Here is a 144,179-nt window from a genome sequence, read left to right as displayed (position 1 = left end):
TCGCGGACAGATGTAGAGATTACTGAGGTGTAGTCACGGGAACGTCTATAGCTTGCATGATTTTTGCAGCTCTTGGAGCCGCTGGAATGTTAAAACCAGACAGTAGCAGCTGCAGGGCGTCGGTTATTTGTCGCAGCATTAGATTGATGAGAGAGCCCGATGGTGATTTTTCGTTGCACTGCCGTTCCTGGCGCTCACAGTCCAAGCCCCTGTGCGCGGCTGCAGACGTGGCCATGCAATCGATTCCAAGCCTGTGCTGCTCGCTTGAAGCAATAACGCTTGGAGAGGCCCACCGATGACGATTCAAATACCTTCCATTGGAACTGCGGGATGAGAGCCAGGGAGACCTCGGTTGGACCAGCAGCTAGTTCATGTCGACGACGCGATAGTCTCCTCCGGTGCTCCGCTTACGCTGCCGCACCGTTGTGTGACATACTTCTCTTGCTCGTTTGGTTCAATATTATTATCTTCTTTTTCTGTTGGGGACAATCGCTGAAATTTACCTCGTGTGGTCCGCTGTAGGTCAAGCACTTCATTTTTTTTCCAACTGTGCATAAACACATGTCGTGGCTGCCTGCGAAACGAATGCATCTGGCATATGAACACAGCGCTGGCACGACCAAGCTTTCGGGACTTGCGACATCAAAGTGGTTATGGCACGTAAGGATGCACAGAGTGTCTCACATAGCCCACCTTGACGTGATCAGGTGTCGTGTGTCCCTCGAAAAAGAGCTTGAAGCTCGTCGATGACCTTCACTGTTGAAGACAGAAGCCCTAGGAATCCTTCATCGGTGATGACAAAGACGATATCGTAAATAACGCTTGCGTTTTTCTTAGCGTTGAAAGCTACCTCATTAATTCCTTTCAGAGCCACATTAACCAAGGTAGGTCTTCAGAATCTGTCAGGAGGCACAAACGCAAGATTGTAACTTGCGAGTAGGTGGTCCTTAGGGGCTATGCTCACTCACGTCCTTAGTTGTCTTGCGGCCTTTGCTCTTCAAGTAAATAAAAAACCGTAACATTGACTCAAGCCTCGCTATTAGTGTCTCCCTTACTCAACATGTGTGTTGTATAATATTTCCAATGTTGTTGCGAACGAGTCGAGTCGGTTTTGTATGGGAGACAATAGAAATCGACGTAATTTCAGGGCACATAATATACAGCTCTAAAAACTATCCTGTTGCAAGTATATTTATTACTGACGCAATTGACATAACGAAAATGTCAATTTGTCAGACCACAAATTGGCATAACAAAATGTCAATTTGTGGTCTTCGAGTGCTTCTGAACTGAATTTCGTTATTTTCATTTTTTTGGCAAGGGCACGTAGTTTTTGATAAGTTTGGGGCGGAAACAGTGACATAAGAAGGTTGAACTGTACTCAATAGACGCACAGAAAGGCACTGATGTATCTGATCTTCTTGATTAAATTTTCGCTGCTTTGTGGCTGTTTTGTGGTTTATTATTTATTTAGGTGAATGTAACAAAATGGGGAAATACGGTTCTTTATTGTAATTAATATTCGCAACGCATTGCGAGCCATAAACCCAGGGACCCGCCGCGATAGCGCAGTGGCTTTTGCTTTGCGCTGTTGAGTTCCAGGTGGTGGGTTCAGCTCTAGCCGCAGTGGCCGCATTTATACTATAACAAAACACGAATATGCTCGTGTACTTTGATTCAGGGGCCCGTTAGAGAACCCCTCGCGATGAGAAATTAATCCAGAATGCTCCATTACGGCGTGCCTCATAATAAGATCGTCGTTTTGCATTTAAACAACACCGAAGTTATAATTTTAACATTTCGGGGACAAGAGTCGCGCTTCACACGAGCACAATCTTTAGTACTTGTGTTGCGAAACCTTGCTGTACGACCTCCTCTGAGGTAGATAAAGCTTTCTTCTACTGGCTCGGTCCACTTTAATTGGAGGTAGTATTTGCGGTCCAATACAATGTGGGTTCCTTCATGAACACCTGCACGGACCTGTGATGAGTATTCGGGCGAGTACCTTCGTAACGTGGAACAAATGCGTTTTCTGTCCATTGTGCAGTTTCTCCATTTCCTTCTTGGCCAGCAACTCGACAAGTTTTCCACCGCCAGACTCGTATGCGCCTCTGTTACAGGTATGAACATCGTAGCAGTTCGTTAGAGTTTTCCTATCGATTCCCAGCAGCGCGCTTCATTGCCGAACAAAACCGTCAATATTACCATTGGCATCAAGGTTAACATCCTCGATGAAAGCATTCCACACGCAACGACATCGTCTTGCGACCTGATGCGGCGCAGGAAAGTGCGTCGCGCCTTACTTTCATCCGGGGTCCCCCACTTCGGTGTTCGTCACCATCATGTTGCATTTTTGGCCCTTAAAACCGGAATATTTAAGTGTCCGGCTCACTCAACTGTAACTCCAAAGCTGTATTGGGATGGGAGTTTCTTATATACTGAAAGAAATAAAGACCTTGCAAAGGGAACAGCAAGCCTTCGTAGGGACCATGGGTAAAAATTTTTTATTTATCTACAAGGAAATGGCTGCACTTAGCGATGCGCCTCTTAATGCGATATGAAGGAGCTCCATGCAAGTGTGAAATTTTTTCCCAATCGGGACCGCAAAAGACTCCTTTTTAAATCAGATTGACAATTTACCACATGTCTTATACATGCTGTGACAGCCTTTAATTTGGACGAAAGCTTCATGCCCATGACTGCGACGCGCAGTGGAGTCGCTCCAATAGTTCTCGCTTTTTTGTTTAGGGGCTCGTGATTCTTGGGGTAAGACAGCAGGCCATGCGGCTCAATTTCAAATGAGATCTCTTCGCACGATAGGATTACGACATACTCGAAGAATGCGATTGGACAATAAATAGCTCCTTTATTTTAATATTATACAATCACAATTTTCTTTGTGCAAGTGTATTTTAAAGAATCACACATTATTTAAAGAATCACAGAGAAGCATCCGCACTGGAGAGCGAAAGCATCGACAAAATAACAATGATGCCACCACAGCCATCTGGAGGAAGGCGGTGCAAAAGAAGGAGGAGGTGCCCAACGGCTGAGCCGGCGTCGCCCACGTAGGCCACGAGTATGTGGAGCAGGCTTCGGAGTGGGGAAGGCAGGCTTGGGTAGGAGCACCACTTCCGCCGTGTCTTCTTCCTGATAGCAGAACATGGTCAGGAGATGCCAATCCTTGCCACCGTCCTTGCTGCACGCAATACATCCCGTAAGGGCTTGGACCACGCCACTGCAGGCCGCCTCCGAATACTTATGGTTAAAAACTATATAGACAGATCAAGGTCATCACTCCCTGGACTGGAACGGCTTCTTTTGACCGGTCGCCATTCTTCCATGAGCAGCGCGCTTCACCGGAGTCAACTCTTTCACTACGTGAGGCGAAGCTGTCCCACGTAGATGAGAAGGATGAAGTCTGTGACAATGAAGCCGCTGCTCCATTGTTGGCCGACGCACATGACAAGAAAGAAGCCTGCACCACAGTTTAAGAAGGACGGTTACGAATGTGGAAGTGGACAGGCTGGTGGCATCCTAATAATTCCAAGATAGTTAATTGATCTTTTTTTTTCGCAGGCTATCCTTGTCTTCCTCTCGCGAACAACACAAGGCACGGGGATTGCGAACGGCAATTCGCCAACCCTTACTGCAAACTCCAGCTAGCTTTGCAGGACGAAGCGGAGAAGCTGGCAATATTTTCTTTCACGTTTTACCCCTGTTCCTAGCTAATTACTTGTCATGATACACTGCGGAAAACTGGCATTGTCAACGACGTTTGGATGTGGGCTTTCTACTAAGTGTGTACGGCCAAATACTTCCATGCTGAACGAGCAGACAACGGAAGGCCGCACTGCTGATCGACTGACGGGGTCTCTGAGGTTCAGTAAAACACATCCCGATTTTCGAGCTATATTGCTCTCTCTCTCTCTCTCTCTCTCTCTCTCTCTCTCTCTCTGTCTCACAGACACACTCATGCGCGCACACGGTAAGCAACCGTCTTCAACTAACTTGAACACAGTCTGCACACATGCATGAAATATGTGCATGACATTGCTACAAAACAGTGCGACCGAGAACATTTGGTGTTCGTTTCAAATCCTATTATCCAGCTCCATATACATAGTTTACTGCTGCTGTTGAAAGGCGATAAACCTGCAAAGGTAAAGTTTAGACACAGGGGGAGTGGAAGCTGCTCGTTATGTTAATCAACCCATGACGTTTGAAGAATCGCTTCAGTTGCGCACGCCATGAGTACTCTTTTGTGTTTGTGTGCGACATTGTTTTTTTAAGACTCATATCAGTTATGCGCTGACGTATTTCAAGTTACGCGCCGACTTCCAAGATAGTTTGATCATATTAAGATTGAGACTTATAAAAAACAACGCTATTCCCGGTACATCAAAGAATGAATTGTGAAGTAGCAATAATAGCCTAACGGATTGCGCGGAGAACGATCGCAATGTACATCCATGTGAATTTAAGGCTGTACAACTGTCCAGACAAAACCCTAGCAACGTGCTCGCAGCACTTCAGTAGTTATATATCACGCGGCGAAGAGAGGTGTGGACTCTAGTCTTTGGCTATTGGCTAAGTAGTGCCTGTCTAATTGCTTTAATGGTCTGAGGAGCACGTCATGATATAGGAAAGAAATTTCTACTTGTATATTATTTAGTCAGTTTGCGCAACCCCACAATGACACAGCCGTTTACATAAAATTATTTTGTCGTTCATTTTAACGATGCAGTTTAATACACAGTCATTCTCCTGGCGTTTTACGTGCCAGAACTAGGATCCTCTGATCATCCATTTACTACTCGAAGTTCCTTAAGAGGGTTCTTGCTTTCTTCCCCCAGCGGAATTTTACCCCTTGCGTCTGGGATCGAACACACAACCTGGACCTTTGGAGAGCGACAACATGGCCGCTGGGCTACCCTGACTGCTTATTACCTCGTCATCTATTAGTTGCTACTGTTATTCACTCATAGCGGTCACTGCATGGACAAAATATTTCTAATGAAGATGGATAGATGGGCTGCACACATAGGCACTTCTTTATTTATACGTTTCTTGTGGTTGAATCTCTGTAAAACTTGACAAATGACATGTTATAGAGACCGCCTGAAAATTACCTGCAAGAAGACACCAACTTTAGCATTGAAATGAACAAACAAACACATGAGAGCCCGTTCCATTTTTACTGATAAATACTGTGAAGAGGTTTTATATCCAAACAGTTAAAGGGCAGGAATTCAGCATGGCGTACCTTAGATTCAGCATAATGATATCCCGTGACGCACCATGTTATCTCTGCCAATCAACTCAACATGACGGAAGGGCAGCTACATACACCTATGGAGTACGAAGAAACGGAACAGGAGCGCAGCCTTTCGTACCGGAGCCAGAAGCACGGTAGGATGCTGGAGTTTCGAGGTAGTGCTGCTGATCCCAGATTGCAGCGTCACATGGCGTCACGGTGGTACTTGGGCTGGAAGACGTGGCGAGGAGACTTGCCGTAGTCCTTCTGGTACCCAGGCAGCCGGAGGGATAACTGGTTGGTCGAATCCCCCTGCGTAGCCCCGCTAGCAAGACGTCGGATGCCGAGTGAGATTGGACGGCGGACGTCATCAGTGCGCCTTTGGCGCCTTGTGTGAGGGTGCCTTCGCATCCAGGAACGTGTGAAGGACTCCAGAGCCACTGAAGGGGCCATCGTGTCCGAGATACTCGCTCGGTTGGCTGGTTGCTCTCGTGCAGCGTCGAACGCAAAGGGGCGGTTCGTCTGCTTCTTTTACTCCCACGTGATCCTCGCACACAGGCGACAGGCATCGCTTTTCATATTTTTATGAATTTGAGTATGGAATGTGTTTACTCCAGCTTAGATTGACATGGCTTACAGATTTTCCCAAATCATTCTGATTCGCGCCAGCTTCGGGTTTTACTTGCTGTTAGTATCCATCACTAATGCGAGCTCACAAAAGAAATGTATTCGGTGCTTTTCGAACGAGGTTCCTAATTCCTTCTTCCATTGTATGTGTCACCATTTTATGTCAGTGTCCTCATCGCTGTATTTTTTGCCTGTTGTCGGCAAACACTTCATTAATGCAGCCATCCTCCTTCTGCGTTCCCTCGAGAGTAACGGAGACAGAATAGGGGCAACGTTTTATGAAAGCTCTTTTACCACGGATCGGGACGTCACATTATATGTGCCAGTCTGTTCAGAAAAGGAAGTGATAGGGAGTGCTCAGAAACTAGATGCAATGTTGTATCAGAATTTGAAAGTTCCCTTAATGTTCCTGAAATCATACTTTCTTTCGAGCTGTATACAAATATTTGTGGATATCACGCTCACATGAAAGCTTGAAGGAAGGCAAAATGTTTATCGATAGTCTGTGTGTTTTTTTTTTCAAGTGAAAAGCGCAAAATAAGTAAATATCAGAATTTGAGCAAGAACGACCACGCGGTATGTAACGAGAACCAATTGTACTACGACTGATTTAGCGTATGAATGATCGTATGAGGGCGAAAAAGTTGGTAATATAAAAGAGAGACAGAGATGTAGGGTAAATGTCACATAAGTTTATTTGAACGCTGCTTCCCCGCTAAAGTAACAAAAAGACAAGAACGAAGGGAAATCGTGTGGTTTATTCACCCTAATATTAAGTGTGACACTTTAGTGGGCGGAGTCCGGAAGAAGTTTGACCGCCTGAGGTTCAAACAGCACCTACGAAAGACTGGGCGAGCGTTTTCGCACTAAGGCACTATCGAAATTCTGTGGCCGTGACCGGCAATTGCAGCTATCACCTCGCTATGTGCTCACAACGCCATGAACCATTCCGAAACACATTTGGGCAAGATCACGGAATTGGTTTGCCTTCTGTATTAGGACAGGGTTCGTGCACCTCTTACACTGTCACCCCGCTTGATGTCTCAGAGTATAGCGGTCCGCTTTTTAGCTCGAGTTCGAGGGTTGAATTCGCAGAAGTCGTGTCCGGATTCCATTGCGGTTGGAATGAATAACCCTTGTACACGTGCACGGGGTCGAAGTCCTGTTTTAAAACACGCGGCGGCAAAAATTATACCAGAGACATTGTCCCCATTGTCCGCTCACAGCCACTGTGCTTCTTCGTCAGACAAAATGGCGGAAGCAACCTTAATGAAATGTCGAATTGTGATGAACTGATTCTTCAATTTACTTTATTCGCTGTGATGTAGCCTCTCGACATGCTCCACTGACTGTGTGTGTGTGCCACTTCTTCGTCACTTCTGCTTAATTCTCCCATTGTGACACAAGAGGTACTGAATCCCGAAATGATCTGTAATACGTGTCGCACTTTTCTGTTCACGCACTTGTCATCCCCAGACTTCCCTCGACAAGAGTCATGCATAGCCTTTGTCCTCCTAGACATTTCTGCGCAGACGCCTTGCAGTGCGCATCCACCTCATTGAGACTGGGTTTCGATATTGCCGGTGAACGATGCAGTGCTTAAGCACAAAAAATGCATTACTATAGAGCTGTGAGCTTTGCGGTCCACATTCCACTAGATTACACGTTGCATAGGGTAAAAGCAAACACAATTGTACTCGTGGCCGATAAATGCAAAGCGTTTATTTAACCGCTTTACTAAAGCTTCGCTTCACATAGATGCATATGTGTGCGTTGGTTGTGCGTAATTTTTTTTTTCGTCGCAATTGGTTTCCCAACTTTTGGTCATGATTGCACACCGCGTGCATTAGGAAGACAATTACACGTGGAATATTTCAACAAATAATCCGTTCGCACTTCAAAGTGTTACGTAACCATAGCATGGCCCTTGAATTTAGCTCCCTGCAAAAGACATGTGGCGAGTCTGTAATGAAAAAAGAACGGGGAAAAGCTTGTACGTGCGAAATCTTGCGTCATCTTGTTGCCGTATTTGTCGTCGAGTTAGAGCATTGCAGCAGCTCCGAATTTTTTTTTACAAATTCTCGCTTTTACACCGTGCATATTGATTACTGATTCCAAATATAGACCAGCCACATAGCTGCGCACACAAGAAAAGTGGGACAATATAGATTAAGACTGGTGCCCGGCAAGTGGGCACCCCCTCTCCAAAGTTATTCGTTTCGTGGGTGTAAAATGTATAAAAAGTGGTAGATTGAGACTGTTAACGTCTAACGATTAATGAGAAAAATACCTCATGACGGGTGCGATTTTGCGCTAACGCTGTGTTGTTCAGCAATTCGAGATGTGATTTAAACGACTGAAGACTTTTACGCGGGTAAGTATTGCAGTGCCACAGTGCAGCGACAACCGTCAAGTGGGGACACATGTGGGCATGCGTGAAAGATAGCTGTTATGGCGCGACAGTTCCTCTTTATTTTCAACCTGTCCCTGATTGACGGTTGGAGCTGCATCTGAAGTTTGGCGGAGGGTGCTGCCATTGTTCAGTATGCGCCGATAAGTTTTGTGCGCACCTTCTTTTCCGCCACTCTGCGACTTTTCAGTTGACAGCCAGTGTTTCTGTTGTCCGTTTCGTTCTGTTCATGTCTGCGTCCGTATGCCTACGTTTTTTTCTAACACGAAACGCTATCATTGGCGCATGGAGTGCGGGTAGGGAAGCAGAAACTTTTCCACGGAAGATTTCCCGTAATGTGGTTCTCTTTATTTTTTTTTTTACGAATTTGGACAAAACGATACTCTCCGTTAAAAACAGCGATTTTTTTTCAGCTAGCGAGAAGCAAGGCTGCAGGTACTGAAGTCCCCGATCCCTAGACGCTTTGGTAGAAAGGCATGTGGGCGTGTCCTGCTTGGAAGCATATGTGCGCATGTTTCGAGGGAGTTCACTGACTTGCTGTGTTGCCGGCGTGGGTGCCGCAACCTGGGAAGTAAATAAAGCAGGGAGAAAAACAACATGATCGGTCAGGCTACGGTGTCTCCTATGGCACTTCAGCATTTTTAGCGGCTCCTTAGGTTCCTTTTTATGATAAAATTTCATCGATAAAATACGAGAACTTCTATATAATCACTTCTAAAGGAGCTGTGATTATCAACCGAGCCGAAATGAAAATGGGTTGACATGAACGACCAGCCGCGGAAATTTCCCCCAAAAATGAACCTATTGCTCCATGTCGCCTGGGCAACCTGTAGTTCAGTTATAGGTCTCGTTGACTCATCTTTTTTCCAAATTTTTGTTTTCAAGATTGTTACGGCGGCTGTGCGTAATAGTTGACTGGCATCTTAATTGTTGACCTAGAGCACCCAATGTTTTACGAGGCCGAGGAAGCACGCGCACCGGCCGTGGTTGCTCAAAAGCTGCTGAGCACGACGTCGCGGGATCGAACCCTGGCCACGGCGGCCGCATTTCTATCGGGGCGACGTGCGAAAACACCCGTGTACTTAGATTTAGGTGCACGTTAAAGAACACCAGGTGGTCGCAATTTCCGGAGTCCTCCACTGCGCCGCGCCTCATAATCAGAAAGTGGTTTTCGCACGTAAAACACCATAATTTAATTTTAATTTTTTAAGCTCGTGCGTACAAGCAGCGTCGCCCGTTTCGTGCCGCCTTGCCCTTGTTCTTGCTTGCGCAGGTCCTTGACTCAAGTTGAGTTGAGTTGAGTTGTTGTAGGCTACTGCTGGGATTACCCTAGCAGTTGCTGCCGGCAATTGCTGCACCGTGGCGACACTTAAAATAAATAAATCACATAATCAGACACAGACCTCCCAATTACAAATGGTCACTCCTGACTTCACCATGTCGAAGCCAAATCCGTGTCCTGTAGGTAATTTAACAGAAGGCGAGAGACCCCCTTCCTACACAACCGGTTCCCGCGCGGGAGAACAATGTCCTGAAGAGAACTGTGAGGAAGTCCTGTGTTCTTGAGGGACCCGAATAACACCCTCCTTTCCGCGTTATACACAGCACAGCACATTAGGTAATGTTCTATGTCACCGCACACACGACACGTTGAACATAATGGTGATAACGCCAGGCCAGTCTTATACATCCACGCAGGGGTACGAGCAGAGCCCGTGCGATTGCGAAGCAGTAAGGTGGCTTGGTTTCTTTTCAGACCCTTGATCACACATGGCTTGTGAGGTGAGCTCCACAAAGAACTGAAGTGGCACGACACCGCTTCTTTGAAGAGTCTCTTGTCTTCTTGAGGCACTTTTCTCAAAGGATTCCCAGACAGCGCTCTATGGGCGAGGCTGTCCGCCATCTCGTTGCCTATGATACCTATGTGTGATGGCACCCATTGGAATCGTATGGAGAAGCCTTTGACACGGAGATTTTGCACCGAACGTAGGGAGCTTAGAGATAAGGCATCAGTAGGGAAACCGTGCTCTAACAATTGAAGGGCGGATTTCGAATCTGTAAGAATGACAACAGGTTGAGGCGTACAAAACCGTAGCTTTTTGAGAGCTGCCTCAATGGCAACGCTTTCCGCCTTTGTGGAGACACGACCGCAGTGAAGCGAACGGACCAATCATACTTCAAAGCGGGAATGTGAAAAGCAGCTGCACTAGATCCTCTGACCTTGTCCACAGAGCCATCAGTAAAAATTGGAAGATGACGGCATATTCAGTTTAAAGATGTTCACGTATGAGCGAACGCGTTGCCGCCAAATGAGAACTCCGCTTAGCACGAACGTGAGGAATTGCGAACGACGAATCGAGGCTCGCGAAAGACCAAGGTGGTTTCAACCTCTTAGTTCGACCTCTAGCGTCAAGACCCAGGTAACTAAGAGTATTAAGGGCCAAGTACGCTCGGAACTCGGATCTCTTTTGAAGGCGCTGTAGAAGGGCTCGGCCGGCTTCCGTCTGCTTGAGGCGGCCAATTTGCATCAGTAACCTTTGTGAAGCGATTAGGCTAAGAGGTATCGATAGAGATTCATAAAGTACTGCATTGTTAGGAGCAGTCTGCGGAACGCCAAGAGCCCTTCTTAGGCCCTCTCTGTGCAGAACCTCAAGTCGTTCCAGGTGTGATATCGATGGGGAAATTAAAGGGAGCTGATACATTATTCGACTCGTCACTAGTGCATCGTGCAACGTGATCATTGAAGAAGGGTGATTTACCCGTTGCTCCCTTGCAACTCTACGGATCACATTGAGACGCGAAGATATCGATGTCACAACCGAGTCCACAGCTCGTCGCCACTGTAGGCGGTAGTCAATAATGACGCCCACAAAGCGCTTGTGTTTCAGTTGTCGAAGACAAGATTGATTAAGGTCTATCTTCAGCCGTGCATGCCTTCTTCCTCTACCTGGAAACATGATGAAGCCAGATTTTTTCACCGAGAGAGTCAACCCAACACCTTGAAGGTAATTTTGAACTGCAAGTAATGCCTGTCAAGCTATCAGAGCTAAACGCTTGTGTTGATATCCGGTAAACCAAAGACAAATGTCGTCCGCGTATGTCGACATATGGACATGCGTGCAATGTTTTTGCACTTAAGCGGGAAGACCAGCCATTGCAATGCTAAAGAGCGTTGGTGAAGGAACACTTCCCTGAGGTACACCTCGCGATACCGCCCTTTCGGTGCTTGTGGTACTTCCTAACCGCACTTGAATTTTCCGATCGCTGATAAAAGAGTGAATGAATCGCAGAAGATAGCCCTGTACGCCCATGGCCTGCAAACTATTTAGTATTGAGCTCTGAAGAACGCTATCATAAGCCTTTGATACGTCTAGGAAAATGACTAGTGTTGAAAGGCCGAAAGCTCTATGATGTTCAATATGGCTTATCAAGTCCAAGACGCTAACTTGCGCGCTTAAACCTGTTCGGAATCCAGTCATGCATGTTGGCAGAGCCCTTCTATCTTCGAGCCACCAAGATAAGCGCTTACTTGCCAGCTTCTCCATGAGCTTAGCCACGCACGACGTCAGCGATACAGGATGATACGAGGCCAAGTCTGTCATTTCTTTGCCGGGCTTCAGCACTGGGACAACACAAGCCACCTTCCAAGAAGGAGGAACGTCGCCAGTCTCCCACACTCGATTGAGATAGCTTAGGAGCATCTTCCGGTGTTCCAGAGGTAGGTTCTGCATCATCTGGTTGGTGTTGCCTTCAGGACCTGGTGCACATCGACGCCGCAGGCTGCTGAGTGCTGTCTGTAGCTTTCGAAGTGTAAACGGGGCGTCCATCACAGACGTAAATGTTGCAGGCAGAGCGCAGGGATGAATTCCTGAACTTACACTTACAAATGCATCTGCAAATTCCTCTGCCAAGCACACGAGAGGTTTCTGTTTGCGCCGTGCAAGCGCTTCGAAAGGTTTACTAGGACGAAAATCTCCAGCAAGACTGCCAATGACTCGCCAAATTCTTGTCATAGTTGAGAAAACCGTCAAGCTAGCGCAGAAGGACGCCCACTGCGACCTACAGAGCTTGTTCGTATGGCGTCGTATGGCAGAGTTAAGCCTATTGAAGGTCGTCTTGAAGGATCTGTCGTCCTTCTTCCGCATCAGTTGTCGCTCCGCCCTTCTGCGCGCTGCGCAACGGTTCCTGAGTTTAAATCCGGAGTCCGAAAATGATTAGGCAACTTGACCGCTGTGGTAGCAGCCATCTTACCAGAAATCATTTTGTCTATGACATCACCAGAAACAAATGCAAGTTGCTCCCTGTATTTGTCCCAATTAACACCATGGCTAATCTTAGAGCGCGCATATGAAAGTCGGCAGTAAACACTATAATTGGATAGTGATCACTTTCCATGCGGTCAGGTGCAGTCGACCACTTTATGCGGACGTCAGATGAATGCAAGGTTAGGTCTATACTTCCGTCATTAGCCACGCACAGGTCCAAACTGTCGATAACTTCTACAAGTTTGCATCCGCGGGAATCTGTGTTCCTGTCACCCCAGACAGAGTGATGGCCGTTGAAGTCCCCGCAGATAATTCGGGGCGCTGGGCAACGGTCACAAAGCTGCTGGAGAAAAAAGTCCATTGCTACCTTCTTCCGCGGAGACACGTATGCGAATGCAACAGAAAGAGTTCGGAAGCCAAGCCGTATCCTCACAGCCGCTACCTCAATACTATCGGTGCAAAGATCGGTGACGTTCAAAGCCAAATGAGGAATCTCTCTTGGTATGTAAAGGGCGGCACTTCCCGCGGGAAATGACTTTATGCTGCAATTCTTATGGGCGACATATTCAGTCAAAGATCTCCCGCTTGGTAGGCCAGCCTCCGAGAGGGCTAATACTGGAACGCACGTATCTTTCAGAAATAATTTAAGTTCTGCTAATCGACTTATCATCCCAGCGCAGCACAACTGCGCAACTCAACTCAACACAGCGGCATGTATTCACGTGTCACTTCTGTGCGTGACATGTGTTGTGGTCTCGCTAACGAATTACTTGCATATTCTTTCATTCATCTTGCTGCAGCCTACCGGAGGATAAAATTAGGACCGAGGGTTCTTCATCTACTGCCACGAGCTGGGCCGAACTCTGTCATTTCCTAAAAAAAAAAACTCTATGCCCAGACTGCATGCGCGGACACGTTTCTTCTGAAAACCGCGGGAGACTTCATAGGCCCGTCTTCTGCTCCAGGTTTTCAGCATAAAACTTCGTTTTTACGTCTCTATCACTGTTATGGTCGCGTTAGTATTTCGCTAGAATAGCAGCTTGGGCTTGTTGGTTTTCCACCCTGGTGTTAACAGCGCAAAACGTAGACGGGACACGAGACGAGGAGACGACTCCACAAGCGTTGACTTTCAACAACGTTTATTTGAAAGAAACACGGCGTCTTATACCATTGCCCACACGTGTCGAAGTCTCGTGATTGCACATCATGGGAAACACGCTTCCTTTTTTTTTTGCGCTCAAGATAGTGGTTATACGCGCAAAAGGGGAAGTTCTTTTTTTTCTTATGAACAAGGACGGCGTACTAACGCATTGGTCACGACGTCTGGCAATCTCGGTTGCCCCCGTTATCTCCCGGACCAGCCGAAAAAAAAAGCAAAGCACGATGACCAGCTGCTTCGGGACATAAACTCAAAAAAGCACAGCAGTTCCCTTCGCAGTTCAATACCCGTAATAAAACACGCCAGTTTCGTACCTTGATGGCACTGGCTACCGTTCTACCATAAGAATCAATCGTTCTACTCTCCTTTAAAAAAATTGGTCGCGCAAGCTGGCAGTTTGAGGACTATGATCTAACCTAGCTGACTTTGACATCAGAAGCGATAAACCCAAACGCGATAATACTGCTAAAGCTTCTTGCTCCATTGCATGAATATATTCCCGAAAAACTGACATTTTCTGTTTTATTCTTGTAGGATGCAATCACTTTAGCATTCTACGACGACAAAGAAAGCGCGGAGTGGAGTGCTTATACTCGAGTTAGGTGAGTACCGCTGCTTATTACGGCTACTCGTGTTTTATTCGCCACATTTTCTCATTTGGGAACAAACTATATCTAGTTGAACGTACTCACGCGTGGTGAGTAAGAACACGTGGCAAGAAAATGTAAGGTGTCTTAAGGTGATCACTATGGCTGTGACCGCGACCACATTTATTTATGAGATCGTACCAATAGAAGTATTGGTGATATAGTAGCGACACGAATCGTCCTTGACATAAGATGCTTCTCTAAGTGGGGTGCTAAAGTGGGCCTTATTTTATTTGTGTGAACAGGGTCGGTATATTGTAAAGATTGCATTCGAACGGTATTCCTTTTCACTCATTGTCCGTGGTCCAAGCTGCACTCCGTCGTTTGTGAAGGGTGAATAATTAAAAAATTATGCGTGGCTCTGCTATTACAAACACCAGACACCAGTGGAGCTAGGGGAAGGGCAGTAATATAGTGCAAAACCGCACACAAGACACATTAGCGCGACAACGCATCTCTACGGCGCATCTCCACGCCGCATCTCTACGGATATGGCCAACGCCGTAGAAGACACCGCGGTTGTCTCCACTCTGTACAGTGCGGCGGGCGATGAGGACCTCGGGCTGTCAGGATTGGGGGCTCAATCCCATCGCTCGTGATCCGTTGTCAAGATTGGAGTCGGGCATGAATTAGAAGGTAGCTGGCCCATGCCGTCGTCCAACTTATGCAAGCTGAGGACGTTGATGGAGGTAAGGACTGCTTCTCATCGAGAACGAGGAATAACGGTTTATTTGCAGTATTTACATGCAATTCATCAGTCTAGCATGACTGCGAGAGAAAGTACGTCAGTCTAACACGACTGCTTGAGAGAGTGTCTCAGTCTAACATGACTGCTTAAGAAAGTGTCTCAGACTAACATGACTGCTTAAGAAAGGGTCGAGCATCTGCACAAAAGCGGCTTATAAGCACTTGGTCCCGCCTTGATTCCGAGGGGACGGAAACGTTCGTCCAGTCAATTTTAACACGCCGCCTCTCCACGGGGAGGCTTACACACACGCACGCACGCACACACAGGTTCTCGGTCCGAAACCGACATCACACGAATTTCGTAGAACTTGGAGCCGGCCCGAGTAGCGCACCCGGGTAGCCATAGTCTTGCGTCTTGGTCGGCGCGTGGGAAGGGGCGTTCGTCTACGTTCCTGCGGCAACTTCCCCACTCTTAGCAGAACAGGGCGGCGTTGTCGTGTTGCGCCCAAAGCCAGTTTCGTCGAACTCATTAAGTCACAACGGCGACGACGCTAGAGCGTAACGGTGGCGGTTTCAGCACAAAGCCTGCTTCGTCAACTGCTTCTTAGCTGAAGCGACGGAGAGTGGAGGACGAGCGTAGTGTTCCCTACACAAAGTTGACTTAGTCATGCCGTGGCTAGAGGTTAGCGGAGGCGTTCCAAGATGAGGTTGCCACCGCTGGCGTAAATGGCTGGCAAACTTGCACTGCAGCTGGCCGTTCTTAACAGGGCACCCTAGCTGCAGCCGGCGCTTTTAAGACGATGAACTGCGGCATTTGGCCTTCAGCTACTGCGTCTGCGCTGTAGTGCTTCATGTGTTTGTCTCTCCAGGGCCTGCTGCGTGTTGCGTCACCCGCTCCGTTGGCCACCGACATTCCAATTCTGTTGCTGCCCAGCTGCATATCACGAAAGAAATTTTATGACATTCTCAGGAAACGAAGTGGTCGCTACGGTGCGTGTTTGATGCATGCATTGGTTTAGCAGCATTGACCTGAAATCCTTTCTGGAACGTCTGATGGAAGGCTGGACAAAATTATTTGGCAAAACAAAGTTACGTAGTGTTGTGCTGCTATGCTGATCTTCGAAAGATTAATTAATTTAAACTTAGTTATTTCCGTGCTGACACAGCTCAACCCTGGAAGTTAATCGGCTCAGCGTAACCCATTCATCTTTTCTTTCTACCGGGGGTAGTGAGGACATTTTCCGGGCGACGTTCGTCTAGAGATAAAAATTAGCGCTTTAAAAACAGGTTACATTACCCTTGCCTAGATACGAGTTTTCAATATACCTCGTTCTGCACGCGCGCCATACGTATTGAAAACAAGAAAACTGACAAGTTGAGGCTGGCTGGTATCTGACCGATTAATTACATAGCTGGAGCACTAAACACGGAAGGAAAAAATAAAGGCGGAGGAAGAGTAATGGTACAAAGGCGTAAATAAATGTTAATTTAGACAAAAATATTTCTTTTGCCATAGAAATTGGAAAGGAGATTCCCCTGCAGGAAAATAATGTAAAGCAGTCTTTACGTTTGGGGAAAATAATATAGCAGGGTGGAACTAATGTTTGAGATAAACCGCTTATCACTGAAAATGTTTAAAGATTTTTCTTGTCAGTAAGAGCTTTATATATATGCAACACGAAGTGCCTGGGAGTGTGAGCGACATTTTGCGAATGAGTCCTGCGATCGTGCTTCATCTCAAAAACTGCGTAAACTCTCGTTTACGTTAGTATAGCATGGATAGAATTGAACATGCTCTCAGGTACAGAGGAAGCCTAAAAGCAGTGAAGAAACTAGGAATGGACAAGAATTAGATGTATGCGTTAAGAGACAAAGCCGGCAATATCATTACTAATATGGATGCAGTAGTTCAAGTGGCTGAGGGGGTCTATAGAAAGTTATAAAGTACCAGTTGCACCCACGACGATAATGTGAGAGAGGATAGTCTAGAAGAATTTGAAATCCCACAAGTAGCGCCGGAAGAAGTAAAGAAAACCTTGGGAGCTATGCAAAGGGAGAAGGCAGCTGGGGAGGACTAGGTAACAGCAGATTTGTTGAAGAATGATGCGCAGATTGTTCTAGAAAAAATGGCAACCCTGCATACGCAATGCCTCATGACTTCAAGCGTACCGGAATCTTGGAAGAACGCTAACATAATCCTAATCCGTAAGAAATGGAACGCCAAAGACTTGAAAAATTTTAGACCAATCAGATTACCGTCCGTTGCCTAGAATGTATTTACTCAGGTAATCACAAATACAATGAGGAACGCCTTAGATTTCTGTCAACCAAAGGACCAGGCAGGATTTCGTAAAGGCTACTGAAAAATCGACCATATTTACACTATTAATCAGGTCATAGAGAAATGTGCGGAATACAACGAACCCTTATATATAGCTTTCATTGATTACGCGAAAGCGTTTGATTCAGTCGAAACCTCAGCAGTCATGGAGGCATTACGGAATCAGGGTGTAGATGAGCCATATGTAAAGATACTGGAAGATATCTATAGCGGCTCCACAGCCACCGTAGTCCTCCACAAAGAAAGCAACAAAATCCCTATAAAGAAGAAAGGCGTCAGACAGGGAGATACGATCTCTCCAATTCAATTCACAGCGTGTTTACAGCAGGTATTCAGAGACCTGGATTGGGAAAAACTGGGGATAAAAATTGATGGAAAATACCTTAGTAACTTGCGATTCGCTGATTATAATGGGTTGCTTAGTAACTCAGGGGACCATTTGCAATCCATGCTCACTGAGCTGGAGAGGCAAAGCAGAAGGTTGGGTTCTAAAATTAATCTGCAGAAAACTAACGTTTAACAGTCTCGGAAGAAAACAGCAGTTTAGGATAGGTAGCGAGGCACTGGAAGTGTTGAGGGAATACATCTACTAAGGAGAGGTAGTGACCGCGGATCCGGATCAAGAGACTGAAATAATCAGAAGAATGGGCTGGGTTCCGTTTCGCAGGCGTTCTCAGATGATGAACAGCAGGTTGACATTATTTTTTAAGAGGAAAGTATATAATAGATTTGTCTTACCAGTACTCACGTACGGGGCAGAAACGTGGCGGCTTACGAAAAGGGTTCTACTTAAGTTGAGGACGACGCAACGAGCTGTGAAAAGAAGAATGATGGGTGTAATGTTAAGGGATAAGAAAAGAGCAGATTAGGTGAGGGAACAAATGCGAGTTAATGACATCTTAGTTGAAATCAAGAAAAAGAAACGGGCGTGGGCAGGACATGTAATGAGGAGGGAAGATAACCGATGGTCATAAAGGATTACGGACTTGACTCCAAGGGAAGGGAAGCGCAGCAGGGGGCGGTAGAAAGTTAGGGTGGCGGATGAGATTAAAATGTTTGCAGGGGCAACATGGCTACAAATAGTACATAATCGGGGTAGTTGGAGAAGTATGGGAGAGGCCTTTGCCCTGCAGCGGGCGTAACCAGGCTGATGATGATGATGATGATTATTATTATTATTATTATTATTATTATTATTATTATTATTATTATTATTATTATTATTATTATTATTATTATTATTATTATTATTATTATTATTATTATTATTATTATTATTATTATTATTATGGTGGTGGTGGTGGTGGTGGTGGTGGTGGTGGTGGTGGTGGTGGTGGACGGTAATGCCCCCGATGTGGGGAGACAAAGCAGGATGAACATGACATATATAAGGGAAAGGGGGACGAAGCCGACCTTGACAACTACCGTCCCATAACATTCATCATCATCATCAGCCTGGTTATGGCCACTGCAGGGCAAAGGCCTCTCCCATACTTCTCCAACTACCCCGGTCATGCACTAATTGTGGCCATGTTGTCCCTGCAAACTTCTTGATCTCATCCGCCCACCTAACTTTCTGCCGCCCTCTGCTACGCTTCCCTTCCCTTGGAATCCATTCCGTAACTCTTAATGACCATCGGTTATCTTCCCTCCTCATTACGTCTCCGGCCCACGCCCATTTCCTTTTCTTGACTTCAACACAGATGTCGTTAACCTGCGTTTGTTCCCTCACCCAATCTGCACTTTTCTTATCCCTTAACGTAACACCCATGATTCTTCTTTAAATAGCTCGTTGCGTCGTCCTCAATTTAAGCAGAACCCTTTTCGTAATCCTCCAGGTTTCTGCCCCGTACGTGAGTACATGTAAGACACAGCTATTATAAACTTTTCTCTCGAGGGGATAATGGCAACCTGCTGTTCATGATCTGAGAATGCCTGCCAAACGCACCGCAGCCCATTCTTATTCTTCTGATTGTTTCCGTCTCATGATCCGGATACGCACTCACTACCTGTCCTAAGTAGATGTACTCCCTTACCACTTTCAGTGCCTCACTACCCATCGTAAACTGCTGTTCTCTTCTCAGACTGTTAAACATCAATTTAGTTTTCTGCAGATTAATTTTTAGACCCACCCTTCTGCGCTGCCTCTCCAGGTCAGTGATAACATTGATGTCAGTGATTTACAGGGTGGTGATGTAGATTGTAAAGAACAGACTGCATTTATGGGTGGAGAGCGAGTAGGTTCTGGGGGAACTACAAAACTGGGTCCAAAAGCAGAGGAGGTTAGACGACAATCTGTGCTCATTGACGCAATGTATCAAAATAGCAGAAAATGAACACAAGCTCCTATGACTAGCATTTCTTGATATCAAAGGCGCCTACGACAGTGCAACCTAAGATCATATGTGGGACAAACTGGGCAGACTAGTTGTGGAAGACAGAGAAAATAATCTTTTAAAAGATATCAATAAAAGTAACAAAGCGTTTGTAAAACGGGAAAAAAAAATACCTGAGCCTAGAGAGATACAGCGCCGGCTGAGGCATGTGTGCCCCCTGTCATGTTCGTTGTTCATGTTGTATATACAAGGATTGGAGACCAAAGTAGAGAAGAGTAGACTTGCCTTCAACCTTTCTTTTTTCAGGCAAGGAGAATGAATTGAACAGTAAATACCAGGACTCATGTAAGCGGACGGCATTGCACTTAGGGCAGACAACATGGAAGATTTGCACAGGTTATAGACACTTGCAGTAAAGAGGGACATAAGTTAGGTTTAAAGTATAGAAAAGAAAAATCGGCAATCATGATTTATAATGATAATCAGGACAGCCAGCATAGGATACAGGAAGTTACACTCGAGGTAGTGGCTAAGTACAATTATCTTAGCGTTTTGATTAGCAACGGGGCGGAGTACCTATTGGAGCACGGATAATATGCAACAATAAAAGTTAGCTGGAATGCAGCTGCAATGAAGAATAGCGCACTGTGGAACTACAATAGGTGCGAAGTGGTTAGAGGGATCTGCAAAGGGGCGATGGTGCCTAGTGTGACTTCCGGCTTTGCGGTCTTGTGCATGAGATTAGAGGTTCGAGCAAAGTTGGAAATTAAGCAACAAGGGTGAGGTAGCCATTACTTGAGAGCACACGGAAATACACATAATCAACGGGTGCAGGGTGACATGGGATGGACATCATTCGAGAGCAAGGAAGATAGCAGCAAGATTGGATTGGAGAAGCGATTGGGAGAAATGGCAGGAAAGCCATGGGCAAGGAAAGTTTTCAGTTATTTGTGCATGATAAAAGTTGACATAAAATGGAGTAAGCGAACCAGAAAATTGTCACGCAAATATTTGGATAACCACAGGGAATCACGGCAAGAAACATCGGTTAAGAAAAAGGTTAAAGGTACAAAGAGGGTTTTCTCCCTCGCCGCCGCTCCACGGAGGGGTAGCAAGGGAGAAAACACCCCTTGCTGACGGCGTCGAGGCCGTAGATTTGCCTGGAGAGATGTGCTTTTGACTTCGCGGAGGTGGCGTAGATGAGACGATCGTTGTCACAGAAGTGTATTACCAGCTAGAGGAAGCTGCACGAGATGCAAGGTAAGTGGTTATATATTTTTATGTCGGCTTTACACACCGGGCGTTTCTCTGTAGCATAATACGATCGAGATGCAGCTAAGGCAGATGCAGGCTGTTTACGTGACTTTGTGTGGCGCATTGCTAATGCCTTGAGATATGGTATTCGGTCGGGTGAGTGGATGCAGCGCCTAAGCGCTTTCCCTTACTAAGCTTCTCTTTTTTTTGCGCTCGCTTTTCATTACAGAAGAAACGCATTTCATCTTCGTCGTCACTGCATGGCTACGTTCTCTGGCCGAGCGCTAAATTCACAGAAGTCTTCATGTACAGACATCACCGTCGTAATAACTATATTGGAGTGAATTTTCTCCAGCCTGATGCGCCACCTAAATAAATTTATTTGCGGCGCTCGCACGCATGTCAGTTATACATTGTGAAATTCCCTCTGCATCAGTGGTTCTGAAGCGACTTTTTTTATGCCTCGTACTACTCAGTCTGTCCCTTGGAAGTGTTGCTGCTGAAGGCCCTCTGCGACTAGCATGTATGTTGACTTGCGGTAAGTGATTCGTTTTTATAACCTGTCCTGAGTTTCCGCGTGTGATTTACCATATTTTTCAATAGTACGCCATACTGCTGCGTGGTGTGCCCTAAATCGAGCACCAAGAAAAAGGTTGGTCTAAACTTTCGCTAGTTTCCAGCGGATGAAACTCGCCGATGAAGATGGCTCAAAGCCATATGCAGGGCAAATATTTATTTCCCGACGAGGGGTCCGCCAGTAGCGTCGTCTCCTCAGTACCCTCTCCTTGAGCGCTGACTGCAGGTCCGAGTCCGGAAATTAGAACCGGCGCCTGAATGTCCCTATAGTTTTTCCTAGCTACCAGTGCTATACGCAGTCCCAGATACCAAAAACTCATACACAAATGTTTGTGGGCAGAAGATCCTAAAAACAAGAAATGTGAGTTTTTTGTTTTGAATGCCCCGTGACTCATCAGTCACGGGGCATTCCTTCTAGCAGATAGAGCTCGAATCCCTTTAGTAACTTGTATGCTTTCCATCGGCATGCTGAGCTTGAGGCGCGCGGAAGTATAATCTTCCCGCGAACTTTGGCTCACGAGTGTACTCTGTGTGGGCATCATCGTCCCGACAGGGATTGGGCCTATGCCCTGCTTATCTCCCCGCTCACTGACCGAATCTTGGCCGTGAAGCGTCATCTAGGCAAGGCCTGGACGTACCGACGTGGGAGACCGGGGCCATGGTCAGCAATCTGCAGGGCACTCAATACAAGTTTTGCCAACCAACCTACAGGGGATATGCATCCCCGCTTTTGGGTCGCTTTTTGCTCGGGACAACTTTTCCCGGTTTGTTATGAAGCGATAGTTTAAAGGTGGCGCGAATCGTCTCCCGCGCAGCCATTGCAAGGTAGTCGAGGGGTCGGAGGTGCGCATTCAGCGTGTGTTCTTCCTACAGCTATCGTATACCTCTTTTGGCGCTCTCGTAACCGTGAATGACGCTGAGCTTTGCACATCGACATCTCTGCATTCTTTCTTAACCGTCGTCGTTGTCTTCAGTACAGGCACGCGATAACCGCGACATTTACGTAACACTCACCCATACACACGGAAAGGAACAGCAATATTGAAGAAAATAATTGTAGTAGAACCTATCAACTGAGCTATTAAGCTCCCTTACGGCAAAGTGTTGCCGAAGAACAAAATTGCTAACGTTTTGCGGACATAACATGATCCCGCATAACAAAGTTTCCTGTTCAACGGGGTATTAGTTATTGATGCGAAATAACATTATCTTGAACTCTGCGAGGCGTTTGGGAATTTCATGCACTTTGCGCGCATGCCCATCTTTATGTGTTTGTGTGTGTGCCTGTGTGTTACCCGTGCAACCACAGAATTCTTTTTCGATCTAAAAGTAGTGACGTTGAAATGATGAAGCTTAATCGTTTTCGATAGGAGGGGTCATATTGTTTATTGAACCAGATTTCTTTTATATTGGAAGCAGCACCAGGCAATGAATAGATCATTTTTATTTAATGCAGAAATATAATATTGTTCGTTGTAAATGATAATTGCAACACCTGCTTCTCCACATGGCCAACGGTGTTTTGCTAGCAATCACCTTGCGTAAACTGGCCACTCTTTAGCTGTTATTATTGATTGGCCAAAACCGACTGTTTAAATAAAAAAATACTTGTCTATTTGCGTAAGCTTCAGTGTCAAATTCCTTCCTATGTGGCCCGTTTAAGAGAATCAATCGCGGCGGGCAAACGGTCGGGCCACGGGCTTTTTTTTTTCATTTTTTGTGGTCTTCCTTTTCGATGCAGAAGGATGTTACATAACAAACGGTAAGTTAGTAACTGCAGAATTAGATGTTTATGAGAATGCTGTACCTCTCATTGGAAGTTTTGGTTGAAGTTGGTGCTTGCGATACTAACTTGTCTTGGATAATCATGCAATTAAGTAGAACACAATACTTGTGACTTGTTCGACACAACAGCGGACAACAAGCATTTCTAGCGTCCTCCTACAGAGCTTCTGCGTTTTGTTTTAAACCTTGACCAAAGTTAGCAAGTACATCCCCTGTATATCTCAGCGCCGAACGCGCAAACACAATGCAAAAGCCAATACGTGACAGGCATATTATCGTTCCTACATGCTTGCCAAGAAGAGCAGCGCTTAATTGTCCGGCTCTGTAGCGTGCGAACCAAACCGCCTAACGAATATTTTTTGTGTACTCTTAGATTGCGCTAAGAATAAAGACCAACGGCGAAGAATTCGGTTTTCCTAAAGAAGGAGGGAACGATGTCTTGACTACACGCGAAGATAGAAATGTGGTCAAATGCGGCTCTTTGCGTGACTTCGGATACCAGGCGAGGTAAGTAAAAGATGTACCTAATTTCCACTTGGAGTGCGATGAAAACTAGCGTCAGTCCGTGCCAAGCAGTGGGCCGTCGAGCTGCGTACATGTGGCCGCGAGACAATGCACTCAGTGCAGTGTCCTAATCAATTTTGCGAGAATGCTTGTTATTCACTTAAACTCAGTTCATTTTTATTTTTTCCCCAAGGAGGGGGCAGCCGCATGAATTCTACCGAGCAAGCGGCCGCCCCCTTCTTTGGCAGCAATGAACAGCTTGACGTGGAAACAGATGCTTAGGACAAGCATCTAATAACCAATAATGTACGCCTGTACGAGGGCATAAAATCATATACGGACAAATTACGTTAGAGAATTATGAGATATTATAGCTTACTGACACTGCACGTATAATAACAAAATCGTATACACATTATCTATACTTTGAGAACGTGCAACCTGTTTAATATTAAGCCAGAGGAACGCAAAAAGAAGGAAGCAGGATGCGAACGAACAAATGCGAAGTTGGGCGATATACTTGTATACACATACTAGCAATGTACCAGAAAGACACATTCGGATAAAGCAATGCAAGGACAAGCAGCAAAATTTGAGCAGGGGGCGAAACTTTCAATCATAACAATACAGGGTGCAAGTATTTCAAAGAAGTGGCAGCAATATACATGTCATGGCTACGCAAGAAATAACTTAGCAGTGCGCAAATCCCGTACCGAAGCGTCTGTTTACGACAGTTTGTGCGGCAGCAGCGTATATTCCTGGATTCAGGATTGCGAGTGTTGTAAGCATTCGTAATACAGAGTTTAGGATAGCGTTTACGGTCCGCTCCGCTCAGACCGGCGTCTCACACCAATTTGCACGCGGCTGCTCAGCAGAACGCTACCGGGAACACTGATGCGCGTGGCTACAGCGCACATAGCGGCAGCGTAACGTAGAGCGCTGCCCGCGTTCCGCTACGAACCCGATTTAGCGGAGCGTCAGTGTGCGTCTGGTTGCGTTCGTGATCGTTTTACAGCCAAGCTGAGAGCACGTCATGGCGCCTCTGGGAGACGCGCTTGTTGGACAAGCGAAATCAATGCACTCTAAGCAGTTTACTGGTGCGCGTGAAATTTGTGTGCAGCGGAACGTAAGGAACGATCTGCTAAAACTGTCTAAAAACTTCAACAGTTGCCAAGTGAACAATTAAGGTTACCGTTCTTTACTGTCCCTAACCTATAAAGGTGGCCGAGATAGGATCAAAGGCGCTTAGAAACAGCTTAGAACCAGCTCATGTCGCTCAACTAGAGCAGCCAGGCGTAGACGCAACCACCACAGACAATGAAATCCTTATTTAATTAAAAACGTAATGCAAATAGTTAAGAAATTGCTTAAACTTGAGCTGCCAGAAGTGACGGCGCAGAAAAGCGACATCAGCGAGACAAACAAGCGCGGCCGTGCCATGATAACGCGTTCTCCTCGTGTGGCTGTACATTGTGCTCGGCCGCGTCGTCGAGACTCGGCCGCTGCAGTTCCCCGACGAAGCACGCGGTGCGCGTGGCCGCGTGGCTGCGTGCGGTCCTCCAGCATCGAGCAGGGAAGTGGCGCTGCAGAATAGGGACACTGTGACAGAGAAGGCCGCCATCACCGCGCCGCTTGCACTTAATAGAAAAACAACACACAAAAGAAACTACGCGCACGATGAGAACTCCGCGTGAAGACGGCTGCGAGTCTCAAAGTGCACAGTATGATGGCAACCGACGAATTCCGAGGGAACAGTAAAAAGACAAACGACAGAGAAGAAGAAAAAGAAGAATTTGAGCACGCGCGGATGGCATGCCAATATCTCGAACGCGCACAAAAGTCACTGGCCTATAACATGGCGGACTGCAAGCCACCTAAAATCGTTGCCCTCTCATCATCAATAGTGTCAGCAGCCGCATATTTTTATGTCGACTACCAGGACGGAGGCCTCTCCCCGCAATCTTCTGACCCGCTCTTGCGCCTGCAAATTTCCTGATTTGATCTCACCAACTACTTTCCAGCTGTCCTTGACTGCGCTCCCCTTCAGCATGCCCATTCTGTAACTCTAATGGTCCACGGGTTATCTACCCTACGCATTACATGGGCTGCCCAGCTCCATTTCTTTCTCTTGATGTCATCTGGAATGTTGGCTATCCCCGCTTGCTCTCTGATCCACACCGCTTTCTTTCTGTTTCTTAACGTTACGCCTAACAGTTTTCCTTCCATGGCTATCTCGGCGCAGTCCTTAACTTGGTCTCGAGCTTCTATGTTAAACTCGCAAGTTTCTGCCCCACGTGTTAGCACCGTTAGAAAACAATGATTACGCAGTTTCCTTCTCAACGACCTCCCCCCCCCCCCCCACAGGTAAGCTGTGCCCTTCCATAAGAAGCTGCTAATGTTGCCTTGTGGGGGCTGTAAACGAGGTAAGGGGAGAGAGTGTCCGCTGCGTAAAATGTAGTCGCTATCTCGCAGTATTGATTTACGTACGACATATCATTTGGATATATCAAGGCTAGCACTCACCTTTACGAACATTCTTGTGGTATTTTAACGCTTCTTGGACGCCACTCTGCGAAATCTGGTGTATTTCCAAAGTCTTGTACGGGGCCTGATTATGGACCCATTAAAGAGCGATGCGTTGCGATTTGTGAACAAAGTCTTCGGCCACGGAGTTTAACAGCTTTTGATGGTTACATGAGACCATATGCACCATCATCTGTGTTAGACAATTTATCCACCCTATGATGTTACTCGCCAACTTATACATTCATTGCAAAAGGCGCTTCTCGATTGATAATACTACTGATTATTCTTATTTGCATCCCCGTTTAAACAGCGAGTTAACGAATGGTGACATAGCCTGCGTAAGCTAATCGTAATAAAGCATTGTTTTATCTAGCACAGCCTGATATTTCGCCGAGCTATGTCAGATGTTGAAGGGTTATACCTGTGCGTGTAACAACACCGCCACGTGTCCTCGCTTTTTTTCAGTACGAATACTCACAACGTGTCTTCCTTATTTCGACCGCTGCACAGACCCTACGCTTTTTCAATGTCAACATTCCCTACGGCGGTGGCTAGTAGGTCATTCCATCATGGCATTGTCATATTAAAGTGTGCTTAGACGTTTCTTCCAACAGACACATGTCACATCCTATTGACAATATTTGCCCCTTTGTGCATTTATGTTCAGGCAGCCTACCAGGGTGTCAAGTAGCCAGACATTGTTCTTTGTCTGATTGTATAAATTTTATCGCATTTCTCGCTTGCTGTCGTTATAAGTATCACCAACATTTTCAAACAAAAAGCGTTATTGGCTCTTTAGCCCGAGGTCGGTGGTCGGACTTTCTCAAGGGCTGTGCTTTCGCACGATCAAGTAGCAGGGCGAGTTCAACGCCGCACGGCTTTGCGATGCACAGGCTGGGGCGCATGAGGCGTCGCTTAGGCACAAAGGTACAGTTTTGAGAACTGCACGGGCCTGGGCCGACCCGAAAGCCCGCGCCAGGCCTGGTTAATACATTTTTGGGTGGGCCCGTAGCAGGCTCGGGCTAGAAGCCGCGGAGCAGGGTCGGGACCATTCGCCTATGAGCCTAGGTTGGGTTTCGGAGCTCACGCGGACGTTCTGTGTAGATGCAAGGACGGGGGGTGCCTTGACAGACAAATTGCAAAAACTGTCTCCTAATTACCTCACTCAACAAAATAAAGAACGGCACTTGCCATTCGAAATAAAGTTCCATCGCCACTCTTGCCCCCAGAAATGATAATAAAAGATGGTGTTGATAGGATTTTTTTTTTGCAAGTGTGGTATTCGACTTGTTGCGATTCGCCCGCGACACGTGGTTTTGCCGGCGCGACTGCGGCGGGGCGGCAGACATTTTGGCCCGATCGTCGTCGCCGCAACACTCATCGCCAGGTGTTTCCAGGCGCGACTGCGGCGATGCGACCGCCTAGGGATCATCCTCGCATTCCAGTCATTGTGCCCGAAACAGGCGATGCCAAAGCAGGGATCATCCTCGCATTCCAGTCATTGTGCCCGAAACAGGCGATGCCAAAGCAGGGACCATCCTCTCATTACAGTCATTGTGTCCGACCGGCAGCGCCACGACAGGGTGCTACGAGATCGTGCTCGACATGGTGCTACGGCATCGCTACGACAGTGTGCGTCACCATTAGCCCATTGTACATTCACGTGCTCGTCTTTTGAGGGGTTCCTTCTTGCCCTCAACTGCGAGAGTATAAAAACAGCTGCCCCCGGACGCCAGAAGGAGGGCTCCGATTTCTTCTGTTGAGTAAAGTGCTCTCCCGTCTCTCTACTTCGGTCAAACTGACCGCCAACTCTTTGCGATGTTAAAATAAACAAGTTGTTTTGTTGTTACCAGTCGACTCATGCTTTGCTGGGACCTTCGGATGCTTCCTGTTGTACCCCAGGCCGCCAGGCCAACGCTACCCTTGGGGCTTGCGACCCAGGTACAACCACGGGCGTCAGCGCCGAGTTCCCAACAACAGGTCGTATCATCGGTGCGGATCCCAAACATCTGGTGGCAGCGGTGGGATCGCCTACGACTTCAAACATCTGGTTGCCAGCGGTGAGATCGCCTCCGACTTCAAACAACTGTCTGCCAGCGGCGAGATCGCGACAACGGAGGCCAGCAGCAAAGAGATGCAGTTGACAGTATGCTGAGCAGCTCAACGACGATCCGGGAGCAGTGCAACGAGCCCTGTGTGACGACTGGTTGCCTGCAGCGGAACGACTGCGCTGAATTCCTGCCTGCGAGGTTTGGTGAGTGCGGGACTTTCTTCTTCTGAGCTTTGCCAGGCTTTTGTTAGTGTCAGAAACAGAGCTGGTAATTGTGGTTGTCGTTGCTGCCGGGTTAGGTTGCGGCAAGACAATAGTAAGCAGTAGAGAAAGCAGCATTCAGAGCAGCCATGGATTTGAAGTCGTTGCGCAAACCGAAATTGTTGGAGCTTGCAAGAGAGTTGGGTCTGGATGTCTCAGACAAACTAAGAAAACCTGAACTGCTAAAGGCTATTCTTGAGTTAGAGGCGGAGGATGACGAGCTGTCGGAATGCCTTGAGACTATTGAGGAGAGGTCAAAAAGACAGGAGCACGAACTTAAAGAGCAAAAAGAGAAACATGAGCGCGAACTTAAAGAGCAAAAAGAGAAAAAGGAGCGCGAACTTAAAGAACAGAAAGAAAAAGAAGAGCGTCAACACGCTTTGGAAATCAAGCGTCTCGAGGTAGAGATGGAACGCGCTCGTAATGGAAGTCAGGCACACGGTGCAGGAGAACGAGTATTGTTCAAAATGACTGACCTGATGCGGCCGTTTAAGCTTGGAGAGGACATTGGTTTGTTCCTGGTTAACTTTGAGCGAACGTGCGAGAAGCAGGGGTTCTCTCGGGAAACGTGGCCACAGCGCTTGCTCACTTTGTTACCCGGCGAGGCGGCCGACGTAGTCGCTCGCTTGGATAGAGAGGAGGCAGAGGATTTCGACAAAGTAAAATCGAGTCTGCTAAAAAAGTACCGGCTGTCTGCGGAGGCGTTCCGTCGGAAGTTTCGGGAAAATGAGAAAGGCAGAAGTGAGTCATATACAGAGTTTGCGTATAGGCTTATGTCAAACATGCAGGAGTGGCTCAAAGAAGAGAAAGCGTTTGGTGACCACGATAAAGTTCTGCAGTGCTTCGGGCTAGAACAGTTTTATAGTCGGTTACCGGAGAACGTGCGATACTGGGTCTTGGATAGGCCAGACGTTTGTACGGTGGCTAAAGCCGCTGAGCTAGCCGAGGAGTTTGTGACGCGTCGGGCTCGCGGAGCTAAGGACGGTCAAAAGGGTGAATTTGGCTCGAAGTTTGAGAGGCCGAAATTCACGCCCATGAGATTAAAGGGGGACACGCGTAGTGCGGATGCGAGCGAAAGCAGTCCGACCAAACGTAAAGAGACGGCGGCAGCCAAACGCAGAAAGCGGTTCGAGATGAGGCGAGCGCGCTTGTGTTATACGTGCCAGAAGCCGGGTCACTTTTCGGCGCAGTGTCCGGAAACAACACCAAAAGTTGTGTTTTTTTCAATAGGCAGCACTGACGAGAACATGAAGCTTCTCGAGCCTTACATGCGAGACCTCCTCGTGAACGGGAAAGAGTGCCGAGTGCTTCGCGATTCCGCAGCTACGATGGATGTAGTTCACCCGTCTTACGTAGAACCCCATATGTTCACGGGCGAGTGCGCATGGATCAAGCAAGCCGTGGAAGCTCATAGCGTGTGTCTGCCGGTAGCAAAAGTGCTTATTGAAGGACCTTTCGGAGCGCTTGAGACGGAGGCGGCAGTGTCATCTATGCAGCCACCCCAGTACCCGTACCTATTTTCAAACAGGTCCGATCACCTCCTGCGCGAGAAGGGGCTTTTGTTTGGTGAAGCTAGTGTTCAGGCCTTAACCAGATCGAAGGTTCGGGAGCTCGCTGCAAAGGCGGTAGTTGCGGGGCCGACGTTATCAAACAACGAAAAAGGGTCAGAGGCGCAGCAAGCTGATATTCCGAGCACGCCCGAACTGAATAAACTTGAGTCTGTAACGTTAAAGGCGCCAGATACTGGAGAGGAAACGCCCGACGCGGGAAAGTTAGAAGAGCTATCTACTGATTTGTTCATCGCGCCTACGTCAGACGGACTTGATAGGTTGCTAAAAGTCAGCCGGTCGGCTTTGATAGCCGAGCAAAAGAAGGATGGTAGCCTAGAAAACATACGCTGCAATGTCAAAGAAGGTATAGCCAGGAAAAATGCGCGTTTTGTGGAAAGAGGTGGAGTCCTGTACCGGAAGTATCTAGACCGCAGAGGAGTGGAGTTCGATCAGCTGGTCGTGCCTCAATGCTATCGTCAGGATCTGTTGCGCTTGTCACACGGGGGTTCGTGGTCCGGACACCTAGGAGTTAAGAAAACTAAGGACCGTCTCTTGCAAGAGTACTATTGGCCAGGGTGTTTTCGGGACGCAGACCATTTCGTGAGGACATGTGACACTTGTCAGCGGGTGGGCAAACCAGGGGACAAATCGAGGGCGCCGTTGAAATTGGTACCTATCATTACGGAGCCTTTTAGACGGCTCGTTATTGATACTGTGGGACCTCTGCCGGTAACAGCCACGGGGTACAGACACATTTTGACTGTGATCTGCCCAGCGACAAAGTTCCCTGAAGCAGTGCCGCTTAAAGAACTCAGCTCAGTTGAGATAGTTAATGCACTACTGTCCATATTTGCGCGAGTTGGTTTCCCTGCGGAAATCCAATCAGATCAGGGCACAGTGTTTACTAGCGCTTTGACGACAACTTTTCTCGAAAGGTGTGGGGTAAAGCTGCTACACAGCTCAGTGTACCACCCACAGTCGAATTCCGTTGAGAAGCTCCACTCCGTCATGAAGCGCGTGTTGAGAGCCTTGTGTTTGGAACATCAAACTGACTGGGAGCTGTGTCTGCCTGGGGTGATGTTTGCTTTAAGGACCGCGCCGCATGCAGCTACGGGGTTTTCGCCAGCTGAACTGGTGTACGGTCGCTCGCTTCGGTCTCCGCTTCGCATGCTTCGAGAATCATGGGAAGGCAGGGGCGACGACCCAGTCGTGGTGGAGTACGTGCTTAAGCTCCTCGAACGCTTAAGAAGGGCACAGGAGTTGTCAGGTGAAGCAATGACAAAGGCCCAGCAGAGGGCCAAGGTTTATTATGATCGGACAGCCAGGGCCCGTCGTTTTGAGGTTGGCGATGAGGTCATGATATTACGCACATCGCTAAACAACAAACTAGACGTGCAGTGGGAGGGCCCAGCGCGAATTGTTCAGAAACTGTCGGACGTTAACTACGTGGTAAGTCTGCCAGGAAAGCGGAAAGCACAGCAAGTTTACCACTGTAATCTGCTCAAACCTTATAGACAAAGGGAAGCAGTGGTGTGCATGATGGTAAACGTTCCTGAAGAGCTTCCAGTCGAGCTTCCGGGACTAGGCTCAGTGACGAACAGGGAAGACAACGGTCAAGTCATTAGTGACCTTATCAGTAAAGCACCGCTGTCGCCTGAGCAGAAAACCGAACTACCCCAGCTATTACAAGAGTTTCAAGGTCTGTTCTCTGAGAGGCCTGGTAGGACTTCGGTACTTACTCATGATATAGAACTTACCTCCCCAGAGCCAGTACGATCCAAGGCGTATCGGGTGTCACCCCGCCAGAGCGATATTATGGAGGCTGAGGTAAAGAAAATGCTACAGCTCGGTGTTATTGAGGCAGGTGAGAGTGATTATACCTCCCCTTTGATTTTAGTTGAGGTACCGGGCAAGGAACCTCGTCCTTGCGTCGACTACCGCAGGCTTAATTCCATCACTAAGGATCAAATTTATCCGATCCCTAACATCGAGGAGCGCCTTGAGAAAGTTAGTAGCGCTCAGTTTATTTCCACCCTAGATCTTGTCAGGGGTTATTGGCAGGTTCCACTTACAGAAGAGGCTAGTAGGTATGCGGCGTTCATTTCACCAATGGGAACATTCCGTCCTAAAGTGTTGAGTTTTGGTTTGAAGAACGCGCCATACTGTTTTTCAAGTCTCATGGATAAAGTGTTGCGGGGACAGCAAGAATTCGCTTTACCGTATCTAGACGACGTAGCGATATTCTCCGCATCCTGGTCTGAGCATATGACACACTTGCGGGCAGTGCTAACCCGCCTGCGCGAAGCGGGCTTGACAGTCAAGGCTCCTAAGTGCCAGTTAGCACAGGCCGAGGTTGTCTACCTCGGTCACGTGATTGGTCAGGGTCGTCGCCGCCCCTCTGAAATAAAAGTGGCCGCTGTGCGGGACTTTCCGCAACCGCGCACCAAGACCGATATTCGGTCGTTCTTGGGTGTCGCCGGCTACTATCAGAGGTACATCCCTAGGTACTCTGATATCGCGGCTCCCCTGACGGATGCTCTAAGAAAGACAGAGCCTCAAACAGTCGTCTGGGACGAGACAAAGGAAAGAGCTTTTAGCGCCCTAAAGAGTGCCCTAACAAGCCAGCCTGTGCTACGATCGCCAGACTATACAAGAGGGTTCATTGTTCAGTGCGATGCTAGTGAGCGAGGCATGGGCGTTGTACTGTGCCAACGGGAAAATGGAGAAGTAGAACACCCCGTCCTGTATGCTAGTCGTAAGCTGACCAGTCGTGAGCAAGCGTATAGCGCCACCGAGAAAGAGTGTGCGTGTCTCGTGTGGGCCGTTCAGAAATTGTCATGCTATCTAGCCGGCTCGAGGTTTATCATTGAGACGGATCACTGCCCTCTCCAATGGCTGCAGACCATCTCTCCCAAAAATGGCCGCCTCCTGCGCTGGAGCCTCGCTTTACAACAATATTCCTTTGAGGTGCGTTACAAAAAGGGGAGTCTCAACGGTAACGCCGATGGCTTAAGTCGAAGCCCCTAACGTAGGAATCAGCCTCAAAATTGTTTGTTACTGATGTTTTTCTTCCTGAGGCAGGATTTTATTTAACATATTGCTTTTGTTTAGTGTTTCAAAGTGATGATATGCTTTCTAGTGCAATTTTTCAATTTGTGGACGCGTTCTGAGTGATGCTAGACTACTGTAAGGAACTAGGCAGTGGTATAAAAAGGGGAAAGAGCCTGGCAGGGCTTAGTGAGGGTTGTGCCGTGCTTGCTGACTGAGCGGTTGAGTTTCAGCGTAGTTCTAACGCTTGCCGGGAACGAGAACAAAAATGTGAACTCTCCCGAAGTCACTTTGCAGTGTCCCGTGCGAACCTGAACGAGAGAACGAGGCCTTCTCTGTGCGCTGCGCTCAAGAAACGTCGAGGGACGCCCGACTTCGGTTATGAGCATCATCGAGCGACATCCCTCCGGACAGCGGATGCAGTCCCCTGTCCATCGGGATCTCCTTCCCCCGGCGGGGCGGTCTGTTGCGATTCGCCCGCGACACGTGGTTTTGCCGGCGCGACTGCGGCGGGGCGGCAGACATTTTGGCCCGATCGTCGTTGCCGCAACACTCATCGCCAGGTGTTTCCAGGCGCGACTGCGGCGATGCGACCGCCTAGGGATCATCCTCGCATTCCAGTCATTGTGCCCGAAACAGGCGATGCCAAAGCAGGGATCATCCTCGCATTCCAGTCATTGTGCCCGAAACAGGCGATGCCAAAGCAGGGACCATCCTCTCATTACAGTCATTGTGTCCGACCGGCAGCGCCACGACAGGGTGCTACGAGATCGTGCTCGACATGGTGCTACGGCATCGCTACGACAGTGTGCGTCACCATTAGCCCATTGTACATTCACGTGCTCGTCTTTTGAGGGGTTCCTTCTTGCCCTCAACTGCGAGAGTATAAAAACAGCTGCCCCCGGACGCCAGAAGGAGGGCTCCGATTTCTTCTGTTGAGTAAAGTGCTCTCCCGTCTCTCTACTTCGGTCAAACTGACCGCCAACTCTTTGCGATGTTAAAATAAACAAGTTGTTTTGTTGTTACCAGTCGACTCATGCTTTGCCGGGACCTTCGGATGCTTCCTGTTGTACCCCAGGCCGCCAGGCCAACGCTACCCTTGGGGCTTGCGACCCAGGTACAACCACGGGCGTCAGCGCCGAGTTCCCAACAACCGATCGTACCAGCAGTCCGATCCAAACAGACTGCATTTCATATATAGAAATCACTGACTACTTAATGGTCACTGGAGTACAATTGCGATGTTCTTTGTAAGCCTTAAAGCGAAGCCTCGTCCTGAGTTCGGCAAGGTCAGTGTGGTAGGTCAAAGCTGTCAGGCTCTGTGGCTCTCTGGTCAAAATGTAGCTATGAATTTCAACCTAAGCCGAAACTCATGATATGCCATGCGATATTCCAATGTCATCTCAATTACTATACCTTGTTTTTCTATCCTTTTTTTTCGTAAATGCTCACCTAGTGGCCATGTCCATTTTGTCTGCTGCTGAAGTTCTGATAGAATTGGGCTGGGGAGACAGAAGGAGACAGGTGCCCCAACTCAATCGCCACTTCAACAACAGACGAAATGGGCATATGCACAATAAGTGGACCCTTACAGAATACCCCCTTTGTATGCGCAACCACATCTAAAACCAACATTAATGTGCTTTTAGATCTGCAAAAGGTAAAAATAAGACTTATAGCTGGTGACAGTTACAGAACTCGTACATATAACCCTTTCATTCAGTACAATGCTCTGCGAGTGGACATTCTTTTTCAATACACAGTATTACAATCGCTCACATTTTCCCTGCCAAGTGTGTCTGAGCATATAAAGCTCTCTCTAAAGTGACGTATGTATCAACGCATTCGTACGATACAAACAACTAAACGGTTATGTCCACGTGTAAGACTAAACTACGGTGAACAGAGCCCAGAATACGTATTGCCTACAACGTTACTTAAATATTCCGCCTTCTATTATGTTTAAGCTGATGTTCATACGTTCGCTTCGTTTAAACTACATTTTTGTAAAATGATCAAATAATTTTGTTTCCTAATACGTGATTTGCTCGCATTATTCCTGCAATCAGTTTTGTTGATGTTTTATTCTCCATCTCTCACAATACATCTAGCGTCATCTAGCACAAAGTGGAACAATGTGTTTCGGTAAAGCGAGTAGTTGTGAGGATGACGCCAGCGTCTGTGTGACACAGCAGCAATACGACGAGGATGACAGTGACGGCGATCCAATGACGGTGACGGCACAATTTATACTGTGGCCTCTCCACGTGAGTTTACGACACGCGTGTTCCTGGGATCTGCATAGGTACTGGAAGGGCGTAATCAAAAAGACGAGTGCTATGCCATGAGCAGAGACTAAGTGTTGCGCAGTCGTACGTGCCTATACATGACTATGTTATCTGGTTTATGTTAAAACGAATGAAACAGTTTGTACTCAGGCAAAGAAACTTTAAAACCTGTTCAACCTGCATCCATTCCAAAGGCAGCACAATGTCGCCCAGCTTCCACGTATAGTGTTATCTGCTACGCGCACATAGCTGGGGATATTGGGCAGATCCCAAAACCGGCATAGTCTTGCACAACATCTCAAAGTGCTGGCTTCTACGAGGCAAGAACGCGGGAAACCGACGGAAGTGCCAGACGGCTCAAATAGGGAGTTGGGAAGTTCGCTTTCGCAAAGGGTGAATGGAAAATGTGAATGCAATGAATGCCCTACACAACAAAAGCAGACATATAAAGCAAAGGCGGTACACAAAGTGAGAATAATGAAGTTGTAGCCTTTTTTACATTGCAAATGCGGCATCGAAATGCAGTACAATACCAATAAGATAAATAAATGTAGTCTCGGCTGACTTCTGACGGTCCACGTGTCTGCTGCTGATTCAAAGGGTTTCATTTTGCATTCAATAAATCACTGCGCTTCTCTACTCTTGCCTTCATTTAAGTCGCAGTTCCGATTCTCTCATTAAGTATAAGAAACGTAAATACAGGCAAAGGACATTCCGGCGGGAAATTACCTTATCAGAACACCTTTTGCCTTGGAGACATTCAAAGTGTCGTGAGATAACGCTGACGGAAAAAATATAAAAACACCCAGGCGAATTTCCTTCGCACCAGTACGCGTTATCCATCGTCATCTTTGTTTTTTATCAGTTACTTGCTTCGCACCGACCACGTGAGTGAGTGAGTGAGTGAGAGAGTGAGTGAGTGAGGAAAGGTTATTGCAGGTCCGGCGAGGACGCGAACTCGTCGCGCACCCGGCTATAGTCCCACGTCGGGACCGGTAGGTCTAGCTCACTAGCCCGGTCGCGGGCACGCCGGACAGCCAGGATTTGCTTTTCTAGAGCGGAGCTACGGAGAAGCGAGTCCGACTCCTTCTTGGTGAAATTGGTGTATGTCGACCCGCACTCCCAGAGCATCTGCGCTAGAGTGGAGGTCTACCCGCAGGACGGGCAGGCGTCGTCGCTATACACGTCGGGTTAAGCCTCGTGGAGAACGGACCGACACGGATATGTGCTGGTCTGTAGAAGTCTAAGCGAAACGGCTTGCGCCCTATTCATCTTGTGGTGAGGTGGGGGAAAGACCCTTCTAGGCATGTAGAAGAATTTAATAACCTCGTTGTGAGTAGCGGGAGCGTCTCTGTGGCCGTAGGGAGGAGGGGAGTCGGCGCTCTTTACACAGGAAGCGCGGTCGGTGAGGTCACGCGCAGCCTCGTAAGCAGACTCATTGAGGTTCGGGGGAGCACCCTCGACTGACCCTACGTGAGCGGGAAACCAGTGGATTGAATGATGCGTGACAGCATAGGGACTTGAGCTGCTAAGAAGACGAGCAGATTGCTTGGTGGCACAACCCTTCAAAAAGCCCTAACTGCCGTTTTTGAATCGCTATAGGTGTCGGACCCACGACCGTCTAGCAGGGCGAGGGTGATCGTGGCTTGCTCGGCGACTCAGGGGTTTGAAGTGTGAATGGAGGCGCTAGTGGAAATCTTGCCGCTGGGGCCGCCACAACGACGGCAAAGGTCTTCCCATCGCTGTACTCTGCGGCGTCGACGAAGCTTGCTCTAATGTCACGTTGCTTGATCTGTTTCAGGATCGCTGCAGCTCTGGCCTTGCGTCTGCCCTCGTTGAGGACGGGATGGACGTTTCGGGGCAGAGGGGCCACTTCGAACTTGTCTGGAATGCACCTAGGGATCGGGGTACTGATCATAGGGAATCCCGCAGGGTGGTAAACCAGCTCTTCGAGGATGCGTTTTCCTGCCTCTGTGGTGCTGAGGCGAGTGAGTTGCGCGCGTTCTCGGGCTTCGGCAACCTCCTCGGCGGTGTTATGCACCCCCAGCTTGAGGAGATCCTCGGTATGGGTCCTGATGGGTAGCCCGAGAGCCCTCTTGACTACTTTGCGGATGAGAGCGTTGAGCTTGTCTCGCTCCGCTCTGAGCCAGTTGTGCACAGTATTCGCGTATGTGAAGTGGCATAGTACGAACGCATTGATCAGCCTGAGGAGATTGTTTTCCTTCATGCCTCGGTGTCTGTTTGCAATTCTGCGAACGAGGCGGAAACCGTTGTCCGTCTTTGCGATGATCTTGCGGAGAGCCGTTCCGTTCCCGCCGTTGAATTCAACAAACATGCCCAGGACCCGAATAACGTGGACTCTGGGTATCACCTCCCCCCCGCCCCTCACAATTTCGAAGACTGACGCTACTTTCGTATACTGGCTTCCAATCTTTTGGTCTGCCTCCCTTCTCTTTTCTGTAAAGCAGAAGCTCCGACCTGGCGGGGGAGCATCGAAGTCCGGTGGGGCGGAGATACTCCTCGATCGCGTCGATCGCCTCCTGCATGGCTTCTTCGACTCTGCCCTCGCAGCCGCCGGAGCACCATAAAGTGATGCCGTCGGCGTAGATGGTGTGTTTGAAGTCCTCGACGCCTGCCAACCTCTCGGAAAGACCAGCCATACAGATGTTAAGCAGTGTGGGGGATATGACGTGATCACGTGATACGCGTTGGCGGAAACCGCTAGTTGCGCTGTGCTTTCGCGATTTTCGAGCCGTGAAAATACTCGTCCGCGTTGTATCCAGATCGAAGGGTGTACATCATCTTCGAAACAAAGCATGTGTGGCTGACCTTCGTCGTCAAGTTTGTGGAGTCTTCGGGTCTCACAGCAGTACCGACCACCATGTGTTCGAGCTTAGCGATCCACAGGGCCGCGTCAGCCGTCAGCCTCTAGCGCCGCTGCGCGCGACCTCAGGCCACAAGGGGCTACCGAGCGACGCACGCAAGAACACAGTATTGCCCTAAGTTGACGGAAACCGTTCATTGTATCCGACGGCACCCGACACTGCACAAACGCCCGGTCCCGGGGCGGCGGGGAACCAGAGGGGTCCCGCACCAAGGGCGAAAATACAGTTAGGGGCGCCCGTAGCACGTCGCTGCGAGAGCACAGGCTCAAGCTGAGACGCACCGCAAGGAAAAGTCCCGGCGGCTATGTTACTTGCTCTCGCGATAACCGATGGGCCAACTCGCGAGAGCTCAGGCAATCTCCTTCGGCTTGGGCCTCCGATGAGTGCGGTTCGGCGTGGTACGACCTCGCGCAAGCACTAGGCACCCGTTCTTCGGCTTAGCGTCGGGATAGGATCAACACGAGGTACGCGCTCCCCGGACGGGCCAAGGCACCGTGCGCGAGCTCGGTCCTAGTCCCAAAGGTGTCGGCGGACGATAGGAAGCATGTACGTACCGGCCGCCGTCCCAAGGAGCAAGAGAGCCGCTATCGTCACGGCAGTAGCCACCAGGGGCCACTTCGTGACGTCACTAGCTCCGCCCTCACCGCGAACCATCGCGAGTGGGGCGACACCACTGACAACTGGCTCGGAACGAGGCCGGCGTGGCTTAAGGATTGCAGAACATGGGTGAAATACGCCCGCGCAATGGCGCGTCGAATTCTCCAAATCACCACAAGTTTAGGCCTACAGTCCAGCGTGCACAGAAACTAATGTCTGCCACGACGCGGTGCTGCTCGAATGTCGTCACCACGTGCACGCCACAAAATTGTTTTGTGGTGTTTCGGCTGATTCTGCGAAACAATTACGTGATGTCAGCTCGTACAAGGTGTAGTTGGGCAAGCACTGCGTAGCCTTTGGGTGCAGCAACAACTACAGAAAGTCTTGGAAGCGCAAGCGTTCGACGTGCATACACCAACCGTGGCGTGTGAATTTTTGTAAACCATTTCGACTACGTCGGTTCCCACTAAAAGCAGAGCAGCGGCGTCTGCGGATTGCTAGCGTGAATTGCCATATCTTCTGGTTATCTGATCGGGAACTGAAACATAACCGAGAGGAAACTCCGAAACATCCAAGCACCAATCGACAGAATATTAGCGTTGGTCACTGGTATCGTTCTCACGCATTTTAAGTCTTGCTTTGCTACATCTGCGTTGGGCCTCCTGAATGAGGCCGATGACCTGGCTTAACACCGACGTCACAGTAGTTAGTAAACCAACATCATGCATATTAGCATGGCGCTTCAGCCCCTTCTATGCCCTGTAAAGCAGTAATACCCTGCAGGAAGCGCATAACAAAAAATAGAAGGCGGTGGCTTTTTCTGAGGGTAGAATTTCCGCAAAACGGGTGAACGTTTGATAGAGGACGGGCCAAACAAGACCGCAAAAGACAAAACAAAGAACTATATTATCGCTCTGCGGCTTCTACAGTAGGCATTTACTACTAACAGAATTTTAATCGTGAGCAAGAACCACGCCTAACTAGCGATCTAATCCGCAGCGATATAAAAATAACTTTGAACGTTCTTCGAAGTAGACAGCAAAATGTTAATCCGTAGCAGAACGGCTGCAACGCGCTCGTATACTATAGTTACGTATCTCATATACATATTTATTTATTTACTTGTTTATTTATTTATTTATTTATTTATTTATTTATTTATTTATTACAATACCCTGAGGGCTAAGAGCGGTGTTTTAGGCGGGGGGGGGGGGGGGGGGGTGGGGGTGGAAAAACAAAATAAAGAAAAGTACACCAAAAAGCAAAAATCACAATGCAGCTGCTTGTTCAATGACATGCTTGGTAATGGCAGTCTCGAAGGATTGCGTGTCTTCAAGCAATGAGAGGCGGAAGGCGGTTCCACTCTGCACTAGTCTTAGGTAAGAAAGAATTGAAAAGCACATTTCTTTTCCGGCTAGGGATGGCAACATTATGCGGTTGATTAACACGTGATGATATATATGATGAGATTCAAGAAAAAAATTCCTGTTTTAGTGTATGGCTATGAAAGAAAGAGGAGAGGAAAAGACTAAGGCGTGCAATTTTTTTACGAACTGCAAGATTAGTTAGACAAAGTTTTGATTTCATTAAAGAAACGCTAGCTGTGCGAGAATAATTCGAAAGGATGAAGTGAGCTGAGCGATTTTGAACAGATTCGGTAGCGTCGATTGAAGTAAGTTGCACGGGGTCCCATATGGTTGACGCATATTCCAGTTGAGGCCACATTGGTGTTTGATACAAAAGTAACTTCAAATGGGATGGAGCCCGAGAGAAGATTCTGAGCATGTAGCCAAGGGCGCGGTTCGCATTGTTAGTGACATATTCGATGTGCGTGCGCCAGGTTAGGTTGTTGTTAACGTGAACACCAAGATATTTATAAGATAGGACACTCTGTAGTGAAACTCCATTAATCTTGTAATAGAACATTTCGGACGGATTAGATTGGCGCGAAATGGACATAACTTTACACTTAGACGGGTTAAGAACACTACACCATAGCTCACACCAATTAAATACGTTGTCAAGATCACACTGAAGGGCTCAACTATCGTTAGCGTCAAGTATTGCACGAAAAAGAACACAGCCATCAGCAAAAAGCTTTAGGGAAGAGTTCATTCTAATCGGAAGATCTATAATATAATTTAAGAAGAGTAAAGGACCCAAACCGGACCTTTGGGAACACCAGATGTTACGGCACACGGTGATGATAGCGAGTCGTTATCTGACACAAATTGAGGGTGGTTAGTCAAGGAACATTGAATCCGTTTGAAAAGATTAGGGTCAGAATTCACGGAACTAATTGTAAAAAGGAGTAATTGATGTGACACCTTATCGAAAGCCTTAGCATAGTTAAGAAATATACAGTCGGTTAGCAGACCACTATCTAAAGACGATGCTAAGATATTAGTGAAAGACAAGAGTTGAATCGCGCAAGAAATATTATTTCGGAAACTGGTGCTGAGAAGAACTGAAAAACGATTTGCTTTCAAGAAAAGAAACGAGATTATATAATGTGTTCTAGAAGTTTACAGGGAATGCTTGTTAATGAAATAGGCCTGTAGTTAAGAGGAGAATTCGAATTACGTTGTTTGAAGAGTGGAACCACCCTCGCTACTTTCCAATCAGCCGGCATTGTGGAGTGTTCGACAGACTGGGTGAAAAGGTGCGCTAAGTCTACGCTGGAATAAACAGCAGTGTTTTTCAAAAACTTTCCACTGGTGTTGTCAACACCGAAACTAGACGATACCTTCTAGCCCTGTGTTAGCTTCACAATACCTGTGAAATCGATGACAATGGGGCCCATGGAGAAAAAGCCACGCTTAAGCACTTCGGGGGCCACATCAAAAGAACAATCAGAAAGCGATTTCGCAAAGGCGACATTTAAGGCAGTACAGCATTCATAACTTGTCATAGTATTCCCAGCGTTACGAGAAAGCTGAATGACATTTCGTTCTTTGGCTTTGATAATGCTCCAAAATTTCGATGGATTTGTGGAAAGAAGTGAAGGAAGGGTGTTATTTAGAAAGACATGCTTGGCGTCTTTGATAGATAATTGATAAGTTCGGAGAACATCGCTGTATGCGCACCAACGTTCCGAAGTGTTAACACGTTTTGCAAGGCGAAAGAAGCGTTTCTTCATTTTCAAAAGTCGTTTCAGGGTGACAGTGAACTACGGTGATCAGGAGTTTTTTGTAATTAGGCGTAATGGACCATACTTATCAACCATACTTATTCTTAAATTAAGCCTATTTTTGACCAACTGTTCTCTCAAAGAAAGTAGGCATGATGTTTTCAATGAAGAGCTCAAATTCGGTGTTAATTGATGCGGGGTCACCTCTCGAATAGTGTCTAATTGTCTTGAAGTTTCTAACTTTTCTTGCAGCATGCGCAGTTATTTCGAAGTGGAGAAGGCAATGCTGGCTCAAACTATATATATATATACATAAATGATGAACTACAGACGAACTACAGCGCGAATGTTGCAATGAAGGCACATCCATGCCGCGCATGTACGGTAGTTCCTAAAAAAATTATATTTTGCACTTCGGGTCCTTCGGGGTACACTGCTCAGAGAGTTAGCCCGGTGTTAAACCAAAGCGCTGGCTTCGGGCAACAGCCTCTTGAACGATCACTGTCGTGTTGTGTTATTCGCACCTCATAACCTAAGCCAATCGTGCACACCTCTTTCCTATTTCAAGAACGTGACCCTAGGCAACCGTATACATTAACCAGCGGGTCATAATACTTGCCCGCTGGTGAGAAAACTTTTCACCATTACTGGAAAGTTTAGGCGATAGAAAAGCTCGGCATATTTCTGCAGGTTTAATATATTGCAAGTGACCAAACAAGAAGAAGTAAAAAAATGAAGCATGCATATCCACTCTGAAATGTAGGCACCGGTAATCAATCCGCCAAGGTGGCTTAGCGGTTATGGCGAATCGCTCCTAAGCACGAGGTCGCGGGGTCGAATGCCGGTCATGGCTTCCGCATTCCGATGGGGGCGAAATGCAAGTATGCCCATGTGCCATGCACTGGGTGCACGTTAAACATCCCCAGGCGGTCAAAATTTCGGTAGCGCTACGGCATGCCTCAAAATATTTGACTGCTTTTGGCACGCTAAACCCCGAAATTGAATTTAATCAACGGTGAACACCATCAAATGAGGAACGTGAAAAGGTGAGCCCTATGAACCAATAATAAAAATGTTACACATCTCATTTCGTTTCGCTGCAGCAGTTCATTCTTTCTATGGCATTATCGAGAGATAACGCTGCATCTAACAGATCAGAAACGCAAGCGATCGAATTAATATAGGAGACTGCAATGTGATATCTTTTTCTTCACTACACTGTATATAAATATACACCGGCATTCGTGGCGTTGTGTATATGAATGCACAACGCAAGTATAGTAGGTTGATTGTAGGCGCGCGCACATGCATCGTGATGTATGCTCCGTCCACCTCTTCAGCGGCAGCAAATCTGGCCGTGTCCGGTCAGATGATTTAGGAACTCTCACAAAATCGTTTCCAACGTAGAAGACGCCATGTAATGCTAAGTAGACCACGGCAGACCCAAAACAACCACCAGCGACTACCGTATACCGTATAACTACGTATACCTCGCATACAACAAAGCGCACTTCTCCCAAGCCAGCATGGCGGTGAAATAAGACTGCTTATTGATGGCGCCACTGCCTGCTCAATATGGCGGCGCCCATGAAAAAAAAAGGTCTAAAGGTGGTGGGCGCGACTGGCGCCGCAGCGCCCACTCACCATGATGCGGCTGTCTATACTATCCTAGTGCGAAAGCGATCTTCCCCGCTAGCTATGTTAGTCGTCTGGCCCTTGTGTCACGTGCCACTTTCTCGCATTGTTCCCTCGCAGTAGATAACATTTTAGATGTTCTACAAGACTGTGCCCCTTTTGGGATCGGTCCGCAATCCCGAATTATTTCTACGTAGCAGCTAACACTGCCTAGGAGGTGGGCGACATTCGATACACCGCCTTCATATTGAATGCTCGTCGAACAGGCTTTAACATTTCTTTGCCGGAGTACAAATTGTTTAATCTTTTTAACATAAACTGCATAACATTGTCATATATAGGTACGCGCGATTCCATACCAGTTGGTAGCAGATAACCACATAATCCCAGTTTCTTTCGATTCCTTCGCCATGTAGAGCCTAGAAAAAGGCATGTCGTAAAGTCACGTCGAAAGGCCGTAGCATAAATAATGCCGTCACCGTTATGCGATCGTCGTCACTGTGATTGTTGCCATAATGTGGCCATGGTCACACACTCTCGCGTCATCGACACAAATGCTTGCATTACGGAAACACGTTGTTCCACCTGGCAATGCTTTGCGGTACACCAAACGATGCTGGATAGGCATCAAGTTGCATAATGCATCGCATATGGAGTTTCTTTACGACAGTGTGTTGTATCTGCATATTTTGAAAAATACATTTGTTATCACTGGTCGCACTCTTCATTTTTAGAACTATTCTTTTCATTGGGCATGTTCCTTTCTGCAGTATTTCGTCGATGCAGTTGCGCGGATTCTTGCACTGCTGTCACGATGTTCTTGGTTGTTGCCAAGTTGGGATCGGAGGTGACACTCCGCGGAGTTTCGCAATGAGCAGCCTTCCGAGTGGCTTGCGGCTGAATTGCCCAAATTTAAACGTGATTGTGCACCGATTGACGCACTTGGATTGGCTATTCAACGCATGCCGCCTCGTCGCATGCAAAGGTTGCAGATATAAATTGAGGATTTCCTGCAAGTGCGCATCCCCTAATCGATGGGCAACTCCGATGCCCCGTCCTCATACATTCCACGTCCCGCCATTTTTCTGACGCGAGCACGACAGCCCTCAAACCCCCGGACTCGTCGTCGCTCAGAAGTGGGTTCTCCGTACACCCTCACTAAAGTTGATGAGGCCAACGGGCCAGTCGTCAAGTGCGAAACTTGACCACATAACTTAATCCCGCCCGATTCCTCAAGCGCAGCGAATATTGTGGTTCGCGTCAGCAATCCTTGAGCGACAAGCGGCTCTTTACGACGAACAAAGAAAGGCTCTCTCTTTGTCCGCCGCATAGGGCAAGCTATACGCTCTTGGCAAAACAGCCCGTTTTCAATCCTGATTGGCGGTTCTCGCTTTATTGCACGAAGCTGGCGAGACGGCAGCTATAGCGAATGTATGGTGTGGATTCACAGCTTGTTTATTATTTATACTATCAGAAATCGACGCGTTAACATAATCCATACACGTAAGTTTGAGATTCTAGGTTCGCTAGCGTATCATGCTAATGTGATGCGTCTCAATTTACATATATTACACAATTTCGCGCGACGTTAACGTTGAGTGGACCAAAGAAGAGAGCGACGGTTCAAGATGAAAAAAGCGTACTCGCTGACTCTCCGAATTTTCCCCTTTGCCCTTTGATGCGATCGAGATGGTGTTTGTGTATTAAACACAGCAAGAATTGGATAGTGCAACTTCGGGCTTCGCACTGTTTCTGTTTGTACGTAGTCGTTAGAGTTAACTTGCAACTTTCAATGTCCCCATAATGCAGTATTACCCCTTACGTATACTTCGAGCGCGACTTTTCATTTATTTTAGAGCCGCGTTTGCATTCATGTATACATGGATACTTATAACGGCAGGATATCTTGTTTTAATTCCTCGTGCAAGGAATATGCGACTCGCTGAGTAATCCAGCTCAGTGATTAGAATTATGTTATCTGCAGCAGGCTATGTTTAAAACTTCCACAAAACTTAAAAGTGATCACAATGTGCCGCGGTTTTGGCATGTAAAACAGCTCAAGCTCCTTTTCTTGTTTTCTGTTTTCTTTTTGATGCGAGATGATTACGTGGCTCATTCTGCAACCCCGCCGTCATCAGAAAGCCTTGGCAGAATAACGGCAAAGGAATTACGTCATCATTAAATTTATAAAGGTAAGGGGAAGAAAGATACATTTACCTCATATAGACCGTGGACAATTACATTGGTAATATACAGGTTAGCAACGCAGGCTATTAAATTAAAGCTGCAAGCATGGGCAGAGAATAACGGCATTTTAGAACTTCAGAATGGCTTCACAACAGGTGGGCGTCTGGTTGATAATAGGTTTGTATTTCCTTGGTCTACTGTAATATCCAGATTAGAAATGAGAGCGTTATATGTGGCCTTCTTAGACTTCATATGAACCTATGAAAAGATAGACGAAAAATTTTGTGGGATATTCTGGAAGGGGAAGGCTTGGGCGAAAATTGTATACAGGTTTAAGATAGGTTTACGTAAAAAATAATGATTGCGTTGAATGGGAAGGGATAAGGAGCGAAGACAAAGTTGATATACAAGGGACTGAGGCAGGGGTGCCTTTTATCCCCACTCCTGTTTATGATGTACATGGTGAGGATGGAAAGGGTGCTAGAGAGAACTGATATCGGGTTTAATCTCTCATACAAACAGGCGGGTACAGTGGTAGAGTAGCAGCTTCCAGACTTGTTTTATGCGGATGATAATGTGTTGCTAGCTAACAATCAAAGTGATATGAAAAGTCTGGTTTATATCTGTGGACATGGAAGCGAGAATTTAGGTCTGAAATTTAGCGTTGAAAAACAGGCGTTACCGTATTCAATGAAAACTGTGAACAGGCAGTGTCGATTCAAGTCCACGAAATACCTCGGGTAAAAGAATGTAAATACCTTGGTATATGGATAAACGATATACCATATAGTATATATAACCATTTCCAGTTAGATATGTGGAAACACAGGAAAAAATAACACCAAAGGGGAATAGAAATACGGCCGTAATGAAACACAGAGTGCTATGGGGATACAAAAGCCACAAGGTGCTCCGGAGTATTCGAAAAGGTTTGGTGGTTCCAGAACTTACATTTGGAAATGCAGTGGTTTGCTTGAAATCAGAGATACAATAGCGACTCGATGGCAACCAAAACTCACTGGGACGCCTCGCATTGGACGCTCACGGGAAGACTACGAATGAAGCTGTGCAGGGTGATACGCGCTAGGCAAGCTTTGAAATGAGAGAATTTCATCGCAAAATTGAATATGAAGAACTACTGAGTAATATGGAAGAAAGTTCAATGGGCTTGGAGAGTGTCCAGGTATTCGTAGAGGAAAAACATTGAATCACAGTGGAAGAAAAGAACTAGGGAGGGTGGGCAACACCGCAACAAAGAACGTCAAGCGGAAAGTCAGAGAGGCTGAAATAATCTCATCTGTCGCTGCAATGGAAAAAAAAACCTGCCGTGAGTAACAGCTTAAGAGGAAAATAGGAAATCGCGAAAGAAACAATTTATGATAACTCAAGGGGAAGCTCATTACTTATCGAAGCGAGAGCGGGATGCTTTATAACACGCCTTATAAAGCGAGATATAAGAAGCAAGAAGAAGCCTGTGCTTTCTGCTGTAAAGATAGGGAAATGATGGAGCATGTTTTATTAGAACGTGAAGGTATCCGCCCAATGGTCGATTTAGGCATCTCCAGCCTCCTTGAAGAACATGGTTTCAGCGAGAGCAGGGGGAACATAAATATGTCTGCCGTAGACATTATGAAGCGGCGATTGGAAGATTGGTGGAAGAAATGTAGTGAAACGACAAACAACGGATGCGTTAAAAAACAAAGTTCACAATAGGGGTTCACAAACTGTGGTTATGGTAATTCAACGTGGGGTTTCCTTTCTCCTTTATTTTTTTTTGTTCTTTAACAAAGGTAGGACATTAGGCGATGTAATAAGAAGAGCTCGGTGGCGCAACCCACCACCCCGTTCCAAAGGGGACGCTCACGGCGTCCATCCATCCATCCGCACATGAACCGCCATGTTTTTGAACGCATGGGCTCCTATGGAAGCTTCGCTACCAGGTGTATTTACCTTGGAGCAACTGCGGAGCGAACACGGCGAGCTGCCGCGACTCACTCTATCGTTGGCGTTGTCGGGGTCCCGCTGACATGGTCGACGATTAAGATGCGACGCGCTTCAGTTAGCCCGTCGGATGACGACGACGGCATCCCCCCGGAGTATGACGTGGAGTTCGCCTACGATCCCGACGAAGAAATATAGTGTCAACACCATGGTGCCGGATCGGAAAAAAATACTGGCATCGCTCGGCTAAGTGGAGTCATCGAGAATTAGCACTCAATGCAAGTGAAACATTATACTTTAAGTAGAACTCAGCTCAAAAGATCGAACTACGGCCTGTTTGTAGTCTTGCGTTGTTGCCACCTCTTAGGCAGCAACATTACCCACGGCAACATAACGCAGCAGCACTAAACACGCCAACATTTAGCCGCAACATTAAACTCTGTGACATGCCTCAGCAAAACGTTATGCTCTCGCATTCAAACGTAATAATTGCTTAGGTGCCGCCATAGATTTTTTTTCATGACACCGTACGGCTCTCTGGTGCCCGTGTAATATGTATGGTGCTGAGATAGGGCATGTATTGCTGGAATCATTGCTGCATTCTGCCGGCCTTCACGGTGCACAAGTTCCCGAACATTTCGGAAAGCAATTTTTGTCTTGTTTTTTGCTGCTCTTGCTAATATAGTGAAGCAGCCGGCCTGCTGCTTCCAGGGAGCTTTGCTCAGCTGTTCTTCGCGAACCAATCTAAGCAGCACGTATACAGCTTGCTGTCCCAACTATCATGCACCAATGTTTAAACATAAGCGAATGCCACGTAGCTGAACTGAACCAAAGTAATGTTGTTCGCCGTCGCTTGGAGGTAATAAGATTATTCTTTGTATTCCGCCTAATCACATAATTAGTCTTAATTACTTGATAAGCTTCTCAAGCATTATAATTAGATGAAAAGTGTCATTAAGAAACATGTGGAGCGGCAAGAAAAACTTTCGATACAGCTTTCCGTTGCTCAATACTGTAACACGAGCCTGAAAGAAGCGCGCGAATACAAAGCAAAGTGCCTCGAGCGGCCAGTCACGCGGCCATATTGCGTGCATTCGTGGGTAATCTCGCTGATTTCGAGCGTGTGAATAGAAGGGCCGAATGGTATCTCAGGCAGCACCCCCGTGCGTTGTTGGCTAATCTGAGGTCTGTACGAGAACACCGTGATGTTTGATAACTGCACAGGCTGCCATTCAGCGCTGTTTCTGCTGTTGCTGTGGCCAAGAGAAAAAATGGGAACATATGGGAACACACACACACACACACACGCACACGCACACGCACACACAAACACACACACACACACGCACACACACACACACGCACGCACGCACGCACGCACACACACACACACACACACACACACACACACACAGTATGACGGTATAAAGGAAGCAGACAACGAAGCCGACGAAAGCAACGGGGAAATTTGCTTTGGCTGGAATTAGGCCCGCATTTTAGTCCTCTATTTGTAATTGTACGATACCGTTACAGTTAAAGTGAACTTCAGATATATGTTCCAGAATTAATTCCGTGTAATGCAGTATTTAGCCATTGTAGGGGTGTCTAAACACAGACTGAAAATAACGAATAACACAGCATGCCTTCTTTACTGTATGTAGTACTATCTGACTGCAACCTCGGAATGGATTCCTGCTCCCGGCCACTATTCTTAAACAATTTTCACCGCTCTTTCGTCTTGTCTGAAGTATTAAGCCAAGTGAATCGTAAAAGCTTTTTTGCTTTAAGTAACCTTAACTTTGCATTAATCTCCCCATTAAGTGTCCTCATAATTTCATGCACCCGTGGCTTTTAACATCTCCTAGCTGTTGGAAACACGATGGCAGTGTAGTTTTTCATTAGCTTTCTAGCATCGTTATTCATCCTAGGCTTGTCTTGACGCCTATTTCGTGTTATGACTTTTGAAAGGACAAAAGCGTTTTTGAACGAAATGAATTTAGTTGTCAAAGCAGTCACATGCTATCGCGATCTATGGAATACTCTGTATTCAAGAACTTAGGCAAATGCAATGTAAGTTCGCATGTTAATGGTGCATTGTCTTCATTATCATGAAGATAAACCTTCCTGGGCCCTCTATATATGGTGCTCTGGCGGCGAAATGTGTACTCACTAGTTAGTGAGTACAAATTTTTCCCCTATGCTTTCCTTGGTGTAACTGTTTCTTGGCTTCTCATGCTCTGATTACCCATATGTAGCTTATCATAGTGAAGCTGAAATGACGCCCCCCCCCCCCCTCCTCGTTCCTCCAGTGCTGCAGCAGTTTTGATTGTGCATGCCGAACACAAGGGGTGAAATCTTCGCGTATCACTTATTTCGACGCTTTCAACTTCCGCCTTCAGACACAACAAGCATTGCTAATCTTTGTAACGATTATTGCCATAATAACTCGTCCATTGTTATTTCCGCCGAACTTTCGCCCTCTGCTCACGCCCAATTCTGCCTTGAGGAAGATATTCACCAAATTCGTTCTGGGAGAAGGTCAGGTCTTTATTTCCAGAGATAGTCCAACTTTCGGCAGCGCTTCTGGGTAGGCCGAAAATTATAAGACTTTTCCGTAACCTATTGCTATCATCAAGCGACGCTTTCACTTCGCTTCAGTTACGAGCGAGTGATTTGTTTTTCGCACTTTTAGCGGCACCCTGTTTAACTACGAGTAAATCCCCTTGGAGAACGATTACTCTGCGCAACACATTTTGCGTTTACGATTGTTTACCAACGTTCCCGTATGCAGCTTGCTGTCATGGTAGCCGATGGCAGTGACTTTACCTTCGCTTGACCGCGTAACAGGGCATCGCTTTCCGCTCAGATGATGCTTCCCACAGATGTCAGCGCTTCCTCTCATTCATATAACACGCGACGTACCCCTCAATGGGCTTGCTTTTATTGTACATTCAAGCTGACGCATAATATAGCATTCACACATTGGCATGTAGGGAACGCAGAAACGCAAATGAAAAGCATGCCTCGTGATAGGCGAGTCTATTATCTGTACGCATTTCAAAAGGGCGGAACCTTAATGGACTCACTTAGAAACTGCTGCGGTTTGAGCGGGTTATTGCAGGTTCATGTTTTAGACTATATGGTACTTTTTTAAAGGTTGCCTGCGGCATTTTAACGCAATTCCAATTCTTCTACTGGAAGAATGGAAGAGGCTGATATCTGCGCGAGAAATCAAATTCCGTAGCTGTCTCATTACCAAATAAATCCATAACGAAGTTTTTAACGGACTGCTTTAAGCGGCACATATTTAGTTTAAGAATGGTTGCTGGAGCATTTGCCGGACAGATTCATTTTGATGGAATCCTAAGGGTGGCACCGTTTTCCAAATATCCCCCACGAAAGTTGCGCTATGACTGCTGTGTCGCTCTTGCTCTTACTTCAACACCGTTTTATGCATTTAAGCACAAGACTACCAGAAGATCGCGGTACACGTACACCACCGCGAAGCACACTGTAATAATTTGAGTAGCTCACTCACTTTTCGCGAGTGTTGATAGTAAGGGAATAGGACAGGAGATACTTCGGCACAGCTTGAAATTGTCTCTTCTCGGATAACGACAGCGTTTTAGCATAGACGTCACGCGAGTAGACAATCAAAACCATATTTATTGATGTAATAAAGAACTTCAAGAACTAAAACTGACGAATCACGAAAGGAAGAGAGTTAGCATAGACGTGGCGGCCATGCACGCGGACTCTTTCTAGGGAAAGGGTAGCCCACGTGACCTCTTTCGGCAACAATCGTTCGTTGGAAGCGCAGCAGCTGCAGCATGCGATGCACGTGGCGAAGTGAGCGGTGCTCTTGGCGGTGCCGCTGCGTGCGATTCTCCGGCATCGAGCAGCCACCGCAGCGTCGCCGAAGGGCAGCACGCCGGCAGGTCGGGGCACTGCGAGGGTAAAATGTAAACCAACCACCCCGGTGGGTATTCACTAAAGAAATATAAAAACTACTGTTCGTTGGATTACAATCTCGCTCGAGGATGGTGACGAGGGCCGAAGTGCGCAGGCCAATTGCAACGAAATTGGGCCGAGCAAATTCACCGATTTTTCCGCATGCAGGTAACCGCGAATGTCCGCATGGTCGTTAACGAGCAACTTGTCGTTCTAGCAGTTGATGACGATTCTCCCTCACCCGTCGTTGTTACTTAGTGTCTACGGTATTGGGCTGCTAAGCACGAGGTCGCGGGACCGAATCCAGGCTAGGGCGGCCGCGCATTACGATGGGGACGAAATACAAAAACAAATGTGTACTTAGATTTGGGTGCACGTTAAAGAACCCCAGGTGGTCACAATTTCATAATCATAATTATAATCATAATCATTGGTCATAATCAGGAAGTGGTTTTGGCACGTAAAACCCCATAATTTAACTATTCTCCCTCTGTCTTGCCACCCTTGTTACTTCACGTCTTCCTGTACTGTAGAATCTGTGGCTCGGAAGCAGTCGTTTCAAAACCCTGACCGCGACCTATGCCGATGGGAACGCTTCCAAATAGAATTGGACAAACGTGCAACATTTCCCATCTTGTTTCGCAAAGGTTCATCGTAAAATGTCTTTAAATTCTGCTGAAAGACTCACGCGCCAAATAATGGATAAGTGAGAAGTTCTAACGTTCGATTCGCAGTAGAATGTTGCCAATGGCCGATGTGCAAATACCATACATTACCTCCTCAATGACGCCAGTTGTGCTGCTGCGTGCGATTCTCAGGCGTCGAGCAGTTGCTGCAGCTTCGCCAAAGCACAGCGTGGCCACAGCTCCTGGAACCGTGACAGCACAAAACAAGCCCTTTCTAATCCTTTCGTGGCACTTGTATTGTGTGACAAATCCACTAACATTGCCCACGCTCACTCGAAGCGCAGTGCAGAGGCGGGTATGAAATTATAAGTTCCGGGGCAGTCGGGCGACGGCAAGAAACTAGTTCCTAGCGAAATAATCCAATTTGAACAAGAACACGTGCACCATGAACACGACAACTCCTCCTTTATTCCAGTTGCGTCCAGCGTTCCTCAAGGGAGTGTGCTTTGTGCTTTGCTTCTTATAGTCTATATTATTGATTTGCCTTTCTGCATGTCGTCCCGAATAAGACGGTTCGCCGATGATTCAGCCATTTTCCGTAAAATTTCTACTGACTCTAATCGTGAAGCCTTCCAGCCACACGTAAACGCATTGAGTACGTGGTGTTCAGACTGGTAAATGACCTTAAATTATGCTAAAGCTAAGTGAATGTCATTTTCACGCTCTACGTCTCCTATTGCAACGTCATACTCTCTTGATAATAAGATTGTTGAGGACTCAATTTGCAATGGGATTCAATATGTTCGTCATCACATCAACGTTACACTTGCATCTGTTACCCGCAAATTTGAAATAATAAAACAATCTAAAGCCAGCGTGTTTCCTCAAAGTGGAATATGCATGCGCCACCAGGGATCCGAACCAGGACTCCATCGTGCGTAACCTTGAATCCTTGTAAGCCGTGCTGCTTGCTTTATCTTTACAGATTATCCCTCCCACTCACGTGTTGCATGTTTAAAGAATCGTGCCGAATTGCATCCGCTATCACTACGCCGCAAACACGCGCGCCCTTCGCTCTTTCATAAACTTCACCACCACGAGCGTTTGCATTGATGGCTTCTTTCACTCACGGTCTGTCATTTGAGGTGAGTTATATTCTATGTTGTGTTCCTCCGGTACCTTTGCCATCCGGTAAATTTTGTTTTCGAATTATCCTCTTTGAGTGCCTTTTATGTATTATGAATTCTAGGTTTTTCAATTTTCAAATTTCTGCTAATATACTGTTAATTTGGTTTAATCCAAACTGTGATTTTACTACACATAGTCGTGTCTGCGTATTTAGACGCGTATTTAGGCGCGTTTGTTGTATTATTTAGAAATTGTTATGACAGTATGTTCGTATGCCCCCCTCCCCCAATTCTAATACCCTCTTCCACTGGGCATTCCATTGATGTTATTAAATAAATAAATAAATAAATAAATACAGGTCATTGACAGTGTTTTTCTCTTCGTACTTCTACGTACAAATTGCTTAGGAACTCTACGTCACTGTTACTCTGTTTCTCTGAAACCGCGCAGCCTTCATCAGCTGCTATTCGAAATTCTATTGTTCGTGGGCAAAGTTGTGATTACGCTTCGACACACTATTTTAATTGACGCCACAAAAACCTGAAAACTGCCTCAACTGGTTTTTTTTTTTTTCGTAGCTAACATGTGAAAAATGGTTCCGGTGATTTCACATATGATCGGTCAGACACAATAGCACGACCGAAGAAGCGCATGCAGTTCAATGAGCGGCCATAGCTGAATTCAATGAGGTGGCGCCACTAGCAATTTCCCCGACGTTGTAGAGTTTCCGCTATACGGAAAATATTGACTTGGGCACACATTTGCTGTTCTCGTACAACGTCCTGTATTTTAAGCTGTGCTATACTCTAGGCCAAGGGATGGGGAAATAATTTACGTTTAAAAATTGAAAAGACCACACTGTGGAACGGTGCCCTGTGGTATACCCATTTTTTTGTATTTAGTGCTGGGGACGTGAAGTCTTTCATTGTGACTGATTACCGTCTGTTTGGAAGGCAAAGCGTAAAGATATCGATATATTACTAAAAAACCTACACATTGGATGATTCCCTGTAAGAATGTCATAACAAGCCTTTCACTTGATTTATATCGATAAATATTACGACTGCGATTCGACTGTAGTGGAGTTCTTGGTTCTCTGGGAGAGAACAAGGTCAGCTTTAGCAGTTTGCCTGCTGGTGGGCGGTGCTGATGTTATGCCTAATTGCAAAGGGTTTTATAAATTTATGGAATACTTCCTCGAAAATTTGTTTGAATTTATCACCTTTGATGGAAGCCAGCGGGGCGATGGCTTAGAGAGCAGAGGAACAATGGGCGCGGTCGTCAGCGCCATCTCGGAGGATCGCGTGACACCAGCAGGACGCGTCCGACAGCACAGCCGCCGTCCCCACCGTCGACCACGCATAGGCGGAGCGGGCTGCAAATTTAGGAAGGGACGCTTGGATCGGAACACCACTTGCGCCGTGCTTTCCTCTCGATAGCAAAACATGTTCAAGGCGTTCCTATCTTGGTCACCATCCTTATCTTGCTGCCCTCAGAACATCATGTAAGGGCTTGAACCATGCCATTGCAGGCCACCTCTGAATCCTTGTGGTAGAAAACCAGACGGCAGCGCAAGGCCACCGCTCTCTGGGCTGGAATGGCTTCTTTTGACTAGTGGCCATTCTTAATCATTACCACGCTCCATCGGAGTAAACTTTTTCACTGCTTCGCAGCTGCCCAATGCTAATAACAAGGGTGAAGAATGCGGCAGCGGTTACGAAGGACGGTTACCGATGATTCAGTACACAGGTTGATGGTAGCCCACAATAAGTAAAAGTTGATTGATAATTGTTTCGCTGGTAAACCAGACGCTCATGCTTTTCATTAACTAGCAATGTCCCGTGTTACTACAGTTCGCAACAATTTTCAAGCGACTTGTCTTTCTCTCGCGAGGAACGCAAGGCGCGGGTCTCGCTAGCGGCAGATGGGCAGCACGTGGCCTCAGAGATCGAACCCTTTTGCTCCGTTACGATCTGCGAGAGTGCGGACAACCCTGACCGTGTGTTGCAGGTGCCAAGCCTTGCACTATGCAGCGGATCAGCTCGCAACATTTTCCTTCGTGTTTTGCGCGACTTACTTGCTTAGAGTCTTCCAATACAGCTGAAATACTCTCCCATATTAAACCATGGTTTATTGCGTTCGCCTTCCATTTAGTGCAGGAAAATTAAGCATGTGAGAAAGACTTCTGTTGAAAACGACAAGAAAGCTGAAGGCAGCACTGGCGATCGATCGAAGAGACCAGTGAGCTTCAATGGCACACATCCTCTGTTTTCTCTTTTTTTTTGGGGGGGCGCTGCGTTTCCGCTTCCAGGCACACACTCAAGCTGGATTCACGTGACGGACCAAATTGTGCTGACGAGCATTAGGTGACTAAGTGTTGCCCAATCACTGCGCACACAAGTACGAAGCAGATAAGCTGCTGGCGGAGCAGTTCATTGTGGCTCAGTCATGTGATGTTCGCCCGAGGAATTTGCTCCGCTGTGTGAACCCAGCTTGACTCGCTGGCGAAGAGAGGCAGCCTATTAAATATACATGTCACCGTGTCGGTGGTCGCGGACAGATTCATTTTATGGCCTCTACGTGCACCAGTGATGAAAACCGGCAGTGTAGCTACCCTGGCGGACAAGCTGGATAGCTTGAACATGGTTGTTTGCCGAGTCTGTTGACAGTGCGACATACTATGGCAGACAGTGCGAAAACATGACTGAATTAAGCAGGACAGATGACACGGGCCATGGAGAGTTGATTTCCGTGTATTGTGGCCAAATCCTTCAGCGTGCATGATTCCGAGAACCGGAAATGGAAACAAGTATCGGTCCCTTTTGTTCAAAGCACGTTATAATCCGAGGCACAAAAAGCATTACTTTTCCTTCCGATAATCCGTATAGGATGTGGAGGCTGATGATGTCTATAGGATGGGACAAAGTGTTAGGAAGTGGGTGTTAGGCGATAAAGTCGGAGTGGTAGGCAGCCCTACAGGAAGGCTACAGGAAGGCGCGACTCGACGGAAAAGTGCGACCGAAAGGGAGGGGCATCACCGCCTATCACGTGTTGTGGTCGGACTGCTGGCGCGAGTTGTTGGGAACTCGGCGCTGACGCCCGTTGTTGCACCTGGGTCGCAAGCCCCAAGGGTAGCGTTGGCCTGGCGGCCTGGGGTACAACTGGAAGCATCCGAAGGTCCCGGCAAAGCATGAGTCGACTGGTAACAACAAAACAACTTGTTTATTCTAACATCGCAAAGAGTTGGCGGTCAGGACGACCGAAGTAGAGAGACGGGAGTGCACTTTACTCATCAGAAGAAATCGGAGCCCTCTCTTTGGCGTCCGGGGGCAGCTGTTTTTATACTCTCGCAGTTGAGGGCAAGAAGGAACCCCTCTATAGACGAGCACGTGACTGTACAATGGGATAAGGTGACTCATACTGTCGTGTCGCCGCCGGTCGGGCACAATGGGGAGGAGCAGGTGGCTCACACTGTCGTGTCGCCTCCGGTCGGGCACAATGGGGAGGAGCAGGTGGCTCACACTGTCGTGTCGCCGCCGGTCGGGCACAATGGGGAGGAGAAGGTGACCCCTACTGTCGTATCGCCGCCGGTCGGCCACCATATGCACATACACTCACACACGCACATGAAGACACGTGGCATCGGAACATGCCTGGACGCGCTTGGCGGGGAGGCGTAGCGGCGACGCCGAACGGGCCAAAATGTCTGCCGCTTTGTTGCAGTCGCGCCGGCTAAACCGCGCGTCGTAGGCGAAACGTAACAGACCGCCCCGCCGGGGGAAGGAGATCCCGATGGACAGGGGACTGCATCCGCTGTCCGGAGGGATGTCGCTCGATGATGCTCATAACCGAAGTCGGGCGTCCCTCGACGTTTCTTGAGCGCAGCGCACAGAGAAGGCCTCGTTCTCTCGTTCAGGTTCGCACGGGACACTGCAAAGTGACTTCGGGAGAGTTCACATTTTTGTTCTCGTTCCCGACAAGCGTTAGAACTACGCTGAAACTCAACCGCTCAGTCAGCAAGCACGGCACAACCCTCACTAAGCCCTGCCAGGCTCTTTCCCCTTTTATACCACTGCCTAGTTCCTTACAGTAGTCTAGCATCACTCAGAACGCGTCCACAAATTGGAAAATTGCACTAGAAAGCATATCATCACTTTGAAACACTAAACAAAAGCAATATGTTAAAAAATCCTGCCTCAGGAAGAAAAACATCAGTAACAAACAATTTTGAGGCTGATTCCTACGTTAGGGGCTTCGACTTAAGCCATCGGCGTTACCGTTGAGACTCCCCTTTTTGTAACGCACCTCAAAGGAATATTGTTGCAAAGCGAGGCTCCAGCGCAGGAGGCGGCCATTTTTGGGAGAGATGGTCTGCAGCCATTGGAGAGGGCAGTGATCCGTCTCAATGATAAACCTCGAGCCGGCTAGATAGCATGACAATTTCTGAACGGCCCACACGAGACATGCACACTCTTTCTCGGTGGCGCTATACGCCTGCTCACGACTGGTTAGCTTACGACTAGCATACAGGACGGGGTGTTCTACTTCTCCATTTTCCCGTTGGCACAGTACAACGCCCATGCCTCGCTCACTAGCATCGCACTGAACAACGAACCCTTTTGTATAGTCTGGCGATCGTAGCACAGGCTGGCTTGTTAGGGCACTCTTTAGGGCGCTAAAAGCTCTTTCCTTTGTCTCGTCCCAGACGACTGTTTGGGGCTCTGTTTTTCTTAGAGCATCCGTCAGGGGAGCCGCGATATCAGAGTACCTGGGGATGTACCTCTGATAGTAGCCGGCGACACCTAAGAACGACCGAATATCGGTCTTCGTGCGCGGTTGCGGGAAGTCTCGCACAGCGGCCACCTTTATTTCAGAGGGGCGGCGACGACCCTGACCAATCACGTGACCGAGGTAGACAACCTCGGCCTGTGCTAACTGGCACTTAGGAGCCTTGACTGTCAAGCCCGCTTCGCGCAGGCGGGTTAGCACTGCCCGCAAGTGTGCCATATGCTCAGACCAGGATGCGGAGAATATCGCTACGTCGTCTAGATACGGTAAAGCGAATTCTTGCTGTCCCCGCAACACTTTATCCATGAGGCTTGAAAAACAGTATGGCGCGTTCTTCAAACCAAAACTCAACACTTTAGGACGGAATGTTCCCATTGGTGAAATGAACGCCGCATACCTACTAGCCTCTTCTGTAAGTGGAACCTGCCAATAACCCCTGACAAGATCTAGGGTGGAAATAAACTGAGCGCTACTAACTTTCTCGAGGCGCTCCTCGATGTTAGGGATCGGATAAATTTGATCCTTAGTGATGGAATTAAGCCTGCGGTAGTCGACGCAAGGACGAGGTTCCTTGCCCGGTACCTCAACTAAAATCAAAGGGGAGGTATAATCACTCTCACCTGCCTCAATAACACCGAGCTGTAGCATTTTCTTTACCTCAGCCTCCATAATATCGTTCTGGCGGGGTGACACCCGGTACGCCTTGGATCGTACTGGCTCTGGGGAGGTAAGTTCTATGTCATGAGTAAGGACAGAAGTCCTACCAGGCCTCTCAGAGAACAGACCTTGAAACTCTTGTAAGAGCTGGTGTAGTTCGGTTTTCTGCTCACGCGACAGCGATGCTCCACTGACTAAATCACTAATGACTTGACCGGTGTCTTCCCTGTTCGTCACTGAGCCTAGTCCCGGAAGCTCGACCGGAAGCTCTTCAGGAACGTTTACCATCATGCACACCACTGCTTCCCGTTGTTTATAGGGTTTGAGCAGATTACAGTGGTAAACCTGCTGTGCTTTCCGCTTTCCTGGCAGACTCACCACGTAGTTAACGTCCGACAGTTTCTGAACAATTCGTGCTGGGCCCTCCCACTGCACGTCTAGTTTGTTGTTTAGCGATGTGCGCAATATCATGACCTCATCGCCCACCTCAAAACGACGGGCCCTGGCGGTCCGATCATAATAAACCTTGGCCCTATGCTGGGCCTTTGCCATTGCTTCACCTGACAACTCCTGTGCCCTTCTTAAGCGTTCGAGGAGCTTAAGCACGTACTCCACCACGACTGGGTCGTCGCCCCTGCCTTCCCACGATTCTCGAAGCATGCGAAGCGGAGACCGAAGCGAGCGACCGTACACCAGCTCAGCTGGCGAAAAGCCCGTAGCTGCATGCGGCGCGGTCCTTAATGCAAACATCACCCCAGGCAGACACAGCTCCCAGTCAGTTCGATGTTCAAAACACAATGCTCTCAACACGCGCTTCATGACGGAGTGGAGCTTCTCAACGGAATTCGACTGTGGGTGGTACACTGAGCTGTGTAGCAGCTTTACCCCACAACTTTCGAGAAAAGTTGTCGTCAAAGCGCTAGTAAACACTGTGCCCTGATCTGATTGGATTTCCGCAGGAAAACCAACTCGCGCAAATATGGACAGTAGTGCATTGACTATCTCAACTGAGCTGAGTTCTTTAAGCGGCACTGCTTCAGGGAACTTTGTCGCTGGGCAGATCACAGTCAAAATGTGTCTGTACCCCGTGGCTGTTACCGGCAGAGGTCCCACTGTATCAATAACGAGCCGTCTAAAAGGCTCCGTAATGATAGGTACCAACTTCAACGGCGCCCTCGATTTGTCCCCTGGTTTGCCCACCCGCTGACAGGTGTCACATGTCCTCACGAAATGGTCTGCGTCCCGAAAACACCCTGGCCAATAGTACTCTTGCAAGAGACGGTCCTTAGTTTTCTTAACTCCTAGGTGTCCGGACCACGAACCCCCGTGCGTCAAGCGCAACAGATCCTGACGATAGCATTGAGGAACGATCAGCTGATCGAACTCCACTCCTCTGCGGTCTAGATACTTCCGGTACAGGACTCCACCTCTTTCCACAAAACGCGCATTTTTCCTGGCGATACCTTCCTTGACAATGCAGCGTATGTTTTCTAGGCTGCCATCCTTCTTTTGCTCGGCTATCAAAGCCGACCGGCTGACTTTAAGCTACCTATTAAGTCCATCTGACGTAGGCGCGATGAGCAAATCTGCAGATAGCTCTTCTAACTTTCCCGCATCGGGATTTTCCTCTCCGGTATCTGGTGCCTTTAACGTTACAGACTCAATTTTATTCAGTTCAGGCGTGCTCTGAATATCGGCTTGCTGCGCCTCTGACCCTTTTTCATTGTTTGATAACGTCGCCACCGCAACTACCGCCTTTGCAGCGAGCTCCCGAACCTTCGATCTGGTTAATGCCTGAACGCTAGCCTCACCAAACAAAAGCCCCTTCTCGCGCAGGAGGTGATCGGACCTGTTCGAAAATAGGTACGGGTACTGTGGGGGCAGCATAGATGACACTGCCGCCTCCGTCTCAAGCGCTCCGAAAGGTCCTTCAATAAGCACTTTTGCTACCGGCAGACACACGCTATGAGCTTCCACGGCTTGCTTGATCCATGCGCACTCGCCCGTGAACATATCGGGTTCTACGTAGGAGGAGTGAACTACATCCATCGTAGCTGCGGAATCGCGAAGCACTCGGCACTCTTTCCCGTTCACGAGGAGGTCTCGCATGTACGGCTCGAGAAGCTTCATGTTCTCGTCAGTGCTGCATATTGACAAAAACACGACTTTTGGTTTTGTTTCCGGACACTGCGCCGAAAAGTGACCCGGCTTCTGGCACGTATAACACAAGCGCGCTTGCCTCATCTCGAACCGTTTTCTGCGTTCGGCTTCGGCTGCCGCCGTCTCTTTACGTTTGGTCGGACTGCTTTCACTCGCATCCTCACTACGCGTGTCCCCCTTTAATCTCATGGGCGTGAACCTCGGCCTCTCAAACTTGGAGCCAAATTCACCCTTTTGACCGTCCTTAGCTCCGCGAGCCCGACGCGTCACAAACTCCTCGGCTAGCTCAGCGGCTCTAGCCACCGTACTAACGTCTGGCCTATCCAAGACCCAGTACCGCACGTTCTCAGGTAACCGACTATAAAACTGTTCTAGCCCAAAACACTGCAGAACTTTATCGTGGTCACCGAACGCTTTCTCTTCTTTGAGCCACTCCTGCATGTTTGACATAAGCATGTACGCAAACTCTGTGTATGACTCACTTTTGCCTTTCTCATTTTCCCGAAACTTCCGACGGAACGCCTCCGCTGACAGCCTGTATTTTTTTAGCAGACTCGATTTCACTTTGTCGAAATCCTCTGCCTCCTCTCTATCCAAGCGAGCGACTACGTCGGCCGCCTCGCCGGGTAACAAAGTGAGCAAGCGCTGTGGCCACGTTTCCCGAGAGAACCCCTGCTTCTCGCACGTTCGCTCGAAGTTAACCAGGAACAAACCAATGTCCTCTCCAAGCTTAAACGGCCGCATCAGGTCAGTCATTTTGAACAATACTCGTTCTCCTGCACCGTGTGCCTGACTTCCATTACGAGCGCGTTCCATCTCAATCTCGAGACGCTTCATTTCCAACGCGTGTTGACGGTCGCGCTCTTCTTTTTTCTCTTGTTGCTCTCGCTCTTTTTGTTCTTTAAGTTCGCTCTCCTGTCTTTTTGCAGTCTCCCTCTCCTCAATGGTCTCAAGGCATTCCGACAGCTCGTCATCCTCAGCTTCTAACTCAAGAATAGCCTTTAGCAGTTCTGGTTTTCTGAGTTTGTCTGAGACATCCAGACCCAACTCTCTTGCAAGCTCCAGCAATTTCGGTTTGCGCAACGACTTCAAATCCATGGCTGCTCTGAATGCTGCTTTCTCTACTGCCACTATTGTCTTGCCGCAAACTAACCCGGCAGCAACGATAACCACAATTACCAGCTCTGTTTCTAACACAAACAAAAGCCTGGCAAAGCTCAGAAGAAGAAAGTCCCGCACTCACCAAACCTCGCAGCCAAGAGTTCAGCGCAGTCGTTCCGCTGCAGGCAACCAGTCATCACACAGGGCTCGTTGCACTGCTCCCGGATCGTCGTTGAGCTGCTCAGCATACAGTCAACTGCATCTCTTCGCTGCTGGCCTCCGTTGTCGCGATCTCACCGCTGGCAGACAGTTGTTGGAACCTCGGCGCTGACGCCCGTTGTTGCACCTGGGTCGCAAGCCCCAAGGGTAGCGTTGGCCTGGCGGCCTGGGGCACAACTGGAAGCATCCGAAGGTCCCGGCAAAGCATGAGTCGACTGGTAACAGAACAACTTGTTTATTCTAACATCGCATAAGAGTGGGCGGTCAGGTCGACCGAAGTAGAGAGACGGGAGAGCACGTAACTCAACAGAAGAAATCGGAGCCTCCCTTGGCGTCCAGGGGCAGCTGCTTTTATACTCTCGCAGTTGAGGGCAAGACGGAACGCCTCTATAGACGCGCACGTGACTGTGCCGCTCGGGCACGTTGGGATGAGTAGGTGGCGCATCCGCCGGGCCGGCGCCGCTCGGCCACGTTGGGATGAGTAGGTGGCGCATCCGCCGGGCCGGCGCCGCTCGGGAACGTTGGGAAGAATAGGTGACGCATCCGCCGGGCCGGTGCCGCTCGGACCTCCTCGCTTCACAGTTGGGGAAGCTGTTAAGTGCTCCTTCCCCCAGGGTCGTGTCTGTGTGCTCACGCAAAACTATCATCATCCGGATTGGCTCCAGCGCCATCGTCTTCTTCCACAGCTGGCTCGTTGGCGTCCGTGGGCGCTATCGCGCGAACGACCTCGTGCCACTGCTCCTGCATTCGGCGTCGTCATTAATTATTTAAAAATAAGAAGACGTAACCAATTTTACAGCGAATTACACCGAAGCTGTTTAAGGCTAGTTCCCCCAGAATTGCGTCCATGTGTAGACAAAAAACTCCCCATACGTGGACCGATCCCGAAGATGGTGCAATGCCGGGCCGCCCCGTGGCGAATGTTGACCTTCGGCGCCATTAAAAGGAAGCTTTAGCTTGGCTGCTGCTGTCCAAAATGCATGTAAAAGGAGAATTAGTTTTTCTCGGTAACCACGGCACCAAACTTGACGACGTTTGTTAGTTTTAAAAGAAAACCTAAAAATCTAGTTATTTATTTAGGTCGTCAATCTTTTATTAAATATTGACAATAATCGCAAATATTCAATAAACGAAAGTGTCAAGTTTATGAGTCCGTAACTAAGCAATAAAAGTGATATCAGAACTCTGTGAATCGCATCTGATAGTACATCCAAAGCCGACAAAATTGATATGTTACACATGAATCTCAAGAACCTTAGTAAAGTGTAAATACAGCCTTTGCACAACCCATGTAAACAACGCAACAAATTCCCGTAATATAGAAAGTGACATACCGAGTTTGTCCGATTTAGGTTATCTAATGAATTCCATTTACAGAACCGCGATATCTGTTCTTGAAGGAGCGCTATTTGTAAACTTCATGCTTCTATATTTTTTTCGTACTTTCGAATGTTTGAAAATTTTTTCAATAAAATGCAGCGCCTGAATCGAAATTCCGCTTACAATAGTCACAATAACTGAACTTTCTCTCTGAAATGAAGCAAATTTCATTAAAATGGACCCAGGGGTTATCTCAGAAAAGCGCGTTTGCGTTTTACATGTATTTGAATAGGCCGCGTCGGAATTGGCAACGAGTTAATGCGTCCCCTTAATTAAGGGGTGACGTACACAGCCTCGCTGGTAATCCTTCTTCACAGGGTGGATGGATGCTCAGCCTTTTTTTCTTGTTGTTGTTCAAGCTTTCAACACAAACGGAGTCGAAGCTGTTCCTAATACTCATCGACCATTGAGGTATGACGACTGTTGAGAATAGCGCACTTTAATTATACCTGCTTTAGAAGGGCATGGCATATGATAGAACATATTATTTAGTGGTATATTTATTTATTTATTTATTCTTATACAGGGAGGGTCCCGTTCTGCTTCACTAAACGTAGTTCTAATACATCTTGATCATCTTGAAATTCCGAGTTTTCTAGGAAGTTGCTAATAAAAGCGAAGTTATTGCTTATAAAGGATTGCGTGCAGAATACCCACAGTGTACATTTGCCGGTAATTAACGCTTACAAAACCGTCGGAGCAAAACTCCCGCAACATATTGACGCCAGAGATGACAATGCTTAGCGATGCGTGCACGCCATCATTTTAGTCTTGGCTGTTTTACTGCATGCTTAAATGATTTGAGTGCCCCGACGAGCACGTCATAAAATGAGAAGCAAAAGCTTTGCTCTACAACCACAGCAGGGGCGCTATAATGTAAAACTATTCCAAACTTTTCTATTCCACATCTGCAATCAGCCCTTCGCGAGTGGTCAAAAACTTTTTTGGACCACCACCATTTCACATATCTTTCACGCGACATCACGAAAATCGCGATAGCTCCTTATCTGGTATAACATGTGCACACGGATTATGCATAATTTGACCGAACGAAAGAAAAATAGTTATTTCTGATTCGACGCCTCTTCGCCCTTAGCCCTCGGCTATTGGTCAAAAATTTTCGGACTGCGCCCACTTCACCTGCCTCTCACACGACGTCACGAAACCGCAACAACTCACTGCGTCAAAGTGACGTGTACGCGATAAAGATTCATTAATATGCCGAACAAAACTGAATTTCCTTCTGAATAGCCGCAGGCTGCCCCGTTCCGAAAGGAATAAAAGATGGCTGCCGCCTATGGCTCAGTCACTGGCTACTCGCATCTGTCTCAGAGCATGGGTTTATTTGCGTGTAATAAAGCTTTTGCATGGCCGTATAACGTTTTCGAGCACTTTCGGCCCGTTAAATACCTTGGTCTGCCAATTCTTCATTGCTGAGGATCCTTTTCAGCGTCATTCTTAAGCTTCCGTTGCATGCCGCCGCGATTGTCAACGAGCCACCGCAAGCTAAGTAAGGAAAAACGGACCAATCGCAGACGCCGGTACCACCCTCTTCATCAGGTTATCGATTTTCAGTGCAGTGTCTCGGCCCCATCGAATCCCTCTCCACTTGAGCGTGCTCCTCGCCTCTTGTGAGCCAATTAGATAACACAAGCTGCTCAGTGTAGCCAATGTTATTCGTTTTTCAAGCAAGCAAAAGTGACCTCCTATGAACGAGGATAGCGTTAGATTGGTCTGTTCAGGCAACCCTGCGGGTGACCGCCCCATGCTTGCGTCGGCGGTTACGCAAATTTGACGTCAGGACATTGGAATAAAAACGTATTGGAATAGTTTTACGTTATAGGGCCCCAGAGTACATCCGTTTTCAGAGAATTCCTCTGGTATTCGACTAAATTATGTTGGTGTCCGTCACGGAGTATTTTCTTTAGTTCAATTCGGCCATTTTACCAGCCAAATCTACGATATTATTATGAGTCGCGCCGTAGCGAGCGTCCTTCGGAGTATATTACAACGCGGTGGGGTTCTTCATCGCGCACCCAAGTGACGGCATGCGTGGCCGTTCTTGCATTCCGCCCTACTTCGGAAATCGTCCGCCTCAGTGAGGATCGAACCGGCGACCTCAAACTCAGCAGTGCCACCCCTTAGCCACTGGACAACCACTGCGGGTAATTATTCTTTTTTATTTCATACATAGTGCAAGCCTCCATACGCAGGTGGTTACAGGACATGGGGCAATACATTGCATGGAAATATGAAGGACAAGCTTATACACTTGTTAATATTATAGGCGTAGTTGAACAGTACACTAAGAGGTAGTGACCTTCCTGGGCCAGCACTTAAAATGAGCAACAATAAAGGAGCAGGAAATGAACGACAAAAGGTACATCGAAACCAATTCACAGTCAATACTCGCTGACAACTCTTCTGTGGCACAGGCTTCGGCTTTGATATTTTCCGACGTTGCATGACTCCTTTATTTCAGTGCTGGCAGATACTATTATCTCAGCGTAAATTTCCGAATGTAATCGATATTTATACAGTCGATTTCTATCGACATTTGAACAGGAAGCAACGCAGTCGGTACCTAAGCCCCGAAGTGGTCGTATGATGTCGAACGCGCAACCGATGCCGGCGTCGACGGTTGTTGTTTGCAGACAGATTAACCTGGTTTCCGCGTGGATGGTGTAAAAACTTGTTTTGTTCGCCTTAACAGTATTTTATTTTTCATGTTGGTCATATCAGTATCTTCCCGTGAGATCAGAGGGCGGAATGAATGAATTCTGGAAGATTTACATGGAAAAACCTCGATTTGATTATGAGGCACGCCGTAGTGGAAGACGCTCCACATTAATTTGGACCACCTGGGAATCAATTAACAGGCGGGACAGAAGCGATGAACACACGCCGGAAGACGACGCCGCCATTGTGCGTTTGCCATTTTTACTTTGACCGACGCCCAAATGGGCTCTTTTCTCGAGTATGTGAGAACTCAACTGGGCAAACTAATTAATACAGTAAAGTATCAGTCGCTTACTGATGACTTTTGCGCATTGTTCCAATTGATGTGCTTTGAAAAAACAAGACTGTGTTTTTTGAACATATGAAAACGTCAACAGAACTGCAGCACTTCTCCCTGCAGCTGTGCACAAGTCGCGATTTGGTTCCGTAGCCTTTGCTTTCGCGCCAAAAATAGTTGTCCAGGAAGATAAAGCTACCAGTATTATTCATTTTTTTTTCTTATCGTGCAGAGCAGCGTTCACTCAATGGAAGAAGCATATGTAAAGAAGGCGCATAATATTGACTGGACGAACAGGAACTTGTTCCATTTAAGGTTTTTTTGTCGAACAGTGAGAATGACTTATACAGACTCGCTCTAACCCGCCGTGGTTGCTTAGTGGCTATGGTGTTGCGCTGCAAAGCACGAGGTCGTGGAAGCGAATCCCGGCCACGGCAGGCGCATTTCGATAGGGGCGAATTGCGAAAGCACCCGTGCAGTTAGGTTTAGGTGCACGTTAAAAGACCACCAGGAGGTCAAAAATATTCCGGAGTCCCCAACCACGGCGTGCTTCATAATGAGATCGTGATTACGCCACGTAAAATTCCATAATTGAAAAAGAAACATGCTGATAGTTTCTACGCAAAGGTACCAAATTCTAGAAATAAAAAAATCAACGCTTAAAATGCCATTCGGTTTTTCCTGATGAGTAGAGGCCTTTTAATCCTAATGCTTTAAATGGGTCAACACGGTGCCTCTTATGGTACACTCGACTGGGTCCTACGGCGCCCCAAGCCGGTTTACAGCGATGCAGAGCCCTCTCGGGATTGGAACCGTAGAAATACTGCCCCAGCCAAACGTGCCAGCTGCTGCCAGAGCCATCAGAGTGGACATGGGACCGAGCTTCCCTAGGATCTCGGTCGCGAAGTCAGGTTGCAGGCATACAGGAGCGCCTCCTCACGCTCTCAGTTGGAGCGCGGCGCTCTGAATAAACCACACGAATGTGTTCAGAGCTCCTGGTTGCGACCAGCCGGATGCAAACTGCATCCCGAGAGCGCCACAAAGAGACCACTCCCCTGTAAATTCAACCTAGATACATCACGTGACGCACTGTACTATCGCGCCTAGCAAATAATCTTGACGACAGGACAGCTATTACCACTGACAGCGAATGAAGAAACGGAACTTGCCATCACTCGGCAGCGGCGGAGACTTTCGTGCCGGAGCCGGAAGCACGGTAGGATGTTGCAGTTGCCAGGTGCTCCTGCTGCGGGTCCCAGAGTGCAGCCCGACACGGCGTCATGGTGGCACTTGCGCTGGAAGACGTGGCCAGGGGACCTGCTGCAGTCCTTGTGGCGCCCAGGCAGCCGCAGGGATAAGTGGTCGGTCGAAGCCCGCTGCGTAGCCCCGTCTGCGCGACGTCGGATGAAGAGTGAAACCGGACGGCGTACCCGGTCAATGCGCCGTTGACGTCTTGCGTGAGGGTGCCTTCGCATCCGGGAACGCGTGAAGGACCTCAGAGCGGCTGAAGGGGCCATCGTCTCCAAGTTGCTCGCTCGGTTGGCTGGTTGCTCTCGTGTAGCGTCTCGTGCAGCATCGAACGCACAAGGGCGCTTCGTCTTTTACTCGCACGTGATCCTTGCATGCATGCGACGGGCATCGCTCTGGATATTTTTATGAAATCGAGTATGGAATGCGTTTATTGCCACGAACAACCTCGCCAAGGTGCGACAGTTGTACAGACACTTAACTTGTGGAAACGTGGCACTTTCGCGGACTCAATTGATATATGGCGGCCGGGTTTTCGGAACGATGTTCATATTTTTACGTTTGCGCGCCGCAGCAGAAGGAACTGTATTTTACAAATGCGGTCCTTCCATCCACGATCATTGTGGCGTTTTTTTGTCATTGAATTGAGAAGCTTTTCTGCTTAGGTTTCATTCGTGAGGAAGCAAAAAGGAAGCTATACAAGAAAGCTAATCGAGAAGAAAGCCAGAAATTAAAAAAAAACCAGATACAGGGAACGTAATACGTGGCAGAACTCAATCATTGTCTCCGCCTCTGATGCCGATGTAATACAGCCGTGCGCAAGAGGCCTCGGTAATCAGACAATGATGTCGCTGCCAATGCAGAAAGGCAATGCAACTTACAGTGTATATTGACATCATTTTAATATATGTACTAGTGCATCTCAAGTGCACCTGTTTTCATGCTTCACTTGCTTCGAATTATAATGAACATGTGAGGCAGAAAAACAAACAACGAAAAAATACGGCAGAACCCATTTATTTATTTATTTATTTATTTATTTATTTATTTATTTATTTTTTTATTTTGATATTACGCGTTTTAGGCTAGAGACTACGGCAGAGCGGGCCAAGCGCGAGCACCAGCAACAGCAATCGTCTTCTTCCTCTTCGTCTTCTGCTGGCGCCCGTATTTCTCACTACAATCACTCCCCGCCGAAGAAGGAGCCGTCCTGGCGACCTAGGGAACAGGCAGCACTGGTGGCTCGTACTGCGCCTTCAGTCGGTCGACCTGAACAGCTTCGCGTCCGCGAAGCCATTGGTCCGCAGATGGCTAAATATGCTCATTGACGTAGTTGACCGGGGACGTCTGTTGTGGAAACCGATAAGGACCGTCATACTTTGAGCTGAACTGTGCAGAAAGGCCAGGAGTAGAGGAAGGAACGAGGAGCCATACCAGCGTTCCAGGTGAATACGAAGGCAAAGTCAAGCTTGTGTCGCGGCCATGTTTCTAGCTGGCCCGATTTTGCGCGGTAAGTAGGCGAGCGATCTGACGACATTCTTCGGCATAAGTGGCGGCTTCAGTTAGAGTCGTAGATTCGGAAGCGTCGGGGCGCATTAGATTCGTCGGACGATCTCGCCGCTGCCACCTTTTGAAGGAGTTGAAGGTCGTAGAGAGGAACTCGGGGAACAGGATTTATTTACATTATTTACATCTTAGACAAGACATATATCGACAGTCTAGCGTGACTCCCATATGGAGTCCACAAGACTAACATACAGCAAACAGCTTACGAGCACACAGCTCACTAGTACATCTCGAGCACGACACCGAGCACACAACGAGTACACGACTAGCAGCCGGCAAACGCTGCTTATAAGCACTTGGTCCCCCCTTGATTCCAAGCGGACGGAAACGTTCGTCCAGTCATCGTTCGACGTCACTGTTCGACGTCACCGTAGACCAGCCCTTTTGGAGGATGAGGGCTGTCATACACGTGCCGCACACATACACACACAGGTGTAAAGGTCCGGAGCCGACGTCAGAGGGGCTTCGTAGAACTCCGTTCCGTCCCGGGTGGCGCGGCCGGGTACCACATTGGCTGGTCTGACCCCTCGCCACGTGGCTGCCGGTTTATTCGCAGTTCCCTGAAGTGCGCCCCGTCCGGTTGGATAGGAACACGTGCAGCGGGCTGAAATAGCTGGCACGTTGTCACCCCGTACGGCCATTCCTAACAGGTGATACAAAATAATTGTATCCATAAACGAGAACCGTCTTGTCTTGTCCTGCATCCTAAACAGTGTGGCATACCCCCCATGGGGGGTTGACCAAGAACGAAGCGGTTTTCCGCATGCTTAGAAGTAAAGCAAAAATAGATTTGTATAGTATAGCGTGTGGCTATAGCACTGTAATTTCGAAGTGTAATGAAAGTATTGTTAAGAATTTTGATAAAATAAGTTAACCTAAAGAAATTAAATATAGCCATAAACAACAACCACCCTCTTCCTTCTTCGTCTTCTGCTGGCGCCCATATTTCTTACTACAATTTATTTATTTATTTATTTATTTATTTATTTATTTATTTATTTATTTATTTATTTGGTATACCACGAAGGTACTTAAAAGGTCATTACATGAGGGGTGGGCACATATTGAAAAACGATAAATATGTACGTTAATGTGATTAGCATTAAAACTATCGCATTATCCTAGTAAACTATTAGCATTGAGCACCGGAGCGACATTCAATGGCGCCTTTCATGCTGGAATGTTGGCGTCAGACTTTCGTGATAATTGTTGAGGTGACAAATAGAGAAGCAAGAAACGGTTGAATACGTTTACTTCACAATAAATAATATATACATGTGTGGTTGAACGTCCCGATGCTATACATTTGACTAGAGAGATAGAAAGGGGCAATTTTCATTTGCAGAGAGATGGAAAGGTAGGCGTGAATGACGTGCCTCTACCCTGATATTCCACGCTGGTGAAGGGATTTGTCGGAATGACGGAGGTAGAATGTGAAGTGGAAGGAAACTGGTTGTGGTGCTGAAGATGATGATGATGAGATGCACAGCATGCTCTTCCTGCACAGCCCAGACACCTTCGTGGACAGAGGCAGAGGTTACTGTAGTGTACTTACGAGAATGTCTATAGCTTGCATAATTTATACAGCTCTTGGAGCCGGTGGCATGTTAAAACAAGACAGTACGTAGCAGCTACAGGGTGTTGATAATTTGTCGCAGCATGATACTGATAAGAGAGCCCGATGGTGATTATTCGTTGCACTGCCGTTCCTGGCGCTCACAGTCCAAGGCCCCTGTGCGTGGCGGCAGGCGTGGCCACACGTTCGATTCGAGGCCTGTGCTGCTCGCTTGAAGCAATGTGGCTCGGAGAGGCCCACCGATGCGGAATTCAAATACCTTCCGCTTGAACTGCGGGATGGGAGCCAGGGAGATCTCGGTTGGACCGACAGCTTGTTCATGTCGACGACGCGATAGTCTCATCCGGTGCTGCACTGACACTGCCGCCCCTTTTTGTGAAATACTTCTTTTGCTCGTTTGGTTCAATATTTTGATATTCAACCAATATTTTGTATTTATATAATATAAACAATATTTTTCAATAATTATTTAAAGCGAAACTTTCTTTGACTCTTCCTCCGACTTTCCCACTGCTGCTGCGGTGGGCTGCTGTGGCTGCTGCTGTCGCGCACACCGCGTCGGGAGGTGGTTCACAGTGTGTATGTAGATGACAGGTGCTAGTAAGAGAAAAAAGGCGACGGGACAAACTCGTTTTCACCAAACCGCGTCGGATGGGCACAATACCCTCTGGAGCTAAAGTATAGAGGGTTGGGCGAGTTGGTACGGTAACATCATCTTGGATTGTAGCGCGAAGTGGACACGGACAAAGACTAGAAGCGGACAGTGCGAGCTCAGACTCTCAACTACATTTTTATTGAAACTACCAACATATATATAGGTGATTGCAAATACCGCAGCATATGAACATGGCAAGGTCTAAAGGCATAAGTTATACATATCAAGAGGTAAGGAAGCAACAAAGCAAACAACAAAAAGACACGGCTTCAGAATAACACACGGGCTCTGAAGATACTGAAATTCCCATTCTAACAGAGACAATGATGCGTGGCTACCGCAAGTCTCTCCTAATCTTTGACCACAATTTGACGTAAATGTGACGTCAATACTCTGTTCTCGGCCTCCCGCAAATCGTCTATCACGTGCCCTATGATAAATACGGAAAACACGGGAAAAGCGGGAGATGGAAATTCGAGACGATGAGCAAAACGAAAACAAGGTGAAAGCAAGATCAAACGTTTCGACAAGTGGACTTGTCTTCTTCAAGGCGACATATGCTTTCGTCGCCACAGTATATAGAGGTGGGGTTCTTCTAAAGGGGAGAGGGTGTAAGGCGGGTGGGTGCGGCAACGAGCGAAGGTGTGTTAGCGTGTCGAACTCAGAATAAAGACGCGCTATGCACAAGGCCAGTGTCAGTGGCCTTGTGCACAGCGCTCCTTTCTTCTCAATTCGACACAAGGTCAGTGTCACTGGCCTTGTGCACAGCGCTCCTTTATGCTCAATTCGACACGCTGACACATCTTCACTCGTTGCCGCACCCACCCGCCTTACATCCTCTCCCCTTTAGAAGAACCTCACCTATATATTCTGTGGCGAGGAAAGCATATGTCGCCTTCAAGAAGACAAGTCCACTTGTCGAAATGTTGGCACCTGCTTTCACCTTGTTCTCGTTTTGCTCGTCGTCTATAATAAATAGGAAACTTAAACAAAGTAGCAAAAAAAGAAAAAAAATGATTGCGGAGTTAGACATATGACCCCTTTTGTGCCTTGTAGCACTGCTATAGTTTATCAGATTCCACTTATTGTGCGGGAAAACTTGCATTGGACAGAGCGGCAGGTGTGTTAATATAAGACTGAAAGAACACAATCACTTAGAATGCGAATTTCAGTATCGTCGCAGCACGTGTGTTTATCTCAACATAGCGTATTTCTTGTTGTTTGCTTTTTTGCTTCCCTACCTCTTGATATGTTTAACTGATGTCTTTAGACCTTGTCATGTTCATATGCTGCGACATTTGCAATCCCCTATCGTATATATCTTCTTAGTTTCAATAAAAAATTCAGTTGAGAGTTAGTGCTCGTCCTGTCTGCTTCTAGTCTCTGTCCGTGTCACTTCGCGCTAGAATCCATGATCATGTTACCCTCTGGAGCTCCCTAGCTGTCGCCACTATAGCCGCTAGGCAGCTGTAATTATCCGTGACTCCCCTCAGATCCGTTGCAGACACTGCAGTGCTTTTTTAGGCGTGTGCCGGAGCTCAGAACGAGCAAAAGGCAAGGTGGAAAGGGTTACCCCTTCCACCTTCCCTTTTGCTCGTTCTGAGCTGCGCTACAAGCATAAAAAAGTCATCACATACCAACTCGCCCATACTCTCACGCTTTTGACTTCAGTGCTTCTCTTCCTACTAACGTGCGAGGCCAGAGGGGACGCAGATAGAACTGAAGAGAGGAGAAGAAGGAGAAGGAGGAGAAGAGGCAGTTTTCATGCAAGAGAGGGGGGAGGTGACGTGAGAAGGCAGGGAAACCCCACTACTATACGACAGCTGCTGCCGGGACACAGGATAAGCTTAAGTTCAAGCTACGGCACAGTACGTTGCTGCTATTTCTGAAAAATAAACTCCGTGCAAATATGTCAAGTGGACAACTTACGCAGAGCGTGCAGAAGCAGAGCCGCATTACTTAAAGCGCACCGCAGGGTCCAGGAGACACTACGGAAGCGGTAGAACGTCAAATTAACACTTCTGTGCCCGCCACGTTAGCTTTGCGGCTATGGCATTGCTAGAGGTCGTGGATTTGATCCCAGTCGCGCCAGCCGCATTTCAACGGAGGCGAAATAGAAAACGCACGTGCATTTAGATTTTGGGACACGTTAAAGAACATCTCGCAGTCGAAATTAATCCGGAGGCCGCCAGTACGGCTTGCCTCATAATCCGAGTGTGGTTCTGGCATGTACAGCCCTATAATCCAATTCAAGTTTAATACTTCTGCCGCAATGCGATGTGCCACTTGAGAAAATGACAACGTTCAACCCTCTCAGAGGTTATAAAACATGGTGCACCACAACGCCTCAAGCAAACACCTCTTCTGTGTGTTCCGTGTACTACGCAGAAAAACAGCAGTGGTGCACGCAAGGTAACATTTAACATCAACTCACCACTCTCGTGTTAGCCTTAACGTTGAAGGAATTAAGCTTTAGCCGTCAAAATCACCGCTAAATATCGTCGATCAAAGCATCTACCACAGAAAGCTTCGCTTACATGGATTGCCACAGTGCGTGGGATCTGCATAATTTTTATCTTGTTTTTCCATTGACGACAATCCTCGAAATTAGCCTCGTGTGGTCAGTTGTAGTTCAAGCAGTTCAGTTTTTACCGTGCATAAACACATGTCGTGGCTGCCTGCATAGCGAAGTCATGTCGTCTGGCCTGTGCAGAGAAGCGCTGGCAGAATCTAGCTTTTGGGACTTGCGACATCGCAGTGGTTGGCGTGAGTAAGGACCCACCGACTGTCTCACGTAGCCTATCATGACGTCATCTGGTATCGTGTTTCCCTTGAAAAGAAGCTTGAAGCTCGTCGATGACCTTCACTGTTGAAGACAGAAGCCCTTGAAATTCTTCTTCGGTGATGTCAATCACGAGATCGTAAATAACGCTTGCGTTATTCTTACCGTTGCAGCGCACCTCATTAATTCCTTTCAGAGCCACATTAACCAAGGTAGGTCTCGAGAATGTACGGAATTCTGCGAGGCGTCGAGAGGCACAAACGCAAGATTGTAACTTGCGAGTAGGCGGTCCTTTGGGGCCATGCTCACTCACGTCCTTAGTTGTCCTGCGGCACTTCCTCTTCAATCGCTTGACCTCCACGACGATGTAGTTGTTGTCGGAGTGCAAGGGTTCGCTGTTGGAGACCCAGGAACCGGACATCTCCACGTCGACGTGGGGAGCCTTTCACAAATATCACTGTTTGCCAAAGTGCGAAGAGGCGTGCCCGGCAAAAGTGATGGCGAGCCGTCTCTCATGGCCTCGGACGATTTTTCGTTCAAGAAGCACAATTAAGCCTCAACTGCAACAAAGGTATCGCAGCAAACTTAAGAAGCTACGCTAGCTCAGCTCCTACAGTTAACTATGCCTACCCGTGACAGCGCAGAAAACGGGCTCCAGATTATACCTTTGAACATCTGGCATTCCTTCACATACCTGAAGAAAGATGCATGATAAACGTGAATGCACGGACCTTATATAGGTATGTGTCCGCTGCAGAACGGCTAAGCCTGAAAAGGCCAGATCCATTGAGCAGCGTGGACAGGTTATCCGAACCAACATTTCCGCAAAATTACGGAGATAATTTGCATTCGATAGAATGACAGAGTTTGAACAGTTGTTCGACATTCCCGTACACCCAACTTGATGTCTCCGTGCGAGGTTCCTAGCTCGAGAACGCGTGTTAGATTTCCTTTCGCTGGGGCGGAATCCCAATGAGGATTAAATGAATAATTTAATACACCAGCCTTTGTAAAGCGTCATTGGCGTGTTGGAAAAAAAACTAATTGTTGAAATTACTGAGGAACCGTTCCTCTTGTCACCTCTCGTGCCACCTTTGTTTCTTCGACAGGTGAAACCGGCAGGTTGAACGAAAGCGTGCACAGGTGCTTGCTTGCACCGTTTCTGCCTCTGATCTCTTCGTAACGCTTCCCGTTCCCAGTAACCCCATTTTAATTACTTTCATCAAAACACTTACGCTCAAAAAACTTTCGAGGGATCTCTGCAGAATCTACAATTGCGGATACATAAGACCGCGAAGTCGTTTTGATACTCTCAACGATGTGCTGGCGACACTAAAAAAAAAAAATGTTCATGGTATGTTTCTAATAAATTATGCGGGCATATGGAGTAAGCGGTCGTCCTGTGTTGTAGAGCCGGTCTGGTACCTTTTGTTGCTCCGATAGCCATAATCAAAGTAGACCTTGCCCACCAGCGCTTCCGTGCATTGGTAATGATGATGACGTTCTTCCACAATCAACACTGGCGCGTGGTAACAGTGAAGCTTAGGTAACAGTCGGTCATGTACCAATTGGAGAATGAACAAAGAAGTAAATGAAAAAAAATGTAGCAATAACTCGAGTCTCGCTGTTAGTGTGTCCCTTAGTCAACATGTATGGTGTACGGTATATCTAATATTGTTGCGAACGTGTCGAGCCTGTGTTATAGGGGAAAAAAGAGAAATAGCTGTATTTTGAGGGCATATATTATTCAGCTTTAAAAGGTCTCCTGCTCTACGTGTATTTATTATTGACGCGATATCTCTAACTAGAATGTCAAGTTGGGGTCTTCGAGTTTGTCTGAACTGCATTTCACTATTTTTATTATTTCTTCAAGGGCACGTACTTTTGATAAGTATAGGGCAGGGATAGTAACATAACAAGCTTGAACTGTACTCGATAGACGGACGGAGATACACTGATGGAACTGGTGTTTTTTCTTTAATTTTCAATGCTTTGTGATAGCTTTGTAGATTATTTTTTATTTTTTGTTTAGGTTATATGTAAAAAAAAAATGGGGAGAAAAGGTTGTTTCTTGTAATTCATATTCGCAACGCGTTTCGAGCCAGAAGCCCAAGGACCCGCCGCGATAGCGCAGTGGCTGTGACGCTGCGCAGCTGAGTTCGAGCTGGTGGGTTCAGCTCCAGCCGCAGTGGCCGTATTTCTACTGTAACAAAACTCGAATATGCTCGTGTACTTTGATTTAGGGGCCCATTAGAGAACCCAACGCGACGAGAAATGAATCCAGAATGCTCCATTACCGCGTGCCTCACAATAAGATAGTCATTTTGCATTTAAACACCAGCGAAGTTATAATTTAACGTTTCGGGGACAAGAGTCGCGCTTCACACAAGCATAAACTTTAGTACTTGCGTTGCGAAACCTTCCTCTACGACCTACTCCGAGGTAGATAAAGCTTTCCTGTACGGGCTCAGTCCACCAGTACTTGGAGGTAGTACTTGGGGCCCAATACACCGCGGGTTCCTTCATGAACACCTGCACGGGCCTGTGATGAGTATTCGCGCGAGTACCTTCATAATGTGGAACAAATGCGTTTTCTGTCCATTGTGCAGTCTCTCCGTTTCCTTCTTGGCACCAACTCGGTAAACTTTCCACTGCCAGACTCGCATGCACTTCTGCTGCCGGCATGAACATCGTTCTTTGTTCTTTGCTGCCGATTCCAAGCCCGGCGAGTTCTTTCCGAACAAAAGCATCAAAATTACCTTTGGCATCGAGGTTAACATCCTTGACGAAAGCCTTCCAGACGCAACTACATCCTCTTGCGACCTGACGCGGCGTATACCAAAGTGCATCGAAGCTTATCTTCCACTAGGTGTCCCCTTCCACCCCTCCCCCCCCCCGTTATTGTGTCAATGATATTGCATTTTTCTCACGTAAAACGCCTACATTTAAGTGTCCGTCTCACTCAATTGTAAGTCAAAACTGTATTAGAACAGGAGACGTGTATATAATATAAATGAATAGGCATTGCATAGGATGCAGCACGCCTTCTGAGGGACCGCAATTTCATTATTTTCACAATTCACAATTTTTATTCAAGTTCAAGGAAATGAATCCACCTAGATATGCGCCTTTTAATGTGAGTTAAACGAGCTCGGCGCAAGTAAGAAATTTTTTTCCCAGTCATGACTGCAGAAGACTCCCTTTTGAGATTGACAATCCACTGTGTGTTATGAATGCTGTGACAGCCTTAAGGAGGAAAGGTTCTGCACATGACCGAGGTGCCCAGTGGAGTCGCTTCAGTAGTTCTTGTTTTTTGAGGGGCTCGTGGTTCTGGGGGCAAGACAGCAGGTCATTATTACATCTCTTCACACAACGAGAAAATTAGGTCAAATGACATTACACAATAAATAGCTCCTTTATTAACAAATATATCAAAAGGACAATTTTATTCGCACAAGAATATTTTAAAGAATAATTTATGCGCCACTCTCAAAATATATCCGCCCAGGAGAGCGAAAGCATCGACAAAATAACAATGATGCCACCACAGCCATCTGGAGGAATGCGGGGCGGAAGAAGGAGGAGGTGTCCAACGGCTCAGCCGACGTCGCCCACGTAGGCCACGAGTATGTGGAGCAGGCTGCGGAGTGGGGAAGGCAGGCTTGGGTAGGAGCACCACTTCCGCCGTGTCTTCCTCCTGATAGCAGAACGTGCTCAGGAGACGCCAACCCTTGCCACCGTCCTCATCTTGCTGCTCGCAATACATACCGTGAGTGCTTGTACCACGCCACTGCAGGCCGCCTCCGAATACTTCTGGATGAAAACTATATAGACGGCGCAAGGCTATAACTCTCTGGACTGGAACGGCTTCTTTTAACCGTTGGTCATTCTTCCATCAGTAATGCGTTTCAGCGGAGTCAACTATTTCACTGCTCCGAAGCTGTCCCACGTAGATGACAAGGGTGAAGTCTGTGACAACCAAGGCGTTGCTGCATTGTTGGCCGACGCACATGACAAGGAAGAAGCCTGCACCAAAGTTTACGAAAGACGATTACGAATGTGGAAATACACAGGCTGGTGGCATTCTAATAATCCCAAGCTAATTAATATATCTTTATATTTCTTTCGCATGAAAGAGCGATGAAACGAAGAATGCTAGGCATAACTTTAAGAGACAGAAAGAGAGCGGTTTGGATCAGAGAGCACACGGGTATAGACGACATTCTAATTGACATGAAAAGAAAAAAATGGCGCTGGGTAGGTCATGTAATGCGTACATAACCGTTGGACCATTAGGGTGAAAGAATGGGTACCAAGAGAAGGGAAGCGCAGTAGAGGACGGCAGAAGACTAGGTGAAATTAGGAAATTTGCGGATGCTAGTTGGAATCGGCTGGCGCAGGACAGGGGTAACTGGAGGTCGCGGGAAGAGGCCTTCGTCTTGCAGTGGACATAAAATCGGCTGATGATGATGATATTTTTTTCGCAAGCAAACTTTGTCTTCCTCTCGCGAGCAACCTAAGGCACGGGGGTCGCCAACAGCAGTTCGGCAACCCTTACTCCAAGCTCCAGCTAGCCTCGCATTGTGAAGTGGAGCAACTGGCAACATTGTATGTCACGTTGTACTCCGGTTCCTTGCTAATTGTCACGATTCAGTGCTAAAAAAACTGACATTGTCAAAGACGGTTGGCTGTGGGCTTTCTGCTCAATGTGTAGGGGCTAAATATTCGCATGCTGAACGACCAGATAGCGGAAGGCCGCACTGGTGATCGACTGAAGGGGTCACTGAGCATCAGAAACAGACATCCCGATTTTTGAGGAATATTGCGCTCTCTCTCTCTCTCTCTCTCTCTCTCTCGCACAGACGCACACGCGCTCACCGCAAGCAGCCGTCTTAAACTAATCTGAACACAATTTGCATACATGCGTGGAAGATTTATAACATCACTGTGCTAGAGAAAAGCGCGACCACGCAAATTTTGTGCTCATTTCAGGCTCTATTATCTATCGCAATATCAAAGTTTTATAGTTTACTGCTGCTGCTGAAAGGTGAAAACCTGACATCATGTTTACAGGTCGAACACAACTGGAGTGGAAGTGGCTCGTAATGCTCATCGATCCATGAGGTGAGCTCTCTTTTCTGCTTGTGTGTGGCCTTGTTTCTTTACGTTTCCTCAAACTCATAGGCTGAGTTATCTCAAATTACACGCACAGTTAAAATATATTTCGATCATACGGAAATTGCGACTTCTAAATAAACAATGCTATTCCCGGTACTTCGCAGAATGACTTGTGAATGTGCTATCATTAACGGATTGTGTGGAAAATTCTCGCAGCGCACATCTATGTGAGTTTAAGAGCATAGAACCGTCGAGAAAAAACTACAGCAACAAGCTCGCCGCACTTTGTAATTTACAGATCACATGGCGTAGAGATGTGTGCGCGCTAGTCTTTGGCAATTGGCCAATCACTGCCTGTCTAATTGCGTTTAGTGGCCTGAGGAGCACGTGATAGAATAGGAAAGCAAATTCAGCTTGCATATTATCTAGGCAGATTGCGCAACCACACATCGGCAGTTTGAGTTGGGCATCCGCAACAGCTCTGCGTACGCAGGGAACCAGTGGAGGCGACAATGCGCATGCGCAATATGCAGGCGCACGCACGGTCCCTTGCGTGCGCCCGCAGTTTATTTTTCTTTTTTTAAGCTGGGCGTAACGCCCGCTGCGGGCTCTGCGGCCTTTGCGGGACGTTCTCGCGTGTTCTCGCGTGTCCACGAGAGCGCACTTTTGGATATTGTTCTGGCCGAAGGCCTGACTCCGGCTTGTGGTTTGACTTCGTGGCGGCTGATATTGGTTACGCAGTTTCAGAAGCTGGCATATAGCGGCGCTGAGTAGCTCACTACCAGCTCCTGCGCGTGCAAGTGAGTAATCTCCTTCTCAACTTTTGCGTCCGGCCAACTATTGCCGCTTCATGCGCGAGTGCTTCGCTGCGTACGCGCGACCTCGCGAGCTACATACGTGGGTGGTTGCGGACGCCCGCATAAAATGCCTAATGAAAAAGCCGTTTGCATAAAATTTTGTCGTTCATCTATATGATCCAGTTTAATGCACAAACATTTTTGCGTTGTTTTACGTGCCAGAACTACGACCCAGTGATGAGTCACACCACTCCGGCATTTATTTTAGCACTCGCGATTCATTGCGCTGCACCGAATGTATCTTGCACGAGCGTTTTTGTATTCCACCCTATCGGAATTTGCCTCCCCCCTGTCTAAGACCGATCCCTGGACCTCGACCTCTGAAGAGCACCGCATAGCCACTTGGCTACCCTGACTGCTTATTAGCTCGCCATCTCTTAGTTGCTACTGTTATTCAGTTTTTCTTCAAAATGTTGAACCACGGTCACTGCGTGGACAAAATATATGTACAAAAGATGGATAGATAGGCTGCAGACAAATAGACTTCTGTGATTATACGTTTCGTGTGGTTTAATATATGTAAAACCGTGTAAATGACTGTTATAGATACGTACTCAGCATTCTATACCCGCAGAAACCAACTTTAAGACTAAAATGAATAGGCAAGCACATGGGGTGACGGTTTCATTTTTTCTCATGAATATTGTGAAGCGCTTTCCGAAACAGTTGAAGGGTAGAAAATCTGCATGGCGCATCTTAGATTCAATATAAAGATATCCCGCTGCGCTATCTGCGCCTATCAACTAAACTTAACGGCAGCGCAGCTACATACACTCACCGCGAATGAATAAACATCCCTTGCCAGGGCTCTGCAGGAGCGCAGCCTTTCCTACCGGAGCCAGAAGCACGGTACGATGCTGGAGTTGCCAGGTGCTGCTGCTGATCCCAGAGTGCAGCCCGACATGGCGTCGAGCCAGAAGCACGGCAGGATGCTGGAGCTCCCACCTGCTGCTCCTGCTGATCCCAGAGTGCAGCCCGACATGGCGTCGAGCCAGAAGCACGGTAGGATGCTGGAGCTGCCACCTGCTGCTCCTGCTGATCCCAGAGTGCAGCCCGACATGGCGTCGAGCCAGAAGCACGGTAGGATGCTGGAGCTGCCACCTGCTGCTCCTGCTGATCCCAGAGTGCAGCCCGACATGACGTCGAGCCAGAAGCACGGTAGGATGCTGGAGCTGCCACCTGCTGCTCCTGCTGATCCCAGAGTGCAGCCCGACATGGCGTCGAGCCAGAAGCACGGTAGGATGCTGGAGCTGCCACCTGCTGCTCCTGCTGATCCCAGAGTGCAGCCCGACATGGCGTCGAGCCAGAAGCACGGTAGGATGCTGGAGCTGCCACCTGCTGCTCCTGCTGATCCCAGAGTGCAGCCCGACATGGCGTCGAGCCAGAAGCACGGTAGGATGCTTGAGCTGTCACCTGCTGCTCCTGCTGATCCCAGAGTGCAGCCCGACATGGCGTCGAGCCAGAAGCACGGTAGGATGCTGGAGCTGCCACCTGCTGCTGATCCCAGAGTGCAGCCCGACATGGCGTCATGGTGGCACTTGAGCTGGAAGACGTGGCCAGGAGACCTGCTGCAGTCCTTGTGGCGCCCAGGCAGCCGGAGGGATAACGGGTTGGTCGATGCCTTCTGCGTAGCCCAGCTATCACCACGTCGGATGCGGACTGACGCTGGAAGGCGGACCCGGTCAATGCGCCATTGACGTCTTGCGTGAGGGTGCATTTGCATCCTGGAACGCGTGAAGGACTCCTGAGCGACTGAAGGGGCCATCGTCTTTGAGGTACTCGCTTGGTTGGCTGGTTGCTCTCGTGGAGCGTCTCGTGGAGCGTCTCGTGGAGCGTCTCGTGCAGCATCGAACGCCGAAGGGCGCTTCGTCTTTTACTCGCACGTGATCCTTGCACGCATGCGACTGGCATCGCTCTGGATATTTTTATGAATACGAGTATGGAATGGTGTTATTTGCAGAGTAGATTGACATCGTTTAAAGCTCTTCCCAAATCCATCTCAAGTGCGCCAGATTCATGTGTTACCTGCTTTGAATTATCCATCACTTATGCGAGCTCAAAAAGAAAAAAATTATAGTGTGCATTTTGTTATATACTGGCTATATACAGTAGCTGCAAGTGCCCTCTATCCAAAGAACTCATGGATGTGACTAGCCTGGCTGCGCCTGGGCGGGGAGGGGGGGGGCTGCTTTTGAACATAATAGAATACAAATATGTGTACCTGTAATGCGTTCCGCATGTGTGTTCTTCATCAGTGGTAATCAAAGCCATCCAACGCGTCCCGGAGTGCCGATCACGAATCCACTCATAACAATTTTTGAACAAGGTTCCTAATCCCTTCTTCCATTCTATATGTCACCATTTTATGTCGGTGTCCTCATTTCTATATTCTTTGCCTGTTGATCGGCAAACACTTCATTAATGCGGCCGTCCTCGTTCCGCGTTTCCTCGGGAATGTCGTACAGAGAATAGGGGGCAGCCTTTTACGAAAGTTATTTTACCCCCGATCGGGACGTCACATTATACGTGCCAGTCTGTGCAGAAAAGGAAGTGAATGGGGTGCGTTCAGAAACTAAATGCAATGTTGTGTCAGAATATGGAAGTTCGCTTAACGTGCTCTGAACCATACTTTCTTTCGAGCTATATATACACATATCTTGGACGTCGCGCTCACATGAAAGCGTGAAGGAAGGCTTAAAGTTAATCGGCAGTCTGTATCTTTTTTTCAGGTGAATAGCGCAAATGAAGTAAATATCAGTATCTCAGCAAGAATGACGAAGCGTTGTACATCTAACGAGGACCGATTTGATTTGCATTGAATTAGCGTATGAATAAGGCGTATGAGTGGCTTAAATAGTGCAATAATTGACAGACAGTGATGCAGGGCAAATGTAACACGTGTTCATTTGAACGCTCCTTTTGCACTAAAATAACAAAAAGACAAGAACGAAGGATAATTGTGTGGTTTATTCAGCTTATTGATGTAGGCTATGGGCATCCGTGTGAAACTTTAGTGGGTGGGTCTGGCTGAAGCTTGACCGCCTGAGTTTGTTCAAATCGCACCCACAAAAGTGTGCACGAGCGTTTTCGTATTAATGCACTATCGAAATTCTGCGGACGTGGCCGGCAGTTGAAGCTATTACCTCGTGCTGTACTTCAGAAGGCCACGAATCATTCCTAAACACATTTCGACAAGATCACGGAAGTGGTTTATCCTAAGTACAAGGACAGGCTTCGCGCACCAATTGCCCTGTCGGTTACGCTGCCCCTTGACGTCTAAGAGTGGCGGTTCCCTTCTTAGCTCGAGTTCGAGAGTTCGATTGCCAGAAGTGGCGGCCGCATTCCAGTGTGTCAGATCAAACCGACGGAATGAACCTTAATGAAATGGCGAATTGTGATTAGTTGATTCTTCAATTTACTTTATTCGCTGTAATTTTGCCGCTCAGTATGTGCCACTGTGTGCGTGTGCCCGTCCTTGACCGATTCTCCTGAGTTCTCGCATTGTCACAAACCCGAAATGTGTTTTCATACGTGTCGTACTTTTCTGTTCACGCACTTGTCATCCCCAGTCTTCCCTCGACAAGAGTCATGCGTAGCCTTTGTCCTCGTAGACATTTCTGCGCAGACGTCTTGCATCGTGCATCCGCCTGATTGAGACTGCATTTCGATATAGCCTGTGAACGATACAGTGCTTAAGCATACACATTTCATGACTGTGATAAAGTTCTGAGCTTTGTGGTGCACATTCCACGAGATTACACGTTGCATATGATGAAAGTAAACTCAATTGTACTGATGGCCGATGGATGCAAATCACTTATTTAACCGCTTTACTAAAGCTTCGCTTCCCATAGATTCAAACATGTGCGTTGGGTCTACGTAATCATTTTTTCGTCCCTAATGGTGTCGTAATTTTTGCTCGCGGTTGCACACTGTGTGCATTATAAGAATATGAATTGCACGTGGAATAATTCGCCAAACTGAACCGTTCGAACTTCAAAGTGTTGCGTAACTTAAGCGTGCGCCTTAGTTTTAGCTCCCCTGCAGTGGACATGTGGCTGTACTGTAATGGAAGAAGAACGAGGAGAACATGTAACTGCGAAACCTTGCGTCGTTTTGTTGGCGTATTTCCAGTCGATTTGGAGCATTGCACCGGCCCCGACTTATTTTTTTTACAACTTATCGCCTTTACGACGCGCATATTGATTAACTGAAATCAAATATGGATTATTCGCATAGTTGTGCACAAAAGAAAAGTGGAATAATAACAATTAAGAACAATGCCCAGCAAGTAGGCACTACCTCTCCAGAGTTATTCATTTCATTGGTGAAAAAAAATATTAAAACTGGTAGATTTAGAATCTTAACGTCTAAGGATCAATGAGAAATATACGTCATGAAGGCTGCGATTTTCTGCTGACGCTGCGTAGTTCAGTAAGTCGAGATGTGACTTAAATGACTGAAGACTTGAATGTGGATAAGTATTGCAGCGCCACAGTGGCAATGGCAACCGTCAAGTGGGGACACATGTCGGCCTACGTGAAAGATGGCTGTTAAGCCGCGACAGTTTCTCTTTATTTTCATGCTGTCCCTGATTGAAGGTTGTAGCTGCATCTCGTGAGCTTGCGCAGTTAAGTTTTGTGTGCACCTTCTTTTCCGCCCCTCTGCGACCTCTCAGTTGATAGTCGGTGTTTCTGTTGTCCGTTTCCCTCTGTTTGTGTCCGCGTCTACATGCTTACCTTTTTTCTAATGTGAAACACTATCGCTGACGCGTGGTGTGCATGTAGGCGGGTAGAAACTGTTCCGAGAACATTTACCGTCGTATACCGTTACTTTATTTTTTGCTGATGTGGGCAAAACGATGTTCGCCGCTGTAAACAGCGATTGCGATGCTTCCAACCAGCGAGAAGCAAGAGGACAGGTACTGAAGTCCAGAATTCCTAGGCGAAAAAGTCTTCTTAGGAAGGCTTGTTTACGCCTTAAATACATTATTCAGTTTGGCACTACGTGTTACCAATGTGAATCACGTCTCTATTCTTTCTTTGCTACACGTCACCTTCGCTTCATTAAGGGGAATAATGTACAATTGACCGTGGGCTTGCCAGCTATAGGCTCATTCAAAAAAGCACGGGAGTTCCCCTTACAATTTTGCGGGAGTAAGGGCATTCCCTCACGCTAGGTTAGACAGGACGCAAGCAGTACACTTCAGACAATTACAAACAGACTCTTACAGAAACCCTAGACCCATGCACGCCATGTATCCAGACATGTACACTACAAACAGATGCACATCGTGTGGCGAGGTTGCCACACTAAATCACATGTTATGGGAGTGTCGGGACCTAACAAACAAGTCGGGCAGTGCTGACCCCTCCGTCTCTTCCACCGCCAGCCTCCGGTCACGCTGGATGACCGCACTGCTCAGCTCTGACCTGACAGCACAACTCTGGGCCGTCCAGCGAGCCGAGGAAGCCGCTTCGAGACAAGGTCTCGGAACCGCGTCCGCGGCGGGTGCCCAGACCCACTAAAAAGACGCCGGACTCAAATCTTGCTGATTTGAAATAAAAGTTTCCGTTCTCTCTTTCCTTACAGTTCAATACCCGTAGAAAAACACGCGAGTTTCGTACCCTGATGGCACTGGCTACCATTGTACCTTTCGAAACGATCGTTCTACTCTCCTTAAAAAATGAAGTGGTCGCGCAAGCCGACAGTTTGAGGACTATGGCCTACACCAAATTGACCTTGCACTCATAAGTGGTGATAACTCCAAATGTAATAATACTGCTCAAGCTCATTGCTCCATTGCATGAATATATTCCCAAAAACTGACATTCTCTGTTTTACTGTTGTAGCATGCAATCACTTAACATTCTACGATAAAGACAAAAAGAGGAGTGGAATGATTTTATTTATTAATTCATTTATTTATTTATTTATTTAATTATTTATTTATTTATTTATTTATCTATACAATACTGCGGACTCATGGTCCAAGCAGGGCGGTCGATACAAATACAAAAGAAAGAGCAACAATAATACAGGTTCGGAAAGGTTACTTCATAGTTTGATCACTTGCTTTTATAAGGTAGTTCCATTTACTAATCGTTCTCGGGAAATAAAAAAAAACTTAAATAGGTCTGTGCCAGCAAAATATGGGGTGAGGGCGTTTTCACTGAGGTGTCTGGTGGGCCTGCTAGATAAGGGTGCCAAATATATTGATCTATCTTGCGCTAGCTTGTTTTCTAAGAGTTGGGAAAGAAATTGTAATCTAAATGTTTGCCTTCGTGCCTGTAATAGGGGAATGCCATTTTCTTGCATTACATGAGAAGGCGAGTCTAGTGTTGCAAATTTATTAAAAATAAACTTTACGGTCTTTCTCTGAATACGTTCAAGACAATCAATGTTGTGCTTAGGATCCCATATAATGCACGCATATTAGAGTCTTGGCCGCACAAGAGCAGTGTAGCAGAGCAGCTTAACAATAGAGGGAGCAGTTTTAAGTTCATGTTTAAGGACACAAAGCTTGAGGAAGGTAGATGACCAAACATTATCAATATGAAGATTCCAAGACAGATTGCATCCATGAGTTAAGTGCACCGTTCATATAGCATATACGATGTTTTCGAATTGAAGCGACTGTTCCTTGTTATGCCTTCGTTTTGTCATTTGTATTATGTACGTATCCTCCTCTCCGCTGTTCCAAGCTTTTATTGTGCATGTGACGGGAATTTCCTGCATTATTGAATTTCATTTCTTGGACCCATAACTAGCCTACAGCTAAGGGTCCAAACAGTACTGGACACACTTTTATTGTGTTTTCATGGATACATAAAGAATTTGAATTTCAATTTGACACCATGCTTGATTAATGCTACTCGTGTTTTCTGCGCCATATTTTCTCATTTAGGAACGAAATGTATCTAGTTGAACACACTGACGGGTGATGAGTAAAAACACGGGACAAGTTCTGCTTAAGGTGATCGCTATGGCTGTAGCTGCGGCCAAATTTATTTCTTCGATCGTGGCAGTAGCAACATCAGCGATAGCAGCAGCGATACGAACCGTGCAGGAGATGAGATGCATCTCTAACTGGCGTGGTAAAAGGGCACTAATTTTATTTGTCTGAACAGGTTCGGAATATATATGTTGTAAAGTTCGCACTCCAATGCTATTCCTCTTCGCTCTTCCTCCGTGGTCCGAGCTGCACTCTGCCTACCGTGAAGGGTGAATAATAAAAAAAGCAAAAACTACAGGGTCTCTTAATATCTGTCTTAAGAGGCGAACGGCGAAAGCCTACTCTTCCTCCTCTTATCATTCGCCTCTTTCTCTTTGCCTCTTCTCTTTCGCTTCTTTTTTTAAGTAATTACTGCTCACTACTAAGCATTTGTAGTCATTTGTAATCAATTGGGGTCATTAGAAGCCGTCGTTAGACATGTTGGTCATATCCTAGTCATCAGTAGTCATTACAAGTCATTTCAGTCATTATTAGTCATTACTGGTCATTACTAAGTATTTTTAGACATTTATAATCAATTGTAGTCGTTACAATTCGTCATTAGACATTTTGGTCATTTCATAGTCATTTCAGTCTTTATTACCCATTACTGCTCACTAGTAAGCATTTTAGTCACTTGTGATCAAGTGGGGTCATTACAAGCCGTCGTTAAATATATTGGTCATTTCGTAGTCATTGGTAGTCATTTTAGCCATTACTACTCATTACTAGACATTTCTAGTCATTTATAATACATTGTGGTCATTACAAGCCGTCGTTAGACATATTGATCATTTCGGAGTCATTAGTAGTCATTACAAGTAATTATTAGTCATTATTAACCTCTACCAATCTCTTTTACAACGTTATCATTCACTAACTGTCACAATCAATCATGTTCATTCTTCAATCTGACTTTATTCTGTCTTCATATGGCGTGATGACGCTTCGGTGGACACTCCGGCGGTCAGGTCTGCTGACGCAAACTTCACCATGAACCTAGAAAGGCGTTCGCCTTAATGCAATCGATCGAAAGGAATTCTCGCGTTATATCGGCTCAGGTTACCTCAACCAGTCACAGGAACCCATACGGCTGCTTTCCTTTTTTGTCGCGGTGCTCGTAAATTCGACGCTATTAGCCCGCAGATCCTTCAGCCACTAACGTGTGACGTCAGAGTGGGGACACCTGCTCTGCTCGAGTTTTCAAAATGCGGGTCTGCGTGTTTGCGCAACAGTACATACGGAATCTTGCAGGACGCTATTTCCTGCGAAATCGAGTGGAGTCGCTGCCACGCTTAGCGTGCACTCCCGTTTTCTGCTATATAGTCACAAGTGTATACAGGTGCGTCTACAGCGTTGGTAACTCATCATTGCCGTTCGGATTATTTATCGGACCTCTTTAGACGATGAACTGCGGCATTCGGTCTTCAGCTACTGCGTCTGCGTTGCAATACCTTGTGCTTTTTTTCTGTCCAGCGCGTGCTAAGTGTTTCGCTCCATTGGCCACAGACATCCCAATTTTGTTGCTGCCCAGCGCATTAAGCAGCTCATCAAAGACGTTTGATGCATTTCTCAGGAAACTAAGTGCTCGCTGCGGTGCGTGTATGCATGCCATGCTGTAGCAGCATTGACCCGAAATCCGGTCTGGAACGTCTGGTGGTAGGGCGCGCAAAATTAGTGGGCAAAACAAAGGCTCACAGTGTTGTGCTGCTATGCTGACCTTCGCGAGATAAATTTAATTGAACTTCGTTACTTCCGTACAGACACAGCTCGCCTCTGGAAGTCAGTCAGCTCAGTCGGTACTCTTTCTTCCTGCAGGTGACGTTCGTCCAGCAGTGAGAATTAGCGCTATAAATACAGGTGACATTACCTTTGCTTTTCGATACCATTTTCCATTTTCGATATACCTTGCTCTGTAAGCGCGCCATGCGTATATAAAAAAAAAGTTGGGAAGCTCAGGTTGGCTCGTACTTTACCAAATAACTACGTAGCTGGAGCACTAAACACACTCGAGAAAGATAAAGGAGGGGGCAGGGGGTAAATGTATGAAGGTGCAATCGAATGTTCACAGGCACTCCTGTGTTTCTTTTTTATAACAATATCTTTATTTCTACATTGACAAAGTGATGTCTTCCAAGTGGTATCCGGAAATATGAAAGTGCGCTGAACAGAAATTGTCCTTTGCGAAGCTAACGAAACAATATTTTTTGCAATATGAAGTGGTAATGAGATTCAGTTGCCAGAAAATAATGTAAGGCAGTCTTGACGTTTGCGAAACATGATAGAGCACGGTGGCTAATGTTCAAGATAAGCCGCTTCTCAATGAAAAAATTGCTAGATTTTTTTCTGGTCAGAAAAAGTTTTATATATGCAACACCGACTGGAATTGTGAGCGAAATCTTGTGTGAGCGAAATTTTTTTGTGTGTGTGATCTTCTTCTATTTCAAAAAATGCGTAGACTCTAATTTACTTGCTCGGCGCGATGTTTTATGACTTAGTCACGAGATCTTGTCTCTGTCCTCCATGGCCGTGGTTATATCAATTTTCTTTTGTGATTAACAGCAAAATTCTGCGATTTTACGTGCCAGAACCATAACATGATTATCAGGCACCCCGTAATTAAGGACTCCGCATTCATTTTTACGAAGGAGTGGAACGACCTTAAACGCGACTTTCCTGATATGGGTCCAAAACAGCATTAAGCACTGGAGTGAGCCGCAGGTAAAGGCACTCTGCTTTGAGCTTGTAATTGCAGTTTAGAAGTGTGATAGGACACCATTGTCTTAGATTGGTGCTTCTGGACTCATCCTTAAAAAGGAAAGTGATTAGCCCATCTATTTGAGACGCTGGCAGCCTCTTTGTTAGTAGCCCATTCACCAATCGGAAAGGCTTCCGTAACAGTTGCCTGAACTTAACATAAAATTCGACTGTGAAACCAACGGATCATGGACTGCGATTATGCTTCATAGACTTTAATGCCGAAAAGAGTTTTTCCTCAACTGTGGCTGAGTCGCAAATTTCCGGCGGCTCAGCTGGTGCAACAAATGGAAGAGCAGCTCGAGTGACAGCTGGTTCACGACATAATTTCTTATAGAACGGCCTCGCCAGCTCAAGAACTCCATCTGGTGAATCGCTTGGACCTGCTAGGGAAGAGAGAGTCTAGATCTTCCTTAAAAGACCCTTACGGAGGACATTTCTGCTGCGCACCATGCTTCCAATTCTATAGCCCTTAAGCCATCCCAGCGTCGCTGTAGGAGAATCCGATGTTTCTTTCGGAGTGAGGCTAATGGTGGGGGAGTTACCACAGGACCGCACAACAGCGGTATCGAGCGTAGGAGGATTGCATCAGAGTCGATTGTAATCTCCTCGCCTGCTCGACGCTTGTCCCAAGTCCTGAAGTTCTCGCGCACACTTGCCTTCACTTCCTCCCATTCTCTCCCTTCTATATTCTATCTGTTGTGGAGCGAGAGAAATAGAATGGACGATACCTATTTGGTTGCCCGCTTGTCCTTTAAGACCCGTGAGTTTAGACGCCACAGTCTCTTCCCTTGCGATACCAAATACGAAATGCAAACCGCGTAGTTAGGAAGGAGTGGTCTCTAAGGGCCGAACGAAATAACCGGAAAGAATGCATACTGAAAGACGGTGATGATGAGACATAAATCCATCGATTCAGCTCTTCCCCCCTCACCCTGCCGAATTCTTTCCAAAGTGTCCACTGCGAAGCGCGCACCAAGCGTCGACCAGTGGAAGCCGATCCAGAACGAGCTCTCGCACTACTAAATCTCCAGCACTATCTTTAAATATTGGACTAGCGCTATTGGGGGCGAGCTCCGCCACTGAAAATGGTGGCGCCGCCGTCGGCGTGACGTGGCATAAGGGATCACGTGGACACTGCGGCCGCCTCTTAAAGTCCAGCTGGGCTGCGATCCTGAATAAGTGGTGAGGCTTTACCGCCTTGGGTGCCTGCTTGAGAACATTTGAAAGTACTATAATAGGTAGCGGCTGCCTTTGGAGGTGTGCAGCATGGTAGGCTACTGCTCGGTGCCGCAGTGCCGGACGTACGCAACGGAGCCCGGTGTCAGCCTTATTCACACGTAGCCACAGGACAAGGAGCTGCGTGAAGCTTGGCTCGCGAAACTTACAACCGGCAGACAGCCATCGGCTACAACTCGGGTATGCAGCAAGCACAGATGAGAGGAAGATTTCCGCGACGGCGCGGGGACTGCGATCTTCGGTGAGTAGCAGAAAACGCGCACTGACGCGCTCGCCCACGCCCGCTGCCCTAATGTCATGACGGTTTGGTCTATGTACTTGTTGATGCTAGATACTGGCAGGTTCACTGGAACGAAAAGGGAGCGGTAAAACCCACATTTAAAAAAAAAGGCATGGCATATGGTCATGTTTGCGTACTGAATCAATGCACTGGATCAGGAAAAAGAAGCAGAGGGAAATCGCTCGCTGAGAAGACCGATAAACATACAGTGCGACGCAGCTTGAGAAATAGTATTGAAATGTCCAAGAATTTAGAAGACAAAAAAAAAAAGGTTGAATCGTTGCGACGGCGCATCACAGTCGCCGTAGTCGTTGAAGTCTCTGTAAAAAAATTATTTTTGAACAGTTCTGATAGGATCTATGCAACAATGGTTGCTAGTGCACTGTCAAATGCTCATATGCTGCTGCATAAAGCTCACGGCACGGTGCAAAAACGAGCTCACAGCGAAAGCTAAACATTGTGCGCGGACATGCATGCAGACGCGCAGTCGGTCACTGCGAACCGGTGCGATCGCTCCGTTCAGGCTTGATTGTATTATGATCCATTTAGTTATACTCCAAAGATAGTACGTTTTGAAGAGTGAAATCTAATCCACGAAGGCGGAGTGGTGTTTCTATGGTTCGCAATTGCGTAATATTGTTAATATTTACTTCAATCTTTCCCGATTGGCATAGATTACTTTTCCAGGGGTACAATAAGTGTTTAAAATGCGAGTAATTCGTTATAGCTGGTACAGAGAATTCTCGCAGAATCATTGACATCCGAAATCGTGCAGCTATGAACAAGGGCGATGAAGAGAGAATGTGAATGGCTCGGTCAAATATCGACGCCTTCCCCAATGAATCAGCCGTTTCATTTAGAACTAGATCTGTAGACCCAGGTACCCAGACTAGAAGTATATTAGTTAAGCGTTGAGGTACTCAGCATTTAAACACTCGCAGAACCTGAGATTCCTTACGTGCTGACAGTGAAGTACACAAGGATAAAGAAAGAGTAACAATGACTACATAAGTTATTGTTGAGCTTAACTTACGAAGGGCCAGGACTACTGCTGAGAATTCTGTACGAAAAGTTAGTACAAAGTCTGGAAGCCGCTGCGTAAACGACCAATCGAGAATAGGGCTGAATATGGCATTACCAGAATTTTTCTTGGTTCAGTGTGGCATGTCTCTATGACAAATGTTTGTGATCTTATTAAACACTATTTCAGAATAGCGCTTTACATTCGGTAAGGCAGGTGTTTTGCCTTACTCGGAAAAGCATTGTCAAATTCTATGTTAAGAGAATTATGTTAAGAGAACGTTTTCGTTGTTGTAAGTGCATGAGCTTCGAAACAAAGTCAGTTGATCGCTTTGTCGGTCCTTAACGTGAGCTGTCATAGGCGTTTTCTTCGCAACTACCGCTGCTGTCCCCGGTGCCGTTTCGAGAAACAGCCGGCCCACCTCTCGACGCTCGAGGCGTCCGCAGGGGCGCAGCCGTACGCACCGGAGCCTGAAGCACGGTGGGAGGTGGAACACGTCCGGACGGCGGAGCCATACGAGCCCGGCGTGCCCCGCATCTTCAGCAGGTCGTAGTCGCAAGCCAGGCGATGCTCCCGCTGATCCGAGAGAGCATGCCCGAGATGACGTCACGGTGGCACTTGCGCCGGAAGACGTGGCAAGACCAGCTGCAGCCCTTGTGGAGCCCGGACACGAAGGTGGTCGGTCGATGCCTGGTCGGACGATGGTCGGACGATGGCCCAACGTCGGAATAAGAGGGGTGAAGGACAGTGGATGATTACGAGTCGCCGATTATGTTTTGGCTGACGTCGTAGATTGAGACAAGGAGTAGTTGTGACCAAAGGAGCCGTGATCCCGTCTTGCATCGTTTCTTAGCATTGGCGCATACCCACTGAATATGGGGGATTGGCCAAGGAGCAGGCGCTTACCAGTATGTTGAGAATTAAAACAAAATAAATTTGTATAGTAGCGCGTGGGAGTAAATAAATGGGACATAGAAATTAAAGAATATATGTTGCTAAGAATTCTGACGTTAAATAATTTATCATAGGAATTGAAATAACAGAAAAAAATTCATAATTGTAGAAAATCACCAAGGTACTCTTTTTGTTTCTCTAATAAAATTGTAAACTGCCGGAAAAGCATCCCTGGGGCTTGACCCCAGTGAAATTGCCCCAAAAGAAAGAATGGACGGCGAAGTTATCAATAGCCCAAGTTGTCGAAATCAATTTTCTAAGAGTTTTCTGGGTCTAAAAAATCGACGCCACGAGACAAAGAAATGCTCAACACATTTAGGTGCATTTCAAAAATAATGTAGAGGGGACACAGCGACACCAGAGCTGTGTAAGCAAAAATTTAGAGGCGGCACATATCTCACTTTTTAAAGCAAATTTCCAGTTGTCTTGAAGGACTCCAATTATTATTCTATGGGAAACAAAGATGGTGGAATTCATAAGACGATGTTAGCATGGATATTGCAGAATTCGGAGGTGTAGATAAATTTCTGTACATACCTAGCCGCGGTGACATAAGCTAATGTCGGCAAAACAGATATGACCGGGATATTGAGGGATGCTCGTGTGAGTGAATCACCATTTCATTCAAGTGCAACCCACGATTTCGCGGTACTCGAAACAAACATACTTGCTGGAAGTAAGGAGGTGCCATCCAACAAAATATTCGCAATATAATAGAACTTGAAGATGCAGTAAGTGCTGTGCACACAGAGAACCCCAATCGTTCACAGTAACAGCTAATGGCTAATTTTGGCGAAGCTTTCGCAGTGCTCATACAATCGCTAATAATTCTACCTGAAATATGGGTGGGAAGTCGGGAAGGCGAAGAGGGTAAGACCATTGAATGGGTTCAGAAAAGATCAGCACTGCTGCCTTCTCATTGCACAGAGAAGTGTCAGCACCTCTTATGTTGTCAGTGGCTGGCTGGTGTACACGTGCTCTTGTAATACATTAATTAAATGTCTGCTAGGTAATAGTTTAGCATGATTTGGAAATATGCTCTCAAATTTAATTTTGAGGTCTGGTAAGGCATCATATTTGAATGGTAAACTTGACGTATGGAGACATCCAATTATTGTAACTGTGCTTGCACAAATATTATCTCAGGGCTGAATAATCTCGACCACGGCACTTCAGAAAACTTATACCATTCAGTGACAAATATTGCTTACGTCTCTTCAAAAAGTCCTAAATCTTTAAAAATGCCCACCACGTAAGCGTGCGACACCTGCAATCTAGAGTACGTATATGAGCTTCCTGATATAAAACAGCGTTGGCAACAACCCTAGGTAGCACAAAGCATAAGCGTGAAGCTTCTGTTTCTAAAAGTATGAGAGGTTTATTGTTCTATGCGGCGGCACCGGAAATTAATAAGCAGCCGATTTCAAATGTGGGCCAAACACACATCTCATATACGGTCAGTAAGGGATCCCTGCGTAGTCCACAGCGGCGGTGGCTGAGTCGACGCAACATAGCTAAGGCACGTTCTGCCTTTGTTTTAATATGGTCAGTGTGACTGCGCCAGGAGGGCTTTCCATCATAAATAACACCAAGGTACTTGACTGCGTGAACTTGAGGAATGATTTCCTTGCGATATTTTAGAGAAATACGCACCTGTGCAGGTTGCGGAAAGACTAGTACCGCACTTTATTTGCTAACATTTAACGACATACGTATCCACTCTACCCCATATCTCAATCATTCCTAAGTAATTCTACAACGACTGGTGTAGGGAGTGTACATTAGTTGCGGATGTAAAAATTGCGGTATTGTCCGCGTACACATAAGCGTGTACTTGTGGAGACCAAGTAATTGTACTCAGCAAAATGTTAAATAAAGTGGGGGAAGTAACGGTGCCCTGTGGTATACGCTTCCTTATGTTGAGACGTCGAAAACCGAGTTGATAACAATAAAACTCTCTATCTCTCATTACTTCATTCATAGATCCAAGCGGTTATTCGGGAAATTCGTGCACTAAAGCTTATCGAATAGAATAAGATAAACTACAAAGTCGTATGTTTTTGCCACATCTAGCCTCGCCAAAGCTGCGTACTCTCGTTTGCGGCGAGCAAGTTCAATGCGGCGCTCTAGATCTCCATGGGCGCACCATGTGGTGTGCGCGGGACGAAACCAAACCTGACAAGGACTGAAAAGGGTGTCATCCTGCGTAAGACTTGTTATACGGCTGTGAACGACCCTTTCTACTAATATGACAACGCTGGAAGTAAGAGAAATTGGTCTTATGTTGTCTAGGTTTTTTCTACCTTTTTCATGATCTGCTCCACGGAGACCCGCTCGTGGAACATCGCGAGCTCCGCTTCTTTGTCCTTTCCTCCTATCTATCGTTCTTGCACCTTCAGCAGAAGCCACCTATGAAAGGTGAATTGTATTTTACAAACATGCTTTTATTTTATCGGCACTCTGATACCACGGGCGCCAGCGCGGGTTTTATCTGAACTAGTTCATGATATGTGCACAGCGTGCAGGCTGAATTTAGGCAGGATAAAGAAAAGGCAGTCAGACACGCGGCTGACTAACAACTGAAATCTTTGTGTGAAGGCGCCGTCAATAAAAGGGACGAGTAGACACAAATGGCAAATTCACGCGCAAAAATTCTATGTAAGCCGACCACCACGAGAAGCGATGGAACGCTTGCCTCGTAACGATACGTGCGGGCACAGAAAGCGATGCCCCGCGGAACAAACAAAGAAACAAAAAAAAATGGAAAATAATCGGCAACGTGGCAACAACAGTTAAAAGAAAATGTTAAAGTCGGACGCAGTAAAGGGCGCGTCTTATGGCAGCGTTAAAAGCACAAAAAAAAAGAACACATCAATTCATATTAGGCGTTAGCCATAGAGAACAGAGGCCTGCTTCTCAGTCCAATAGCGCTGGGGCTTGTCTTAACCTAACGTGCCGCAGCGCTTGTCGAATATATCGCCTCTACTCGTCTGCGAGTGAAATCGAATGGGTGCTGACGTCACCCTTGTACGTCTCCGCTGATCATGGCTTCCATTATTTCTCTTGACAGCTGGTCCTTGTTACAAGCGATGAAAAAACTTTGTGCTATGAAAATGGAATTTGCGCTTTCGTACGTAGCTGGCCAAATGGCCTGCTGAAACTCACCTAACTGAACCTGCGTGCTGGCTAGCTCGTTCCTCAAAAGAGCTTTCGGTTTGTCCAAATATATGCTTTACCATACGACAAATGGTGTATCTGGTTGACGACGCCTCCGTGACAGGGCGCGAAAAGTGCTCTGCGCGCTTTTTTGCAACCTTTTTGTGCAAGAGCATTTACCGGATGGCATGTATTACCTGCATTCCGGAGCCTTCCTACCTGCGCTCCTTGTACCGACTGAGGCACTCTTGATAGCAGACGACGTTGCCGCTCAATCCAAGCCTCTTGTCGCAGCGCACGCAGCGTATTTCATGGGGAACGCCTGACGCCATCTCTCGCTCACTACGAGAAACGTGGCCGCAAAGAGGACGAGGGAACAGCGGCGTGCACACGGGCAGCACTGAATTGACGCGGAGCAACGACTAAGCAATACAGGCCAGGCACGGACCACGCAGGCGTGTCGCGGTAATGTGCTTTTCAGCGGCTAGTAAGGGCTCAGCGTGTGTTCTTCCAACAGCTCTCGTGTGCCTCTTCTGGCCCTCTCGTAACCGTGAATGGAGCTGAGCTTCGCACATCGACGTCTCCGTGTTCTTTCTTAATGGTCATCGTTGTCTTCAATACAGGGACGCGATAAGCGCCACATTTAGGTAACGCTGGCTCGTGCACTTAGGAAAGTGCGGTAATCTTGAAGAAAATAATTATAGCTAAACCTATCAACTGAGCTAGAAGCTTTCTGTCTGCAAAGTGCTGCAGAAGAACGAAATTGCAAACATTTAGGTGCCATAAGATATTCGCGCACAAGAAAGTTTGACGGGGTATTGGATATTGATGCGAAATAACAATACTTTGAACTCTGCGAGCGTTTCGGAATTTCATACATTTTGCGTGCGTGCGCGTCTTTGGGTGTGTGTGTGTGTGTGCATGTGTGTTACCCTTGCAACTACATGATTCTTTTTCGATATAAAAGTAGGGACTTTGACATGATGAGGCTGAACCATTTTCAATAAAAGGGCCCACATTCTTTATTGAACCAGATCCTTTATTTTCTTTTTTCTGTCATATTGGTACCAGCGCCAGGGGATTATTTGTTTATTTTTATTTAATGAAAGACCATGTATTATTGATGGTTGCAAATGATAATCGCAACACCTTGTACTTCACATGTCCAACGACATTTTGACCTTACTAAATGTAAGAAATTCTGGCTCTTATCAATGATTGGCCAAAACGTGTTGCCTAAATCAACAGATCTCTAATTGCGCAAGCTCCAGTGTCAAATTGTTTCATCTGTGGCATGTTTAAGAGAACTGAAATCGCCGCGAGCAAACGTTCATGCCACGTGCTTTTTTTAAAAATATTTTGCGGCCTTTCTTTCCGATGCCGAAAGTAATTACATAACAAATAGTAAATTAGAAACTGCTGAATTAGATGCTCCCAGAACGCTGTACAATTCGCACATTAGAACTTTTGGTTAAAGTAGATACTTGCGATGTCGCCTTAATCTTGTCTATTTAAGCAGTTAAGTAGAACACAAAACTTGTGACTTCTTCGACACAACAGCGAATAACATGCATTTGTAGCGTCCTCCTACAGAGCTCCTGCATTTTTTTAAAACCTTGACCAAAGTTAGCTAGTACTCCCCCCCTCCCCCTCCCCTGCAGATCTCAGCGCCGAACGCGGAAACACAATGCAAAAGCCAATTCGTGACAGGCATATTATCGTTCCTACATGCTTGCCAAGAAGGGCAGCGCTTGATTGTCCGGCTCTGTAGCCTGTAAACCAAACCGCCAATCGAATATTTTTGTGCGCTCTTAGATTTCGCTAAATATAAACAGCAACAGTGAAGAATTGAGCCGTTTTCCTAAAGAACGATGGAATGTTATCTTAACGAGAGGATAGAACGGCGGTGAAATGCGTCTGTTTGCGTGACTTGGGATAGCAGGCGAGATAAGTAAAAGATATACACCTAATTTCCACTTGGAGGGCTATAAATCTAACGTCAGTCGATGCCATTTAGGGAGCCATCGAGCTTCATATATGTGGTCGCGAGACAATACATTCGGTGCAGTGTCCTCATAATTTTTGAGAGATTGTTTGTATTGATTTCAGCCCAATTCAACTTTATTTTTTTCCCAAGGAGGGAGCAGCCCCATGAAAACTACTGAGCAGGCGGCCGCCCCCTTCTTTGGCAGCAATGAACAGATTGACATCGAAACACATGCTTAGGATAAGCATCTAATGACCAATAATGCACGCATGTATGAGGGCATCAAATCATATACGGAAAACTTGCGTTATAGATTAATGGGAGATAACAGCCTAATGACACTGCACGTATAATAACAAAATCGTATCGTTTATACACATTACCTATACTTAGAGAACGTACAACCGGTTTATTCTTCATTCAGATGATGGCAAAATGAAGGAAGCCGGATGCAAAGGAGTAAATCCGACGTTGGGCGATGTGCTAGTATACACATACTAGCAATATACTAGCAAGACGCATTCTAATAAAGCAATGCAAGGACAAACAGCAATGTTTGAGCAGGGGCTGAAACTGTCAGTCATAAGAACAATATATGGTGTAAGAGTTTCAAAGAAGTGGAAGCAATATCCAATGTCATGGCTACGCAAGAAATAATTTAGCAGTGCGGAATGCCGGTGTCGAAGCGCCTGTTTATGCGGCAACAGTGTATATTCCAGCGCTCAGGATTACGAGTGTTGTATAAGCACTCGTAATAACTTCCAAGTTGTGCCAAGTGAATATGTAAAGTTATCCTTCTTTACTGTCCCTAACCTATCAAGGCGGTCGAGATAGGGTAAAACTCCCTTGGGCACAGCTTAGAACCACCTCGTGTCGCTCAACGAGGGTGGCCAGGTGTAGACGCAACCACCACCGACAACGAAATCCTTATTTAATTAAAAATGTAATACAATAGTTAAGAAAGCGCACGAACTTGAGCCGCCAGGAGTGACGGCACAGGAAAGCGACATCACCGAGGCAAACAAGCGCGGCCGTGCCACGACAGCGCGTTCTCCTCGCGTCGCTGCGCGCTGTGCGCGGCCGCGTCGTCGAGACTCGGCCGCTGCAGTTCCCCGACGCAAGCCACATGGCCGCGTGGCTGCGTGCGGTCCTCCAGCGTCGAGCAGGGAAGCGGCGCTGCAGGGTCGGGACACTGCGACAGGGAAGGCGGCCACCACCCCGCCGCTCGCACCCAATAGAAAAACAACACGCAAAAGAAACTGCGCGCACGAAGGAAACTCCACGGGAAGACGGCTGCGATTCTGAAAGTGCACAGGGTGATGGAAACCGAAGAATTCCGCGCAAACGAGTAAAAAAGACAAAAGAAAGAAGAAAAAAGAGAAGGGTTTCAGCACGAGCGGATGGCATGCCAATGTCGCAGCCACGGACAAAAGTCACTTGCCTATAACATGGCCGTCTGCAGGCCAACCAAAATGGCTGTCCTCCCATCATCAACATCGCCAGCAGCAGCCTAGTCTTATGTCAACTGCCATGACGGAGGCCTCTTCCTGCGATCTGTTGCCCCGCTCTTGCACCAGCTTATTCTCACTTGCGTCTGCGAATTTCCTTATTTCATCATCCCAACTAGTTTCTGCAGCCGTCCTTGACTGCGCTCCCCTTCACTATACCCATTCTGTAACTCTAATGGTCCACCGGTTATCTACCCTACGCATTACTTGGCCTGCCCAGCTCCATTTCTTTCTCTTGATGTCACCTGGAATGTCGCCTATCCCCGCTTGTTCTCTCATCCACACCGCTTTTTTTCTGTTTCTTAACGTTACGCTTAACAGTTTTCCTTCCATGGCTCTCTCGCCGCAGTTCTTAACTTGGTCTCCAGCTTCTTTGTTAAACTCACAAATTTCTGCCCCACGTGTTAGCACCGGTAGAACGCAAGGATAATGCAGTTTCCTTTTTCAACTACAGCGGTAAGCTGTGCCCTCCCATAGGAAGCCGCTGATGTTGCCTTGTGGGGGCTGTAAGCGAGGTAAGGAAAGGGAGTGTCTGCTGCGTTAAATGTAGTCGCTTTCTCGCAGTATTGATTTACGTCTGACATATCATTTGGATATATCAAGGCTAGCACTCACCTTTACTAACATTCCTATGGTATTCTAACGCTCCTTGGACACGACTCTGCGAAATCCGGTGTATAACCAAAATTTTAGACGGGGCTGATTATGGAACCATTAAAGTGCGATGCGTTGGCATTTGTGAATGAGGTCTTCGGCCACGGCGTTTAACAGCTTTTGATGATTACTAGAAACCATATGCACCATCATCCGTATCCGATAAATTATCCGCCCAATGATGTTACGCGCCAACGTTTACATTCACTTCAAGAAGCACTCACCCATGAATATTATTTTTATTGGCATCCCCATTTAAACGGCGGGCGACGAATGGCGGCATAGCCTGAATGAGCGAATCATCATAAAGCTTTACAATATCTACTACCATCTGATATTTTGCCCAGCTGTGTCAGATGTTCAAAAGTTACAACTGTGCCTGTAACAACACCGCCACGCGTTTTCCCTCTCTCTATTTCTTTTTTTCCCCACAAATACTCACGACGTGTATTGCTTATCTCGACCGCTGACCAGATAACGCTCCTATCAGCTTCCAACCCCTTCGCTTTTTCAATGTCGACATTCCCTACGCTCAGGCTGGGCGTTGCATTGCGGTTCTGGTAGATCATTGCATCTTGACATTGTCATATTAAAGTGGGCTTAGTTTTCTCTTGCAACAGACATATGCCACATTTTGTTGAGAATATTTGCCCCTTCGTGCATTTATGTTCGGACAGCCTGCTAAGTCGTCAAATAGCCAGACATTGTCCTTTGTCTTATCGTATAAATTTTATCGCATTTCTCGCTTGCTGTCGTAGTAAGTACCGCCAACATTTTCAAACAAGAAGCGTTATTGGCTCTTAAGCCCGAGGTCGGGGGTCTGACTTTTTCAAGGGCTGTGCTGTCGCGCGAACCGCGTTGCAGGGCCAGTTCAACGCCGCACGGCTGTGAGATGCACATGCTGTGGCGCACGGGGCGTCGCTTAGACACTCTGGTGCAGTTTTGAGAACTGCACGGGCCCGGGCCGACCCGAAAGTCCGGGCCAGGCCTGGTTAATACGTTTTTGGGTGGGCTTGGTGCGGGCTCGGGCTCGAAGCCGCGGACCCGGGCCAGGACCATTCGCTAATGAGCCTAGGTCGGGTTTCAAAGCGCGGGTGGTCGATGTGCATAGATGCAACGCACCCTGTGTGAAGCAAAATAGACAACTTGGGAATACTGGCTCCTAATTACCTTATTCAACAAAATAAAAAAAGAGCTTTAATTCGGAATAAGGCTCCTTCGCCACCCTTACACCCATAACTGACACTAAACGATTCTGTTGATACGATTATTTTATTGCAATTGTGCTATTCTAGTGCAATATATTCATGGAAATCACTGATTGCTTAATGGTCACTGGAGTACAATGGCAATGTTCTGAGTAAGCGTTAAAAAGAAGCCTCGTCCTGAGTTCGGCAGGGTCAGTGTCGTAGGTCAAAGCTGTCAGGCGCTGGAGCTTTCTGGTCAAAATGTGGCGATGAATTCCAACCTAAGCTTAAACTCATCATATGCCATGCGATATTCCAATGTGATCTCAATTACATACCTCTTTTTTTTTTCTTTTATGAATGCCCGTCTAGTGGACATCTTCATTTCGTCGGCTGCTGAAGCTCTGAGAAGATGGGTTAGGGAGACAAGGAGACGGGAACCCCCACCAAATCACCACTTCAATACCAGACGGAACGGACGCGTTCACTATAGGTTGACACTTACAAAATGCCTCCCTTGGTATGGGCCACCACATCAAAAACCAACATTAGTATGCTTCTAGGTCTGCAACAAAAATAGCTGGGGGGGGTGTTACAGAATTCATGCCATATATCCTTTTTCTTCAATACAATGTTCTGCGTGTGGGCATTCGTCTTCAATACAGATTATTATATTCCTTCAGATTTTCACTGCCCAGGGTCTCTGAGCATATAAAGGCTCTTTCTAAAATGACACGCATGTATCAATGCATTTCTACGACACAAATAAATGGGTATTTGCGCATGTAGGAACAAACTACGGTGAAAAGAGCCTAGAATATCTATTGCCTAAAACGTTAAATAAGTATCACACTTTCTATTATGTTTTTGATGAAGTTTATACGTGCGCTTCGTTTAAGTTATATTTTGTTAAAAGGAACAAATAGTGCTGTTTCGTAATACATGACTGGTTTACTGGTTTACGCGTGAACACAGGAATAGGCTACACTACCCCTGCCAGACACAAGGCAAGTTTAGTGGCATCTTTAAAAAAATAAATTATGGGGTTTTACGTGCCAAAACCATTTTCTGATCATGAGGCACGCCGCAGTGGACAAACTCCGGAAATTTCGACCCCCTAGGCTTGTTTAACGTACACCTAAATCTACGTGCACGGGTATTTTCGCCCCCATCGAAATGCGGTCGCCGTGGCCGGGATACGATCCCGCGACCTCGTGCTCTGCAGCCCAACACCATAGCCACTGATCAACCACGGCGGGTGAGAAAGGGGGGCGGGGGGAGGGGGCTAACCAAGGGGCCCGATTTTTTATAATAACGGCATAAGCAGCCAACAAACAATGACAGCTAGGAAAGTATAGGGGAAATTACTTGTACTCACTAATTGAGCTAAAGAAATGATAATAATTAATAATGCTCGTTTACAACATAACAAGGCTCTCGAATCCGGCAACATTGATGCCTTAAGGTAGCATATGTGGGGTTATTGACCAGTTGCCTTCACCCAAAAAGCACACGGGCTCGTGACTCCTGCGGGAGAAAGGATGTGCCACATCCGCCGCCAATGTTTGCGAGTGGTGACGCTGGCTGACACTCCCAGGATTAGTTCTAGTAGTAAAACTTAAATAGCCAACAAAGTAGATGGGCAAACGGCGCCACGGTAGCTCAAATGGTAGACAATGGCGCGCATAATGCGAAGAGTTGTTTTTTCATCCACTTTCATTTCCATTGATTTATCATTTCTCTAATTGAATTAGTGAGTACAAGCAATTTCCCCTATGTTTTCCTTGGTGTAATTGTTTCTTGGCTTCTCATGCTATGATTACCCATATGCATCTTATCATAGTGAAGCTAAAATGACCCCCTCACCCCCCCCCCCCCCCCCGCCGTTCCTTCTGTGCTGCAGCAGCTGTGATTGTGCATGCCGAACACAAGGGGTGAAATCTTCGTGTATCACTTATTGTGACACTTTCAACTTCCGCCTTCAGACACCACAAGCGTTGCTAATCTTCGCAATTATTAATGCCATAATAACTGGTCCATTGTTATTTCCGCCGAACTTTCCTGCCCTGTGCGCATGCTCAATTCTGTATGGAGGAATAGATTCGCCTAATTCCTTCTGGGAGGAGGTCAGGTCTTTATTTCCAGAGTTAGTCCAACTTTCGGTCGCGCTTTTGCGTAGGCCGAAAATTACAAGATTTTTTCGTAACCTATTCCCATCATCAAGCGACGCTTTCATTTCGCTTCAGTCACGAGCTAGCGATTTGTTTTTCGCACTTTTAGCGGCACCCTGTTTAACTTCGAGTAAATCCCCTTGCAGAACCATTACTCTGCGCAACACATTTTGCGCTTACGATTGTTTACCAACGTTCGCGCATGCACCTTGCTGTCACGGTACCCGATGGCAGTGACTTTACCTTCGCTTGACCGCGTAACGGGGCGTCGCTTTCCATTCAGATGATGCTTCCCACAGATGTCAGCGTTTCATCACATTCACATAACACGTGACGTACCCCACAACGGGCTCGCTTTTATTACACATCCGAGCTGACGCATAATACAGCATTCACACATTGCCATGTAGGGAACGCAGAAGCGCAAATGAAAAGCATGCCTCGTGATAGGCCAGTCTATTCTCGGCCGAAGACGCCACCAGAAATCAAGGACTGGCCGCCGTCAGAGGAAGGGGGGGATTGGGGGTTATACTCCCGACCCCCGCCCCCCCTGAACCCCATCAAGGACATAACAAAGTTTTATCTTTCTCTCTGCACGCATGTCAAAAGTGCAAAACCCGAATTGATTCACTTAGAAACTGCAGCGGTTTGGGCGCGTTATGGCAGGTTTATGTTTTAGACTATACAGTCTTTTTAAAAAGTTGCCTGCGCCATTTTAACGTAATTCCAATCCTTCAACTGGAATAATCGAAGAGGCTGATATGTGCACGAGAAATCAAATTCCATAACTGACTCACCAAAAAAAATCACTAACAAAGTTTTGAACGCACTGCTTTATACGGCCAATATTGTAGTTTAAGAATTATTGCCGGCATTCTTGAAAGGCATATTCATTTTGATCGAATTCTAAGGCTGGTACCGGTTTCCTGGTGGACACCGTCAAAGTTGCGCTAGAACTGCTGTGTTGCTCCATCTCTTACTTTCCTAACAAAACACCGTGTGACGCATAGGCGCACTAAAACTACTGAAACGCCGCAGTACATGTACACGACCGCGAAACACACCGTAATCAGTTCAGTGGTTGTTCTCACTTTTCGCGAGTGTTGATAGTTAGGATATAGGACAGGATAGACTTCGGCACAGCTTGAACTCATCTCTTCTCGCATAACGACAGCGTATTAGCATAGACGTCACGCGAGCAGACAATCAAAACCATATTTATTGATACAATAAAGAACTACAAGAACTAAAACTGACGAATCACGAAAGCAAAAGCGTTAGCATAGACGTGGCGGCCACGCACGCGTAGTCTTTCTACAGAACGAGTAGCCCACGTGACCACGTTCGGCAACACTGGATCGCTGGAGGCGCAGCAGCTGCAGCAGGCGATGCACGTGGCGAACTGCGCGCTGCTCGCGGCGGTGCTGCTGTGTGCGATTCTCCGGCATCGAGCAGCCACCGCAGCGTCGCGCCGAAGGGCAGCACGCTGACAGGTCGGGGCACTCCGAGGGTGAAATGGCAATCAACGACCCACCTGTGGGTCATACATTTATTTTAAAAATATATAAAAAGAACTGTTCCTTGGATTACAATCTCGCTCGAGCACGGTGACGAGGGTCGAAGTGCGCAGGCCAATATCAACGAAATTGGACCGAGCAAATTCACCGATTTTTCCGCAAGCGCAGTACAGAGGCGGGTATCAAATTATAAGTTCCGGGGCAGTCGGGCGACGGCAAGCCAATATTTCCTAACGAAATAATCAAGTTTGAACAGGAACACCTGCACCATGAACACCACAACTCCTCCTTTATTCCAGTTGCGTCCAGCGTTCCACAACGGAACGTGATTGGTGCTTTGGTTTTTCTAGTATATATTATTGATTTGCCTAACTGCAAGTCGTCGCGAATAAGACAGTTCGCCAATCATTGCATTTACAAAAATGACTTTAGACTGTCTACAGAAAGTCTATAGACTTTTTGTAGACGACTTTGCCTTGCTATAGATTTAGAATTTTGTTGATACAAAGTCCAAAGACTGTCTATAGACAAAAGTTGATAAAGTTTCTATTTCTTTTTGTGTATTGGCATTCTATAGACAGTCGATAGAAAAAAATCGATAAGGTGTTTGTTTCTCTTTTTGTCTACTTCCCCTCTATAGACTACCTATAGATAAAAGTCGATACAGCCTCTATTTTTCGCTATTATTTGTCTATAGAGTTCCTATAGACGAATGTTGATAACATTTCTATTTTTTGTCTATTCGTAGTCTATAGACGGTCGATAGAAAAAAGTTGACAAGGTGTTTGTTTCTTTGTCGACTTCCGCTCTTTAGACTACCTATACACGAAAGTCAGTACAGTCTCTATTTTCGCTATTATTTGTCTATAGTCTTGCTATAGACGAAAGTCGATAAGATTTCTATTTCTTTTTGTCTATTCGCAGTCTATAGACGGTCTATAGAAAAAAGTCGATAGAGTGTTTGCGGCGTTTTGAATGGATGAATAAGTAAATAAATAAATGCAGGTCATTTACAGTATTTTTGTCTTCGCACTTATACGTAGGAATTCCTTAGGTGCTCTCAGTCACTCTTAAACTGTTTCGCTGAAACAGCATAGCCTACATCAGCTGCTACTCAAAATTCTGTTGTTCTTGGGCAAGGTTGTGATTACATTTCCAAACAATATTTTCATAGGCATAACGAAACGTGAAAACTGCCTCAACTGACTTTGTTTTTTTTTTCCTTGTGGCTTACAAGGAAAATGATTCAGCTGAATTCACATGTGGTCGGCCACGCACAATAGCACGACCGAAGAAGTGCATGCTGTTGAATGAGCGGCCATAGCTAAATACAATGAGCTGGCGCCCCTAGCAACTCCCCTACGTTGTACAGTTTCCGCGATACGGAAACTATTAAAATTAAATTTAAAATTAAATTATGGGGTTTTACGTTCCAAAACCACTTTCTGATTATGAGGCACGCCGTAGTGGAGGACTCCGGAAATTTCGACCACCTGGGGATCTTTAACGTGCACTTAAATCTAAGTACACGGGTGTTTTCGCATTTCGCCCCCATCGAAATGCGACGGAAAATATTGACTCGGGCACACATTTGCTCTGCTTGTACAATGTACTGTTTGTAACTATGCTATACTCTAGGCGAAGGGATGCGGAAATAATTTACATATAAAAACTGAAAAGCACACACCGTGGAACAGTGCCCTGTGGTATAATTATTTCTGTGTATGTAGTGGTGAGGAAGTGAAGTCTTTCATTGTAACACCTTAGCGTCTGTTTGAAAGGCCAAGCGTAATTATATCGAAAGATTCGTCAATAAACCTACACCTGGGAACTTTCTCTACAAGAATGTCATAACAAACCGTGTCAGTTGATTTATATCGACAAATATTACGACTGCAATTCGACTGTAGTGGAATTCTTGGTTCTCTGGGTGAGAACAAGATCAGCTTTAGCAGTTCGCCTGCTCGTGGGTAGTGCTGATGTTATGCCTAATTGCAAAGGCTTTTATATACTTATAAAATATTTGCTCGAAAATCTGATTGTATCTATCACCTTTGATGGATGCCAGCGGGGCGATGGCTTAGAGAGGAGAGGAACAATGGGCGCTGTCGTCAGCGCCATCTCGGAGGATCGCGTGACACCAGCAGGACGCGCCCAACAGCAGAGCCGCCGTCCCCACCGTCGACCACGCATAGGCGGAGCGGGCTGCAAAGTTGGGAAGGGACGCTTGGATATGAACACCAATTGCGCCGTGCTTTCCTCTCGGTAGCAAAACATGTTCAAGGCATCCCTATCTTGGTCACCATCCTTATATTGCTGCCCTCAGAACATCATGTAAGGGCTTCAACCATGCCATTGCAGGCCACCTCTGAATCCTTGTGGTAGAAAACCAGACGGCAGCGCAAGGCCATCGCTCTCTGGGCTGGAACGGCTTCTTTTGACTAGTGACCATTCTTAATCATTAACACGCTTTACCGGAGTAAACTTTTTCACTGCTTCGCAGCTGCCCAACACTCATCACGTGGCTGAAGAATGCGGCAGCGGTTACGAAGGACGGTTACCGATGCTCCAGTACACAGGTTGACGGTAGCCTATAATAAGTCAAAGCTGACTGATAATTTTTTCGCAGGTAAACCAGACGCTGATGCTTTTCATTAACTAGCAATGTCCCGTGTTAGTACAGTTCGCGACAATTTTCAAGCGGCTTGTCTTTCTCCCGCGAGGAACGCAAAGCGCGAGTCTAGCGAGCGGCAGTTAGGCAGGACATGGCCTCAGAGATCGAACTCTTTTGCTCCGTTACGATCTGCGAGAGTGTGGACAACCCTGACCGTGTGTTGCAGGCGCCAAGCATTGCACTATGAAGCGGATCCGCTCGCAACATTTTCCTTCGTGTTTTGCGCGACTTACTTGCTTAGCGTCTTCCAATACTGCTGAAATACTCTCCCATATTAAACCATAGTTTAATGCGTTCGCCTTCCATTTAGTGCAGGAAAATTAAGCATGTGAGAAAGACTCCCGTTGAAAACGACAAGAAAGCTGAAGGCAGCCCTGGCGATCGATCGAAGAAACCAGTGAGCTTCAGTGGCACACATCCTCTGTTTTCACTCTTTTTTTTTTTTTTGGCGCTGCGTTTCCGCTTCCAGGCACACACTCAAGCTGGATTCACGTGAAGGACCAAATTGTGCGGACGAGCATTAGGTGACTAAGCGTTGCCTAATCACTGCGCACACAAGTGCGAAGCAGATAAGCTGCTTGCGGAGTAGTTCATTGTGGCTCAGTCATGTGATGCTCGCCCGATGAATTTGCTCCGTTGTATGAACCCAGCTTGCTTCGCTGACGAAGAGAGGCAGCCTATTAAATATATATGTCACCGTGTAGGTGGTCGCGGACAGATTCATTTTATGGTCCCTACGTAAACCAGTGATGAATACCGGCAGTGTAGCTGCCCTGGTGGACAAGCTGGATAGCTTGAACGTGGTTGTTTGCTGAGTCTGTTGACAGGGCGACATACTATGGCAGACAGTGCGAAAACATGACTGAAATGAGGAGGACAGACGACACGGGCCATGGATAGTTGATTTCCGTGCATTCTGGCCAAATCCTTCAGCGTGTATGATTCCGAGAACCGGGAATGGAAACAAGTATCGGTTCCATCTGTCAAAGCACGTTGTAATCCGAGGCACAAAAACCATTACTTTTCTTTCCGATAATATTCCGTCGGATGTGGAGGCTGGGGATGCCTAGAGGGTGAAACAAAGTGTTATGAAGTGGGTGCTACGAGATAAAGTCGGAGTGGCAGCCAGCCCTTCAGGAAGGCTACAGGAAGGCGCGACTCGACGGGAAAGTGCGGGCGATAGGGAGGGGCATCACCGCCTATCACGTCGACCTCGCTCTCGCTCTCGGAAGACTGTGTTATCAGCGCGTTCCTAGGCCGCGCAAGCTCTCGCCTGCGTTCTAGCTTCACCTCGGTAATCGCTATGAAGAAATAAAAAAAAGAAAACAGAATAGACTAGAAAGGAAAGACATTGCCGGTTGTGAGTTTCGAATGCAGTAACCCACGTTCGGAAGACGTGTGTGTTGCCCACCGGGCTAAACGAGCAGTTCTTTGGCCTTCGCACTTTGATTTATGAGATCATGGTTGCCAAGCCCGGCGTGACGAATGCAATGACATCAACATCACCGTCACATACTCGAGGGTGTCCCCATTAGATTCCATGGCACACGGGCAACGTTGCATTACGTCACGTGTCATATTACACCGGCCTTGTGCCATCTAGGAGGCGTTGGCCAAGTGTCTTATCGCGCTCATAACTCGAAGCACCGCTCAGCGGCGTTCAGTTGTACATTAATGCTTTCGCATTCAAACTCATAACAAGTGCTCAGGTGTACTAAGATTTTTTACAGCGAAGCTGTTAAGTGCTCGTTCCACCAGGGTCGTGTCTGTGTGTTCACGCAAAACTATCATCATCTGGATTGGCTCCAGCGCCATCGTCTTCTTCCACAGCTGGCTCGTTGGCGTCCGTGGGCGCTATCGCGCGATCGAGCTCGTGCCACTGCTCCTGCATTCGGCGTCGTCATTAATTATTTAAAAATAAGAAGACGTAACCAATTTTACAGCGAATTACACCGAAGCTGTTTAAGGCTAGTTCCCCCAGAACTGTGTCCATGTGTAGACAAAAAACTCCCCATACGTGGACCGATCGGGAAGATTGTGCAATGCCGGGGCGCCCCATGACGTAGGTTTACATCAACATCAGCAGCAGCAGCAGCCTGGTTACCCCCACTGCAGGGCAAAGGCCTCTCCCATACTTTTCCAGCTACCGCGGTCGTCTACTAATTGTGGCCATGTTGTCCCTGCAAACTTCTTAATCTCATCCGCCCACCTAACTTTCTGCCGCCCTCTGCTACGCTTCCCTTCCCTTGGAATCCATTCGGTAACTATTAATGACCATCGGTTATCTTCCCTCCTCATTACGTGTCCTGCCCATGCCCATTTCTTTTTCTTGATTTCAACTAAGATATCAATAACTCGCGTTTGTTCCCTCACCCAATCTGCTCTTTTCTTACCTCTTTTCGTAAGCCTCCAGGCATCTGCGCCGTACGTCAGTACTGGTAAGACACAACTGTTATAAATTTTTCTCGTGAGGGATAATGGTAACCTGCTGTTCATGATCTGAGAATGCCTGCCAAACGCACCCCAGCCCATTCTTATTCTTCTGATTATTTTAGTCTCATGATCAGGATCCGCAGTCACTGCTTGTCCTAAGTGGATGTATCCCCTTACCACTTCCAGTGCCTCACTACCTATCGTAAGCTGCTGTTCTCTTACGATACTGTTAAACATTAGTTTTCTGCAGATTAATTTTTAGACCCACCGTCCGGCTTTGCCTCTCCAGGACAGTGAGAATGCATTGCAGTTGGTCCCCTGAGTTACTAAGCAAGGCAATATCATCAGCGAATCGCAAGTTACTAAGGTATTCTGCATTAACCCTTATCCCCAATTCTTCCCAATCCAGGTCTCTGAATACCACCTGTAAACACGCTGTGAATAGCATTGGAGAGATCCTATCTCCCTGCCTGACGCCTTTCTTTATTGGGATTTTGTTGCTTCCTTATGGAGGACTACGGTGGCTGTGGAGCCGCTATAGATATCTTTCAATATTTTTACATACGGCTCGTCTACACCCTCATTCCGCAATGCCTCCATGACTGCTGAGGTTTCGACTGAATCAAACGCTTTCTCGTAATCAATGAAACCAATATATAAAGGTTGGTTATATTCCGCACATTTTTCCATCGCCTGATTGATAGTGTAAATATGGTCTATTGTTGAGTAGCCTTTATGGAATCCTGCCTGGTCCTTTGGATGACGGAAGTCTAAGCTGTTCCTGATTCTATTTGCAATTACCTTTGTAAATCCTTTGTAGGCAACGGACAGTAAGCTGATCGGTCTATAATTTTTCAAGTCTTTGGCGTCCCCTTTCTTATGGATTAGGATTATGTTAGCGTTTTTCCAAGATTCCGGTATGCTCGAAGTCATGAGGCATTGCGTATACAGGGTGGCCAGTTTCTCTAGAACAATCTGTCCACCATCCTTCAACAAATCTGCTGATACCTGATCCTCCCCAGCTGCCTTCCCCCTTTGCATATCTCCTAAGGCTTTCTTTACTTCTTCCGGCGTTACCTTCGGGATTTCGAATTCCTCTAGACGATTTTCTCTTCCATTATCGTCGTGGGTGCCACTGCTACTGTATAGATCTCTATAGAACTCCTCAGCCACTTGAACTATCTCATCCATATTACTAATGATATTGCCGGCTTTGTCTCTTAACGCATACATCTGATCCTTGCCAATTCCTAGTCTCTTCTTCATTGCTTTTAGGCTTCTTCCGTTCCTGAGAGCATGTTCAATTCTATCCATATTATACTTCCTTATGTCAGCTGTCTTACGCTTGTTGATTAACTTGGAAACTTCTGCCAGTGCTATTCTAGCTGTAGGGTTAGAGGCTTTCATACAATGGCGTTTCTTGATCAGATCTTTCGTCTCCTGCGATAGCTTACTGGTATCCTGTCTTACGGAGTTACCACCGACTTCTATTGCCCACTCCTTAATGATGCCCACAAGATTGTCGTTCATTGCTTCAACACTAAGGTCCTCTTCCTGAGTTAAAGCCGAATACCTGTTCTGTAGCTTGATCTGGAATTCCTCTATTTTCCCTCTTACCGCTAATTCATTGATCGGCTTCTTATGTACCAGGTTAGGTTTACCTGCGACGCCATTAAAAAGAAGCTTTAGCTTGGCTGCTGCTGTCCGAAATACATGTAAAAGTAGAATTAGTTTTTCTCAGTTACCACTGCACCAAACTTGACGAGGTTTGTTAGTTTTAAAAGAAAAACTTAACATCTAGTTATTTATTTAGGTCGTCAACTTTTTATTAATTATTGACAATAATCGCAAATATTCAGTAAGCGAGACTATCAGGTTTATGAATCCGTAACTAATCAATAAAAAATGATATCAGAATTCTGTGAATTGCATCTGATAGTACATCTAAAGCCGACAAAATTGACATGTTGCACATGAATCTCAAGAACCTCAGCAAAGTGTAAATACAGCTTTTGCACAACCCATGTAAACAACGCAACAATTTCCCGTAATATAGAAATGGACATACCGAGTTTGTCCGATTTAAGTTATCTAATGAATTCCGTTTACAGAACCGCGATACCTGTTCTTGAAGGAGCGCTATTAATTTGTAAACTTCATGCTCCTATTTTTTTTTCGAACTTCCGAATGTTTGAAAATTCTTTAAATAAAATGCAGCGCCTGAATCGAAATTCCGCTTAGAATAGTGACAATAATTGAACTTTCTCTCTGAAATGAAGCAAATTTCATTAAAATGGAACCAGGGATTATCTCAGAAAAGCGCGTTTGCGTTTTACATGTATTTGAATAGGCCGCGTTGGAGTTGGCCACGAGTTAATGCTTTCCCTGAAGGGGCGACATACGCAGCCTCGCTTGTAATCCTTCTTCAGAGTGGATGGATGCTCAGCTTTTCTTTTTTTTCATGTTGTTGTTCCAGCTTTCAACACAAGCGGAGTCGAAGCTGTTCCTAATACTTAGCCACCGCAGATGTATGACGACTGTTGAGAATAGCGCACTTTAATTGTACTTGCTTTAGAAAGGCATGGCATATGGAAGAACATATTATTGAGTGGTATATTCATTTATTTATTTATCCTTAAACAGGGAGGGCCCCGTTTTACTTCACTAAACGTAGTTCTAATACATCTTGATCATCTTGAAATTGCGAGTTTTCTAGGAAGTTGCTAATGAATGTGACATTATTGCTTTTAATGGGTTGCGTTGCATTACCCACAGCGTACATTTGCTGGTAATTAACGCTTACAAAAGCGTCGGAGCAAAACTCCCGCAACGTATACAGGCGGCACGTTGGGCGTCAGAGATGACAACGATTATAGGGATGCGTGCACGCCATCATTTTAGTCTTGGCTGTTTTACTACATGCTTAAATGATTTGAGTGCCTTGACGAGGACGTCATAAAATGAGAAGGAAAGATTCTGCTAGTAAATTTGGTCAGACTGTGCAACCACAGCAGAGTACATCCGTCTTCAGAGAATTCCTCTGGTATTCGAATAAATTATGTTGGAGTCCGTTACGGAGTCTTTTTTTTTTAATTCAATCCGACCATTTTACCAGCCAAATCTACGATATTATTATGAGTCACGCCGTAGCGAGCGTCCTTCGCAGTATATTTCAACCCGGTGGGGTTCTTCATCGCGCACCCAAGTGACGGCATGCGTGGCCGTTCTTGCATTCCGCCCTACTTCGGAAAGCGTCCGCCTCGGCGAGGATCGAACCGGCGACCTCGGATTCAGCAATGCAGCCCCTTAGCCACTGGACAACCACTGCGGGTAATTATTTTTTTCTTATTTCATAAATACTGCTAGCCTCCATACTGTTGCGTTTCGCCTGCGACACGTGGTTTTGCCGGCGCGACGGCGGCGGGGCGGCGGACATTTTGGCCCGATCGTCGTCACCGCAACACTCATCGCCAGGTGTTTCCAGGCGCGTCTGCGGCGATGCGACCGCCTAGGGATTTCGTTCCAGTCATTGTGCCCGAAACAGGCGAGGCCAAAGCAGGGATCTCCTTCCAGTTATTGGGCCCGAAACAGGCGATGCCAAAGCAGGGATCTCGTTCCAGTCATTGTGCCCGAAACAGGCGATGCCAAAGCAGGGACCATCTTCTCGTTACAGTCATTGTGTCCGACCGGCAGCGCCACGACAGTGTGCTGCGCAGCGCCACGACAGTATGCTGCGCAGCGCCACGACAGTGTGCTGCGCAGCGCCACGACCAGGTGCTACGAGATCGTGCGCAGCGCCACGACATGGTGCTACGGCATCGCTACGACAGTGTGCGTCACCATTAGCCCATTGTACATTCACGTGCTCGTCTTTTGAGGGGTTCCTTCTTGCCCTCAACTGCGAGAGTATAAAAACAGCTGCCCCCGGACGCCAGAGGAGGGCTCCGATTTCTTCCGTTGAGTGAAGTGCTCTCCCGTCTCTCTACTTCGGTCAAACCTGACCGCCAACTCTTTGCGATGTTAAAATAAACAAGTTGTTTCGTTGTTACCTGTCGACTCATGCTTTGCCGGGACCTTCGGATGCTTGCAGTTGTACCCCAGGCCGCCAGGCCAACGCTACCCTTGGGGCTTGCGACCCAGGTACAACCACGGGCGTCAGCGCCGAGTTCCCATCCGATCGCTCCAGTGTCGCGATCCAAACATCTGGTTGCCAGCGGTGAGATCGCCTACGACTTCAAACAACGGTCTGCCAGCGGCGAGATCGCGACAACGGAGGCCAGCAGCAAAGAGATGCAGTTGACTGTATGCTGAGCAGCTCAACGTCGATCCGGGAGCAGTGCAACGAGCCCTGTGTGACGACTGGTTGCCTGCAGCGGAACGACTGCGCGGAATTCCTGCCTGCGAGGTTTGGTGAGTGCGGGACTTTCTTCTACTGAGCTTTGCCAGGCTTTTTGTTAGTGTCAGAAACAGAGCTGGTAATTGTGGTTGTCGTTGCTGCCGGGTTAGTTTGCGGCAAGACAATAGTAAGCAGTAGAGAAAGCAGCATTCAGAGCAGCCATGGATTTGAAGTCGTTGCGCAAACCGAAATTGTTGGAGCTTGCAAGAGAGTTGGGTCTGGATGTCTCAGACAAACTAAGAAAACCGGAACTGATAACGGCTATTCTTGAGTTAGAGGCTGAGGATGACGAGCTGTCGGAATGCCTTGAGACTATTGAGGAGAGGTCAAAAAGACAGGAGCGCGAACTTAAAGAGCAGAAAGAAAAAGAAGAGCGCGAACACGCTTTGGAAATGAAGCGTCTCGAAGTAGAGATGGAACGCGCTCGTAATGGAAGTCAGGCACACGGTGCAGGAGAACGCGTATTGTTCAAAATGACTGACCTGATGCGGCCGTTTAAGCTTGGAGAGGACATTGGTTTGTTCCTGGTTAACTTTGAGCGAACGTGCGAGAAGCAGGGGTTCTCTCGGGAAACGTGGCCACAGCGCTTGCTCACTTTGTTACCCGGCGAGGCGGCCGACGTAGTCGCTCGCTTGGATAGAGAGGAAGCAGAGGATTTCGACAAAGTAAAATCGAGTCTGCTAAAAAAGTACCGGCTGTCTGCGGAAGCGTTCCGTCGGAAGTTTCGGGAAAATGAGAAAGGCAAAAGTGAGTCATATACAGAGTTTGCGTATAGGCTTATGTCGAACATGCAGGAGTGGCTCAAAGAAGAGAAAGCGTTTGGTGACCACGATAAAGTTCTGCAGTGTTTCGGGCTAGAAAAGTTTTATAGTCGGTTACCGGAGAACGTGCGATACTGGGTCTTGGATAGGCCAGACGTGAGTACGGTGGCTAGAGCCGCTGAGCTAGCCGAGGAGTTTGTGACGCGTCGAGCTCGCGGAGCTAAGGACGGTCAAAAGGGTGAATTTGGCTCCAAGTCTGAGAGGCCAAGGTTCACGCCCATGAGATTTAAGGGGGACACGCGTAGTGAGGATGCGAGTGAAAGCAATCCGACCAAACGTAAAGAGACGGCAGCCGAAGCCGAACGCAGAAAGCGGTTCGAGATGAGGCGAGCGGGCGTTTGTTATACGTGCCAGAAGCCGGGTCACTTTTCGGCGCAGTGTCCGGAAACAACACCAAAAGTTGTGTTTTTTTCAATAGGCAGCACTGACGAGAACATGAAGCTTCTTGAGCCTTACATGCGAGACCTCCTCGTAAACGGGAAAGAGTGCCGAGTGCTTCGCGATTCCGCAGCTACGATGGATGTAGTTCACCCGTCTTACGTAGAACCCCATATGTTCACGGGCGAGTGCGCGTGGATCAAGCAAGCCGTGGAAGCTCATAGCGTGTGTCTGCCGGTAGCAAAAGTGCTTATTGAAGGACCTTTCGGAGCGCTTGAGACGGAGGCCGCAGTGTCATCTATGCTGCCACCCCAGTACCCGTACCTATTTTCAAACAGGTCCGATCACCTCCTGCGCGAGAAGGGGCTTTTGTTTGGTGAAGCTAGTGTTCAGGCCTTAACCAGATCGAAGGTTCGGGAGCTCGCTGCAAAGGCGGTAGTTGCGGTGCCGACGTTATCAAACAACGAAAAAGGGTCAGAGGCGCAGCAAGCTGATATTCAGAGCACGCCCGAACAGAATAGAATTGAGTCTGTAGCGTTGAAGGCGCCAGATACTGGAGAGGAAAATCCCGACGCGGGAAAGTTAGAAGAGCTATCTACTGATTTGCTCATCGCGCCTACGTCAGACGGACTTGATAGGTTGCTAAAAGTCAGCCGGACGGCTTTGATAGCCGAGCAAAAAAAGGATGGCAGCCTGGAAAACGTGCGCTGCAATGTCAAAGAAGGTATCGCCAGGAAAACTGCGCGTTTTGTGGAAAGAGGTGGAGTCCTGTACCGGAAGTATCTAGACCGCCGAGGAGTGGAGTTCGATCAGCTGGTCGTGCCTCAATGCTATCGTCAGGATCTGTTGCGCTTGTCACATGGGGGTTCGTGGTCCGGACACCTAGGAGTTAAGAAAACTAAGGACCGTCTCTTGCAAGAGTACTATTGGCCAGGGTGTTTTCGGGACGCAGACCATTTCGTGAGGACATGTGACACTTGTCAGCGGGTGGGCAAACCAGGGGACAAATCGAGGGCGCCGTTGAAATTGGTACCTATCATTACGGAGCCTTTTAGACGGCTCGTTATTGATACAGTGGGACCTCTGCCGGTAACAGCCACGGGGTACAGACACATTTTGACTGTGATCTGCCCAGCGACAAAGTTCCCTGAAGCAGTGCCGCTTAAAGAACTCAGCTCAGTTGAGATAGTTAATGCACTACTGTCCATATTTGCGCGAGTTGGTTTTCCTGCAGAAATTCAATCAGATCAGGGCACAGTGTTTACTAGCGCTTTGACGACAACTTTTCTCGAAAGGTGTGGGGTAAAGCTGCTACACAGCTCAGTGTACCACCCACAGTCGAATTCCGTTGAGAAGCTCCACTCCGTCATGAAGCGCGTGTTGAGAGCCTTGTGTTTTGAACATCAAACTGACTGGGAGCTGTGTCTGCCTGGGGTGATGTTTGCTTTAAGGACCGCGCCGCATGCGGCTACGGGGTTTTCGCCAGCTGAACTGGTGTACGGTCGCTCGCTTCGATCTCCGCTTCGCATGCTTCGAGAATCATGGGAAGGTAGGGGCGACGACCCAGTCGTGGTGGAGTACGTGCTTAAGCTCCTCGAACGCTTAAGAAGGGCACAGGAGTTGTCAGGTGAAGCAATGACAAAGGCCCAGCAGAGGGCCAAGGTTTATTATGATCGGACAGCCAGGGCCCGTCGTTTTGAGGTTGGCGATGAGGTCATGATATTGCGCACATCGCTAAACAACAAACTAGACGTGCAGTGGGAGGGCCCAGCGCGAATTGTTCAGAAACTGTCGGACGTTAACTACGTGGTAAGTCTGCCAGGAAAGCGGAAAGCACAGCAAGTTTACCACTGTAATCTGCTCAAACCTTATAGACAAAGGGAAGCAGTGGTGTGCATGATGGTAAACGTTCCTGAAGAGCTTCCGGTCGAGCTTCCGGGACTAGGCTCAGTGACGAACAGGGAAGACACCGGTCAAGTCATTAGTGACCTTATCAGTAAAGCACCGCTGTCGCCTGAGCAGAAAACCGAACTACACCAGCTGTTACAAGAGTTTCAAGGTCTGTTCTCTGAGAGGCCTGGTAGGACTTCTGTACTTACTCATGATATAGAACTTACCTCCACAGAGCCAGTACGATCCAAGGCGTATCGGGTGTCACCCCGCCAGAGCGATATTATGGAGGCTGAGGTAAAGAAAATGCTACAGCTCGGTGTTATTGAGGCAGGTGAGAGTGATTATACCTCCCCTTTGATTTTAGTTGAGGTACCGGGCAAGGAACCTCGTCCTTGCGTCGACTACCGCAGGCTTAATTCCATCACTAAGGATCAAATTTATCCGATCCCTAACATCGAGGAGCGCCTTGAGAAAGTTAGTAGCGCTCAGTTTATTTCCACCCTAGATCTTGTCAGGGGTTATTGGCAGGTTCCACTTACAGAAGAGGCTAGTAGGTATGCGGCGTTCATTTCACCAATGGGAACATTCCGTCCTAAAGTGTTGAGTTTTGGTTTGAAGAACGCGCCATACTGTTTTTCAAGTCTCATGGATAAAGTGTTGCGGGGACAGCAAGAATTCGCTTTACCGTATCTAGACGACGTAGCGATATTCTCCGCATCCTGGTCTGAGCATATGACACACTTGCGGGCAGTGCTAACCCGCCTGCGCGAAGCAGGCTTGACAGTAAAGGCTCCTAAGTGCCAGTTAGCACAGGCCGAGGTTGTCTACCTCGGTCACGTGATTGGTCAGGGTCGTCGCCGCCCCTCTGAAATAAAAGTGGCCGCTGTGCGAGACTTTCCGCAACCGCGCACAAAGACCGATATTCGGTCGTTCTTAGGTGTCGCCGGCTACTATCAGAGGTACATGCCTAGGTACTCTGATATCGCGGCTCCCCTGACGGATGCTCTAAGAAAGACAGAGCCTCAAACAGTCGTCTGGGACGAGACAAAGGAAAGAGCTTTTAGCGCCCTAAAGAGTGCCCTAACAAGCCAGCCTGTGCTACGATCGCCAGACTATACAAAAGGGTTCATTGTTCAGTGCGATGCTAGTGAGCGAGGCATGGGCGTTGTACTGTGCCAACGGGAAAATGGAGAAGTAGAACACCCCGTCCTGTATGCTAGTCGTAAGCTGACCAGTCGTGAGCAGGCGTATAGCGCCACCGAGAAAGAGTGTGCATGTCTCGTGTGGGCCGTTCAGAAATTGTCATGCTATCTAGCCGGCTCGAGGTTTATCATTGAGACAGATCACTGCCCTCTCCAATGGCTGCAGACCATCTCTCCCAAAAATGGCCGCCTCCTGCGCTGGAGCCTCGCTTTACAACAATATTCCTTTGAGGTGCGTTACAAAAAGGGGAGTCTCAACGGTAACGCCGATGGCTTAAGTCGAAGCCCCTAACGTAGGAATCAGCCTCAAAATTGTTTGTTACTGATGTTTTTCTTCCTGAGGCAGGATTTTTTTTAACATATTGCTTTTGTTTAGTGTTTCAAAGTGATGATATGCTTTCTAGTGCAATTTTTCAATTTGTGGACGCGTTCTGAGTGATGCTAGACTACTGTAAGGAACTAGGCAGTGGTATAAAAAGGGGAAAGAGCCTGGCAGGGCTTAGTGAGGGTTGTGCCGTGCTTGCTGACTGAGCGGTTGAGTTTTCAGCGTAGTTCTAACGCTTGCCGGGAACGAGAACAAAAATGTGAACTCTCCCGAAGTCACTTTGCAGTGTCCCGTGCGAACCTGAACGAGAGAACGAGGCCTTCTCTGTGCGCTGCGCTCAAGAAACGTCAAGGGACGCCCGACTTCGGTTATGAGCATCATCGAGCGACATCCCTCCGGACAGCGGATGCAGTCCCCTGTCCATCGGGATCTCCTTTCCCCGGCGGGGCGGTCTGTTGCGTTTCGCCTGCGACACGTGGTTTTGCCGGCGCGACGGCGGCGGGGCGGCGGACATTTTGGCCCGATCGTCGTCACCGCAACACTCATCGCCAGGTGTTTCCAGGCGCGTCTGCGGCGATGCGACCGCCTAGGGATTTCGTTCCAGTCATTGTGCCCGAAACAGGCGAGGCCAAAGCAGGGATCTCCTTCCAGTTATTGGGCCCGAAACAGGCGATGCCAAAGCAGGGATCTCGTTCCAGTCATTGTGCCCGAAACAGGCGATGCCAAAGCAGGGACCATCTTCTCGTTACAGTCATTGTGTCCGACCGGCAGCGCCACGACAGTGTGCTGCGCAGCGCCACGACAGTATGCTGCGCAGCGCCACGACAGTGTGCTGCGCAGCGCCACGACCAGGTGCTACGAGATCGTGCGCAGCGCCACGACATGGTGCTACGGCATCGCTACGACAGTGTGCGTCACCATTAGCCCATTGTACATTCACGTGCTCGTCTTTTGAGGGGTTCCTTCTTGCCCTCAACTGCGAGAGTATAAAAACAGCTGCCCCCGGACGCCAGAGGAGGGCTCCGATTTCTTCCGTTGAGTGAAGTGCTCTCCCGTCTCTCTACTTCGGTCAAACCTGACCGCCAACTCTTTGCGATGTTAAAATAAACAAGTTGTTTCGTTGTTACCTGTCGACTCATGCTTTGCCGGGACCTTCGGATGCTTGCAGTTGTACCCCAGGCCGCCAGGCCAACGCTACCCTTGGGGCTTGCGACCCAGGTACAACCACGGGCGTCAGCGCCGAGTTCCCAACAGATCGTACCAGAAGTCCGATTCAAATAATACGGAGGCGGTTGCTGGACATCGGGCAATACATTGCATCGAAATACGAAGGACAAGCTTATACACCTGTTAATATTATAGGCGGAGTTAAACAGTACAATAAAAGGTTGTGACCTTCCTGTACCAGCCCTTAAAATGAACAACAATAAAGGAGCAGGAAATGAACCACAAAATGTACATCGAAACCAATTCACACTCAACACTCGCTGACAACTATTCTGTGGCACGAAGCGAAGGCTACGGGTGTTGAGTTTTCTGCACGTGTATTCGTATGCAGCGGAGTCCCGGCGATTGAGTGTGGCACAGGCTTCGGCTTTGAATTTTTCTGACATTGCATGAGTCCTTCATTTCAGTGCTGGCAGATACCATTATCTCGGCGTAAATTTCAGAAGCTAATTGATATTTATACAGCCGATATCTATCGATTCCTGAACAGGCAATCAAGCAGCCTGTACCGGAGCACCGAAGTGGTCGTATGATATCGAACGCGCAACCGCCTCAACTGTATTTTTTTGTTCATGTTGGTCATCAGTCTCTCCAGCTTTGCTCAGAGGGCGGAATGAATGAATTCCGGAAGATTTACGTTGACAAACCTCGATTTGATTATGAGGCGCACCGTAGTGGAAGACACTCCACATTAATTTTGATCACCTGGGAATCAATTAACAGGCGGGACAGAAGCGATCAACACACATCAGAAGACGCCACCGCCATTGTGCGTTTGTCATGTTGACTTTGACCGACGCCCGAATGGGCTCTTTTCTCGAGTATGTGAGAACTCAACTGGGCAAACTAATTAATACAGTGAAGTATCAGTCGCTTACTGACGACTTGTACGCATTGTTCCAATTGATGCGCTTTGAAAAAACAAGATAGTGTTTTTTGAACATAAGAAAATGTCAGCAGTACTGCGGGACTATACTTCCTGCAGCGGTGCACAAGTCGCGATTTAGTTCCGTAGCCTTCGTTTTAGAGCCAAAAATAGTTGTCCACGAAGATAAACCTGCTAGAATTATTTTTTTTCTTCTATCGTGCAGACCGGCGTTCACTCAATGGAAGAAACATAAGTAAAGAAGGCGTATGTTATTGACTGGACAAGCACGTACTTTTTCGATTTACGGTTTGTTTGTCGAACATTGAGAATGACTTATATAGACTCGCTCTAAGCCGCCGTGGTTGCTTAGTGGCTATGGTGTTGCGCTGCAAAGCACGAGGTCGTGGGAGCGAATCCCGGCAACGGCGGGCGCATTTCGATAGGGCGGAATGCGAAAGCACCCGTGCAGTTAGGCTTAGGGGCACGTTAAAAGACCACCAGGAGGTCAAAATTATTCCGGAGTCCCCAACAAAGGCGTGCTTCAATATCAGATCGTGGTTTCGCCACGTAAAATTCCATAATTAAAAAAAAAAGTTGATAGTTTCTACCCAAAAGCACCAAATTCAAGAAATAAAAAAATGAACGCTTGAAATGCCATTCATTTTTTCCTGATGAGTAGAGGACTTTTAATACGAATAGTTTAAGGGAAATGGGTCAACAAGGTGCCTCTTATGGTACACTCGACTGGGTCCTACGGCGCCCCAAGCCGGTTTACAGCGATGCAGAGCCCTCTTGTGATTGGAACCGTAGAAATACTACCCCAGCCAAACGTGCCAGCTGCTGCCAGAGCCATCAGAGTGGACATGGGACCGAGCTTCCCTAGGAACTCGGCCGCGAAGTCAGGTTTCAGGCATACAGGAGCGCCTCCTCACGCTCTCAGCTGGAGCGCGGCGCTCTGAATAGACCACACGAATGTGTTCAGAGCGCCTGGTTTCGACCAGCCGGATGCAAACTGCATCCCGAGAGCGCCCCAAAGAGACCACTCCCCTGTAAGTTCAATGTAGGAATATCACGTGACGCACTGTGCTATGGGCGCCTATCAAATCACCTCGACGACAGGACAGCTATTACCACTGACAGCGAATGAAGAAACTGAACTTGCCATCACTCGGCATCGGCGGAGACTTTCGCACCGGAGCCAGAAGCACGGCAGGATGCTGGGGTTGTCACCTGCTGCTCCTGCTGATCCCAGAGGGCAGCCCGACATGGCGTCATGGTGGCACTTGCGCTGGAAGACGTGGCCAGGGGACCTGCTGCAGTCCTTGTGGCGCCCAGGCAGCCGGAGGGATAAGTGGTCGGTCGAAGCCCGCTGCGTAGCCCCGTCTGCGCGACGTCGGATGAAGAGTGAAACCGGACATCGTACCCGGTCAATGCGCCGTTGACGTCTTGCGTGAGGGTGCCTTGGCATCCAGTAACTCGTGAAGGACCTCAGAGTGGCTGAAGGGGCCATCGTCTCCGAGTTGCTCGCTCGGTTGGCTGGTTGCTCTCGGGTAGCGTCTCGTGCAGCGTCGAACGCACAAGGGCGCTTCGTCTTTTACTCGCACGTGATCCTTGCATGCATGCTACGGGCATCGCTCTGGATATTTTTATGAAATCGAGTATGGAATGCGTTTATTGCCACGAACAACCTCGCCAAGGTGCGACAGTTGCACACACACTTAACTTGTGGAAACGTGGCACTTTCGCGGACTAAATTGATATATGGCGGCCGGGTTTTCGGAACGATGTTCATATTTTTACGTTTGCGCGCCGCAGCAGAAGGAACTGTATTTTACAAATACGGTCCTTCCATCCACGATCATTGTGGCGTTTTTTGTCATTGAATTGAGAAGCTTTTCTGCTTAGGTTTCATTCGTGAGGAAGCAAAAACGAAGCTATACAAGAAAGCTAATCGAGAAGAAAGCCAGAAATTAAAAAAAAAACAGATACAGGGAACGTAATACGTGGCAGAACTCAATCATTGTCTCCGCCTCTGATGCCGATGTAATACAGCCGTGCGCAAGAGGCCTCGGTAATCAGACAATGATGTCGCTGCCAATCCAGAAAGGCAATGCTACTTACAGTGTATATTGACATCATTTTAATATATGTACTAGTGCATCTCAAGTGCACCGCTTTCACGCTTCACTTGCTTCGAATTATAATGAACATGTGAGGCAGAAAAACAAACACCGAAAACATACGGCATAACCTATTAATTAATTAATTTATTTATTTATTTATTTATTTATTTATTTATTTATTTATTTATTTATTTCGATAGTAAGCGTTTAAGGCTAGATGCGCTCGGCGTTTTATATGAATGCACAGAAAGAGACAACGGCCGAGCGGGGCCAGCGCGAGCACCAACAACAGCAACCGTCTTCTTCGTCTTCGTCTTCTGCTGGCGCCCGTATTTCTAACTACAATCCCTCTCCGCCGAAAAAGGAGCCGTCCTGGCGACCTAGGGAACAGGCAGCACTGGTGGCTCGTAGTGCGGCTTCAGTCGGTCGACATGAACAGTTTCGCGTCCGCGACGCCATTGGTCCGCAGATGCCTAAATATGCTCATTGACGTAGTTGACTGGGGACGTCTGTTGTGGAAACCGATAAGGGCCGTCATACTTTGAGCTGAATTTTGCAGAAAGGCCAGGAGTAGAGGAAGGAACGCGGAACCGTACCAGCGTTCCAGGTGAATACGAAGGAAAAAGTCAAGCTTGTGTCGCGGCCATGTTTCTAGCTGGCCCGATTTTGCGCGGTAAGTGGGCGAGCGATCTGACGACATTCTTCGGCATAAGTGGCGGCTTCAGTTAGAGTCGTAGATTCGGAAGCGTCGGGGCGCATTAGATTCGTCGGACGATCTCGCCGCTGCCATCATTTGAAGGAGTTGAAGGTCGTAGAGAGGAACTCGGTGAACAGGATTTATTTACATTATTTACATCTTAGACAAGGCATATATCGACAGTCTAGCGTGACTCCCATGTGGAGTCCACAAGACTAACATACAGCAAACAGCTTACGAGCACAAAGCTCACGAGTACATTTCGAGCATGACAACGAGCACACAACGAGTACACCACTAGCAGCCGGCAAACGCTGCTTATAAGCACTTGGTCCCCCATTGATTCCAAGCGGACGGAAACGTTCGTCCAGTCATCGTTCGACGTCACTGTTCGACGTCACCGTAGACCAGCCCTTTTGGAGGATGAGGGCTGTCATACACGTGCCGCACACACAGGTGTAAAGGTCCGGAGACGACGTCAGAGGGGCTTCATAGAACTCCGTTCCGTCCCGGGTGGCGCGGCGGTGTACCACATTGACTGGTCTGACCCCTCGCCACGTGGCTGCCGGTTTATTCGCAGTTCCCTGAAGTGCGCCCCGTCCGGTTGGATAGGAACACGTGCAGCGGGCTGAAATAGCTGGCACGTTGTCACCCCGTACGGCCATTCCTAACAGGTGATACAAAAGAATTGTATCCATAAACGAGGACCGTCTTGTCTTGTCCTGCATCCTAAACAGTGTGGCGTACCCACCATGGGGGGTTGACCAAGAACCAAGCGGTTTTCCGCATGCTTAGAAGTAAAGCAAAACTAGATTTGAATAGTATAGCGTGTGGCTATAGAACTGTAATTTCGAAGTGTAATGAAAGTATTCTTAAGAATTTTGATAAAATAAGTTAACCTAAAGAAATTAAATATAGCCATAAACAACAACCACCCTCTTCCTTCTTCGACTTCTGCTGGCGCCCATATTTCTTACTACAATTTATTTATTTATTTATTTATTTATTTATTTATTTATTTATTTATTTATTTATTTGGTGTACCACGAAGGTACTTAAAAGGACATTACATGAGGGGTGGGCACATATTGAAAAACGATAAATATCTACGTTAATGTGATTAGCATTAAAACTATCGCATTATCCTAGTAAACTATTAGCATTGAGCACCGGAGAGACATTCAATGGCGCCTTTCATGCTGGAACGTTGGCGTCAGACTTTCGTGATAGTTGTTGAGGTGACAAATAGAGAAGCAAGAAAGGGTTGAATACGTTTACTTCACCATAAGTAATATATACATGTGTGGTTGAACGTCCCGATGCTACACATTTGACTAGAGAGATAGAAAGGGGCAATTTTCATTTGCAGAAAGATGGAGAGGTAGGCGTGAATGACGTGCCTCTAACCTGATATTCCACGCTGGTGAAGGGATTTGTCGGAATGACGGAGGTAGAATGTGAAGTGGAAGGAAACTGGTTGTGGTGCTGAAGATGATGATGATGAGATGCACAGCATGCTCTTCCTGCACAGCCCAGACACCTTCGTGGACAGAGGCAGAGGTTACTGTAGTGTACTTACGAGAATGTCTATAGCTTGCATAATTTTTACAGCTCTTGGAGCCGGTGACATGTTAAAACAAGACAGTACGTAGCAGCTACAGGGTGTTGATTATTTGTCGCAGCATGACACTGATGAGAGAGCCCGATGGTGATTTTTCGTTGCACTGCCGTTCCTGGCGCTCACAGTCCAAGGCCCCTGTGCGTGGCGGCAGGCGTGGCCACACGTTCGATTCGAGGCCTGTGCTGCTCGCTTGAAGCAATGTGGCTCGGAGAGGCCCACCGATGCCGAATTCAAATACCTTCCGCTTGAACTGCGGGATGGGAGCCAGGCAGATCTCGGTTGGACCGACAGCTTGTTCATGTCGACGACGCGATAGTCTCATCCGGTGCTGCACTGACGCTGCCGCCCCTTTGTGTGAAATACTTCATTTGCTCGTTTGGTTCAATATTTTAATATTGAACGAATATTTTTTATTGATATAACATAAACAATATTTTTCAATAATTATTTAAAGCGAAGCTTTCTTTGACTCTTCCTCCGACTTTCCCACTGCTGCTGCGGTGGGCTGCTGTGGCTGCTGCTGTCGCGCACACCGCGTCGGGAGGTGGTTCAGAGTGTGTATGTAGATGACAGGTGCTAGTAAGAGAAAAAAGGCGACGGAACAAACTCGTTTTCACCAAACCGCGTCGGATGGGCACAATACCCTCTGGAGCTAAAAGGATAGAATGTTGGGCGAGTTGGTACGGTAACATGATCTTGGATTGTAGCGCGAAGTGGACACGGACAAAGACTAGAAGCTGACTGTGCGTGCGCAGACTCTCAACTACATCTTTATTGAAACTAACAACATATATATAGGTGATTGCAAATACCGCAGCATATGAACATGACAAGGTCTAAAGGCATAAGTTATACATATCAAGAGGTAAGGAAGCAACAAAGCAAACAACAAAAAGACACGGCTTCAGAATAACACACGGGCTCTGAAGATACTGAAATTCGCATTCTAACAGAGACAATCATGCGTGGCTAACGCAAGTCTCTCCTAATCTTTGACCACAATTTGACGTAAATATAACGTCATTACTCTATTCTCGGCCTCCCGCAAATCGTCTATCACGTGCCCTATGATAAATACGGAAAACACGGGAAAAGCGGGAGATGGAAATTCGAGACGATGAGCAAAACGAAAACAAGGTGAAAGCAAGATCTAACGTTTCGACAAGTGGACTTGTCTTCTTCAAGGCGACATATGCTTTCCTCGCCACAGTATATAGAGGTGGGGTTCTTCTAAAGAGGAGAGGGAGTAAGGCGGGTGGGTGCGGCAACGAGCGAAGGTGTGTTAGCGTGTCGAATTCAGAATAAAGAAGCGCTATGCACAAGGCCAGTGTCACAGGCCTTGTGCACAGCGCTCCTTTCTTCTCAATTCGACACAAGGCCAGTGTCACTGGCCTTGTGCACAGCGCTCCTTTATGCTCAATTCGACACGCTGACACATCTTCACTCGTTGCCGCACCCACCCGCCTTACATCCTCTCCCCTTTAGAAGAACCTCAGCTATATATTCTATGGCGAGGAAAGCATATGTCGCCTTCAAGAAGACAAGTCCACTTGTCGAAACGTTGGCACCCGCTTTCACCTTGTTCTCGTTTTGCTCGTCGTCTATAATAAATAGGAAACTTGAACACAGTAGCAAAAAAAGAAAAAAATGATTGCAGCTTTAGACATATGACCCCTTTTGCGCCTTGTAGCACTGCTATAGTTTATCAGATTCCACTTATTGTGCGGGAAAACTTGCATTGGACAGAGCGGCAGCTGTATTAATATTAGACTGAAAGAACACAATCACTTAGAATGCGAATTTCAGTATCTTCGCAGCACGTGTGTTTATCTCAACATAGCGTATTTCTTGTTGTTTGCTTTTTTGCTTCCCTACCTCTTGATATGTTTAACTGATGTCCTTAGACCTTGTCATGTTCATATGCTGCTACATTTGCAATCCCCTATCGTATATATGTTCTTAGTTTCAATAAAAATTCAGCTGAGAGTTAGTGCTCGTCCTGTCTGCTTCTAGTCTCTGTCCATGTCACTTCGCGCTAGAATCCATGATCATGTTACCCTCTGGAGCTCCCTAGCTGTCGCCACTATAGCCGCTAGGCAGCTGTAATTATCCGTGACTCCCCTCAGATCCGTTGCAGACACTGCAGTGCTTTTTTAGGCGTGTGGCGGAGCTCAGAACGAGCAAAAGGCAAGGTGGAAAGGGTTACCCCTTCCACCTTCCCTTTTGCTCGTTCTGAGCTGCGCTACAAGCATAAAAAAGTCATCACATACCAACTCGCCCATACTCTCACGCTTTTGACTTCAGTGCTTCTCTTCCTACTAACGTGCGAGGCCAGAGGGGACCCAGGCAGAACTGTAGAGAGGAGAAGAAGGAGAGGGAGGAGACGAGGCAGTTTTCATGCAAGAGAGGGGGGGAGGTGACGTGAGAGGGCAAGGAAACCGCACTACTATACGACAGCTGCTGCCGGGACACAGGCTAAGCTTAAGTTCAAGCTACGGCACAGTACGTTGCTGCTATTTCTCAAAAATAAACTCCGTGCAAATATGTCAAGTGGACAACTTACGCAGGGCGCGCAGAAGCAGAGCCGCATTACTTAAAGCGCACCGCAGGGTCCAGGAGACACTACGGAAGCGGTAGAACGTCAAATTAACACTTCTGTGCCCACCACGTTAGCTTTGCGGCTATGGCATTGCTAGAGGTCGTGGATTTGATCCCAGTCGCGCCAGCCGCATTTCGACGGAGGCGAAATAGAAAACGCACGTGCATTTAGATATTGGGACACGTTAAAGAACATCGCGCTGTCGAAATTAATCCGGAGGCCGCCAGTACGGCTTGCCTCATAATCCGAGTGTGGTTCTGGCATGTACAGCCCCATAATCCAATTGAAGTTTAATACTTCTGCCGCAATGCGATGTGCCACTTCAGAAAATGACAACGTTCAACCCTCTCAGAGGTTATAAAACATGGTGCACCACAACGCCTCAAGCAAACACCTCTCCCTGTGTGTTCCGTGTACTACGCAGACAAACAGCAGTGGTGCACGCAAGGTAACTTTTAACATCAACTCACCACTCTCGTGTTAGCCTTAACGTTGAAGGAATTAAGCTTTAGCCGTCAAAATTACCGCTGAATATCGTCGATCAAAGCATCTACCACGGAAAGCTTCGCTTACATGGATTCCCACCGTGCGTGGGATCTGCATAATTTTTATCTTGTTTTTCCATTGGCGACAATCCTCGAAATTAGCCTCGTGTGGTAAGTTGTTCAAGCAGTTCAAGCAGTTCAGTTTTTACCGTGCATAAACACACGTCCTGGCTGCCTGCATAGCGAAGTCATGTCGTCTGGCCCGTGCAGAGAAGCGCTGGCAGAATCCAGCTTTTGGGACTTGCGACATCGCAGTGGTTGGCGCACGTACGGACCCACCGACTGTCTCACGTAGCCTATCATGACGTCATCTGTTATCGTGATTCCCTTGAAAAGAAGCTTGAAGCTCGTCGATGACCTTCACTGTTGAAGACAGAAGCCCTTGGAATTCTTCATCGGTGATATCAATCACGAGATCGTAAATAACGCTTGCGTTATTCTTAGCGTTGAACCGCACCTCATTAATTCCTTTCAGAGCCACAATAACCAAGGTAGGTCTTGAGAATCTACGGAATTCTACGAGGCGTCCAGAGGCACAAACGCAAGATTGTAACTTGCGAGTAGGCGGCCCTTTGGGGCCGTGCTCACTCACGTCCTTAGTTGTCCTGCGGCACTTCCTCTTCAATCGCTTGACCTCCACGACGATGTAGTTGTTGTCGGAGTTTAAGGGTTCGCTGTTGGAGACACAGGAACCGGACATCTCCACGTGGACTTGGGGAGCCTTTCACAAATATCACTGTTTGCCAAAGTGCGAAGAGGCGTGCCCGGCAAAAGTGATGGCGAGCCGTCTCTCATCGCCTCTGCGATTTTTCGTTCAAGAAGCACAATTAAGCCTCAACTGCAACAAAGGTATCGCAGCAAACTTAAGAAGCTACGCTAGCTCAGCTCCTACAGTTAACTATGCCTACCCGTGACAGCGCAGAAAACGGGCTCCAGATTATACCTTTGAACATCTGGCATTCCTTCACATACCTGAAGAAAGATGCATGATAAACGTCAATGCACGGACCCTATAGGTATGTGTCCGCTGCAGAACGGCTAAGCCTGAAAAGGCCAGAACCATTGAGCAGCGTGGACAGGTTATTCGAACCAACATTTCCGCAAAATTACGGAGATAGTTTGCATTCGATAGAATGACAGAGTTTGAACAGTTGTTCGACATTCCCGTACACCCCGCTTGATGTCTCCGTGCGAGGTTCCTAGCTCGAGAACGCGTGTTAGATTTCCTTTCGCTGGGGCGGAATCCCAATGAGGATTAAATGAATAATTTAATACACCAGCCTTTGTAAAGCGTCATTGGCGTGTTCGAAAAAAAACTAATTATTGAAATTACTGAGGAACCGTTCCTCATGTCACCTCTCGTGCCACCTTTGTTTCTTCGACAGGTGAAACCGGCAGGTTGAACGAAAGCGTGCACAGGTGCTTGCTTGCACCGTTTCTGCCTCTGATCTCTTCGTAACGCTTCCCGTTCCCAGTAACCCCATTTTAATTACTTTCATCAAAACACTTACGCTCAAAAAACTTTCGAGGGATCTCTGCAGAATCTACAATTGCGGATACATAAGACCGCGAAGTCGTTTTGATACTCTCAGCGATGTGCTGGCGACACTAAAAAAAAAATGTCCATGGTATGTTTCTAATAAATTATGCGGACATATGGAGTAAGCGGTCGTCCTGTGTTGTAGAGCCGGTCTGGTCCCTCTTGTTGCTCCGATAGCCATAATCAAAGTAGAGCTTGCCCACCAGCGCTTCTGTGCATTGGTAATGATGATGACGTTCTTCCACAATGTTCTTCCAAGTAAATAAAAAAAATGTCGCAATAACTCGAGTCGCGCTGTTAGTGTGTCCCTTAGTCAACATGTATGGTGTACGGTATATCTAATATTGTTGCGAACGTGTCGAGCCTGTGTTATATGGGAAAAAAGAGAAATAGCAGTATTTTGAGGGCATATATTATTCAGCTTTAAAAGGCCTCCTGCTCTACGTGTATTTATTATTGACGCAATATCTCTATCTAGAATGTCAAGTTGGGCTCTTCGAGTTTGTCTGAACTGAATTTCACTATTTTTATTATTTCTTCAAGGGCACGTACTTTTGATAAGTATAGGGCAGGGATAGTAACATAACAAGCTCGAACTGTACTCGATAGACGGACGGAGATACACTGATGGAACTGATGTGTTTTCTTTAATTTTCAACGCTTTGTGATAGCTTTGTAGATTATTTTTTTATTTTTTGTTTAGGTAAACGTAAAAAAAAAATGGGGAGAAAAGGTTGTTTCTTGTAATTCATATTCGCAACGCGTTTCGAGCCAGAAGCCCAAGGACCCGCCGTGATAGCGCCGTGGCTGTGACGCTGCGCAGCTGAGTTCGAGCTGGTGGCTTCAGCTCCAGCCGCAGTGGCCGTATTTCTACTGTAACAAAACTTGAATATGCCCGTGTACTTTGATTTAGGGGCCCATTAGAGAACCCAAAGCGACGAGAAATGAATCCAGAATGCTCCATTACCGCGTGCCTCACAATAAGATAGTCATTTTGCATTTAAACACCACCGAAGTTATAATTTAACATTTCGGGGACAAGAGTCGCGCTTCACACAAGCATAAACTTTAGTACTTGCGTTGCGAAACCTTCCTCTACGACCTACTCCGAGGTAGATAAAGCTTTCCTGTACGGGCTCAGTCCACCAGTACTTGGAGGTAGCACTTGGGGTCCAATACACCGCGGGTTCCTTCATGAACACCTGCACGGGCCTGTGATGAGTATTCGCGAGAGTACCTTCATAATGTGGAACAAATGCGTTTTCTGTCCATTGTGCAGTCTCTCCGTTTCTTTCTTGGCAGCAACTCGGTAAACTTTCCACTGCCAGACTCGCATGCACTTCTCCTACCGGCATGAACATCGTTCTTTGTTCTTTGCTGACGATTCCAAGCCCAGTGAGTTCTTTCCGAACAAAGGCATCAAAATTACCTTTGGCATCAAGGTTAACATCCTTGACGAAAGCCTTCCAGACGCAACTACATCCTCTTGCGACCTGACGCGGCGTATACCAAAGTGCATCTCGCCTTATCTTCCACTAGGTGTCCCCTTCCACCCTCACCCTCCCCCCCCCCCGTTATTGTGTCAACCATATTGCATTTTTCTCACGTAAAACGCCTACATTTAAGTGTCCGTCTCACTCAATTGTAAGTCAAAACTGTATTAGAACAGGAGATATGTATATAATATAAATGAATATGCATTGCATAGGATGCAGCACGCCTTCTGAGGGACCACAATTTCATTCAATTCACAATTCACAATATTTATTCAAGTTCAAGGAAATGAATCCACCTAGATATGCGCCTTTTAATGTGAGTTAAACGAGCTCGGCGCAAGTAAGAAATTTTTTTCCCAGTGCAAAAGACTCCCTTTTAATTGAGATTGACAATCCACCGTGTGTTATTAATGCTGTGACAGCCTTTAGGAGGAAAGGTTCTGCACATGACCGAGGTGCCCAGTGGAGTCGCTTCAGTACTTCTTGGGGCTCGTGGTACTGGGGGCAAGACAGCAGGTCATTATTACGTCTCTTCACACAACGAGAAAATTAGGTCAAATGACATTACACAATAAATAGCTGCTTTATTAAAAAATATATCAAAAGCACAATTTTATTCGCACAAGAATATTTTAAAGAATAATTTATGCGCCACTCTCAAAATATATCCGCCCAGGAGAGCGAAAGCATCGACAAAATAACAATGATGCCACCACAGCCATCTGGAGGAATGCGGGGCGGAAGAAGGAGGAGGTGCACAACGGCTGAGCCGACGTCGCCCACGTAGGCCACGAGTCTGTGGAACAGGCTGCGGAGTCGGGAAGGGAGGCTTGGGTAGGAGCACCACTTCCGCCGTGTCTTCCTCCTGATAGCAGAACATGCTCAGGAGACGCCAATCCTTGCCACCGTCCTCATCTTGCTGCTCGCAATACATACCGTGAGTGCTTGTACCACGCCACTGCAGGCCGCCTCCGAATAGTTCTGGATGAAAACTATATAGACGGCGCAAGGCTATAACTCTCTGGACTGGAACGGCTTCTTTTAACCGTTGGTCATTCTTCCATCAGTAATGCGTTTTAGCGGAGTCAACTCTTTCACTGCTCCGAAGCTGTCCCACGTAGATGACAAGGGTGAAGTCTGTGACAACGAAGGCGTTGCTGCATTGTTGGCCGACGCACATGACAAGGAAGAAGCCTGCACCAAAGTTTACGAAAGACGATTACGAATGTGGAAATACACAGGCTGGTGGCATTCTAATAATCCCAAGCTAATTAATATATCTTTATATTTCTTTCGCATGAAAGAGCGATGAAACGAAGAATGCTAGGCATAACTTTAAGAGACAGAAAGAGAGCGGTTTGGATCAGAGAGCAAACGGGTATAGACGACATTCTAATTGACATGAAAAGAAAAGAATGCCGCTGGGTAGGTCATGTAATGCGTACATAACCGTTGGACCATTAGGGTGACAGAATGGGTACCAAGAGAAGGGAAGCGCAGTAGAGGACGGCAGAAGACTAGGTGAAATTAGGAAATTTGCGGATGCAAGTTGCAATCGGCTGGCGCAGGACAGGGGTAACTGGAGGTCGCGGGAAGAGGCCTTCGTCTTGCAGTGGACATAAAATCGGCTGATGATGATGATATTTTTCTCGCAAGCAAACCTTGTCTTCCTCTCGCGAGCAACACAAGGCACGGGGGTCGCGAACTGCAGTTCGGCAACCCTTACTCCAAGCTCCAGCTAGTCTCGCATTGTGAAGTGGAGCAACTGGCAACATTGTATGTCACGCTGTACTCCGGTTCCTTGCTAATTAAGTGTCACGATTCAGTACTAAAAAAAAACTGACATTGTCAAAGACGGTTGGCTGTGGGCTTTCTGCTCAATGTGTAGGGGCTAAATATTCGCATGCTGAACGACCAGATAGCGGAAGGCCGCACTGGTGATCGACTGAAGGGGTCACTGAGCATCAGAAACAGACATCCCGATTTTTGAGGTATATTTCGCTCTCGCTCTCTCTCTCTCTCTCTCTCTCTCTCTCTCTCTCTCTCTCTCTCTCTCTCTCTCTCTCGCACAGACGCACGCGTTCTCACCGCAAGCAGCCGTCTTAAACTAATCTGAACACAATTTGCATACATGCGTGGAAGATTTATAACATCACTGTGCTACAGAAAAGCGCGACCACGCAAATTTTGTGCTCATTTCAGGCTCTATTATCTATCGCAATATCAAAGTTTTATAGTTTACTGCTGCTGCTGAAAGGTGAAAACCTGATATCATGTTTACAGGTGGAACACAACTGGAGTGGAAGTGGCTCGTAATGCTCATCGATCCATGAGGTGAGCTCTCTTTTCTGTTTGTGTGTGGCCTTGTTCCTTTAAGTTTCATCAAACTCATAGGCTGAGTTATCTCAAATTACACGCATAGTTAAAATATATTTCGATCATACGGAAATTGCGACTTCTAAAAAAACAATGCTATTCCCGGTACTTCGCAGAATGACTTGTGAATGTGCAATCATTAACGGATTGTGTGGAAAATTCTCGCAGCGTACATCTATGTGAGTTTAAGAGTATAGAACCGTCGAGACAAAACTACAGCAACGCGCTCGCCGCACTTTGTAATTTACAGATCACATGGCGTAGAGATGTGTGCGCGCTAGTCTTTGGCTATTGGCCAATCACTGCCTGTCTAATTGCGTTTAGTGGCCTGAGGAGCACGTGATAGAATAGCAAAGAAAATTCAGCTTGCATATTATTTAGGCAGATTGCGCAACCACACATAGGCAGCTTTAGTTGGGCATCCGCAACAGCTCTGCGTACGCAGGGAACCAGTGGAGGCGACAATGCGCATGCGCAATACGCAGGCGCACGCACGGTCCCTTGCGTGAGCCCGCAGTTTTTTTTTTTTTTTAAGCTGGGCGTAGCGCCCGCTGCGGGCTGTGCGGCCTTTGCGGGACGTTCTCGCGTGTTCTCGCGTGTTCTCGCGTGTCCACGGGAGCGCACTTTTGGATATTGTTCTGGCCGAAGACCTGACTCCAGCTTGTGGTTTGACTTCGTGGCGGCTGATATTGGTTACACAGTTTCAGAAGCTGGCATATAGCGGCGCTGACTAGCTCAATACCAGCTCCTGCGCGTGCAAGTGAGCAATCTCCTTCTCAACTTTTGCGTCCGGCCAACTATTGCCGTTTCATGCGCGAGTGCTTCGCTGCTTACGCGCGACCTCGCCAGCTACAAACGTGGGTGGTTGCGGACGCCCACATAAAATGCCTAATGAAAAAGCCGTTTGCATAAAATTTTGTCGTTCATCTATATGATCCAGTTTAATGCACAAACATTTTTGCGTTGTTTTACGTGCCAGAACTACGATCCAGTGATGAGTCACACCACTCCGGCATTAATTTTAGCACTCGCGATTCTTTACGGTGCACCGAATGTATCTTCCACGAGCGTTCTTGTATTCCACCCTATCGGAATTTGCCTCCCCCCTGTCTAAGACCGATCCCTGGACCTCGACCTCTGAAGAGCGGCGCATAGCCACTTGGCTACCCTGACTGCTTATTAGCTCGCCATCTCTTAGTTGCTACTGTTATTCAGTTTTTCTTCAAAATGTAGAACCACGGTCACTGCGTGGACAAAATATATGTACAAAAGATGGATAGATAGGCTGCACACAAATAAACTTCTGTGATTATACGTTTCTTGTGGTTTAATATATGTAAAACCGTGTAAATAACTGTTATAGATACGTACTCAGCATTCTATACCGGCAGAAACCAACTTTAAGACTAAAATGAATAGGCAAGCACATGGGGTGACGGTTTCATTTTTTCTCATGAATATTTTGAAGCGCTTTCCGAAAAAGTTGAAGGGTAGAAAATCTGCATGGCGCATCTTAGATTCAATATAAAGATATCCCGCTGCGCCATCTGCGCCTATCAACTAAACTTAACGGCAGCGCAGCTACATACACTCACCGCGAATGAATAAACATCCCTTGCCAGGGCTCTGCAGGAGCGCAGCCTTTCCTACCGGAGCCAGAAGCACGGTAGGATACTGGAGCGGCCACCTGCTGCTCCTGCTTATCCCAGAGTGCAGCCCGACATGGCGTCGAGCCAGAAGCACGGTAGGATGCTGGAGCTGCCACCTGCTGCTCCTGCTGATCCCAAAGTGCAGCCCGACATGGCGTCGAGCCAGAAGCACGGTAGCATGCTGGAGCTGCCACCTGCTGCTCCTGCTGATCCCAGAGTGCAGCCCGATATGGCGTCGAGCCAGAAGCACGGTAGGATGCTGGAGCTGCCACCTGCTGCTCCTGCTGATACCAGAGTGCAGCCCGACATGGCGTCGAGCCAGAAGCACGGTAGGATGCTGGAGCTGCCACATGCTGCTCCTGCTGATCCCAGAGTGCAGCCCGACATGGCGTCGAGCCAGAAGCACGGTAGGATGCTGGAGCTGCCACCTGCTGCTCCTGCTGATCCCAGAGTGCAGCCCGACATGGCGTCATGGTGGCACTTGAGCTGGAAGACGTGGCCAGCAGACCTGCTGCAGTCCTTGTCGCAGCCAGGCAGCCGGAGGGATAACTGGTTGGTCGATGCCCTCTGCGTAGCCCAGCCATCACCACGTCGGATGCGGACTGACGCTGGACGGCGGACCCGGTCAATGCGCCGTTGACGTCTTGCGTGAGGGTGCATTTGCATCTTGGAACGCGTGAAGGACTCCTGAGCGACTGAAGGGGCCATCGTCTTCGAGGTACTCGCTTGGTTGGCTGGTTGCTCTCGTGGAGCGTCTCGTGGAGCGTCTCGTGCAGCATCGAACGCCGAAGGGCGCTTCGTCTTTTACTCGCACGTGATCCTTGCACGCATGCGACTGGCATCGCTCTGGATATTTTTATGAATACGAGTGTGGAATGGTGTTTTTTGCAGAGTAGACTGACATCGTTTAAAGCTCTTCCCAAATCGATCTCAAGCGCGCCAGATTCATGTTTTACCTGCTTTGAATTATCCATCACTTATGCGAGCTTAAAAAAAAATTATAGTGTGCATTTTGTTATATACAGGCTATATACAGTAGCAGCAAGTGCCCTCTATCCAAAGACGTCATGGATGTGACTAGCCTGGCTGCGCCTGGGCGGGGAGGGGGGGGCGGGCTGCTTTTGAACATAATAGAATAAAAATATGTCTACCTGTAATGCGTTTCGCATGTGTGTTCTTCATCAGTGGTAATCAAAGCCATCCAACGCGTCCCGGAGTGCCGATCACGAACCCACTCATGACACTTTTTGAACAAGGTTCCTAATCCCTTCTTCCATTCTATATGTCGCCATTTTATGTCGGTGTCCTCATTGCTATATTCTTTGCCTGTTGATCGGCAAACACTTCATTAATGCGGCCGTCCTCGTTCCGCGTTTCCTCGGGAATGTCGTACAGAGAATAGCGGGCAGCCTTTTACGAAAGTTATTTTACCCCCGATCGGGACGTCACATTATACGTGCCAGTCTGTGCAGAAAAGGAAGTGATGGGGTGCGTTCAGAAACTAAATGCAATGTTGTGTCAGAATATGGAAGTTCGCTTAACGTGCTCTGAATCATACTTTCTTTCGAGCTGTATATACACATATCTTGGACGTCGCGCTCACATGAAAGCGTGAAGGAAGGCTTAAAGTTAATCGGCAGTCTGTATCTTTTTTTCAGGTGAATAGCGCAAATGAAGTAAATATCAGTATCTCAGCAAGAATGACGAAGCGTTGTACATCTAACGAGGACCGATTTGATTTGCATTGAATTAGCGTATGAATAAGGCGTATGAGTGGCTAAAATGGTGCAATAATTGACAGACAGTGATGCAGGGCAAATGTAACATGTGTTCATTTGAACGCTCCTTTTGCACTAAAATAACAAAAAGACAAGAACGAAGGATAATTGTGTGGTTTATTCAGCTTATTGAAGTAGGCTATGGGCATCCGTGTGAAACTTTAGTGGGTGGGTCTGACTGAAGCTTGACCGCCTGAGTTTGTTCAAATCGCACCCATAAAAGTGCGCACGAGCGTTTTCGTATTAATGCACTATTGAAATTCTGCGGACGTGGCCGGCAGTTGAAGCTATTACCTCGTGCTGTACTTCAGAAGGCCACGAATCATTCCTAAACACATTTCGACAAGATCACGGAAGTGGTTTATCCTAAGTATAAGGACAGGCTTCGCGCACCAATTGCCCTGTCGGTTACGCTGCCTCTTGACGTCTAAGAGTGGTGGTCCCCTTCTTAGCTCGAGTTCGAGAGTTCGATTGCCAGAAGTGGCGGCCGCATTCCAGTGTGTCAGATCAAACCGACGAAATGAACCTTAATGAAATGGCGAATTGTGATTAATTGATTCTTCAATTTACTTGATTCGCTGTAATTTTGCCGCTCAGTATGTGCCACTGTGTGCGTGTGCCCGTCCTTGACCAATTCTCCTGAGTTCTCGCATTGTCAGAAACCCGAAATGATGTTTCATACGTGTCGCACTTTTCTGTTCACGCACTTGTCATCCCCAGTCTTCCCTCGACCAGAGTCATGCATAGCCTTTGTCCTCGTAGACATTTCTGCGCAGACGTCTTGCAGCGTGCATCCGCCTGATTGAGACTGCATTTCGATATAGCCTGTGAACGATACAGTGCTTAACCATACACATTTCATGACTATGATAAAGTTGTGAGCTTTGTGGTGCACATTCCACGAGATTACACGTTGCATATGATGAAAGTAAACTCAATTGTACTGATGGCCGATAGATGCAAATCACTTTACTAAAGCTTCGCTTCCCATAGATTCAAACATGTGCGTTGGGTCTACGTAATCATTTTTTCGTCCCTAATGGTGTCGTAATTTTTGCTCGCGGTTGCACACTGTGTGCATTATAAGAATATGAATTGCACGTGGAATAATTCGCCAAACTGAACCGTTCGAACTTAAAAGTGTTACGTAACTTAAGCGTGCGCCTTAGTTTTAGCTCCCCTGCAGTGGACATGTGGCTGTACTGTAATGGAAGAAGAACGAGGAGAACATGTACCTGCGAAACCTTGCGTCGTTTTGTTGGCGTATTTCCAGTCGATTTAGAGCATTGCACCGGCCCCGACTTATTTTTTTACAACTTATCGCCTTTACGACGCGCATATTGATTAACTGAAATCAAATATGGATTATTCGCATAGTTGTGCACAAAAGAAAAGTGGAATAATAACAATTAAGAACAATGCCCAGCAAGTAGGCACTACCTCTCCAGAGTTATTCATTTCATTGGAGAAAAAAAATATTAAAACTGGCAGATTGAGAATGTTAACGTGTAAGGATCAATGAGAAATATAAGTCATGAAGGCTGCGATTTTCCGCTGACGCTGTGTAGTTCAGTAAGTCGAGATGTGACTTAAATGACTGAAGACTTGAATGCGGATAAGTATAGCAGCGCCACAGTGGCAATGGCAACCGTCAAGTGGGGACACATGTGGGCCTATGTGAAAGATGGCTGTTATGCCTTGACATTTTCTGTTTATTTTCATGCTGTCCCTGATTGGGAAGGTTGTAGCTGCATCTCCTGAGCTTGCGCAGTGAAGTTTTGTGTGCACCATCTTTTCCACCCCTCTGCGACCTTTCAGTTGATAGTCGGTGTTTCTGTTGTCCGTTTCCCTCTGTGTCCGCGTCTACATGCTTACCTTTTTTCTAATGGGAAACACTATCGCTGACGCGTGGTGTGAATGTAGGCGGGTAGAAACTGTTCCGAGAACATTTACCTGTCGTATACCGTTACTTTATTTTTTGCTGATGTGGGTAAAACGATGTTCGCCGCTGTAACCAGCGATTGCAATGCTTCCAACCAGCGAGAAGCAAGGGCACAGGTACTGAAGTCCAGAATTCCTAGGCGAAAAAGTCTTCTTAGGAAGGCTTGTTTACGCCTTAAATACATTATTCAGTTTGGCACTACGTGTTACCAATGTGAATCACGTCTCTATTCTTTCTTTGCAACACGTCACCCTCGCTGCATTAAGGGGAATAATGTACAATTGACCGTGGGCTTGCCAGCTATAGGCTCATTCAAAAAAGCACGGGAGTTCCCCTTACAGTTTTGCGGGAGTAAGGGCATTCCCTCACGCTAGCTTAGACAGGACGCAAGCAGTACACCTCAGACAATTACAAACAGACTCTTACAGAAACCCTAGACTCATGCACGCCATGTATCCAGACATGTAGACTACCAACAGATGCACATCGTGTGGCGAGGTTGCCACACTAAATCACACGTTATGGGAGTGTCGCGACCTAACAAACAAGTCGGGCAGTGCTGACCCCTCCGTCTCTTCCACCGCCAGCCTCCGGTCACGCTGGATGACCGCACTGCTCAGCTCTGACCTGACAGCACAACTCTGGGCCGTCCAGCGAGCCGAGGAAGCCGCTTCGAGACAAGGTCTCGGAACCGCGTCCGCGGCGGGTGCCCAGACCCACTAAAAAGACGCCGGACTCAAATCTTGCTGATTTGAAATAAAAGTTTCCGCTCTCTCTCCCCTTACAGTTCAATACCCGTAGAAAAACACGCGAATTTCGTACCCTGATGGCACTGGCTACCATTCTACCTTTCGAAACGATCGTTCTACTCTCCTTTAAAAAAAAAGAAATGGTTGCGCAAGCAGACAGTTTGAGGACTATGACCTACACCAAATTGGCCTTGCAGTCATAAGAGGTGATAACTCCAAACGTAATAATACTGCTCAAGCTCATTGCTCCATTGCATGAATATATTCCCAAAAACTGACATTCTCTGTTTTACTGTTGTAGCATGCACTTAACATTCTATGATAAAGACAAAAAAGAGGAGTGGAATGATCTTATTTATTTATTTATTTATTTATTTATTTATTTTTTATTTATACAATACTGCGGACTCATGGTCCAAGCAGGGTGGTCGATACAAATACAAAAGAAATACAAAAGAAAGAGCAACAATAATACAGGTTCGGAAAGGTTACTTCATAGTTTGATCACTTGCTTTTATAAGGTAGTTCCATTTACTAATGGTTCTCGGGAAATAAAAAAAACTTAAATAGGTCTGTGCCAGCAAAATATGGGGTGAGGGCGTTTTCACTGAGGTGTCTGGTGGGCCTGCTAGATAAGGGTGCCAAATATATTGATGTATCTTGCGCTAGCTTGTTTTCTAAGAGTTGGGAAAGAAATTTTAATGTAAATGTTTGCCTTCGTGCCTGTAATAGGGGAATGCCATTTGCTTGCATTAAATCAGAAGGCGAGTCTAGTGTTGCAAATTTATTAAAAATAAACTTTACGGTCTTTCTCTGAATACGTTCAAGACAATCAATGTTGTTCCCAGATAATGCACGCATATTTGAGTCTTGGCCGCACAAGAGCAGTATAGCAGAGCAGCTTAACAATAGAGGGAGCAGTTTTAAGTTCATGTTTAAGGACACAAAGCTTGAGGAAGGTAGATGAACAAACATTATCAATATGAAGATTCCAAGACAGATTGCATCCATGAGTTAAGTGCACCGTTCATATAGCATATACGATGTTTTTGAATTGAAGCGACTGTTCCTTGTTATGCCTTCGTTTTGTCATTTGTATTATGTACGTATCCTCCTCTCCGCTCTTCCAAGCTTTTATTGTGCATGTGACGGGAATTGCCTGCATTATTGAATTTCATTTCTTGGACCCATAACTAGCCTACAGCTACGGGTCCAAACAGTACTGGACACACTTTCATTGTGTTTTCATGGATACATAAAGAATTTGAATTTCAATTTGACACCATGCTTGATTAATGCTACTCGTGTTTTCTGCGCCATATTTTCTCATTTAGGAACGAAATGTATCTAGTTGAACACACTGACGGGTGATGAGTAAAAACACGTGACAAGTTCTGCTTAAGGTGATCGCTATGGCTGTAGCTGCGGCCAAATTTATTTCTTCTATCGTAGCAGTAGCAACATTGGCGATGTAGCAGCGATACGAACCGTGCTGGAGATGAGATGCATCTCTAACTGGCGTGGTAAAAGGGCACTTATTTTATTTGTCTGAACAGGTTCGGAATATATATATATTGTAAAGTTTGCACTCCAATGCTATTCCTCTTCGCTCTTCCTCCGTGGTCCGAGCTGCGCTCTGCCTGCCGTGAAGGGTGAATAATAAAAAAAGCAAAAACTACAGGGTCTCTTAATATCTGTCTTAAGAGGCGAACGACGAAAGCCTACTCTTCCTCCTCTTATCATTCGCCTCTTTCTCTTTGCCTCTTCTCTTTCGCTTCTTTTTTTAAGTAATTACTGCTCACTACTAAGCATTTTTAGTCATTTGTAATCAATTGGGGTCATTAGAAGCCGTCGTTAGACATGTTGGTCATATCCTAGTCATTAGAAGTCATTACAAGCCATTTAGTCATTATTAGTCATTACTGGTCATTGCTAAGCATTTTAGTCATTTATAATTAATTGTCGTCGTTATAAGTTGTCGTTAGGCATATTGGTCATTTCGTAGTCATGGCTAGTCATTACAAGTCATTTCAGTCATTATTGTCATTACTGCTCACTGCTAAGCATATTTAGTCATTTGTAATCAATTGGGGTCATTAGAAGCCGTCGTTAGACATGTTGGTCATATCCTAGTCATCAGTAGTCATTACAAGTCATTTCAGTCATTATTAGACATTACTGGTCATTACTAAGTATTTTTAGACATTTATAATCAATTGTAGTCGTTACAATTCGTCATTACACATTTTGGTCATTTCATAGTCATTTCAGTCATTATTAGCCATTACTGCTCACTAGTAAGCATTTTAGTCACTTGTAATCAAGTGGGGTCATTACAAGCCGTCGTTAAATTTATTGGTCATTTCGTAGTCATTGGTAGTCATTTTAGCCATTACTACTCATTACTAGACATTTCTAGTCATTTATAATAGATTGTGGTCATTAAAAGCCGTCGTTAGACATATTCGTCATTTCGGAGTCATTAGTAGTCATTATAAGTAATTATTAGTCATTATTAACCTCTACCAATCTCTTCTACAACGTTATCATTCACTAACTGTCACAATCAATCATGTTCATTCTTCAATCTGTCTTTATTCTGTCTTCATATGGCGTGATGACGCTTCGGTGGACACTCCGGCGGTCAG

General features: G+C 47.1%; 1 protein-coding gene and 1 long non-coding RNA gene across 2 annotated transcripts; both read right to left on the bottom strand.

Annotated features, from left to right (window-relative positions):
• Positions 1-51,761: 51,761 nt before the first annotated feature.
• Positions 51,762-54,957, bottom strand: LOC142567958 (uncharacterized). Its single transcript, XR_012825325.1, has 3 exons — positions 54,874-54,957; positions 52,664-52,765; positions 51,762-51,893 (listed from the first exon to the last, which is right to left on the bottom strand). It is a non-coding gene; the product is annotated as an uncharacterized LOC142567958 (long non-coding RNA).
• A 23,759-nt stretch (positions 54,958-78,716) lies between these two features.
• LOC142567998 (uncharacterized) lies at positions 78,717-130,701 on the bottom strand. Its single transcript, XM_075678088.1, has 3 exons — positions 130,594-130,701; positions 81,553-81,965; positions 78,717-78,825 (listed from the first exon to the last, which is right to left on the bottom strand). The coding sequence occupies exons 1-3, from the start codon at positions 130,699-130,701 to the stop codon at positions 78,726-78,728; spliced, it is 621 nt and encodes a 206-aa protein (XP_075534203.1). The 3' UTR covers positions 78,717-78,725.
• Between the last annotated feature and the right edge of the window lie 13,478 nt (positions 130,702-144,179).

The sequence above is a fragment of the Dermacentor variabilis genome, unplaced genomic scaffold (assembly GCF_050947875.1).
Source record: "Dermacentor variabilis isolate Ectoservices unplaced genomic scaffold, ASM5094787v1 scaffold_15, whole genome shotgun sequence".
Classification (NCBI taxonomy): Eukaryota; Metazoa; Arthropoda; class Arachnida; order Ixodida; family Ixodidae; genus Dermacentor; species Dermacentor variabilis.
The sequence above is the reverse complement of the archived record's forward strand: the minus strand, read 5'-3'. Positions and strand labels throughout refer to the sequence as shown.

Bases quoted from the DNA above. Each gene is read 5' to 3' on its own strand.
- LOC142567998 (XM_075678088.1), bottom strand. From the start codon at position 130,701: ATGTCCGGTTCCTGTGTCTCCAACAGCGAACCCTTAAACTCCGACAAC. The intron at 81,966-130,593 runs GTGAGTGAGCAC...CTCTGGGATCAG, and splicing joins GCCGCAGGACAACTAAGGAC to CAGGAGCAGCAGGTGGCAGC. The intron at 78,826-81,552 runs GTGAGTGTATGT...ACTTTGGTGCAG, and splicing joins GGGATGTTTATTCATTCGCG to GCTTCTTCCTTGTCATGTGC.